The sequence below is a fragment of the Scleropages formosus genome, chromosome 1 (assembly GCF_900964775.1).
Source record: "Scleropages formosus chromosome 1, fSclFor1.1, whole genome shotgun sequence".
Taxonomy (NCBI): domain Eukaryota; kingdom Metazoa; phylum Chordata; class Actinopteri; order Osteoglossiformes; family Osteoglossidae; genus Scleropages; species Scleropages formosus.
This window is the reverse complement of record NC_041806.1, coordinates 35355560-35498468: the sequence shown is the minus strand read 5'-3', so window position 1 is coordinate 35498468 and position 142909 is coordinate 35355560. Positions and strand designations below refer to the sequence as shown.

General features: G+C 42.6%; 9 protein-coding genes across 11 annotated transcripts in view; 4 read left to right on the top strand and 5 right to left on the bottom strand.

The window, feature by feature from the left end:
• Positions 1-27225, bottom strand: part of atad2b (ATPase family AAA domain containing 2B) — a 74107-nt gene extending 46882 nt beyond the window's left edge. For both annotated transcript variants that reach the window (XM_018743682.2, XM_018743683.2), the window contains exons 1-20: positions 26972-27225; positions 18823-18980; positions 18510-18547; positions 17462-17600; positions 16318-16414; positions 16001-16136; positions 15643-15798; positions 15449-15524; positions 15180-15281; positions 14746-14857; positions 14385-14500; positions 13424-13598; positions 12939-13027; positions 11966-12125; positions 9361-9451; positions 8840-9151; positions 6748-6892; positions 6037-6223; positions 5256-5441; positions 1616-1751 (exon numbers count right to left, since the gene is read on the bottom strand). In XM_018743682.2, coding sequence (XP_018599198.1) covers positions 1616-1751; positions 5256-5441; positions 6037-6223; positions 6748-6892; positions 8840-9151; positions 9361-9451; positions 11966-12125; positions 12939-13027; positions 13424-13598; positions 14385-14500; positions 14746-14857; positions 15180-15281; positions 15449-15524; positions 15643-15798; positions 16001-16136; positions 16318-16414; positions 17462-17600; positions 18510-18547; positions 18823-18980; positions 26972-27082 — 2722 coding nt within the window. In that variant the 5' untranslated portion in view covers positions 27083-27225. The remainder of the gene's footprint in view (positions 1-1615; positions 1752-5255; positions 5442-6036; positions 6224-6747; positions 6893-8839; positions 9152-9360; positions 9452-11965; positions 12126-12938; positions 13028-13423; positions 13599-14384; positions 14501-14745; positions 14858-15179; positions 15282-15448; positions 15525-15642; positions 15799-16000; positions 16137-16317; positions 16415-17461; positions 17601-18509; positions 18548-18822; positions 18981-26971) is intronic.
• Positions 27226-30215: 2990 nt separating this feature from the next.
• Positions 30216-38690, top strand: ubxn2a (UBX domain protein 2A). The gene is made up of 7 exons (XM_018743620.2): positions 30216-30279; positions 31374-31436; positions 31731-31845; positions 31946-32055; positions 35533-35670; positions 36666-36827; positions 38094-38690. The coding sequence occupies exons 2-7, from the start codon at positions 31393-31395 to the stop codon at positions 38272-38274; spliced, it is 750 nt and encodes a 249-aa protein (XP_018599136.1). The 5' UTR covers positions 30216-30279; positions 31374-31392; the 3' UTR covers positions 38275-38690.
• Positions 38691-46025: 7335 nt separating this feature from the next.
• Positions 46026-66169, top strand: mfsd2b (MFSD2 lysolipid transporter B, sphingolipid). Its single transcript, XM_018743428.2, has 16 exons — positions 46026-46130; positions 46301-46436; positions 50624-50752; positions 50974-51098; positions 54824-54947; positions 57593-57671; positions 58319-58512; positions 59541-59631; positions 60034-60155; positions 60635-60718; positions 60962-61045; positions 62173-62282; positions 62795-62938; positions 63416-63592; positions 64715-64822; positions 66133-66169. Exons 2-15 carry the CDS (start codon positions 46320-46322, stop codon positions 64764-64766), a joined length of 1632 nt encoding a protein of 543 aa, XP_018598944.2. The 5' UTR covers positions 46026-46130; positions 46301-46319; the 3' UTR covers positions 64767-64822; positions 66133-66169.
• Positions 65706-70796, bottom strand: wdcp (WD repeat and coiled coil containing). Its single transcript, XM_018743426.2, has 3 exons — positions 68536-70796; positions 67577-67697; positions 65706-66308 (listed from the first exon to the last, which is right to left on the bottom strand). The coding sequence occupies exons 1-3, from the start codon at positions 70432-70434 to the stop codon at positions 66136-66138; spliced, it is 2193 nt and encodes a 730-aa protein (XP_018598942.1). The 5' UTR covers positions 70435-70796; the 3' UTR covers positions 65706-66135.
• A 1026-nt stretch (positions 70797-71822) lies between these two features.
• fkbp1b (FKBP prolyl isomerase 1B) lies at positions 71823-84203 on the top strand. Its single transcript, XM_018743640.2, has 4 exons — positions 71823-72030; positions 75970-76017; positions 83607-83719; positions 83991-84203. The coding sequence occupies exons 1-4, from the start codon at positions 71994-71996 to the stop codon at positions 84117-84119; spliced, it is 327 nt and encodes a 108-aa protein (XP_018599156.1). The 5' UTR covers positions 71823-71993; the 3' UTR covers positions 84120-84203.
• A 2230-nt stretch (positions 84204-86433) lies between these two features.
• Positions 86434-103271, top strand: mmut (methylmalonyl CoA mutase). 2 transcript variants are annotated; one of them, XR_003797858.1, is made up of 13 exons: positions 86434-86989; positions 88506-88873; positions 88964-89121; positions 89313-89484; positions 90202-90450; positions 90746-90857; positions 93260-93375; positions 96877-96992; positions 97258-97389; positions 97838-97985; positions 99469-99636; positions 101291-101534; positions 101762-103271. XR_003797858.1 is itself a non-coding variant. In XM_029253985.1 (12 exons), exons 1-12 carry the CDS (start codon positions 86578-86580, stop codon positions 101417-101419), a joined length of 2280 nt encoding a protein of 759 aa, XP_029109818.1. In that variant the 5' UTR covers positions 86434-86577; the 3' UTR covers positions 101420-101601. The 2 variants fall into 2 exon arrangements, 1 of the variants encoding a protein (XP_029109818.1); XM_029253985.1 differs by lacking the exon at positions 101762-103271 and having other exon boundaries at positions 101291-101601.
• Positions 103272-106680: 3409 nt separating this feature from the next.
• Positions 106681-112253, bottom strand: opn8b (opsin 8, group member b). Its single transcript, XM_018743577.1, has 4 exons — positions 112035-112253; positions 108586-108879; positions 107677-108002; positions 106681-107058 (listed from the first exon to the last, which is right to left on the bottom strand). The coding sequence occupies exons 1-4, from the start codon at positions 112105-112107 to the stop codon at positions 106681-106683; spliced, it is 1071 nt and encodes a 356-aa protein (XP_018599093.1). The 5' UTR covers positions 112108-112253.
• Positions 112254-118925: 6672 nt separating this feature from the next.
• On the bottom strand, positions 118926-128813 carry opn8a (opsin 8, group member a). The gene is made up of 4 exons (XM_018743501.1): positions 127235-128813; positions 125229-125522; positions 123513-123844; positions 118926-119747 (listed from the first exon to the last, which is right to left on the bottom strand). Exons 1-4 carry the CDS (start codon positions 127380-127382, stop codon positions 119376-119378), a joined length of 1146 nt encoding a protein of 381 aa, XP_018599017.1. The 5' UTR covers positions 127383-128813; the 3' UTR covers positions 118926-119375.
• Positions 128814-129047: 234 nt separating this feature from the next.
• On the bottom strand, positions 129048-132896 carry LOC108929248 (zinc finger protein 39-like). The gene is made up of 4 exons (XM_018743625.2): positions 132770-132896; positions 130900-130945; positions 130419-130478; positions 129048-130154 (listed from the first exon to the last, which is right to left on the bottom strand). Exons 2-4 carry the CDS (start codon positions 130940-130942, stop codon positions 129385-129387), a joined length of 873 nt encoding a protein of 290 aa, XP_018599141.2. The 5' UTR covers positions 130943-130945; positions 132770-132896; the 3' UTR covers positions 129048-129384.
• Between the last annotated feature and the right edge of the window lie 10013 nt (positions 132897-142909).

Genomic DNA, 142909 nt, shown 5'->3' with positions numbered 1-142909 from the left:
ACCATCAGAAGGGTGAAAACAGGTCACGTGAGATTTTATTCTCTCCAGTCTGGATCAGTGTTCTTCTAGATACCATTTATGAAATTTATATTGGGTATTAATTTGAAAATAAGCACATGGTGCACATACAGTGCTCATAAAGATTTCTTCTACTGCCTTATCCCATAAAAGCTAGCTGTAACTGCCACTACGCTGTATCTTTGTACTGTATTATCCATCGTCTTTGTATTGCATTCTGAACACACGTGGTATCACCTTGATGAGAAGAGTTTTAGAAGATGTAAATATTTAATCACTTTGCAGGGGCTTTTCTCAAAATAATGTACAACTCATGAATAAAAGGTTTATGTAGCCCTTATATTTTTGTACTGCAGGAACAAGGGGAAAAAACTATTCACTGCACCTGGATCTTCGCTGAAAATACTTAAGCACATGTTTGCACTTTTCGTGGGGGGGCACCAGTGAATTGTGAACCAACCATATAGTGAAATGGACAGCTAGTTTTCATTGGGATTTAACAGATATTTAACACCTAAGCTTGTTCTGCAGGATAGGATGGCCCCTACTGTTGCAAAAAAACAGCTCTCCAAATATGACAATACATTTCTCCCTTTCACTTCTAAGCAAGGAGGAAAAGAGTCAAACGGGGTTGAGAAAAAGGCCAGAGGAGATGGTGCTATGCAGCCTGCATTGCCCAGGGAGCAAGCTGTTATTAGAGAGCGAGTGCTGAGCAGGAGTTCCAAGCACGAGGAAATGGTGTGAAAGGGAAGAGCCGTTTAATTATTCGGTGCTAATAACATTCTGCTTCCACGCTTTGGTCAGACATCTAGTGTTATAAATTTGCTTATTTCTGAGCTTGCCAAGTTCTCAGACTGACAGGGGCCCCAGCTGGGTGTAGAAGCCTTGTGGGCTGCAGCTCTGTCCCCGATCACAGCTCTCTAGCGGGCGCACACTTGACTGGAGCTGCCACCATTGCTGCCAGTCCCTGTCCCTCTGTACAGACGTCACGCTCAGCCGCAAGGGGGACACGACTCGAGGAGTTTTTTTGTAAAACCCTTTAAATATCAGCTGCTCAGGCAGCAAATTCAATTTGCACAAAGGGAGATACTTAAGATGGCACACTTAAATTATTCCCGCTGACAGAGGCGACTGGAGAAGCTCGTCTTCCGAGAGAATAAGTATGCAGTGGATGGCGATGAAGGGGAAGGAGATACAAGGGTCCACGACAGAGAACCCTGACGTGCAGTAGGAAATGGAAACTGCTCTCAGATGCGCTGGGGGAAATGGAATCAAAGGTGGCTTCGCTGCATCAGCTCACGTTCACCCCTCAAGTGCATAAAAAGTGACACGTGCTTTTAATTTCTACTTTCACTGTAAATCAGGATATGAGTGCACATTAGAGACAGGTTCTAAAACACTTCTCTGACAGAAAGGTTCAGAGAACGCAATCAGCGGGGACGTGCACATCACTTGTAATGAACTCGCTTTTTCAATTAAAACAGTCCAGATGTGTGGTCCCTGCAATGTGATACCTTTGTGTGTTTGCATAGCATATGACGTAACCCCACCCCAACACACACATGCACGCAGTCCCATACAGCACTCTCTGGCTTACTTGTTTTTTTCCTGCGGGCAGGTGCTCGTGCTGCCTGGACCAGGATTAAGTCCCTGAAGAACTTCCTCCTGTCCTCCTTGCTTGGCCTTTTCAGATTGACCACCTCCCCATACCTGGTCCTGAAGATGCACTTGACCTAGGTGAAAACATACAGTCTCAATGAGGAGCTAAACCCTTCAAGTATTGATTAGCCACATTCCAAATGAGCCCCAACTACTGTTCTCTATTGACTAGGAATATTGCACTGTGAACTGCAGTACTGACAGTATCACAAGAATCCAAGTGAAAAGCATAGTTTAAAGTGGACCTATTGCAGTGTGTCACATGAAACCCCCCCGCAAAAAAATCTAGATTTAACACATGTCCATGGAAAATGGACATCTTACCGAAATTAGGAATTTCAACAAATATAGCACTGATGGTACGCTCGACACGACAGCTGAAAATTAAACCTTTGTATGTAGGCTTTAAACTTTGACACGAGGAAAACATTTGAAGTTGGCCATAGAGGACCTAGATCAATCACCGCCTTTCAGGAGCTTTGTGTCCATCAGCCTTGTCTGACTGCGTGATGTTTTAGCCGAGCGAATTCAACCTGCAGTGGTATTTCCCGCCTGTCCACTCAGGTGATTGGCATCCTCTCTGCTACCTTGGATATTCACTCCCACCTGGCATTGCTTTCCACTCTGAAGATGCTAAAACTTCTAAATAAACTTGTATGACCTACAGACTCTTGTCAGGTTCTCTCAGATCACTCAAACTTGTTTTTCCCTCTTGCTACAACTCCAGGAAGCCATCAGACAAAAGAATCAATCCACCCAGTGCCCAAGGTCTGAATGATTGACTCCTGAATATAAACAAAAGTTTAGACCACAAATAAATAGTAGCAGTCTTATCAGCCTCTTTGGGAAAATTGCGCTGACATGATTTACACTTGTGTTCTAACAAAGGAGCGAAAACGGGGGCAGTAATATGGACACAGGAAACTCTTCCACCTGAGCTGAGTATTGATTATCCTGCCAGAAAAGTGAAGTCAAAAATCCAGCTTTGACAGAGCGGTGGTTTGGGCGTCGGGCTCTCAACCAAAGCCTTGCAAGCTAGAATATGAGACAACAGGCTGCAGTTTCAGCCTCTGACAAAGATTTGGTTGGTTAGAGCATGAGTTCATAGCACAGAGGTCAGTCTAGCATGCATAATGCAACCAATCTGACCAGGCAGGAACATACCTACAGTTAATTATTCAGAAGACAAATCCTCATTGACCTGTTATAAAGGCCTCTTTCTTCGCAGATGAGAGTCATCCACACTGGCAAAATCAGCCCGTTCCCAGTCCTCAGAAATTGCTCTACCCACAAACAAACACCTGGTAATTATCTTACTTCGACCTGACAAAGGGCTCGAATCGGGAGCCTCGTCATTGGCTGCGCATCACTACACCACGAAAATGAGAGCTCCAAGACAGAGCCAAATAAGCCCTTAAGTAAATTGAAAGTCAAACACAGACACAAGGGTATAAACTAGTACGCATTTCCCTGAAACTAAAAACAGAAAGACCAGTTCAAACAATTTATCTAAAGCCGTTTTGAGAAAAACACTTAGAAATAGAAGCACGTTTAATATTTTTTTTAAAACGCTACATTCCGTTTTCGAAAACTTCTGTCTCTTATGGGGAATTTTGAATATAACCACAACTACTCATTTAAAAAAAAAAAAAAGTGGTTCTCATTGTGCTCACTGTAGGGACGACGCTTGAGAGTCAGCCCCTCACACAATAATGCAGCGCACCGAAAAGCATCAGAGTGACTGGCAGTTGTCGCCTGCGCCTACGTCCTTCCTTGCAGTGCGAGAACCATCAGAGCCCTGAGGAGAGTAGCTCCCTGCATGTCGAGCTCAACTGCCGGGGAGACAGCTGTCACTCTGTGTGCCCAAGCTGCAGAAAGTTCAGACCGACCTCTGCTGATCTCCGTGCCTCCAAACAGCAGTGTTCCCCTGCGGCAGACACACACTGTCAGTTCCTCCCCAGCACTAAGCCAACATACCACAGTCTGCATTCAGCTACTGGCCCACAAACAACCAGTGCTTGGCTTTGTGCCACCCACTGCAGGGGAGCAGCCTGGAAACAATGCTGCTCAGTTCTGTACATCATGCAATCAGACGAGATGTAATAATGATTAAAGTATTTAGTGGTAATTACTCTGTATTTAAGGACTCCTTCTGTAGAATGAAATATCAGTGGGGAGTAATGCAGTGAAGGAATCGCACATCAACCGGTGCTGAAACAAATGAAGACCTTCCTGGTTGCTAGGATTGTCTTACAGTTCCTAAAAAAGACAGCAAATGTTCACTTCTCCAAATTGAAAGCACAGAGCTCCACTGAGTGAACTTCTGCAACGTTTTCCTTTTCATTCAACATTTTTATCCTTAAGACTTTTCTTCTTCTGACGAAAATGACTAAGATTCTATTTTCTACACTGATCAGGTCAGGTATGAGGAACTGAGCGGAACATGCCCCAGTCGATGAAGTCCCATAAAGAAAAGAGCAGGGACCACTTTTTGCTCATTTAGTGCGTATAGATTTTTCATGGCTGGCAGCTCAAGAGAGGCCAGTTAAACCCGCAGGATTATGAGAAACAGAACCTACAGGAAATTTCTATGCGGGGGAACAAAACTGAAAATAAACTGAGGTTCAAATATGCCATTTGTCAAGGGTTCATTCCAGCCGAAGCAGCAGAAGCATGTCTCTTCCTCTCACTGTTAGCGTCCATCATGGCTGATAAACCTGCAGGCTTAAAAGAGCCTGAACAGAAGGGCATAATTCACTGTTACAGACTGCAACCGAACAGAGTCGAGGCGTGTATCAAAGCTGCACATGCCCAACAGAGTGAAACATGCTGAGGAGGGAAGTAAAATTCAATACCACCCGCATCTCGAGCAGCATTTTCTGCCTTTAGCCCCAGCTGCTGAAGCCATTCAAACTAACTTTATTCAAATGCACAGCCATTAGATGCATGTCAAACACAGATGGGAATTTAAAGGTGGAAAGAAAAAAGGAAGTGACAGCCCAGGCCCTTTCAGCTCACTTTTTTTTTTTTTTCCCCATGAATTAATGGATGAAGCAAACAAAAAACCAGAGGAAAGCCATCAAAAAAGTTTGCCGGCCTTTGAAAAGCAGGCAACCTGGTTTACTGATCCCACACCTTAGAAAGCAGCGCCTTTCACCGGGCACCCCTGCCGAGCTTTCGCCACCCCAAGCGGCTGTGATCAAGCAATTTGCCACCAGCACACTGCCCCCTATAAAGCACCATGGGTAGCGCCAACCTGCTGGGTGAGCCGCTGGGAACTCCTGATCACACATCTTCGGGTGAAAGCACACACCGAGAGCCCCATATGATAATTAGACCTCTTTTGTTGTTAGTTTCGTGCGCTTTTTTTTTTTTTTTAATCATTCAACTCAAAGGGTTTTAAAACTGAATTGATTCAGGTCTCCTGCTGTGTTGTATAGAAACGAGTGAGGAGGCGGCAGCTGTGGAATGATGCAAAATAACCATGACACAGCACAAATACATTAATTTCAAAATGTATGTGAAAAACAAAACACAAAGGAAAGCTGAAAAGGGTGGAGGGATGCAGGGGTGCTGACCTCTTCTGGGAGCTGCTGATAGGTCGTCTCTGAGGTGGCAAGGAGGAGCACAGGGGTGAAGGAGGGCACATCTTGCAACAGTGTGAGGAAGGTGCTCTTGACAGTGTCGCCAATGGCCTCCCACCATTCGCTGATGTGGGGCATGTACACCACACTGGGCACAGTCCGACGGGCCTCACGGAACACCTGATTGGAAGACACATGGGGCACCAGGCTGAACTAAGGTCAGCAGGTCATACTCCTAATGTCTACCATGCACAACACTGTTGATACATTCCAACCAACGGTGCATGCATGCATTCGTGCGCGCGCGCACACACACACACACACACACACACACACACACACACGTCACCATTTCAGGCTGAGAGAAATAAAAGATTCAGCCCTTCCCACTTCCTTTGAGCCCATAAAAAGGCTACTTCCAAAACGAATATATTCACTTCTTTAACACTGGAACCATTTTTCATCTAAGCAGTTCCAAAACCCAGTTTTTCCACATCTTCATTCACAGTGAAGAGGAAAACTATTCTAATTTGTATACATGACTGCTGGCTAACAAATCTCTTTGATATAATTGTCATTCTTTAAGCATCACAGAGCCCTGCCTTTAACTCGCATCCTTTGATGCCAGCTAGTGTGATATTGCGTATCACATTCTGACAGTAGCTCTTCTTTGTAACGTAGTACTGGAACGAGAAAAACTGCAGTGGTAAAACATAGAACATTAAAAGTCACTGAAGACAGGATTCTCTTGGAAGCTGCATGGCTCCATGGCTACCTGAGCACAGGACTCCTCTGGGGTTTTGGCACTAATGGAGTAGAGGGTAGGTAGGTCCAGCCGATGCACTGAGAACTTCTCCAGGCAGTGCAGCACGGCAGGGGCAAGGTGTGTGCTCTGCCCTGAGCCACGATCACCTGCCAAGAGCAGGCGCGGCCGGTATGAGGTGGGCTGGTGATAGGCTGACCTGAGGGGGGGATGCAGCATGTTTAAGAACCACACGAAAAGTGGAAGCAAATTATACATTTTACATACCTTCAAAATTTATTAAATAATAGCAATATTTAAAAAGTGAATACAATAGCAGTTCTCATTTGTCTGATGAAACTGCACTGAAACTCGTCAATTCACTTAAGTCTGAAGGTGAGAACCTAAAATGAGTCAAAAAGGTACAGCTAATTTGCCTTCAACAGAACAGACGTGGCTATGCCTCATTCTCCCACAAGATGGCAGCAAAATGTCACATTTGCCCAACAAGAGGCAGCATACAGCATTATTTTAAAAAGCTGAAAACACACCACCACCACCTCAGATTAGGATATTAATGTTCAGTACAACTGTTACAGCTTTCAGATTGTAAAAGCACACTGCACAAATTATGAGCATATTTCAAATCAGCTATATTAACATTAAGGTTTTCAACATGCCCATCAAGAATGCCATCACTTTGTACCCATAGCAGTGACCCAAACCCCCAGTAGTCAAACTTACATAGTGAAATGCAAGAAGGATTGATGTGCAGCTAAGGGCGTTTGTTTCTTTGGAGATTCTGAATGGACATCGTAAATTGATGGAGCACCATTGTCGCTGTCATCGTCACTGTAAAAGTCATCCTCTAGCAGCTGATTGTCAGCATCTAAAGAGAAATAAGATTTCACATATTAATTCTATTTCAATGTTAACACCTCTGTCTTAATGTAAAAAATGATAAGTAATACCAAAAGACTCAGAGGGCAAAGACGGATAAAGTCTTCCTTTCATTTATCATCAGTACCATTTATACAGCTCAAAGTGAAGGTGCTCTGAAGCCTGTCCCACACACAAGGTATGATGCGTATTCATTCTCTTCAGACACAGTGACACACTCAGGGCAAATTAGATTGCCCAATCCACTTGAAACATGTCACTGGACTGTGGAAGGAAACCAGAACACCCAGAGGATACCCACACAAACATGGCAACTCCACAGGAGCCAAATTCAAATGCACATCCAAACCCACATGAGGCAGCATCGCAACCCATCGCACCAACTTGCTGCCCCTGTATAAAATCTTAGTGAATGAAAATTTCAGAACACACATATTTTGAACTGGTCTCAGCTGCTGAATGATTACAGCACAGTGAAGTGATAAGTAAAAACAGATCTGCACACAAAGCAGTCATAATAAGAGACGGTCACGTTAAAGTAGAACTGGTCCCCAACTCACAAACATGACTGGGCCCGAGTTTTGGTTGATTAACTCAAAAAGTTCCTACGGCAAATTGAACATGGATGAGGCAAGGGACTCATTAATTCTTTATGCAGCTACTCAAGTAACATGCGCCAATAAGAACGATGGTGTAGGACTAAGTGACTATTTGGTGAATTTTATGTCTGCATCTATACCTCTTCCTCTGATGATGAAAGGCACTTTAATTTTTAGAGCTGTAAATAGCTTTGAAGAAAAGCTAAATAAATAAATTCTAATGTAACTGTCAGCAACCCAGAAAGCTCACAGGTGATCGTCACTACAGGGTTTTTCCAAATAGGAACAGACGGTGCAGTCAACTGTCTCTCACTCTTGGCCGAGACGGCTTGCGAACGTGCTTGGGCATTTCAAGTCACCGGGAAGAGTTATTTATGACGTGATGAAAATAAGAAAGCACAATAAAGAACCATGGGCAGAGCTAGACCAGGGTGTTTGTGCTCATCTACAGCTCTGGGGCTCCTGGTTTACCTGACACATACACAAAATTCACTAATACCCAACAGAAGTATAATTAATGGGGGGATTAAAAAAGAGGGTTTTTCCAACCTGAAGCACAGACAATGTCTACGCATCACCTCAGAGACAGAGGCGCTATAATTGAGGATGATGATAACTAAGAGGAAGCATTTCAATGACTGCTTGAAACTGGTTGGTGCAGAAGATACAAGCTCATCTGCAGCTTGATCACCAGCTGTTTTCTTCTCTACTCTTGAAAAATGCAGAAGCGTTTTACTATTTGCAGTTACTGCATGGGGGGTGCAGTGGCGCAGCGGGCTTGGCCTCTGCCTGCTCTCCAGTGGGTCTGGGGTTCGAGTCCCGCTTGGGGTGCCTTGCGATGGACTGGCGTCCCATCCTGGGTGTGTCCCCTCCCCCTCCAGCCTTACGCCCTGTGTTGTCGGGTTAGGCTCCGGCTCGTCATGACCCCGCTTGGGACAAGCGGTTTCAGTCAGTGTGTGTGTGTGTGTGTGTGTGTGTGTGTGTGTGTGTGTGTGTGTGCGCGCGCGTGTGCGCATGTATATGAGAGAGAGAATCACACTGGGTGAAGCTTTGGCTCGTGATTCTACTTGGTATGTTTGTTCTCTTTATGAAAAAATGTTAAATTCTTTAAGAAGTTCATAACTCAGCAAAAAGTTCATTACTCGAACGTTCGTTGTACAGTCGGAGACCCGCTGTATTCCCTGAAACAAAGAGCAAAGCAAAGAACTAATGAGAGACATCTGATTCCATCCCTTCAACTTGTATCTTTCTACGTTCGATCCATCTTTGTAAATCAAATGCCAAGCATCCTTGGTGTACCGGTCCTGTGGAAACATAAGGGACAAGGGAATCCCTACCGTCCAGGGGGTCCCTGAGAGAGGCTTCTGCATGGGGGAAGACTCGAAGCAGGCTGCTCAGCACCTCAGAGAGAGCACCCTCCAGCAGCGGCCGCACCACAGCGGAGAGGGCACGGCCGGGGACTCCCAGAGCACGCTGGGAGGCGGGGACAATAATGCGCATGGCCTGCTGAAAGTCCTGCGGGCCCAGGACGATGGAGTCCACGTCCAGCTTGAACTTCTGGCTACTGCCATAGATCTGGGGGTAGCGCCGTCGCAAGGCCACCAGCGCTGCCTCTGTGCAAAGTGCTTTAATGTCGGCCCCACAGTAGCCTGCACAGGGAAGCACTGGGTAACTAACAAGAACAGTTTACGGTATTTAATATATTACACTGAAGCACATTATAAACATCGTATATCACTCCTTCTTAAATTATCTGTTATTAGCATGTGCCCGCCAAGCAAAAATTCTAAAATCTGCAACACTAAGACTTATTTTACATTTAAGTAACAAAATCAGAGTGATGTTGACTACTGCTTACCAACACATTTCTCTGCCAGCTCCTCAACAAAAGGCTCTGCCAGTTTGGGATTCCAGTCCCTGGTGTGAATGTCTAAAATGTGCTTTCGAGCCTAAAAAGTGACAGACAAAACAGTCTGAGGTGGAGGCTTAACCATGCTACTCTTATTCTCAATAGAATTGTACAGACACCCTTCGACTTGCGCCAATAGACCGTTCTTCAACCCCTTACACAAGTCAAAAGTTATGCATGTCAGATTCCTCCTCCTCTCCCACCATTCAACATAGGCTAGCGTACCCTAGCCTAGGCATTTGTTGCAAACACGGGTATAGAGCGCGCGATCACCGTATCAGAGGACGAGGTTCGTAGCACTCTGAAGCGAGAACGCCAGGAAAGCGGCCGGTCTGGACGGCATTCCCAGTCGTGTATTAAGATCTATAAGACTATAGACCCGCGGCACTTAAATCACTAGTTATGAAGGTCTTTGAGAGGCTCATCAAAAACAGTATCTGCTCATCCATCCCTAATAATATCAGTCCACTACAGTTTGCCTATCGCTCCAATAGATCTGATGAGGATGCTGTCTCCCACATCTTGCACACCACCCTCAGTCACACTGACAGCAACAAGGGGAATTATGTGAGGCTGCTGTTTACAGATTATAGCTCTGCCTTTAACACTACAGACCCCCATAGGCTGGCCACCAAGCTCAGGGACCTCGGACTAAGTGCTCCCCTCTGTGACTGGGTCCTGGACTTCCTTTCGGGCAGACCCCAGGTCGTGAAATTGGGCCAGGCCACATCCAATATCATCACTGAGTACAGGAGTGCCACAGGGTTGTGTTTCGAGTCCTCTGCTTTACTCTCCCTAAACATATGACTGTGTGCCCTCCCATAGCACCACTTTTATCGTCAAGTTTACTGATGATATGGTGGTGTTGGGCCTCATCTCCAACAACGAGGCAGCCTACCTTGAGGAAGTAGAGAAATTGACATCATCATGCCAATTGAACTGTCTCTCCCTGAATATCAGCAAAACTAAGGAGCTGATTGTCAACTTCAGTAGGAGGCAGCAGCAAACCTACACCCCACTCAAGATCAGTGGGACACCAGTGGCGAGAGTGAGCAGTTTCAAATACCTCAGAGTGCACATATCCAAGGATCTGACCTGGACTCATCACCCTCAAGCACAGGTGAAAAAAGCCAGGCAACAGCTGTACCACCTGAGACAGCTGAGGAAATTCAGGATCTCCCCCCGCAATCCTGAAAGCTTTCTACATCGGGGCTATAGAGAGTATACTGACTCCTTGCATCTCAGTGTGGTACGGGAACTGTTCAACCCAAGACCGCAAAGCCCTGCAGGGAGCGGTGCGCTTAGCTGAGTGCATCTCCGGGACTGCTCTTCCCCCCTGCATGACATCTACACCAGGAGATGCAGAGCGAGGGCTGATAAGATTCTTAATGACCCCAGCCATCCTACTAGTTCACTTTTCTGCCTACTGCAATCTAGCAGACGCTATCATAGCCTGATAGCCAGAACCGAGAGGCTCAAGAGGAGCTTCCTCCCTCAGGCCAGACTCCTCAACGTGGACACATCCCGTACTTTAAGGACTCTGGTGGCATAATGTTATTCATTCATCAGTGCTGCACATTGCACTTTATCATTGCATATTCAATACCTTGCAATTTTTTTGTCCTCCAAATCTTAATTTTAGTTTTTTTTACATTTTAGCTTTAATTCAATTCCCTGTATATTTTTTTTTATTAATTATATTCTCTTGTCTTTTTAAAATATGTTTCTCTTTTAATATATTGCCTTGTTGCACAGTCTACAGAACTGACTAGACTGACATTTCACTACAGGGTGTATGTGACAAATCTTGAACAAAAATCTTGAATAAAAAATTATACAATTCTCTAGTAAATGTTAGATGTAAAATACTGCACGCTTGCAAGACGGTTCTCATTTTCTTTCAAGTGCATGTTTACCACCATGTATTATGAATAATGAAATTCAAATAAATAATATGCAAAAACAGCTTTGAGCTGAATGACAAAGTAGAGGGGTGTCTATTTTAAATTAATGTGCCCTTTCCATGCTTACAGTTTTTTTTTTAAATCCGCAAAGAGATTAGAAAAAGCTTAACAGTTCCCAAACTTTGGGTGTGTTAAATACCTGTTGATTCTTTTAAAATAAAACTGGAATTGAGAGCTAAGCCTCATTAAACTATGTATTAGCAGTGAAGGTCTTACAGAGCTGAGCATTAAAACAGGTCTGAAAATCATTAGAATAGGCTACACTGTCTGGTATAGGGGGCAGCTAACTGTCCCAATATATACACTTTCTCTGAATACATGTTTAAGATTAGTAACCCATCCTATTATATATCATTCTTATGTGCAATGAAAGCTCTATATTTGGGCTTTAAACCTTTCAGTTTACATAGAACATGATCAGTTTAAATCTAAAAACCCCTCCAAAGTGACGAATGCTGAATCAAAAAATGTAGTTACAAAATGCTAATCTGTGAAATAGATGTTAAAACAGGCAAATGATCAAACTGACATAAGATGTAAAAACGCAGTAGAAGTTGTGACAGAGTGACGTGATGTGGGCACATCCTTACCTTTCTATCAGGCAAGCTGAAAAGAAACTCCCTGTCAAATCGACCAGGTCTCCTGAGTGCGGGATCGATAGAGTCAAGTCTGTTTGTAGCACCAATGACCACTATCTCACCCCTACTGTCCAATCCATCCATCAGAGCAAGCAGCGTGGACACTATGGAGCTGTGGATGAGAAGGGGGATCAACAGGATCAGCAGCTGAGACAGACCCCTGAACCCCATGTACAAGTCATCTATATTACTTCTGTACAAGACATTCTGTATACATTAAGTCAAATGGAACATGGTGGAGACAAGGGACTCTTCATTACAATAGAGTTCATTACAATATAAATTGGAAAACCATCCCAGAAACAGTTAACCCACGCAACACAAACTGCACTTGCTGTAACTTTGTAAAGCTATCATGCTTAAGAGAGCTGAACCTATACTGAGTGCTCTGAAATTACCAGTTAAGAGGAGTACCATAAAGAAAAAATAAAATAATCGGTGCATCTTTTTTTTTTTTTTTTTTAAACTTGCCTAGTTGTCAAAATTGATCTTCAGACACGAAATGTTAAGACAACTCAACTTAAGAAACAAATCCTGTCATAATACTTATAGAGACTAGGATTAAAGACATGAAAATGTACAGCGGAAAATGAAAAAATTAAATCTATCTGAATGGCAATGAGTGCTCTGTTAAGTTCACACTTTTTATGCATTAATTGAATTAAAATTATTTACAACAGCAACAACATGTCACAGTGGAAGGAAATGGTTGCTTTGCTTATAATCTAGCATGGTTGCTGAGGATTTCCTGAAAGCACTCAGATGCCTTGTCTTTTGTTCTACTAATTCAAGATTTAAAAGCCAGGGCACAATAACTCAAGTTCCATATAATAATCCCAGACACCATGTTGCACAAGAGAATAGATCTGATATAGAATTTGATGGGCACTAACTGGACAAAGGCAGGAGAGGCTCCATGAGATACCTGTGAATTTGATCCTGTCTACTGGAACGCACAGGTGCCAGGCCATCAATCTCATCAAAGAAGATTATAGAGGGCCTCATCAGATATGCCTATAAAAGACACAAAGCCACATGATTCAGCACACAAAAAAAAACAAATAAAACCATTAGTAATTCTTTGCTTTAAAACATAACTGTAATTGAGATGATAGAGATATTTAACCATTAAAAAGTTGTTTTTGAGAAAAACCACATTTTTACAGAAGTTTGCCAGATAATCTCACTACAATTCATTTTCACTGCATCTCTCTCCCCCCAATCCCAAGCAAATCAAATGGTTTTGTAACAAATTTCTGATGCAAAACAACTCTATATCGTATGCCAAATGAATGAATGTAATGCAGACCATCCAAAGTTCAATTTGGGAAAATATTAAAATAAATATAATTTTCTCCCTTTTTTTTTTTTTTTAATTCAGTCCACTGATGTAATGTGACAATTGCTGACCTGGTCAAAGAGCAGGCGTAGCTGCCGTTCAGATTCGCCCACCCACTTGCTAAGACAGTCTGCTCCTTTCCTCATGAAGAAGGACACTTTGCGATCCCCCTGGCTGCACTCGTTCGCCAAGGCCCGGGCCACCAAAGTCTTCCCTGTTCCAGGAGGTCCGTAAAAGAGGCAGCCCCTAGGGGAGAGAGACAGCACCTGCTGTGTTGAGGTGGGGTATGCAAGTGCAGTGGCCCCAACCCTTACCTTAATTTTCCAAAGATACATTTTTCCAGCAACATACTTTCTTTGCTTAACGTAGTGTGTACATATTAGTACAAATTTTTATTTTTGTTAAAATACCTTCCAGCTGAGAGTTCTACAAAGTGTGGCAGGATGAAGTGTATGGGATTTCAGCTCTGGGGGCATGGCAAATTGTGATTAGATTGTTACCGTGATTACTGCATGATTTCCATTGGTTTTTACAATACTAGACTACTTGTGATGATTACATCATTTACCATCAGTGAATGTTTGGAGACACAAATGTAGATAGTTTTTTTTGGTAGTGTTTTAGGATTGTTAAATTGGTGTGAAGGGGTACAGTTAATGAGGCTAGAAATTCATCAGTTTTACTTTCTCACCTAATGATGAGGCTAGAAATTCATCAGTTTTACTTTCTCACCTAATGACCTGATTTTTTTTTTTTGTTTGGGGGGGTGGAATACAGCATTAAGGGAGGAAAGTCTGCATTTTTTCCCCACTTCACTTATTTTCTAGCATCTTTCAGTAGCTGGGCAAAAATTTAAGATTTTTAGGGTCCAGGATAATAAATGAGGGGGGGAGAGAAGGAAAAAAAAAAAAAAAAAAAAAAGTACACAAAGGGAATCCGAGTGACTGATTGCAGTGTTTACAACATGTTTTGAGAAATATTAATCTCCCAAGTTTATAATTAGTGTGTAATTTACTAAGCAAAACCTCTCACCTTGGTGGTTGGATTTTGAATTTCTCAAAGACTTCTGGGTACAGAAGAGGGAAGACCACCATCTCTTTCAGAGCCTGGATGTGATTCCTGAGACCCCCAACACTGTCGAACCGCACCTTAGCAAGAAAAGGACTGTTTATAAACAGGGCAGTAGCATAATCTGTTTAGTCAATTTATTCCTTATATAACAAGACTTAACACTTTTCACACTACTGGAAACATTGTTAGGGAAATTTGAGTTAAGGTGTTTGATGAAGAGTGCACTGACTCTTCAATTACTCTGAAACTGTTCACTGTTGACGTGCATGCAATTTTTCAGTTCAACAAAAACTACATACAAAATTTAAAAAGCAGGCCTTACAGAGGTATCCAGGGTCATGGGATCTACATCTGCTAAGCTAGCTCCCACTTTTACTCGATCACGAAGCACTCCACTAGCAAGGTCTTCTGGCCGTAAATTCAGGGGAAGACACCTGTTGAACGCAAAATCAAAGAGATGTTAACTGACAAATGTTAATTCCACATGAGGCAGCAGGCATCATAGCAGTACAAGTGTCACCTTGCAATCTAAAAGGCCTGAGTATGAATCCTCACTCACACTGCACCAACTTGATCAAGGTACTTACGATGAATTGGTCCAGTAAAAATTACCTAGCAATATCAATGTATAAATTATTGTAAGGAGCTTAGTACAAAAACATATTTTAACTGCTTTGGACAATGGTATTACATTCATGAATAGGATTTCTAACAGAAACGCGAATGAAACAAGATTGCGTGGCTAGAAAGTAGTACCTGTTACGGGCTCTGGTCATGCTCTTGCTCTTTCTTCTCTCAAAGCGTTCCTCGTCAGAAGACGACGTTGTGTCGCTGCTATGGATGGCATGCTTTTTAACCCTGAGAACAGATGATAAAGTTATCCACAACAATTAACAATTTATTGCATTTTCTACCACTACACCTGAAACAGTAAAGAATTAAGGGGTTTTTCAAAATTAACAAAATTCTTAAAATGCCCAATTCTTCACTCCATTAATGTCTCCATGTTTAGAAAAGGAAATTACCTTACATGGCTTCTTCGTGCTGGAGACCTGTGAGTATCAAACAGTGTGTCCTTGCTTTGCTTTCTATTCACTGGCTCTGTTAATAGAAGATGGAAAATTATAACCAAATACATTAAAAATTACTAGTATGAAATCAAAAATACAGTATGCAATTAACCAAGCAGGCTACAGGAATCATGTGGAAGGAGTTATACCAATAGGGGGAGCTTCATATCGCTGCACAGTTTTGCGCTGCCTCAGATTGTAACGCCTGTCGTTTTCCTCCCCAGTCTCCTCCACCTCATCTCCATCGTCATCATCTTCATCATCTTCTACATCTTCATCCTCCTCCTCGCCTTCTTCATGGGATTCTAGCAATGTAAAGCAAGAATAAACCATACAATCTTTGACATGCTTGGTTGAGTTTGTTTCCCAGAACCAAACAAACTAATAATATAAAAACAGACATAAAACTGTAAGCAGCATAACAATTCGGAAAAAATATTCAACTTAATGCAAGTTATTTTGTGTCTCTCATTCTGAATGAACATCACTGAGAAACTGGGCAAACACCTTCTGTTCCTTCCTCCTCCTCCTCTTCTTCGGCCGCAGTTTCACTGAGGACTTTGTGATGTGTCTGCATCCCATAGGAGTTCCTCCTCAGAGACTTTCTTCTCCTCTTCACCCGTGAATACATGTCCATATTCTCCTAAAAGACCAAACCAGCAGTCGTCAGCACTTCAGATTTTGTGAACAAGCACACAAGAAGTTTCATAATTACTGATGGTCGCAGACAGGAATGTGCTTTAGGAAAAGCACAAAGGGAGCACATTCTCTGTAGTCAGTCAATGCAGTTACTAAATTTCTGCAAAGGACAATGTGGGACTCACAAATTCAGTGTCTGTCCACATTCGGAGACTTTCCACCTCTCGATTCTGTCGGATGCTGCTAATGTTGTCCATTTCCTGCAGTACTGCCTCTGCGGTACTGAAAGGGGAAAGAGAAAACCTCAAGTTTGCTACCTTTCCAAGCTCTTTAGTTCCATAACAACTGCCCAGCCAGTAGACCCGACACAAGGGTTGGACAACTTTTTAGACACAGCCAAACTTTCACAAAAAAACTTGGTTATAGCCATAATTCTGCACCTGAAAAATTGGTTTAAAGGTTCTCTACTGGTATCAGTTCTTTTGTCATCAACTTGTACAACCAAAATTTTACAAGCTCCATATGAGACCTCGAACCAGTCCTTTAGAAATGTAAGGGTACAATGAACACAGCTTTACCTAGGAAGCAGACTATCTCTACAGGACGTATGCGCCACCCTTCATCCGGCAATGAATGTGTGCGTGTCCACAGACAGATGCAGCCTGGTATATCTGAAGTTGCTACCCCTGGACTACTAGCAACTCAGCATCCACTTTACAGGCCCTGGAGCTCATGCCTCATTTCTTTCCGCAGCCTTTTCTGTACGTAGCAGCACTAACCAAACCACAATGTTAAACTGAGCTATCCAGCAATACTCATTGTCACCATTGCTCTAGAAAGACTCATCTCTGCTGACAGGGTCTCAGCTGCCCCACTCTTAAATTTTTATTTTACATTAATTATACCAAAAGAAAAGACTACGTCAGGCTTCTGCTGTGACTAGATGGCCTTCACGGCTATCTTATGTCAAATCTACTGTGTCAGTTATGACACATAAAGGTATGTGTTTCAATGCCGAAGTAACAATAATTAGTAACTAGGATTGCCAGCATTTCCAGTAAAGCTCATGCCCTTTTATGTTCTTTCAAAGGTGTTAAATTGACAAGTCATTTTAAAAAAAAGTGAAAACATTTTGGAGGAAGCACCTAAAATAAGTAAAACCGTAAATGGCAAACATCTTCCACATCCAAGTGCCTCGCAAAGTGCTTCCAAGTCCTGCAGGCCTCAGTGCAGTTGGCAGGCTGTGCCATCTGTTCCAAATGTGTCACCATCATGCCCGCTTTTGCTGGCTGTACAGTGAACTGCCTGAGTGAACAAGGGAACTGTTACCTGTTGACAAGCTGATCAAACAGCAGGCTCTGGTTGAGGTGCTCAAACTGGCTCTTCCTGGAGCGGCAACTCCTCTTTAGTCCATTCATGTGAGCATGGTCGCCATCTCCACTGTCCTCACCCCTCGGGTTCATGCGGGCTTGGAATTAAACACAGCAAAAACCATACTGCATACAGCATTCCAGGAATTAATAACTTGTGGACAGTGCAAAATGTGTTCAGTCCCATTAACACAAAGTACAGTATTGTTCCATATCACATTCAGTTAGCATCATCATCTCCTGCTCACTAGGCAAAAAACAGTCAAAGAAAATAGTTCTACTTGAAATCCTGTGCTACTTAGACATTTATTGTCTATAAAAATCTTGACAATGCAATTTAACCCTTCAGCTTCAGGACTTGGGTTTACAAGGACACATTTGACAACTAGTAAGACAATCCTTGTGTGTCTCCAATTTTTAAAACTCAGAGCAATATTAATTTTCTCAAATAAATAACTAATATTTCAGATGGTAGGCTACCCATATGCCTGTTCATAACCACACTCAAAAACAGGTTGTGCATACAAGTCTCATGTCTGTTTCTCAAGGGAAGCATGACTAGTAAAGGATGTGATTATTAAAAATAAACTCTTCCCTTATATTACATAACACACACTTTTGCAAGTAGTAAAGGTAAGCACCTGGAGTAAATTTTATCTCATTCAACGAGTAGGAAAGTTTCAAAGGCATACTACAAAGACAATGTGCAGAAAAAAATTTTCACAATGGCTGCATTCTTGCTCCATTAATTCAGTTTGTTTTATAAGTGTTGCTTTGGGATCAGATCTTTAAGCACTATTACTGAGGAAAAGTCAAGTCCTGTGTGATGCAATACTGCTGAAACCTTAAGAAGGTTTGATTTAGATGGTCATAGCATAGCCTTACAACTATGGCATAGCTATGACATGGCACAGCCTTACGAAATTATCTGGAAAAAACTATCAGCCTTCCTACACATGTCCAGTTATTTTTTTGAATGGCAACATAAGAAATGGACAAAAACTCACTGATGTTTCCATGTCCATTTTGCAGGGCTTCTGATCGCCTAAAAGATAGATAATTTTAAATGCTGTACAATAACAAAGTACACATTAATCAGAAAAATAATTTCTTAAAATTTCCATATTATGCAGAACACCACTGCCTTTTCAGTGAAATATAGTAATACAACAAACTGACTTCTTGTTCCTGTATCACATTCTTCAAAAAAAAAAAAAAAAAAAAAAAAAAAAGGGGGGGGGGGGGAACAGGACAAAATCATCACCTGATTTAAGTATTTTGTATAATCAAGTTCTTTGGTCCTGACATAAAAATACTCACCTCGTGCGATGTTTGGGGATATTCCAGGAGACTCTTTGACCTTTGGTCTGGGGGCTTGGCGAGGTGTCACTGGAGCTGGGGGTAGTGTGTCTGCGGGTCCGTTTGGAAGGGGGTGACAGACGGGCACTGCTGGAGCTGACATCACTTCCTAGGTCTTTCTATTGGGGGGCAAGAACAGTATTCAGCCACTTAACACTAACAGGAACACTTAAATCACAAACTTTTCACAGCATCACTAGTCATTCACTACCATCCAAAACAACTGATGTAGGAATATAGAATTTTAAAACTTTCAGCAGGTACTACCTGCGTAAACAATGCACACTGGTTCCTCAAGGTGTGAACACAACTGGGACTGCAAGTTGTTTCCATCTCCAAATTCACATTCAATAAAAGCTAAGTAAAACATAAGCCCCTCTGTTTACACATAGGTTAGGTTCTGTAAAATCCACAGATTGTGGTATAATAAATAAAATACAGAACACCTGCAGCCCCCCCATGACCAATAACGGAGTGTCCATTTCAGGGTTGAAGCAGCCTAGAACCTACCCAGATGCATAAGGTGTGAGGAAGTGTTACATTCCCAAAATAACACTAACTTCAAATTACATGTACATGTATTCATTTAGCTGACACTTTTCTCCAAAGTGAAATTAGAGTGTTAAGATACTTACAGTTATTTACCATTTATATAGCTGGGTAATTCTACTGCAGCAATTTAGGGTAAGTACCTTGCTCAAGGGTACTACAGTTGGGAGTGGGAATTGAACCTGCAACCTTTGGGTCCAAAAGCAGTAGGTCTTACCACTACACTTCCAGCTGTCCCATTAAATTAAAAGTAAAACCCAATTTAAAATAGAGAAAATACAAAACCTCTCCACAAACTCCAATTCATTGACAACTGAATGCCCATTGATTCATCCCATAAACACGCCCAATCTGCGTCATCTTATTTTTGATCCGACACTGAAGAACACCAAATAGATCACTTCCAGAGTTTATGGTCTAAATCAAAGATGGTCCCACAGTTCTATTATACTTGGGTGCATTTTACTTCCCACTAACAGCTGGATGTGGAAACGTAGGTCGCTTTCACTCTGCAGAGACAAATTCTAGATAACGGTGAAGGCAACAAAATTAAAGTGAAAAACATTCCCATCTTCAAAAATCTAACAAACATTTGTAACAAGGATCTAGCATATACATAGTGAAGTGGAGTTTGCACGTTCTCCCCGTGTCTGCATGGGTTTCCTCCCACAGTCCCAAAGACGTGCTCTTCAGGTTCCCTCATAGTGTGTGAGTGTCACGGAGTATGTTTCACTGATGTATGGATGAGTAACCCCTTGTAAATAGCGTATCTAGCAGTGTAAGTCACCTTGATTAATAAGGTATGTGGGCTAGTAACACTACATAGTATCCATTGTAAGTCGCTTTGGACAAAAGCGTCTGCTAAGTGAATAAATGTAAATGTAAGTAGTAAAGCCTAAAACAGGTTTGTTGGCATGAATTCTTCCAACAGGTAGAGTAATCCTAGGGTTTGAATTTAGCCACGATAGAATACAAACTGTACAATTGAAAGAAATGCGGAAATGTTCCAATGAATTGTTTTGCTCACATCCAGCAAAATTTGAAAACCTTTAAATAAAATTACTAATTAACCTGAACATCAGTTGTGGTAAGATAAAAAGGTTAAAAGAATAGATGAATGGGACAGAAATGTAGAAGACATACAACAGCATTGCTTGTTTTGTTTATCTGATGCCTTTTTCCTAAACAAACTAATAACAGTTAATATGAAAAAAAGTTATACAGCAACATGTTCTTACCAGAGCAATTCATGGCAAGTGCATTGCTAGAGGCTGTATCGTCAGGTGAGTGGATTAAAATGAGACCTATGCAATGTTTCTCATTTTGTTCCTGAACACATCAGTCACAAACACTAAAGATATAAACACTGTGAAACAACTACATTTACTTATTTAGCAGACAATTTTATCCAAAGTGACATACAACTACTGTAACTCCCAGCAGTCATTCACTCCTCTGTACAGTAGAACAATGTAATATACACACAAAATGCACATGAAGAGCAATTTAAAGTGACCACTGCACTGAAAGCACACTGTTGGACTGAGGGAGGAAACCAGAACACTCAGAGGAAACACACAAACAAGGGGAGAACATGGAAATTCTTCACAGAGAGAGCACTGATCAAAGCCCTGTCCAATCACAATTTCCAGGCACACTGAGGCAGCAGAGCTATCCACTGTGCCACCATATTGCCCAATCTGGGCTCATACTACTGCTTCAGTGCATTCAGGAAGCAACTACAGCTGGGCATGCAAACATAAGTCGCTTTCTCTCCATAACAAGTAAACATTACAGAAAAGGGATGAGAAGAAAATGCAATTAAACTGGAAAACATTTGCACTTTCAAGAATTTCTAAGTCAACCACAGCAACACAGCGCTACTGTGGTTGACTTAGAAATTCTTGAAAATGACAGTGCTTTACAGACACTGCTGTCAGCCTGGATGACGACTGGAAGTGTCCTCCAAACACTTAAAAATGAATAAAGTGGAGTATTTAAAATATAAATAAAGACATGAGATGCTTCACACTGGCTGTACAAAGGAGCTTTTTAGTAGCATTAAAGAGGAAACACCACCGATAGGGGAAGCAGTTCCTCACAATAAGAAGTGCACAGTTTAATACACCAGCTATCCAGGAACAGGTTTAAACAACAACTTTGATCAAAAACACATATTAGGTAAGAGACTTTAAAAAGACATTGCTTTCCTTTGTGTTGTTAGTACACAGATCTCCCCAAAGGAGATTGGACAGGGCGTATGGTGGCACTGATGCTGATGTTAAGGCAAGTATCGACAAGGCAACAACATCCTTCCTGCAGCTGAAAAATACCTGCACACAAAGATCAGACTGTTTTAACGCCAATGTAAAGTCAGTTCCATTTCATAGAACAGAGACTTGAAGATCAAACAAGAAAACCTTACAAAAAGTGCACACATTTATCAGTATCAAGAAGAATCCTTCAGATCTGCTGGCCAGATACCACCTCTGTATGTTTGTGGCAATGAACTTACCAGTTTTCTGTGGAAAAAATATTGAGGAAAAAAAATGGGTTTGGATTGAAAATACACCCCAAAAGCCAACAAATAACACTGCCAGGTAGGCAGTGACATGGAACCTCCAATGCAAGAGGAGGAAGAACATCAAGTGACATAACCTTGAAGTTCACACAATCAAACTAAATTACACATAGAACCAACTAGAGAAGGTGGCAGAGGATATAAATCTTTGGCAAACTATTCTTAGAATCCTGTACAATACACGCCTGCAGCATTCGACGCTGTCAGCCACCAGATTCTACTCTACCCTCTACTCTTCTCAATCTACACCTCTTCCCTCGGCCCTGTCACCACCTCCTACGGATTCAACTACCACTGCTACGCCGATGATGCCCAGCTCTTCCTCTCATTTCCACTTGAAGCATCAGAAATTTCCACACTCATCCCTGCATGGATATCTGATCACCACTTACAACTCAACCTCTCCAAAAGAGAGATCCTTTACCTCCCAGCTGGCTTGTCTTCCTGTTGTCAACTCTTGATATAAAACTGGACAACTCACTCACTTTGCCTGCCTCTTCAGCTAAGAGTCTGTCTTTCTCTCAACACATCAAAACCACAACTCAGACCTGCAGATACATCCTCCATAACCTCCACAGAATCCATCCTTATATCACAACAGACTCTGCGCAACTACTTGTCCAGGCCATGGTGACATCCCACCTGGACTACTGCAACTCTCTCCTGTCCGGCCTTCCAGCTACTGCCATCAAACCTCTAGAGCTAATCTTCACGCGTTGTGTTTGACATGCTAAAGCATCCCGACGAATCTCCCCTCCCCATCTCTCTGCACTGGCTTCCTATAGCTTCCCAGATCAAATCCATGACCCTGGTTATGACTTACAAAAGCATCAATGGAACTGCTTCCAGATAGCGCCAAGACCTGATCATCTGCTACACCCCAACCAGACTGCTATACTCCTCCACCCATGTCCGCTTGGTGGTCCCACGCACGGAAGGTCCAAAAGCAAACGCACAAAGATTCTCAGTTCTGGCTCCAGTGTGGTGGAATGACCTCCCCTCTCACTTAGAGCTGCTTAATCTCTGTTCACATTTAAAAAGGGTCTTAAAACTCACCTCCTCCGGACTCACTTCACCCATGATCTAAGTTCATGTAATGCGTAAATGTTCATGCCATAGAACTCTGATATCATACCTATTTAAAAAAAAAAAAAAAAAAAAAAAAAACTGAACCTATACCCCGCTACTTCTGTAATGTATACATATATACAGTATATGACAAATTAGGAAGGTGATTAGGAATCATTGATATTGGGATAAAGTTTTATGCAGTTACTCATGTGATGTATATTGGTTCCTGTGGTGGAAAGGAAAGTAACTGTACTATAGAATGATGCATCTGCATCCAAGTCTCTCTTTCTGCTGAAGTAATGCACATGTATTTTCTATGAGATGTACGTTGCTTTGGAGAAAAGCATCTGCTGAATGTATATATGTAAATGTCTATACCCCCCTTGATGACAGGCAAAACAATCACCCCAGAGTTCCATAGTTTAATCAACCAGTGTTTAAACAATGTTTCAAGCATAAAAATTCAGACTACCGTGACCCTGCAATGGACAAGCTGTTATTTACAATAAATGAATGAAAATATTGAAGGTCAAGCTAGAAATAATTTGTTGTAACACACTACAGAAATATGTTCTCACACACAAAAATACCATTTATTTTGGTATTTTAAATTTTAGGCAAAATATTTTCTCTTAGGAGCAACTTTGTTCCGTAATAAATACTGGTAACTCAAGTAATCTCAGAACCAAGTAATCCCATTATTTGGGGGATGGTATAATAGTACTGAACAAGCTTTAAAAAGAAGGGGGGGGGGGACACATTTAAACCAAACTTGAGTGCATTAAAACACAGACAAACTACAAATAAAATCCTAATAACTAAAAGGGGCTGCACAGAAAGCCACATAAGAACCATGAAGATTTCTCTGCTAGGGAACTTAAAAGTATTTCCACATTCACCAAGCTTTGACCACCAACAGGAACTGAAAGGTTTCAGTGCACTGTGTGAGGTACCAAGGATGATCATTCCCTGCATCTGTAAGGCTGTGCCATGTTCTTCTAGGTAAGACTCCTTTCTTAACCTGAATGAGTGACAGCCACACATCAGTCTGAAGTCTGCACCTACAGTCACAAACTTTGAGTAATGACTGGAAGGAAAAAGTAGTGAAATAAAAGCAGCTAGGGGCTTACCCTCAGTGACACAGATCTCACTGATCTCACTGACAGTCAGCTGGGATGGTTTAACATCTCTGAAATTGTGCCATTGTGAATCTTGTTCTATTCAAGGCATATAATAGTGAATGGCAGCCAAGCAATTAACCAAAGTATCTCTTGGTGGTATCAGAATATGTTACTAGTGATGGGTTTGATAGCTGAACTTTTTCCACAGTAATCTGGACCTGAGTGGGTGATTTGGAAAATTAACAGACCGATGAACTCAAAAATCTGACGATTCAAAATCTTGAATTAAGAAAACAGTAGTGGCAATTTCCCATTGTTTCATGAAAGACTATGCCGTTCATCTGTTACTAGAATATACTATATTGTTTCTAAACTGCTGCGTTTATGCAAAGTGAATTGTACAATGATTTACCAATTTATACAGCCAGGTATTTTTACTCTAGTATCTCAGTGTAAGCATGTTGGTCAAGGGTACTACAGAAGCAGTCAGGAGCAAAGGGGAGAGTTTACACAAAAGATTAAGCTCAGACAGGTGAAGTACATGTGAGAACGCTATCGGTGAATACATCCTTTTTATGCTGTGACTTTTTCATATCATTAGGTTCTGATGTGTATTAAAACAGAACTTTGGACATTCAGAGCTAAAACCTGTTGGACCGAGGCTGCATAGTGATTAGATGTTGCGTTGAAATAATGTCCCGGGTTCAAATCCCCACTACTGCTGCAGTACTCTTGACCATAATACATACATTTATTAATTTAGCTGACACTTCTCCAAAGAGACTTAGTGTTAAGGTTACAATTATTTACTCATTTATAGAGCTGGGTAATTTCACTGGAGCAATTTAGGGTAAGTACCTTGCTCAAGCTACAGCCGGAGGTGGGGATCACACCTGCAACCTGGATCCAAAGGCAGTAGCTCTAAACACTATGCTACCGGCTGTACTTACCCTGAATTTGTGTCGTAAGCTCAACCGGGTGTGGAAATGGGTAAGGCAGAAAGTATGCAAAACATATTTCTGGAAAAGTTTCTTGCAGATGCAGTTGAGGGTAAATCAAAAGGTAAGTAGCTTTCTACACTAACCTAACAAATCATTAAAAAAATAGGATAAATAAAAATAACTGATTCAATAATGCTCCAGGAAAGACTGACCACCTTTTCACTTCTTTATAGTAAAAGAAAACGCAAACAAAACTGGGCATTGGGCAAGACGTTCAGTAACTTTGACCTGACCTTGTGTTATGCTTAAGATTAGCTGAAGTGTCCTAAATTGGGGAGGGGGGAGTCACTTAAAAAAAAAAAAAAAAAATTCTGAATGCACCCAAGAGGGATGAATGAACACATGTGCACAGTTAAACTGCACAGGACCACTAGGTCAGCAACACTTCCTGCAACGAGTGTCACAACAACCTTCAACCCTTCACTCACACACTGTAATATCGTGCTTACCGTGCCTGAACAGGCTTCCTCCTCTGCAGATTATACACTCTAATTCCATGTTTATAAAGCACACTCGGGAGGCTTCCCTCTCAATTCACACACAATAACACGCGTGTAAAGTACAAGAAAAGGCCTTCCTCTCTCACTACACACAGCAATAACACCAAACACGTTTAGCGCTCTACGCAAGACGCTTCCCCCTGACACCACGTACCAACGTGCGTACAAACAAAGCGCACCAAAAAGTTTTTGTTAAACACCAACAACACGCTCGTGAAATACAACAGGTCTTCCTCTCTTGATTACACCCAACAATAGGGAGTGTCCCGGACGAGCGATCGTTGCCCTGCGAACGCACACACTTTTTAGATGTAGAAACTGTCGCTAAGGAAAAGCGCGCGGCAGTACAAGTTCCACACACCTGAGCGCCGCGCGGCGCAGCGCAGTCAGTCACCTGTCCGTCCGCACCGCACAGGCCGGTATCGACACTCCCGACGTCTGCAAAGCACCGTTTCACACTGCGTTTCAACGTTATGTTTGTTACAAATGCGTTTCGCTCTTGCGGGAAAGTAACAAGGGGGGGGGGATGTCACGAAACGTTTAATTTCTTGAACTCAAGAGAGCAGAGAGAGCCGGTAAAGCTGAGGAGCCGCTGCGCTGACGAGAACTACTAGACTAGGCGGCCTTTACCACTGTGAAAAATTCAACATACACAGACCGCGTTTAACTCCTTTAAGCAGCCGGTTCCCATGTTCAGCCCTTGCGGTAGACGCAAAATGTAAAAGTTTCGCGTCCGAGTTAAACTTTGCGAGCTAAATGAGCTATGATAGCTTGAAAGCTAAAGGCGATAGCGGGCTTCAGCCGCAAGGGGGTCGCTGTCTCCACCGGGCTCCCTTCCCCCACCCGGGCTTCGCTTCGCTTCCCGTCCCTTTATTTTAAAGTACCTGAGCGGAGGCACATGATCCAGCAGGAGCCGCGCAACCCACCGCTGCTTGTGAACGCGAACGGAGACCGTGCTCGTCTGAACGCGTTCGGCAGGCGGGTTGCGCCGAGGCCGACTCTGACGGGGAACCCGGCCGCTGTCGCCTCCGAAGCCGGCTCTTACTCAGTACCTCAGCGCTTCGCTTCGCACAAAGAGAACTTGGGAGAGCGCATTCGGCGTTAATTTCCACACAAAATTAAGCAAACTCGAGAGAAACAAGTCGGTTCCGGTGGTGTCGGCGCCTCGGGTCGCTGTCGAGCGCGCTGTCCCTTCTCCTGTGCCCGGTTCTCAGGGCACTTTCCAGCAGTGCCGGCGAACAGTAACAAAAGACTGGCAGGCCGAACACGGAGGAGCCGGGATCTTACATGGTGCTGTTCCTCCGCGCTGCTGGGCTTGTTCTTCACGGACGACCTGGTTCTGGACGAGATGAACGGAGTACATTGCTCATGTCGGGAGCTCTTTCGGGTGTTCACCATGATTCCCTCTTTTTTTTCTCGGCTCTTGCTGTTGTCAGTCTTGTCCGCTAGTTACTGTCTTAGTGAGCGGAGTGCCGAGGCGCCATTTCTCTCTTTTCTCTCGCGCGCTCTCTCTCCCTCTACTGTCGGCAGGCGAAACTCACTCTCTCGCTTTGCGCGCGCCGTACTTCCGTTTTTCCAGTTGGCTGGGGGTGGGGGGGCGCTGTGTCGTTGTCGCGCGCAGTTCCCCGTCACCAAAACAAAACAATTGCTTAGTGAATGTAGCCAACTTTGTTGTTTTGTTTTTTTTTACCTTTTCATTTCATTGTTGTAAATAACAGTGATACCGTTTCGGTACGATTTAAGTTACCTTAAAAAGAGGCACAGAATGCATTAGCTGACTGGAAACATCGAGTATAAAATTGTTCTCAAAATTTTACTCATATGACATATGTTGACGCTTCTCCAGTGAGTGTTAAGTAAACATGTACGAAATACATTTTGTGGAACCTTTGTATTTTAAACAAGTTAAAAGTACTAGTCTGAGGACTGGGCAAGCCAGTATGTTTACAGAACGTTAGTTGACTTGCTGAGTAAATTGATTGCTTCGACTCCAGCTTATTTCGCCATCCATTGATTAACTAGTAATTGATGAATTACAAACTTCATGTCATATGCCAATACTTGGTGAATCCCCTGCCTAATAATATGATTTTGACATTTGGTTTAATTTTATTTATGAATTGATGGGATAGCCACGGCACATATTAAAATTATCAATTAAACAGCTAATATCATCCTTGGAAACTTGTTGACGCGATTCCCGTGCAACGTTCTTCATCTTCTTGCTACGTCCTGCTTTGTTTGTTGTTTCTCTGGTCTCCATGGTAATAGGACGCTTCTCCTTACTGGGGTTATTAGAAAATCCAGCACTCAACGATTGCTAGACAAGCAGCTGTAAATCCTGGAAACCAATGGTGGCATCTGTACAATTTTGAGGCCTTCAATTGACATCTATTGGCTGACCGTGTAAACCGCAGGTTCCGTTGAAACAGGAAGGAAACTCAGTGCTATGAAAAAGTATTTACCCCCTCCCAATTTTCTGTTTTTAAAGCTTTTGACATTACATTTGATCAGATCTTTTTTCAGTTCTAGTATTATATGAATGGAGATTGAGAGGGGAAAAGTGATACCAGTGTTTTTTTAATGTAATTTTCTTGTTGTGGAACATTATGGAATTGTTCAATCATAAGTGCAAAACAGGGGGGTGTGGTGGCACAGTGGGTTGGACCTGGTCCTGCTCTCCGGTGGGTCTGGGGTTCAAGTCCCGCTTGGGGTGCCTTGTGATGGACTGGCATCCCGTCCTGGGTGTGTCCCCTCCCCCTCCGGCCTTACGCCCTGTGTTGCCGGGTAGGCTCCGGTTCCCCGCGACCCTGTATGGGACAAGCGGTTCTGAAAATGTGAAAAAGTGCAAAAATGTAATTAATCCACTAATTGCCTGGTTTGTACCATCACTGTCCAGTATCACTTGTTCAACTACTTAAACCTTGACCAGCAAAACTCAGATTGGCACAATATAGATTCAATCAGAGGATGAAGACATTCAAAGAAAAGTCACTGAAGCCTATAAACCTGGACAGGGTTATGCAACCATTCCTAAAGCTCAACCAATGTCATCCATATTCATCAGATAGACAAGTTTGGAGCAGTGGCCAGTCTATATCAGAGTGACCATCCTATCAAAATCTCTCCATGAGCAAGGTTTAAAATCATTAATGAGCTCAGAAAAGAACTTCAGAACATTTAGGGAACTGCAGATCTCTCTTATCTCAGCTGAAGTCAGAGACACTGTGCAAAATGGGATACAGAGGAAAGTGGTAATCTGGAAACTTCCCTTGATAAACTAACTGGCTTGGAGGGACATCCAGCAGAAACTGTGGTCATCTGAAAGCATCTAGGAGATGGGCTGTGGGGAATAACCTGATCATCATCTCTGGCTGCCACTCTGTAGCTCACTATAATAAAAACTGTGCAAAAATGGGATACAAGGGGAAACTGTCAAGGTGGAAACCAATGCTTACCAAAAAGAACACCAAAGCTAGTCTACGGTTTGCCAGAAAGCACTTGAATTTTTCTCAGGACTTCTAGAGGTATGTTTTATGTAGAAGTTTATGGATGACATAAGCCCCATTACATCTGGCAAAAACCAAATATAGTATTTCAGAGTAAGAAGTTTCTATCAGCACTCAAGTATGGTGGTGACAGTATAACAGTCTGGGGATGTTTTGCTACAACTACCTGGGTGCTTTGTTCTCACTGAAGGAACAATGGATTCCTCTTGTGTGTCAAAGTTATGAAGGAGAGTGTTACGTAATCAGTTTGGTCATGCAGCAACACAGTGATCCCAAACAAACAAGCAACTCAACATCAGAATGGCTGAAGAATATTAAAATAATGGACATACAAACTTTTGGAAGTCTACAGTAAAGCACTTTACATGAAACAAAACATGTTGTGCCACTGGCACATACACAGAATAACCACTGGAGAATGGAAGAGTTTACAGTTAAAGGCTGGTTAGACTAAGGTAATCGCATGAAAGTTTATTCATCCATTTTCTGAAACCACAAATCCAATCTCACTGTGGTCCGGATCCAGTCCCAGGAAGCACAGGCAACACACAGTCTGAATGGGATGCAAAATTGTGGCACATGTTCACATACTGAGAGCAATTTAGACTGACCAATTTATTGGAATATTGTCTTTGCAATCTCGGGCAAAATGAGAGCACCAAACAAGCACAAAAAGAGCTATAATAAATTGATGACGAATGTTGGAATCATTGAACATTACATATCATTCATAACTCGGCAGCAGATAGCTTTAGGGGCCAGTGTCTTTTTCAAATAAAATGTGTTGTTTATATTTGTGCACTTGTAATAAAATAGCATGTCTACCGCCCCAGACTAAAAGGCAATTCTGATCTTACTGTAGGAAACATTTTCATAGAATATTAATGACAAATCAACTAAAAATATCCTGCAGTCCGCATTGGTCGCACCATGCGAGCTACATGCGATATTACGGCAGTAGGAATGCGCAGACGGCTTGACGTCACGTCGGAGCTGTGATTTGATTGGACAGAGGACGGTGGAGAACGTCACAGGCACGAACTTCACAGGCAGCAGCGCATCTGCAGGACGGAGAGACAAAAACAGGTAAATAGTCACATTTCTGGCTTCATAAACTGAAAAAGGGAAGCAGTTAAGAAGCCGCGCTTTGAGAAATTGGTGAAATCAAAGAAATGGTATTATTAAATACGCGCGTGATACTGCGTTTTCGTACACATTGCTTATGTAATTTTGGCGCACTGACTGGCGTGCGACGTTTTTTAACTGACTGACTCTCGTTCTTTGTTTCCGTGAATATTCACATTTACATCGATTTATTTGTTCGTTTTAGCCTAGGCATTCACTTGATTCCCCGTATTCGGTATGAATATAAATTTTGAAGCCACAATATGTAATTTTCTGATGATCTTTTTTGTGTTCGGTTGAATTCATGTTCTTAATTTTTAAATAAATCATGTATTTCTTTACAGGAGTAACACGTGGTAAGAGTTTTTTTTTGGCATTTTGTTGTTCTACATTTATAATATAATATAAAAGTAGTTGATAAATTCTATGAGAACAGAAGTGCGGTCAGTGCACTGAAAGAAATCAGTCTTATTTAATATTTTTATTATATGAAGTACGCCAGTGTAGTTTAATTTTGGCAGTTGTTGTACAAAAAGAATAACTACCGATTTGGCAAGAAAGTTCAGGAAATGGGGTGTAAATGTGAGATATTTTTTGGAAAAGGTTTTTCTTTTTCATTTGGAAGGTTGCATTTTACACCATGCGGACGATTCATATTAAAAAGAATGAAACAATTTTATAATAGTAGCCTCTTTTTCTGATTGATTGGATTTCTCAAGCAATGTGAATGTGCACATTTTGTCTTAAACTTTCTCTGACTGAATTCAGAATGTAATGTAGCAAAAATTTTTTTTAGCCCGTTAATATTTTTTAATTTATTCAAATTTCCTTATATTTAGTCGCAGTGTAAAGAAAGGAAGCACAACCTGACAGCGGTTTTGCAATACAGAAAGGATTTTTAGCTGTTCTGTGTTAACTGTCAGTAATTAATTTTGTATGGAAGTAATTAAGGTATAATAAAATTTAATATAAGATGGATTCATCTTCCATGTGCCTACAAATATTGTATAGTTTAACTACTCTACAGTATGTATTTTGCATTGTATTTACTTCAGATGGAAAAAACCACGTACCATGAAAGACATTGACACAAGAGAAAGACCCAAAGAAGAAGACTGGTGAGTGCTGGGAGAGTGGTATTGTACTGTGTTCAGTGTTCAGGCTTTTTTGGATGTCATTATGATAAACTATTAGACCTTCCATTGTAGCAGAACATAATGGCCTTGACCTCAGTATGATGATTTTGAATTTTGCTGCAAACAGCTCAGGAAGTGCAACTAAACAGTAAGAGACAATCACATCTCGGTACCGTGAAAGTGAATGCATTCAAAACAGAGCAGACGGCCCATACCGAAATGATGCTTTTGGCCGCTATGATACGCTGCTAAAACCACTGAAAGTATTTTGTTTAGGTCCAATGATGCTGGCAATGGCGAAGAGGAGGCATCCATTAGGCGCAGTTTCTCTGTAGAAGATCTGCTTGATGAGGTTGAGAAGATAGGCAGTGTCTCCACGGGTGACAGAAAGGTATTGAACTCCTGAGCGCCGGTGGTTTGAAAATATATATTTATATATTTCTTCGTGTGCAAATTGTACATTTCCTTCTGTCTCCGTTCTGGTGTTCCAGGTTGAGATTGTGGTGAGGCTGTGGAAGAATGGCTTCACCGTAAATGATGGAGAACTGCGGAGTTACACTGAGGATGAAAATCAACAGTTCCTTGAGGCTATTAAACGTGGGTAAGTCATAAAATAAAGTGGTCTATAAAGGTTGTATGCATACATGAAATGCAGACTGAAAAATTCAAAGTGGACTTTTCCTTTAATTTCTTTGGGTATTTTGGCCACCTAAAGTCTGGCTTTAAAATAATAAAACATCAGAGCTGAGCAAAAACTGTTTTAAAACTTTTTACTTCAAAATATGTAAAAAAAACAAAAGTATTTTGTTTTCTTCCTTTATATCTAGAGCAGTTTTTTTTCTGAACTCAGAGGGAATACAAGTAGGAATTTATAAAAACAATCTCTACATCTGGCATTTTAAAATATATATACATGTTTACTTAGCAGATACTTTTCTCCAAAGCTACTTCCAATAAACTCTATGTAGCGTTATCAGCCCACACACCTTATTCACCGCAGTGACTTACACTACTAGATACACTACTTAGAATGGGTCACTCATCCATACATCAGTGGAACACACTCACTCTGTGCCACTCACAAATTATGGGGGAACCTGACCAGCATGTCTTTTGACTGCGGGAGGAAACCAGAGCACCCAGAGGAAACTCATGCAGACACAGGGCGAACATGCAAACTGCACATGGACTGAGTGGGGATCGAACCCATGTCCCCTCGCAACACACACTAGACGCAGCCCTTATATAACAGGGACGTGTACAATGGGAAAAATCTATAATGGCCTATAAAAGTATATCCCTTTTCATGCAACAGGGTTTTTATTCTATACCATGGCATTTTTTTCCATGGTTCCAAAGTCATTTTACTGCCATAGGCTATGTTTTTTCTGAACTCTGGCATTAGTGCTTGTATCAGACTTTTTTAGAAGAGATGTATACTGAAACCTAAAAGGTTTTTTTATCCTTCTTTGGTGCCAAACTGGAAATTTTCTAGTTATATCCAGTGTATTAAGCTGTACATAACCATGGAAACAATGATTGCTGGTGTCATGTAAGGATTAAATGGTGGCAGTTGCACTCTTGACATTTAATGTAGCGGATGGAGATGGATAATCCGTCATTTCTGAAAAATAAGTTTATGTATGAGATCCTGGTATCTTTTCAGTCTGCTGTGTCCTCAGTAAAACATATTTTCATCATAGTAAACTGCAGTGGGAAACCAATAATCCCAACAAAGGTTTCACCACTGTTTTTCTCTGCTGTCTTCCGCCTTCTTACACCTTGTTCACTGCTGACAGTTTTAGTTTTGCATCATTCTTTCAAAACAAAGTCAATTCCATCACAGTTTTTTGGCATCCATCTACTCCATCCATGCCAGCATATGACACTGTCAACCACTGGATCCTGCTTTCCTTAGAACACCTTGGAATCAAAGGATAAGCACTAAGATTGTTTGAGTCTTTGCTGTTGGATAGATTCTACCACATGGTTTGGCATGGCCCTCTTTCTTTCCATCTGTCTTGTCAACTGGTGTTCCACAGGGCTCAGTGCTGGGTCCCTTTCTCTTCTCTATCTTCACCGCTTCCCTTGGCTATGTCATTGCCTGCCATAGATTTTCTCTCACTGCTATGGTGATACTCAGCTTTTTCTGTTTTCCCCCAGCATGTACAGATGTATCCTCTTGTACTGCAGATCACTAGTTGGATGTTTGGACATCACCTTCTACAACTCAGTTTTTCTGAGACTAAGATCCTTCTTGTGATAGCATGTTCATCCACCCAGCAGGAACTCTCTGTCAAACTGGACAATTTGCTAATTTTATCTGCTTTATCATCAAGGCCCTGAGAATAGCAGTTGGTACAAGTCTCTGATTCTGCTAAAACTCTGAAGCCATAACCTGATAGATATCTCCTGCGTAACATCCCCCATCTCACTGAGCTGAGTTTTAGCTCTCGTGATGGAGTGCGGTCCCTCTCTTCTTTAGAACTGCTAAGTGTCTTTCAGCATTCAAGAAGTATGTCAAAATGTATTTCTTTCAGACCCACTCCTCTCAGGATCTCTTAACCATGAGTTTGCACTGCATCCTCTGTCATGGTCACTTTTGTGTTTCCTGTCATACTCGGGTGTATAGACTTCTTGTGTAATGTGTACTGGCAGTTATGGTGGTGTTGGACAAATGGTCTGTGCTACAAGAATCTTGTATCTGCGTTAGTAGCGCTTCCCCTCTCGTGAAATCCACTTTCTGCTCAACAGTTGTATGTTGTTTTGGAGTAAAGCATCTGATATAAGGTAAATGTAAAATTAAACTATAGATATGTAAATGTTATTTAAGTGGTATAGACTGCTTTTTCACATGAATATCTTTATACTAGTATAAAAAAGTCCTTTATCTGGTAATCATATGCAGATTAACACCAAACCCTGGTTAATAAAGCTACGCAGCACCTCTAATAGCATAGGGTCTGCATGCTTTACAAGAGTAAAAGACATAGAGAGTAATCTAGTGAACTTTAGTTATTTCTATCGTAAACATCCGAGTCAAATTATCCGTGTATTTGTCTAGCTTGTGCCCTGCTTCATGTCCCATGCTCCTAGGATTGACTGCATCGTTGAATTGTAGCAGCATTTATTGATAATAAATGGATGAATGGGAATACCACTAAAAGATGGCTATATTAATTTAAGTAATGAATTTCTAATTTAGTAAATAATTAATACAATTTCAATAAAATAATAATTGGGTTACTGCGTTATCATTGTCCTCAATAAAAAATACTTCTCATTTTTGGTAATTTAGTGAATTTTAGGTAACAAATTTATTCTGTCAGCTGACTTTCCTGTAATAAGAAATGATAATTAAATCCCTAAACTAAAGAAATTTGCCTACTGAGGTCATTTCATGGAAATTACTGTTATTTAAGGGATGGTTGTATATTCGTTGCCATAAACATATCAAACTGGCTAATAATTATGTGGACATGGGACCTCAAAACCTCCTGATATTTTTAATTAAAAACTCACTTATTATATACTGTATTGCTGTTATCTGCCACATGACTTTGTGTCAGTCCTGATCAGTTGTCACCTACTGAATGTACAATACCAGCCAAAAGTCTGAGTGCACTTGTTGCAAACTAGATTTTTCGGAGGCGTTTTGGTAACGAGTTGTCTGCAGACAATGAGCTGACATGTCTTCCCAACTCTTTTGCAACAGTTCCCCCACAGATGTAGGGCATTGGTTGCTTGCTTTTGGCTCTTCTCTTCAGTTCATCCCATAAAGGTATTTCTCTGGTTGCCCAGGTGCACTCAGATGTTTGGTTGGTACTATGTATGGGGCAGCTGGTAAGCATAGTGGTTAGAGCTACTGCGTTCGGACCCCAACGTCACAGGCTCAATTGCCATCTCCACCTGTAGTACCCTTGAGCGAGGTACTTACCCTAAATTGCTCCAGTAAAATTACCCAGCTGTATAAATGGGTAAATAATTGTAACCTTTACATTGTACATTGCTTTGGAGAAAAGTGTATATTTTACAGTGACCCTGGTCCTAAGGTGTATGTTATGTCCCTCAAACAAAGGGAACTGCCTTCTGAGCTGGAGAGAGCTGCTGAGGATGAGGAACTGGAGGTGAATGTGGAGGACCTGAAGGAGGAAATATACGTACCCAGGAAGAAGAGTTTCCACCCTTTCACTGGTCGAGGGTACAGACTGGGCAGGTGAGAGAGCTGCTCTGTCGTTTTCCTTGTTTCTGTAACTTATATTACCTTTATGACTTTCCCATTACATGTGAGCTTCTGCATTTCGGACAGTTGTATGCGTACTGCAGGAAACCACTAGGTGTCTCCGAAAGTCCTTCAGGAGGTGAAAGTCACTTTTCCTCAGACTTTGCTACCGGCAGTCACCTCTGAATGCCACCATGGTAAAACCAAGATGAGCTCTCTGTGTTGTGTCAGTGACTCTATGTCCTTCAGCATTTGACATCAAACATTATTGGCACTTAAAGGTTTAGCTTCTGAGTTAATCAGCGCGTCACTCCGTGAGAAAGCCCTTTCGAGCTTCCATCCAGTCTCGCATCTGCATTTTTCAGTGACTACATGGAAATATGGCCACAATTTCGATTTCTCTAGAACTGAACTTGTGTTGATTAGGCTGCACCGGGGCCATTTTAAGCTTGAAAGATCCAACTGTCACCCTTCTGAGCTGGCAGGCTGTGGGACCTGTGATGAGGAGGAGTATTGTGGTGTTTGTTGGTTCCAGTCCTTCTGTTACTGTCCGTGTTCCTTGGCATGCCGATTTCAGCCATATGGGCATCCTCTATGGCATCCAGATGGTGGTGTTTATGTGATGGCAGGGCTGAACTGGTGTGAATCCCTTTTTGAGCTTCTCTGCTTTGATTCCCCTTCCTGTTAAAGAGGTTTGCGTTCACAATTTTTCCGTGTGATCATGCCTGACAAAGCAAAACATCAAGGTAGCTACAATTCTCTCATCGCTGTTCATTAGATCATAGCTCCAGCTCATTTGTTTTGAGCAATGGATAATACAGGTCTGCCTGCTATAGTACTTGTAAGAGGTACTGTACTGCGAGATTTATTTTTTCTCATATTAAAGACTCAGTCTAAGGTTAATTGTCTATGGACTGGCTGAAATGTAATAATTATTTCATGAATTACAATTTCTTTTGAATTTAATAGTTTATTTGTAATTTATACAGTGTGGCACCCAGAGTTATAGCAAGATCTCCATCGGTGCATGACGAGAGCCAGACACCTCCTGTCCCAACAGTTTCTGTGAATGACACACAGCCAGTCACTAGTCTTCAGATCTGGCTGGCAGATGGACGAAGACTTGTGCAGAAGTTCAACCTGTCTCACAGGTGGGAATTCAGGGACAGATACTGAAACAAGACATTGATATTCAACAAGATACTGGACCCCTCTTCAACAGTCAAGCTTTTTACATTATATGGACATTTACATTTATTCGTTTAGCAGGCGCTTTTTTCCAGAGCAACATACATCTCAGGGGAAATGCAATGTGAAATACATTTTTCCATGTTGTTAGTAAATTGCGATGTGGTAACAGAATTGTGGTAAATTAATCTAGATACTTGCAAGGAAAGCATCTTTAATATGTGCTGTGATAACCACATAGGAGTAGGTTGACAATTATTTTTCCATATATCTGGAAAAATAATTTTATCTGGGTAAGTCTGTGTGCACGTGTGTGTGTATATATGTATGTATATATACATACATAGATACACATGTATTTACCTATATATACATGTGCATATATATATACATACACACATAACATAATAGGGTCCTGTACAATTAATAACTGCTAAAACAGTTTGTAGTAATATATACCATTCTTTCATACGATAGCATTTTTTCCTGTTCCTCCATTGTTTCTACTTCCATATGTATCCTCTGTGTGATCCTGCAAAGATTCAGGGGGCACTTCAGCCACACACACATATGCAATCAACCCCATATAGATAATTCCTGACAATAAAGTTCCCATCCTTAGTTATCGGTCCATAGCAGTAATTCAAAACAACAATATAGTAAACATGCAATAACAAATTAGACTTACATTTACATTTACGTTTATTCATTTAGCAGATGCTTTTGTCCAAAGCGACGTACATCTCAGCAAAAGTACAAAAGACTTCCGCAGGAGATGGGTTATGAACATGGGTCTTTTGAGACCCAATGGAAATAAATCATTAACAAGGAACTGTTAAGTCAGTTATTTAAATAATTGTGACATACTGGGTTTTTCCGAGGAGCAGGACTGAGGGTGGGCTCAAGGTGTGTGGGAACGTGTGTTTTGGCTGCCGTTGGCCATGTGCACATCTGACATACATAATGAGCTTTAATTACATGAATCCCTCTACACTAATGTAAATAAAGCTTTAATTTCACAATCAAATAATCATCTACCATCAAATATTTTTCTAACGGTACACATAGCCTCATCTTCATGCAAAAAAATACTTTGTATTTATGTTTAAAAATCACACACACACACAAAACCACTTGTCCCATAGTACGGTCTTGTGATCATGTATTATTTTGTCTCACTGCAACTGAAGTAAATCAAGTCAGTGCTTGCTTTTGTGTGGCTTTTGCAGGATCAGTGATGTCCAGGACTTTGTGCAGCAGTCCCAGAGGACTGCATCACCCTTCATCCTCACAACGTCCCTCCCATTCCGCGAGCTAAGACAGCAGGAGCTGAGTTTGCAGGAGGCCGACCTGACCAATGCCGTCATTGTCCAGAGGCCCTTGCAGCCGCCCTCGGACGCTCAGAGCTGAGGAGATCGAAGCTCCCAAAACACTGTAATGACACCGCAGAACTGCCACGGTCCTCAGATGAAACCTTGCTGCTCTAATAACCATAAGTTTACCAGCTCTTGCATTAAAAAAACTTCTTTATATGCACAATGCCAGTTCTTCCCCATACTTGATATGCACAGAAACAAGAAGCTTTGACACACTGCCTGTATGTACAATACTTCAGTGTACTGATGCAAAATCATCTTCATGATAATGATCATTTCAAACCTTTGGAGATATTTTTAACGGATGCTGCCGAATGGCAAATTTGCCTTTGGTTTGAATTGGTTAAAGAGTTACCAGCTCCAATTCTAATTCACCAAAATACACTCCTCAAAAAAATTAAAGGAACACTTTTTAATCAGAGTATAGCATCAAGTCAATTAAACTCCCGGGATATTGATCTGGTCAGTTAAGTAGCAGAGGGGGTTAGTCAGTTTCAGCTGCTTTGATGTTAATGAAATTAACAACGTGCACTAGAGGGGCAACAATGAGACGACCCCCAAAACAGGAATGGTTTTACAGGTGGAGGCCACTGGCATTTTTTTCCCTCCTCATCTTTTCTGACTGTTTTTCGCTAGTTTTGCATTTGGCTAGGGTCAGTGTCACTACTGGTAGCATGAGGCGATACCTGGACCCTACAGAGGTTGCACAGGCAGTCCAACTCCTCCAGGATGGCACATCAATACGTGCCATTGCCAGAAGGTTTGCTGTGTCTCCCAGCACAGTCTCAAGAGCATGGAGGAGATTCCAGGAGACAGGCAGTTACTCTAGGAGAGCCGGACAGGGCCGTAGAAGGTCCTTAACCCATCAGCAGGACCGGTATCTGCTCCTTTGTGCAAGGAGGAACAGGATGAGCACTGCCAGAGCCCTACAAAATGACCTCCAGCAGGCCACTGGTGTGAATGTCTCTGACCAAACAATCAGAAACAGGCTTCATGAGGGTGGCCTGAGGGCCCGACGTCCTCTAGTGGGCCCTGTGCTCGCTGCCCGGCACCGTGGAGCTCAACTGGCATTTGCCATAGAACACCAGAATTGACAGGTCCGCCACTGGCGCCCTGTGCTTTTCACAGATGAGAGCAGGTTCCCCCTGAGCACATGCGACAGACGTGAAAGGGTCTGGAGAAGCTGTGGAGAACGTTATGCTGCCTGTAACACCATTCAGCATGACCGGTTTGGTGGTGGGTCAGTGATGGTCTGGGGAGGCATATCCATGGAGGGACACACAGACCTCTACAGGCTAGACAATGGCACCCTGACTGCCATTAGGTATCGGGATGAAATCCTTGGACCCATTGTCAGACCCTACGCTGGTGCAGTGGGTCCTGGGTTCCTCCTGGTGCACGACAATGCCCGGCCTCATGTGGCGAGAGTATGCAGGCGGTTCCTGGAGGATGAAGGAATTGATACCATTGAATGGCCCCCACGCTCGCCTGACCTAAATCCAATAGAACACCTCTGGGACGTTATTTTTCGGTCCATCCGACGCCGCCAGGTTGCACCTCAGACTGTCCAGGAGCTCAGTGATGCCCTGGTCCCGATCTGGGAGGGAATACCCCGGGACACCATCCGTCATCTCATTAGGAGCATGCCCCGACGTTGTCAGGCATGCATACAAGCACGTGGGGGCCATATAAACTACTGAGTAGCATTTTGAGTTGATACAATGAAATTTCAGCAAAATGGACTAGCCTGCCGCATCATTTTTTCACTTTGATTTTCGGGGTGTCCTTGAATTCAGCCCCCTGCAGGTTGATAATTTTCATTTCCATCAAACGACGTGGCATCCTTTCGTTCCTAACACATTACCCGGTCCATATCAGTATAGATATCCAGCATGATTTTTTTCCCCATTGAGATCTGATGTGTTTTCAAAGTGTTCCTTAAAGGAATAAAGATAGATGCTTCATTTGTTCATTCCATAGTTACATGCAGTACCTTGTTAACTTCCATAATGAACAGTCGAGACAAATAGGAACAAGTTGTTTACAACATTGCTGACACTTACGGAAAGCAAATTCATCAATAAACCACCACATAACTGCATTGTTTCTTGATTCCTTACTTTATTCCTATTGCTACAGAGGTCTGATTTTCCAGTGTTTTACTCATACATATCTAACCCTGAAATGGGGGTAAAATATTGATTTGTGAAATTGCGCAAAGGGATGTGTCAGAATGGCAAAAATAGAGCTGTTCATATGTAACTGTTCTTGATCTGCTGTCTACTGTGTGCTGCAGCTGTCATGCGTCATACTTTTCGGTGACACAAAGTGCATTTAAACAGCGTGACTCAGCTTTTTACTATTCCTCTATGAATTCTCCAAAAGCAGGGATTCTTAACCTGTTCACTCTCACACCTCACCTAACAGTGAACTTAATGTTTATATCTCCAGCCCTTCCCTACATTCATCAGTGAACCACTGGCAATAACTTTTCTGGGAGGCAAGCCCCGCAAGGTACGAAAACCTGAGCTAAAGTTTGTTTAAATGACAGGTAAACAGAAGCAAAGAAAAAACGGAATAAAAATAATAGCGGGAAAAAAAATCTCAGTATGTTCAAAAATTCCTAAGTCGACAGTCCGCTGTGCGCTATAACATTGCACCCCCTTCCAGGGCCTCCCCCATACGACATACTGTATGTGTCATTTACCTGTTCAACTCTGGATGATACAGTCATACTTTCTTTTCAATTTTTAAAGATGAACCTGGTGAGAATGCAAACACGTGAACATTCAGCTGCACTGGAGTTTCACACAAAGGGAACTATTTGCCGTTAGTGCTTTGTATTATTCCTAAAATAGAGGTCAACTATAGGCACAGTCATCCTGTTTCTTAACATGTTTTAGTGATGCCAAATGAAAATGCTTCTAAGGAGGCTACGGGACCCAATTCCCCAATCTAAATGTTTAATAATTCCAGGGAGTAACATGCCGCAAATTCCCACAATTCCCTAGAGAATGTAGCTTCTTTCTGTTTTGGCTCCGCGTGCTGCGCCAAATGTTCGGGATGCTTTGGAATGGCGAGGAGAGCACGTGGCCTGGGCACAGGTGTGTTCTAAATGATGTCACATAATAACTATGTATTGACATCTCGTTGTTGTGCACCCGTTTGCAAAGGTCCCTGAAGCGAAAAAAGATCGACCGGAATACGCGATCAGTCAAAACAACCAAAGTTATGTGTTATGCCCTATATGGTTGTCGCAGAGGTAAGACGTTGGATCAGCCTCTTTTATATACATTTTTGTGTATATATATACACACACACACACACAAACCCCATTTCCACAAAAGTCGGGATATTTTCTAAAAGGCAATAAAAACAAGAATCTGTGATTTATTAATTCTCTTGAACCTTTATTTAACTGAGAAAAGTACAAAGAAAAGATTTTCAGTGTTTTCACTGACCGACTTAATTGTATTTTCTATATATAAACAAATGTAGAATTTGATGCCTGCAACGCACTCAAAAAATGTTGGGACAAGGGCATGTTTACCACCATGTTACATCGCCTTTCCTTTTAATTACACTATTTAATCGTTTGGGAACTGAGGATACTAATTGTTGCAGTTTTGCAAGTGGAATTTTTGTCCATTCCTGCTCAATACAAGACTTCAGCTGCTCAACAGTACGTGGTTGCCATTGTCCCATTCTCGTCTTCATGAGGCACCATACATTTTCAACAGGAGACAGATCTGAACTACTGGCAGGCCAGTCAAGCACACACACTCTGTGACTACGAAGCCACGCTGTTGTAGCACGTGCAGCATGAGGCCTGGCATTATCTTGCTGAAATAACCGTGGACTTTCCAGGAGAAGACGTTGCCTTGATGGCAGTATATGTCTCTCTAAAATCCCAATGTACACCTCCGCGCCAATGGTGCCTTCGTGCAAATGCAAGTCACCCATGCCGTGGGCACTGACATACCCCCATACCATCACAGATGCTAGCTTTTGCACCTTTCGCTGATAACGGTCTGAATGGTCCTTTTCGTCTTTGGCACAGAGAACTCGACATCCGTTATTCCCAAAAAACAAGCTGAAACGTGGATTCATCTGACCACAGCACACATTTCCACTGCCTTTCGGTCCTTTTGAGATGAGCCCGGACCCAGAGAACTCAGCGGTGTTTCTGTATAGAATTGATGTATGACTTCCTCCTTGTGTAATAGAGTTTCAGGTTGCATTTCTGGATGCAGCGTCAGGCTGTGTTAAGTGACAACGGTTTTCCAAAGTACTGCCGAGCCCATGTGGTTATATTTATCACAGCAGCATGACGGTTTCTCATGCAATGTCGTCTGAGGGCTCGAAGGTCACGCACATTCATTAGTGGTTTCTGGCCTTGAGCTTTACACACTGAGATTTCTCTGGATTCCATGAATCTTTTCACGATATCATCTACTGTAGATAGTGAAAGACCTAAATTCTTTCCAATGTTCTCAAATGTTTTAAAATTCTTTTAACTGATTGACAGTTATGTCACAAAGTTTGGCACAAAGTGGTGAGCCACGACACATCCTTGCTTGCAAAGACGGTGCCTTTGGTGGATGCTCCTTTTGTACCAAATCATGATACCCTCACCTGTTACCAGTTAACCTGCTTATTGTGGAATCTTCCAAAACAGTGTTTCTTGAATACAGTATTATATGAACTTTTCACTCTCATTTTGCCTCTGCCCCAACTTTTTTTGAGTGTGTTGCAGGCATCAAACTCTAAATTGGTTTATATTTACAAAATACAATCAAGTTGGTCAGCCAAAATATTAAAAGTCATTTCTTTGTACTTTTGTCAGTTAAGTAAAGGTCCAAGATAATTTACAAATAACAGATTTTTTTTTCTTTTTTTGCATTTTAGAAAATATTCCAACTTTTGCAGAAATGGGGGTGTGTGTATATATATATATATATATATATATATATAATAGAAATATGTATTTCTTTTATATATATATATTAATGAAATTTTATTAATTGTGCTGTAACTTTGACCCTTTGTGTTCTTAAATATAACCTATAATCTATTCTTGAAAATAGCCGTCAAGCTTGTTTTTTTTTTTTTTTTACCAGCAAACTTGCTTCCTCATTTGTCAACACAGCTGCAGGTATTCAACCTCATGTAAAAAATATGTTAAGGCAGGTTCTGCAGAAGTTATTGAATATAGACTGTTGCCAACAAATTGCAAGCTCACTGCTCAGAAGCAGTGAAACGCGCAGTAAAGATTTTAGATACGTACCTATACTCCGGAAAATGTCCTGACTGCTAATTAAATGTAAGTTGATTTTGGTAGAAAGACAACAATGAAATAATGTTTTCGGAATCTGTCAGTCACACCCAGAAAACGTATTTAAAGGCGCCAATGTGGCTGTCATTGAAAGTAAAATACTGTACGGCTTGGAAACTTGGCAACAGGCTGCTGACACTGAACTGAGGGTTTCTCTCATTGTTATTAACCATTATTGAGGTGATGCCTTTGTCCAAAGCAATACAGAGCGATTTATCCATTCACACAGTAGGTTATTCTTACTCTTTGAATTCAGGGCAGCTGCCTTGACCAAGGACAGTCCAGGGCATCAAACTGGCAACCTTGTTACAACAAAACAACAATCCTTAGTACCAAGTACAGCACTGCCTGCTGCCCCGTATTCTTGTTGTCAAAGCAGAACAATCATGTGTATATTTATGAAAACACGTTTCATGCATTTGCGTCCCATTTATGCACACATGGCTGAGCTCTGTCGCATCTTGAAGCATCACTGCTTCACGGAGGCGAGAGCACAGTGCTCGGGGGTTGATCTCTTTGAGCTGATAACCGAAAACTCTTGTTGAACCAGGAGCCTGCAGATACAGAGCGGAACATCCAGAGCCACGTCTAGCCTCTAGCATCCACTTTTCACCTTACATAGCATTTCTCAGGTTCAATGGCCATTTGATGGGATACAGAGTGGTGCCAAGGTTCACTGGAGAGGAAAATAAATCCATACTGCTGTTAAAGTTGGCTATGCAGGTTACATTAAGTGAAAATTACTCAAGTGCTCTTTCATATAGACCTACAGAAAGTGTTAGCAAAATCTCTTTTTCTTTCCGAAATGTCTCCGTCACACGGAACCGAGGACACGGGGGCGGCTGGACTCAAGTGTAGAATCGGTCCTCAGGAACCAAGGGATCGGGCAAGTTCTCGTTGTCGGGGACGGGCGAAAAGTCGGTCGATCGGCGGTCAGAGTGAGAGCGAGGAGCCAAGGATGTGGTCAGGGGACGAGGCGAAGGGTCGAAAGCTGGGAAATGGAGACAGGAAGCAAGGGACGCAGAAGACCTAGACATCGCGCGGGAGGGACGGTTGTCTCGGCGAGATTCCGCGAGCGTATGGGAGCTGAGGAGGGTCTTTTAAAGGCGAGCGCTCAGTCAGGTGCTTGATTGGTGTTAGGTGCTGTCGATTATGGTGCGGGTGTGAACGTGACAGTCTCCGGTTTGCTAATAGTGTTCCGGATTTCCCAACACCGTCTTAGAATGAATTCAAACCTTTTTAATACTACAGCATACTAGTTAGTTTACAGATAATTCTATCTATCTCTAGTGGTCTTTACAACAGGAAAAGTGTTTTTGGCTTTTAATCCCGCGCTATTTTAAGGGCATATTATTAAGGATATGAGGCAGTGTGTATCACTGCTGAAATGATTGACATAGTTCCCAAAAGAACGTACGTGGGCTTGGAATAAAGTCGCTGTTTATTACAGCAAAGTCAACCTGCTGTTTGTATTTATGAAAATTCTTTGTGAGCATCCAAGGTAAATCCAAGTAAAAGCCTTATTGACTAGTCGGGGAGAAACATCCACTCGGGTGTGACCTTGGGAACCTGACGTGAAGGCCTGGGCAGGCCTCGCGCACACATCGCGCGCATTTTTCCTCTCTTTGTGTATGCAGGTGTCACTCAGAACACAGACGATTAATTACATTCAGGGACGAAACCGTTTCGTGTGGCATTTCCAGCTCATCGCCGAGGAATCCGGAGGCGCACACACACCCAGAGAGCCGTACCGCTCCTGTCCCGTCGTTACCTCAGCGTCGCCTCGGCCGGGGCACGGAGCGCCACTAGTAGCAGTAGCCAACCTACAGCATTTCGCACATTCTCGCAGCCCGCTTCTCTCGTAACAAATCATGCGTTGTAATGTAAAGTCGCGGAAATATAAGCAGTCTAGCAGCTTTCCCAAGACACCACTTTACAGAGTAAGTAAGGTCGCTGTACTTGCGCTGCTTGTGAGACTACTTGCGCTCTCGCTATTTCCTCCTCCGAGTCGCTTATTTAAATTCAACGCAGGCAGGTAACGCAGAAGATCATGCGCAGCGCTCAATCGGCGAACGCTGGACGCAGCGGATGGCGAAAACAAGCGCTGCCGGGGAAGCCTGCGCGTTCACGTCTCTGAACACTAGGGGGCGCCAACCCCGCCCCTGGCGGCGGGCTCGCGCCGCGCGGAACTCGGAGCCTCCGCAGTGCCGCGCGCTGCAATGCACTCCGAACCGTGCCCGGCGCTCCCCCAGCGCTGACCGTGCGCGCTCGCACCCAGGTAAGGCGCGTCTCCTCTCTCTTCGCATCTCGCCCTGCTTTTCCGAACCGCGACGGAGCTGCACGAGCAGACGCCGGACTGAGACGCAAGGGAAAGGGGCATGATCATGATGATCATGATAAAGCCGCTGTTCTGTTCTAAGTGGGTGGCCGTGGGTGACAGCAGTGCGAGTGGCTGCTGAGGCTGGACTTTGCGCAGCGATCGGATCGGCGCTGACAGTCAGTCGCTGTGCGGCGCGCTGAGCCACCCTGCGGCACTTTCATGGGCACCCGGAGTAGTAAGTGTTGGGGGGTTGGGGGGGCGAGTCAAAGAGTGGAGTAAGTGACGAGAGAAGAAGCAGTTTACTTAGTCAATTACTGAGAAGGGAATGTCTGTGACGCCGTCCTCCTCCTCCTCCCACCCCACCCCACCCCACCCCACCCCCACGCCTGCCTGCCTGCCCTCCAGCACCCAGAGCATCATGTGAATGACAGCGGCTGCAGCACGAACGTCGCTCTCACTCCTCGCAGCGATGGCCAAGGGGCAGAAGGCAGCGGAGCGCTCGTCGGACAAGCTGATGATGAAAGGGTCCGAGCCTCAGCAGGTCAGTCTGTGTTCCAGCACATTCGCCGTCGTTCATTGACCCCCCCCTGCAGCCTTACCTGTTCTCCTTCCTTCACCGTCCTGAGACGGATCCCGGAGCCTGACTTCTCGGTGTGAACTCGCGATTCGCTCTCAGTGTCGCTCCGGTGCGAGTGACAGAAACGCCCGTCCATTATTTCAGTCTGCGCGCGTTTCACTTTCTTTTTTTTCATCCTCAACTGATACTGCGCTGTTCGGAATGCGTGTGGAAAGGAGGGTGGCATAATTTAGGAACTTTTTGGAAATGGAAGTGGAAAGGAGACTGTAGGGGACAGTCTGTAGCCTAGTGGTTGGAGTTCCTGCCTTTGGACCCAAAGGTTGCAGGTTTGATCCCCAGCTGTAGTATCATTGAGTAAGGTACTTACCTTAAAACTGGGCCAGTAAAATTACTTAGCTGTATAAAAGGGTCAATAATTGTAACCTTAACATTGTAAGTTGCTTTGGAGAAAAGCCTGAAATAAACGTAAACATATTTTGAGCATCACTCCCATCGGATGCAGTGAAAGTGCTTCTTCTTGTGACTCTGTTGAGTAAGAAGAAGATATATCTCTACTGGGGGATAATGGAAAGCACACAATGAATAACTTAGACTCTTCATTTATTGATGGTGTTCTGACTCTAAAGCATGTGGGGAAAATAGGCTTTGCTGCTGGAGAGTGTGACATTCTTTTATATTGATATTGACAGCGCTGCTGACGTGGGTTCGATCCCCGCTCAGTCTGTATGAAGTTTACATGTTCTCCCTGTGTCTGTGTGGGTTTCTACTCGGTGCTCTGGTTTCCTCCCACAGTCCAAAGACATGCTGTTCAAGTTCACCCATAATGTGTGGGTGACAGAGAGAGTGTGTTCCACTGATGTATGGATGAGTGACCCTTTGTAAGTAGTGTATCTAGCAGTGTAAGTCACCGTGGTGAATAAGGTGTGTGGACTGATAACACTACAGAGAGTTCATTGGAAGTCGCTTTGGATTAAAGCATCTGCTAAATGAACAAATGTAAATGTAAATGGACCTCTACAAGATGTGTAGTCACGCACTTTGGATATTCAAGGTGACAGGAAACTGGTGTAAGAAATTGTTAAAAAGACTACATTTCATGGTACAGAGCTGAGAGATAACAATGCAGCTTTGTGTGGGATAACCTTTAAATAACCACGTACCGCGGCAGTGATACGCTCATGGGAAGTCTTTCAGCGTAAGAATGCCGAGCACAAATAACATTTACTGCGATGGACTGGAAAGTGTGCCCTGTGCTTCCAGGATAGGCTCCTGACCACCACCACCCTACATTAGGACAAGCAGTTATTACTAATGAGTGAACGATAAAATGAAAATAACATTCGTGCTTATAATCACCGAAAACATTTCTAGTTTTGTATTTCATAGTTATCTGAAATAGAGATGCAGTAGTCTCAATAATACTTTGTGGCAAACACTGTAGAATGTACTTCCAGTTCCAGGTAAGGAAATATTTTTTTATATATTCATCTTGTCCAAGTTATCTGAGGAATCTCCCCAGAGCTATGAGAGTCTGACACTACCCGCAGTTGTAATAAATGGCACTTAACTGGTAATATGGCTAAGGAGATTTGGTTTTTGTTGAGCTCCCAGTACAGATGAAGAACACGAAGAGCAATGTGCCTGATATTGTACTTCGTTTACTGTTTCTCCCCCTACTTTAATGAGTAGATGATGGGCCACTACAGCAACTCAAGTTTCCTTGACATGAGGACATTGGGATTCCTTTAGAAAGGCCAAATCGCAGTAATCCGAAATGGACACAGTAACACTGATGTCCTGATCATTACCATGAATGTGTTCATCATTACCATTGGCTGTGTAACTCTAAGTTTTTGTGGGGAGAAAGAACTATTTCCTGTTTATGCCAAACGTGATTAGAGCGCTGTAAATACATCTATTACGTGAATGTGTGTGCGCCACACCCCCCTCTTCGATGTAAAATTTCAGCTCGAAGCTTTGATTGTTTAATTTTATTCGTTCTTTTAATCTGATGTGGCACACACTTTTCTTTTGCATACAAGAATATGTGGGAAGAAATATATCTTACCATAAATACATCAGACTGATTGTCTTTGATTTTTTTTCTTATCATTTCTTTGGAACATGTTAATAAGCCAAACATTTCAGCTTTGCATATCTTAGAAATTAATATGTCTTAAAAAGTACCAGTTTTGGAAACGTATAGATATTGACTGATTTTTCTTTTTTGCTATTTGTTACTAACATTGATACAGACTATAATAATAGTGTTGAAAACTCAGGTTCAAGTGGTGGTTCCAAGGTTGATTTTTGAAAAAATAAATATATGGAGGTTTTTCAAGTTTTATAGGGTTGTGGTGTAATTATGTAGTCTTTGCAATATCCTTCAGCAACATTTTTCGAATATTTTCATGTTCCCAAAGCCCGACTGCTGCTATCGCATTGCAGCCGCTGTCAGTGTCAGTTTCTAAGCGCTTTCTGTTACAGCTTAGTCATGGTACAAACACTACAAGGCAGCCTTGTAAAAAAAAAAAAAATTGACTTGTTAATGAAAATAAAAAAGTGGATAAAATTGCCTTTGGAAGTATATTTTTTTTTACTCCTTATGCATCCTTGACAGAAAGAGCTACATGGAGAGGTTATGGATTTAAACAAATAGAGGATTTGCGGATCAGAAGAAAATATAACCGCTCTGTACAATACCCTTTCCTGTCACTATTATTAAACATGCATGGCCTTTAAATAGTGACATGGTTGTCTCATGATAACTGTAATTGTGGAAACCATAGATGTTTTCAAAAAAGTCATCAACATAATTACAGTGCTTTTTGAAGGGAAATCTGGTTTGTCATGTGGTCGCCTCTAGGATTTCCTTTCATAAATCAAAAGCAGTGGCATTGCTTTCAGGAAAGCCCTAGAATGTGATAAAGTTAAATACATAAGCAGTGAAAAATATATATTTTTTCTGTATTGATGGGGACACAGTCTATACTTCAGCAGAAGATTTTTTTTAACTGTTAGGTCTTGAATGTTGCTCCAGTTTCCTTTTTTCCTTCCGAAATCTCACGAGAGCATCATTCACAGTGCTTTGCAGCGCCTGGTCTGTGCGGGCTTTAATGTGTCATATAGACTTCCTCCGATCCGCCCCTTGCACACATACGCTGGGCGTTTTTAGCACACAGTGGTTCCACAAAGGAAACCCCTGTGCCCGAGTTGTAGGCACCGCATCTCGCGGAGCCCCCCATGTGCAGAGCTGTGTGTGAGAAAGCCGCAGTCGAAATAGCGGAGGCTTCGGCCCGGGCTTTCATCACCAGATCAACAATGGCATGAGTGCTGTTAAAGGCCACAGCGGATCAACTCCGGCCGCGATTCCTCGACTCCCGAACAGACCGGCCGGGCATTCTCCAAGCCGGCATCACAAACTGGATGGTGTTGTCAGTATTTCCGAATACGCCGACTCAGCGTTAGGGGAGTCGAATGAGTCGACGCCGTCTGAGCAGCAGTCGTCAATATATTCCTGATCTCGGTGCCTTACTCGAGCAGGACCCACATGTGCACGGCACTTTTGAGGCTTACAATTCCTAAGATGCTCAAGAAGCATGGCTGCGCTCGCTATTAGGATGTAGGACTTCCAGTTTAATCTTCCTTCTACTCAGTCTGTTGGCCACAGTTTCTGACCCTGTCATACCTCATAATATTTAGCAGTGAATTGACGTTGTTCCTTTTTTCTTTTGAAAGATTATTTCTTGAGCTCTGATGTTTACACACACACACACACACACATACACACACACACACACACACACACACACATTGACTGAAGCCACTTGTCCTGAGTGGGGTCGCAGCAAGCCGGAGCCTAACCCAGCAACACATGATGCAAGGGTGGAGGGGACACACCCGGGACAGGACGCCAGTCCATCACAAGGCGCTCCAAATGGGACTCGATCCCCAGACCCACCAGAGAGCAGGCACAGGCCAAACCCACTGCGCCACCGCGCCACCACACCCCCCCCCCCCTCTGATGTTTATACTTTATAAATATATTTGTATCGAGGCTAGATGTTTTGTTAAAATATTCCTGATCTTTGATTTACTTCATGGGTCTTAGATGATAAGTTGCTATTTTTAACATTTGTTTTCCCTGCTAGGAGGCTCACCCAGATCAGAAACTTTCTGTGTGTAGCAAGCTATGTTTCGCCATCGGAGGAATCCCGAACCAGATAGCAGGTAGCGCCACGGCGTTCTTCTTGCAGATCTACCTGCTCGACGTGGCCCAGGTGAGGAGCCAGTTGTGTCTTACTCGCGATTGCTCGCACCAGCACGCTTCGCGTGTGTGTGTAGCACCACGGCAACGACTCAATACAACACAACTGTCATGGTGTACATCGGAATACATCGATCGCTGATCATGCCGTGTCTGACAGAGCAAAAAAGTGCTATTGGAACTATTCACCAAAACACTGACCAGTCCCTATTAAAACGCTTTCTGTTTTTTTAGATCAACCCTTTCCAGGCCTCTATGGTGCTGTTTGTTGGAAAAGCTTGGGGAGCTCTTACTGATCCTGTTGTTGGATTCTTCATCAGCAAAAGCAAATGGACAAAAATTGGACGGCTTATGCCTTGGTAAGTCCACCGAGACACTCATAATGTTCTGTACCTGTTATATATTTTAAAAAAGTAGGCAAACTATGTGGTGAATAAACCTACCAGGAGCAGTTGTTACAGAGGTAAGAATAACATATACTGTATATGGAAAGAGAAAATGCACAATTTTCCCATCTCAGGCTGTGACAGCAAAAATACAAGCATGCAGCCTGTCTTAATGAAAAACATTTCTTATTCCTATAAATTATGAAAAATTCAGTGGAATAACACAAGTCTGTATTATAACTTGGCCTCTGAGAGTTATTTGGGGTTGGTTGCATCATCTTTTTTGCACTTCAGTGGCCCAGGATGAGAAATCAACCCAAGTTTCCCTCCTTCAGGGGAAGTTGTTGCACCCTCATGTTATTTTTCTGGAGTGCAAGCAGAGCGATAAGGCCGAGCGTAACATCCTATATACATCTTCCCTTCATCTTCAGCGCTGGCAGTTCGTGCTTGGCTAAGAACAAAGCGAAAAGCAGGAAACACATTTTTAAACTCTGTTTATCACTGTAAATCTGGAGACACACCATGTGCCAAAAACCAGACATGTGACCCGCAGAGGCAAGATGACGGCCAAGTGTACCTTCCTCCTTACGCTGCCCTGGGAGTAAACACGCACAACGATTGCTTACAATAATGGGGTTTTATCATCGCCACGGCCAGCCTGGACCCTCCCTGGGTTTTCCTCTTCATCACTGTGTAGGAGGAAGTCCTGTACAGTTGTAATGACCCTTGCAACTGATTTGTGACTTCATGGCCATAGACAGGAAGCAATCAGTGTAAAAGTCCCGGTCTCAGTGAATTAATGCTGCACCGAGAAAGGTCTTCTACTGCTCAATACTCACTATTTCTTCCCAACGTAGCAATACCTTAGGGAAAATTTGCACATAACGTACTGTGGGTTGTACAATGCCCTCGCATCGCGCTCAAGGTGTACCCCGCCTCTGGTTCTCGTCCAGTGATTCCAGGATAGGCTCTGGACCCCCGCGACCCTTACCAGGACAAGTGGTTAATGAAAATGAATGGACGGCTATTTCGGAGGTGGAATATACGCCGCTACATTTCACGGATAAGTAGCAGTACTACTGGAAACTTACCCATTGTTTCCGGAGCAGGGGGTGCGGTGGTGCGGTGGGTTGGACCGGACCAGGTCCTGCTCTCCAGTGGGTCTGGGGTTCAAGTCCCGGTTGGGGTCCCTTGCAATGGACTGGCGTCCCGTCCTGGGTGTGTCCCCTCCCCCTCCGGCCTTACGCCCTGTGTTGCCGGGTAGGCTCCGGTTCCCCGCGGCCCCGTATGGGATGAGCGGTTCAGAAAGTGTGTGTGTGTGTGTTTTTCCGGAGCTTCGGTTGTAGATTTACCAGATTTATAAACCATATTGTGTTCCTAGTATCTGACTTTTGTACAGATGATGTGACTCTGCTTTTAAATTCAGAAAAACAGTCAGTAGGCAGTAGACTTTAGAGAGTTTGCCTCTATGTAAATAATGCTGACTGTGTTATTGTGCGCAACCAAATTTATTTCTAGAAGCCCTTGATGTGTTGTTGGGGGTGGGAGGGGCATGTTGTGGATGGCGAACCTTTGTTTCACATCCAAATGAAAACTATTCTGGCACAGTGGATGTTTCCAATGCAGGTCCTGCGAACCATCTTACAGAATATTCCAATGCATGCATTCAGATGAGTTTCTCTTTTTTTTTTTCCTGCCCAACCCATGACCCACCTACCGATACTGCAGCACGGGCGATGCCATCCATTGTCCCGGGAACAATCGCTGTGTGAGACAGAAGGCTGGGCGACTGCAGAGGCTGCGGAAAAGGGGAACTAGAGAGTGCCAGAACTGGCTGCTCTCGCTGCTCTTCGGGCCGTTAAATGAGATCGAACGGACCTGGTCGGGAGATAATGGGGGCGGATGCTGAGGGGAATGTTTTGAAATGGAACATCTTCCCCGTGGCTTGGGTTCTACACCATTCTAAAGTAATGTGAGCGTGTGAAGAAAGTGGCGCCAATTCAGCCATCCCGTATCTAGGGTGAACAGTAAGCAGGGATTTCGCTTTTGGTTTTAGCGGCAGTTGGGATACAGGTTTTCCCTGCAATACAGCACTGATAGGGAGCTAAAAATGTGTCTCAGCAAATTTGCATGTAGTGGGGCTATTTTTCCTGTGAGGAAAACATCGATGGAAAACGTGGGGATGGGGACTGAGCATTGCTCATTTCATCACCTGGTGCACCTGATGGCGGGAGAAAATCAAAAGGATTTAAAACAAAATGCCAAAGTTTTTTGAACATTTTAAATTATTCCTAGAGCATAAAATATATTTAGGATGTATTATGTATATTGACATAAGGACGCTTTTCTCGCAGCTGTAGAAAAGCCATACAGTAGTGTAGTGTAGTGTAATAGATACGTGCTGCTGGAGGGTTTTCTTCAAAAACCATCCATCCATCCATCTTCTGTCCCGCTTGTCCTAAAAGGGTTGCGGTGGCAGCAGGGAGAGCAGAGAGGCCCGGCCACCCCTGTCCACCGCAACTTCCTCCAGCTCAACCTGGGGGATCCCCAGCCGTTCCCAGGCCAAGTGTGAGATATAATCCCTCCGGTGGGTCCTGGCCCGACCTCGGGGCCTCGTCCCGGTTGTCCGTGACTGGCGTACCTCCAAAGGGAGGCGTTCAGGGGACATCCTTATCAGATGCCCGAACCACCTCAAGTGGCTCCTCTCAATGTGAAGGAGTAGCGGCTCTACTCTGAGTTCCTCCCGGATGGTCGAAGTCCTCACCCTGTCACGGAGAGTGAGTCCCAACACCCTGCGGAGAAAAGTCATTTCGGCCGCTTGTATCCGTGATCGTATTCTTCAAAAACGCCTTTCATAATCATAGAAGACAATATAAAAAAGAATAAAATGTAACAGAAACACCGTTAAGTACAGTGGGGCATCCTGTAGTGGGAATCATCTGTACTGTATGCCCCTGATGAAGGACAGGCATATACAGATGTGACTGGAAAATGGCTTTTTTGGTCGCATAACACTAGTCTAAAGCTGCATCGAACCCAGATCCCCCGTGAAAGGCTTGGCTGCCCTTCATGACTCTCATGACCTATGAGGTTTGTGGTTGCAAACTCTCCATCTCCCAGTGACATTTGGAACAACATCATGTGTCCCAAGAAAGCCTTTTGTATTCAGAGAGTCTTCCAAATTCTCACAGGGAAGGTCTTTCTTGCCAATATCACAGGGAGCAGTAGACAGAACTTTAACAAGTCCATCCAAACCACTTGCCCCATACGGGACACGAGGAACCGAAGCCTAACCCGGCACACAGGGCGTAGGGACACACCCCAGATGGGACGCCAGTCCATTGCAAGGCACCCCAAGCAGGACTCGAACCCCCAACCCACCAAAGAGCAGGACCAGGACCAACCCACTGCACCACTGCGCCACCGCACCCCCTCAACTTCAACAAGTCCGCTCAGAAAAACATGATCTGTACCGTGTTTTACATTATATACGCTGCTGGATTTGAGTGCCACTGTGGTTTTGGTATACAGGCAATTTTTTTTTTTTTTGGTTGGTATTAGGGTTTAATAATGTGTCATGTTTAACATGAAGATGAACCTGCACAAAAGTGAGTGGGAGAGTCCCGTGAGACTCCATCGGTGTGTGACAGAGCATTAGGGGTCGACACTCACGTGTCCTTGTCCCCTGTTTTTCTCAGGATGGTGGGCTGCACTCCCTTTCTGACGGTCTCCTACTTCTACCTCTGGTACGTGCCCCCCTTCACCAGCGGCAGATTCATCTGGTACCTCGGCTTCTACTGTCTCTACCAGACTCTTATTACGGTAAGTGCGCCTGTGTTCTTCGCTTCCCCAGGCTGTGTAACGTAGCCAAAAGCCATGTCGTCCCTGGATGGCTAGCGGCCGAACGTTACTCTGCACGTTATCTCTCGTTTCTTTCAAAACGAAGTACGGTTAGACTGGAAATTCATGAAAAATTGGGATCGTGGCTGGAACAGCTTGTAACCTTAAGGTTGTTGGTTTGAATCCTGCTGTGGTAGCCTTGATGAAGGTACTTACCTTGAATTAGTGCAACACAAAGCCCTGCTGGGTGAATGGCTGACCAGTGATAAGGCTTCTTGTTTAAGACAGCTTGTAGCGTAGTGGTTCGAGCTGCTGCTTTTGGACCCAAAGGTTGCTGGTTTGAGCCTTACCTCTAGCTGTAGTATCCTTGAGCAAGGTACTTACCCTAAATTGCTCTAGTTGAATAAATAGGTAAATAATTGTAACCTTAACACCACTCTAAGTTGCTTTGGAGAAATAAATGTAATATAAAATGTTTAGAGGGGATCAGACCCAACCTCACGAGGTCCTTGAGTAACGGCGTTGACTTTTAACCTCTCGGTAAACAATTATCATTGGGTTACTGTCGCTCGCACTGCACTCACTGGGTACATTTATTGTTGCCAACATTCTGATACTTGTTTAAACGCAGCGGAGCGGCTCCGCCATCATAGCAAAAGCACTTTTTTAACCGCTTGACCGGATCGGTATATTTTGCTCTTTGCGACCACGGTCGAGTCTAAAGCTGTCATTGCGTTCGACTTGTAGTTTCCTCACATGTGTTTTACAGGCTGGGCTCGCAGAAGCCGCAGTGCGGCCAGCTCTGATGACATGTCATCCTAACTACTTGATAAACACATGGTCCGTACAGCCAAAAACGCCAAGAGTGGTTAAATGCTGGTTACCAGTTTTAGAGCCTCTTATTGTCCAGCGTGCGGGGATGCGCAAATGTTTTATTATTTTAATAGTGCGTCTGGTTCAACCTTCTGCGAAAAACAACTGCAGAAAAGACACCGTTGCAAGTCTAAGAAGGGATATTTTGCAGACGTGTTCTGTTCACATCCTTTTTCGCATTGTCCAGTAATATTCTGAAGGTAACCAAGCGCAATTCTATAAATAGTTGTCCAGAAAGGCTTCGCAAATGACACGCCTGTTGTTACGGGACGGGACGGACGGGCCTTCGAAAGTCTTTCATGAACTTGTTTATTTTGGTAGCAGTTGGACGTGCGGTCCACCGCTGCGCTGACTGTGCTCTTACGACAACTTAAAAGTGGCGGGATTATTGGCTGATCGCGATGTACTCTTTGTCCCATGTGCGGTATTTTACCTCGCGAGTCTTTTGTTGTGGATTATATGGAAGCCACAGGAGTCGTTATTTAACGCATCGATAAAACGAAAGGTAGGGGGTGTCCGACATTCGGCCGAACGTTCAGCCAACTGCTTCACATAATAATACGACCTGCAAGAGCTCTTGCTAAACTTTTCCATTCAGACGCTTAAGATTGAGTTCTCACGCAGTCGCATTTTTGCTCGTCTCGCCCTCAAACCAGTTCACAGAAAAGATTGTGGCTCTTGTCCAAACTCGACGAAACCGGTTTATGCGCGTGTGGCTTCTGCACTTGTACAATGAGCAGAAACAGTACAAGTCTGTTTGGCTTCAGACACACTGATTTGCAGCTGGTTTTCTTAACACGTATTTATATTTATCAGATGCTTTTCTCCAAAGCAACTTCCAATGAACTCTGTAGCTTTATCCACCCACACACCTTATTCACCAAGGTGATTTACACTGCTAGATACACTACTTGCGATGGGTCACTCATCCATTCATCCGTGGAACACGCACTAAGCATGTCTTTGGACTGTGGGAGGAAACCAGAGCACCCAGAGGAAACTCACACAAACAGAACATGCAAACTCCACGCAGACTGAGCAGGGATCGAACCCATGTCCTCTCACACCACCAAGGCGCTATGAGACAGCAGAGCTGCTCGCTGTGCCACCGTACCACCCCGTGTCACAAAGTCAGCTTCGTACACTGAGCCACCTATAATTGTTTACTTGTTTATACAGCTGGGTATTCTTACTGTATCAGTACCGTGCTCAAGGGCACTGCAGCGGGAGCAGGGATTTGAAACTTTCGTTGAATCCTTTCATTGTTAGAGGATGGCCCTAACCGCTATGCCACCTGCTGTTCACATGTATGCATGAACACATACTTTGAATTGACAGTGCAGTATGTAAAAATATACATCTTAAATGTGAGCAGTTTGTGACTGTAAACATATTATCTGTGATACTGTATCGATGTGGGATGAGCACCAGAATAACTTTTAGATGTTTCAGCGTTTTTGAGGACTGATGTTAAAATATCCACCTGAAATTTGCTGTCAGTGCGAAGCGAGAATGCGAAACTCTTATTTTTCAGACTTTTCTTAAGTGTCTTCAGATGCACTTGATTATTGATGTTCTGAACAGGGGAAAAAATAAACCTTGCAATAAGGAAATTATTTAAGGCTCCTATTTAAAAATACATCCTGGAAAGGTTGAATAGCTCGATGCACAGTAGGCTGGCAGTGAATTGCGGAGCTCTTTAATTTGGAGCCGTTTCTCTAACCGCGCTGTTTGTATTCCCTCGTCTCCCGCAGTGTTTTCATGTGCCTTACTCTGCTCTCACCATGTTCCTGAGCACCAATCAGAAGGAGAGAGACTCGGCCACTGCCTACAGTAGGACCAAGCGACGTCGCTCACTAATTCCACAATGTCCACAGTGTGCAATCGAGAACGTCAGGGATTTGATAGACATGTCCTCACTGAAAAAAGTTTAATAATAAATTTGAAAAAAAAGTGGAGTTCATGCAGGGGGTGCGGTGGCGCAGCGGGCTTGGCCGGGTCCCGCTCTCCGGTGGGTCTGGGGTTCGAGTCCCGCTTGGGGTGCCTTGCGACGGACTGGCATCCCGTCCTGGGTGCGTCCCTTCCCCTCCGGCCTCACACCCTGGATTGCCGGGTTAGGCTCCAGCTTGCCGCAACCCTGCTTGGGATGAGCGGCTTCACCTGATATGTGTGTGAATTTCATGTTAAAATAGTGACTTTCAACTCTCTGTTAAATAAACATCGGTGATGTGTGCACATCTGATAATTTAAGATTTCTACACTACCGTAGCACATTTAAAGATGTTCCGTTAGCCTATTTGTCCATAAACACGTGATGCATAATATATACACACACACACACACACACATTTTCAGAACCGCTTGTCCTTTACAGGGTCACGGGGAACCGGAGCCTACCCGGCAACACATTTTATCGTAAAATGATGACATCTTGAAGGCCGTGTTCGTTATGTTTAAATTCTCTTCCTCGCTGCCAACAGGGATGACTATGGAGGTCCTTGGGACTCTTGTCGGAGCGGCCATCCAGGGTCAGATCGTGGCCAGCGCCCACACGCTGAAGCACTGTCTGAACCACAGTGTTTCCGCGGACCATCCGATGAACACAAGTGTGGTGGAGATGGGGGATCAAATAATAAAGAGTCCAGCATCGTCTGTGGACTTCCTGTCACACATGGTACGTGCTTTTCCGAACCGGCCTTGTTCTCGTTTGTTCTCGGTAAGACCGACGTGTTAATCTTCTTGGGATAACTGCAGAAAACTGTAGAAATGGTACATGCCTTTTGTAGAGAAACAGGGCAGTGTAGTAACCAACTAATTTTTGAAGCTACGGAAAGCACCGGAATATTTTGTTCATCATCTTACCACCACTTTGTGGTAAGGTCAAAATGGGGAAAATAAGGACAGTCATACCTCATCAGCATCATCAGCATCATGATCATCACCCGGTGCTGTCTCGCCCTGACTTTGACAGCTGCCACTCAAGCAGAGATACCCTGGTAACTGTGACCCCATGTGCCCTCACACTGACCTGGCCAGTAACCACGCAAAGCGAAAGATCCGTCGACCACGCCATGCTTGTAGGGGCACATAAATGAACTTCACACACAAGGTTTACAGTGTTTCCGCTCTACTGGCAATAAGAAATAAAATACCCAGTGTTTAACTGCAGTTATTTAGGGATGCGTATGGTTTCAAGTTCAAGCAGTACATGCAGTGTGGTAAAGTTTACTGGGTAAACTCCCACAGTGGGTTTCTGTCTACGCTCCCTCGATGCTGCATTCCTTTGAGGTCTTGGCAGAGTTATTTCCTGGCTCGACCTGGACATAAATAATAACTGGGACGAGGTGGTGTTTCATCTGGAATAACAATAAACCTCTTCGCTGCGGTGCATGGACACACGTGACACGTGCAAAGCGTGCAAAGCTCCGCATAGTTTCTGCACGCTGCTGGACATTGTACACATTTTTCAGTGATGACAGGTTGCATACAAAAATATTTTAAAAAATTTTTTCTTGTGAGGGTGCTGTGTAGTATTGCATTAAAATGCTACTGAGAAATAGTATATATAGTACATAAAAAACAAATGTGGAAACCTTGAGGCCCTGTGTGTCTCTTTTGATTAATTCAGGTTTTGATTTTTATGGAAATATGAGGTGTTTATAATTTCTCAGTGGCGATCTCCTTCCCTTTCTTTCCACACAGAAAGATTTGTACATGATCGCCGCTGGGGTGATCGGGGGCACCTTCCTTCTCTGCACGGTCGTCATGTTCCTGGGGGTTAAGGAGAGAGATGGTGAGATTATGTTGTTAACACTTGGCTCACATTTCACAATAATTTTATGCCTTTTCAGTCTTTTATAGCTAAAAATGCGTAAATGCAATGATACGCATTTTTTTTGCATTTCATTCAGTTCGGTGAAATCGCCAAAATAGAGACTGAAATAAAATGTTGAGAAATGTTGTGTATAACTTGAGAAGACTGATGATGAGATAAATGGTGTTGATTTTATTGCTTATATTATACTATGGTCTTCCACAACGCATTTGATGATTAATTTACCACCAAAGTCAGGGAAGGACTCCTTGTGGACATTTTGTGGCCCCAACTCAACTCTGTTGGGGTTCCATGGAGGCCTAGGAATCTCAAACTGACCGCGCTGACCACACTGACCACGCTGGCCGCCCTGTCTTGCAGATCCTTATGCACCGGAAACAGAGAAGTCCATTCCCTTCCAGAAAGGATTTGTGCTTGTGATGAGGCACGGACCATACATAATACTGACGGCATCGTTCCTCTTCATATCCGTGGCTATTCAGGTAAACGAAGGTCTTTGTGGACTGTCCTTTAGTTTGAAATGCGGAGAAGATCAGATTCAAGCCTGTTGAACAGTGACAAGACGGTATGTGCCCTTCAGCCTTTGCTGCGCATCTTAGATCCTCAAGGGCTGTAAGCTCCCACCTTACGCCCTGTGTTGCCGGGTAGGCTCCGGTTCCCCGTGACCCCATGAGGGACAAGCGGTTCTGAAGATGTGTGTGTGTGTGTGTGTGTGTTTACAACTTTGCACCTTCGTTCAAGCGACTCTGGTGTATTCACAGCACAGTGATGCTCTGTATGCTCACAGTATCCATTTACTTTACTTGTTGATCCTTATGAAGAGTTTTTTAACCTGCACCTTCAAATAAACCTACGTCGAGCAGCACCGCTCTAGGGTACATGGAGGACATTGCGACCTTTCGTCCGCCGGCGTTCTGCACTTTGTCATTGTTGTATTTCCCTTCCTGTTGCCTTTTCGCAGCTCGTGCAGAGCAATTTTGTGCTGTTTTGCACATATGCTGTGGATTTGCGAGATCACTTCCAGAACATTGTGCTGACAATCCTGGTTTGTGCTTCTTTATTCATATGATTCTTCATAACATCACATTCATCTTAAGCCATGACTTTAACGTTCAGTACAATCACTTACGCATTTAAAAACGGAATGCGTTATTCACACACGCATAATGTAATTAGATTTAATTGTGATCACGATGATGATCGATAAAGTTCGGCTCCTCTAAGGTGCGTTTTTGATTGTTGCCAATGGTAACCAGACAAACAAATGATTCTCCCTCTTGCCACCCAGCTGTCTGCAGTTGTCAGCATCCCGCTGTGGCAGTGGTTCCTCGAGAGGTTTGGCAAGAAGACAGCAGCCTTCTGTGGCATCACGGTAAGAACGTCTCGCTTTGTTCCCGCCGCTCTGATTGGCGGCCCACCCCACCCCCACTTCCAGGGAGCCTCTCCTCCCCCCCCCGGCGTCTCAGACAACCCAAAAGTAAAATTAGCCTGTCTGCGGGAGGGTCGCTGCCTTTGCTTCGCCCCGCTCTCTGGAAGGGCCCTGGCGCTCCGGCTCTGCGGGAATGTGTGATATCAATAAAGGGATCTGTAATCAAATCGGGTGAGACGAAAATCAAAGCTGACGCCGCAGCGTTCGCGCTTTGAAGCGCGTTGGCGTAGACAGAGAGGAGCCAAGGTCGGAATGCCTCTCGAACCCCTGCCACCCGTACACTTGTGAAGCATCCATTCAGTAGGTGATGACACAATCCTTACAGTTTCTCTGGAAGAGAATGAGTGAAGCGATTTCCGTATGTTTTGTTTGCACGTTAAACGCTTATTGTTTTCTCTCGCAAAACGGTACCTAGCGACGGCGCAAAGTCACGATTCACGTTCTGCAAGATTCTGCAAGCCGAAGAGCTCCTTAAATAGAAGGATTTACAGAATATATCGCTCTCTTTATTGCTGACTCACTGACCATACTTTAACACCACGTCCCACATAACTGGAAATTATAATGACAAATATTTATGGTAATTATTAAATGTATATCAGCATCACACAAAATTAAAAGTAGAAACAATCATTAGTTTTGGACACTTGGACAGTTGCATGGAGGCTCTTTAATGACACAAATGCTCCACCGGATGCCAGGATTATATTTACACATAGGAAGATACCAAAAAGTACTTATTTACAGTAAGGACAAAATTATATTTTTAACTAAATTACTCTGCTACTTCATCTACTGAAATTTTCACTGTAACCACGCATGGACTTTTTACATTAGGCCTTAAATGTGAGCTTTTTGAAAGTGAACTTTGTAAGACACATTCTAGAGTAACCACAGAGCAAATTTAAATTTGTTGAAATGATGTTCTTTGCTTTTTCACTATTGGCACAGACCTCTGCTGGACTAAAACCCCTACATATGTATTGGGATGCAAACTCCAGCACAAAAAAAATGCACATTATGTCCAGCAATATGATATAAAAAAAAAAAACACTGTGTTCTCTCTACAGTGGATCATTCCCTTCATCATCATGCTGGTTCTCATCCCCAACCTGACCGTGGCCTACATTGTGGCTGTCTCCTCCGGCCTGAGTGTGGCTGCATCCCTGCTGTTGCCATGGTGAGACGAGTAAACGTAAGATAGTTCTAGTAAAAAAGTTAGGGAGCATGTCGATAAGCCTCATGCTTGTGAGTATTTTGCGAGAGCCAAGTTTCATATGCGACTCGACCCACAGAGGAAACACTTCTGAGGCCAGGCAGCAAAGGAAAAGTGACATCACCGTCATGAGCTCAGAGGGTCGTGCGTGTGCTGCTTCGTGCAGCCCGCTTATGTCATAAACACACTTGGAGCTGAAGTCTAGCTTTTGCTATTTTTGTGTTTAATAATATTTATGTCCCTGTGTTCAAAGTGTCTTAGTCCTTTTGGGTGTCTGAAGAGATACCAATATAGTGATTTATAATTGTGGATAGGTTGTGTCATCTGCACCTTACTTAGTTTCGGGATATGTTGAGATATTGACCTAGCTATAAAGTAGTTCTCTAGATCTTCACAAGTCATAAAATGTAACCTATTGCGTCTTAAGTATTACTAGATAATTTTCTTGCTGTTTTTTTTTTTTCGTCTTCTCCTAGGTCAATGCTGCCAGATGTGGTGGATGACTTTAGACTGGCCAACCCCTTTTCAAAGGGACATGAGGCCATTTTTTACTCCCTCTACGTCTTCTTCACGAAGTTTGCTGCAGGGATCTCCCTTGGGGTCTCCACACTGTGTCTCCAGTGAGTAATGACTGCAGACCTTATCGCTACGTTTTACCGACACCTACTCTTAAGGTCCATTAATAATTCCAAAGTTTGAAACAGATTTATGTCCACTGAAGGACATGGCTCCGTAACAGGTGCAATTTTCCAAGGAAAGGACCACCTTTATACTTTTGTATACTATATAGCAACTGAACTTATATCAGTGAAACAACAGCGTAAAAGATCAGTGTACTGCTGATTAGCACAGCTCAATCCTAACGCTACGACATCACTCTTGCATTTTTCAGCCTGTCATGATCCTGCTCGTTTGCTGTGTTTTGCATTTCATTCGCAAGCTGCAGTTGATGCCCACGCCATTTATTTGTTACACATTACCATATAGATGCACCGTATCAAACCGATTTGCAATATATTGTCCTCCGGCAGGGTATGCCTGCCAGGCAGTACATGGAGCTGTAAAGCCCTGAGTGTGTGTTTTGTGTGTGGTTACAGGTTTGCGGGGTACTCACCCCGGGCTTGCCAACAGCACCCCCCAGTGGTGCACACCCTCAAGCTACTGATCGGAGTGGCGCCTGTGGCCTTCATCGCAACTGGAGTGGTGATTCTGCTCATGTACCCCATCACTGAGGAAGTGCGGATCAAGAACAAATTCTCTCTGGACCAACTCAGGTTAACACTTTACTGCAAACGTATCGTACTTTGAGCTTGTTTCTGCATTTCGTGTGCCGTCTACAGGCCTGGTTCAAAGTATGTGAACCCTATGGGGATGGTCATTCTTTTTGTATAGAATGTTAAACTCATAAAATCTAAGTGCTAAATCTAAAAAGAACCTGATAAAATGAATAAATGATTATGATTTACACACCTAATTCTACTTACCTACTTGGTTTAAACCAATGCAACTTGGGGTTCATTTATTTTTGCACCTGCACTACTTCTGTGTGTCTACTATACACACAATTTTCTTTAAATAAATATGAGGAATTGGTCATTACACACCTGTTACGTGAGATGGGAAAGACTGATTCTGATTAAACAACGATTTCATGGTAAAACTAAGGGACACGAGGTTCACATGCTTTTCAGTAGCACTGTATGTAAAAGCTCAAATTTGGATTCTAAGTAATTGGATTTGATTTTAATTTAATATTTTGCCACTTAATTTCAAATTTTTCAAAGATAAATCCTGATAATGCACCAAAATCTTTATAAATTCAGCTAATTTTAGAAGAAATACTTATTAATATGACCAAAGTTGTCATGTCTGTATACACTTGTCCCTCACATAGCAGGATTTCACAGTGAAAAATCGCTATAGCAGCTTGTGGAAGTATATCCCTTTTTTTCCATACAAGCTTAAATGCTGTACAGCAGCATTTACTACAATTATTTTACTAGCATAAACATGCTTCATGCCATTCTGATTAAGATGCAACAACAGTACAACCACACACATGCTTAGACAACCCCCCCCCAGCAGTCAGTCATTTAGCACCAAACATTTATTAGTAACTGTGCAATGCCTCTAACAGCATACTGTCCACCGCTTCATAACATAAACCTCCACGAGCCAAATTAGTACAGAATGTCTCTGTCCAGCATATTGTGGACCACAACCCTGCACTGGACAAGCAATTATAAATAACAAATGAATGATCAAAAGTATCACATTAAAAGACCAGCTAGGAATTTTGAGGTTTTTTTTTTCTTTTTTTTTTTTAAAAATATGTTGGTGTTTCCGTTCTGCCTTAAAATGAAATAAGTTTTATAAAAACTATTTTTCCTTCACAGAAAACAGAACCTCAATTCAAGAAGTCATGCAGAAGAACTGAATAATGTATAGACTCCTCACCACAAACAGCAGAGGACCCCTTCAAACTGGGACACTTCATATTCCAGGTTAACTGGATTGAATATTAGTGTATATTACACTGTATAAACTTTATTGTATGTTTTAATAGAAACATTTGGTTTGTCTTTTCACATATATGTGTAAGTTAAAACTATATACAAGTTATGTTTATAAATAATGTATGGGTGGATGGTGATAAACTGGAGTATTTATTAATGACATTTAAGTACGGTTTGATGTTGGCTTAAATGCTGTTAGAGTAATAACCTTAAACTTGAGTTTACGATGGGTTTGAATGACCCCAGTCAGCTCTGGGGTTGAGTTCAAAGGAAAAATAAATGCCTATAAACGAAGGCAATAACAGCACACTTGAGCATCAGCACATATGTGATGATGAATAAATTAATCATCCATGCTTTACCTTTTAACCTATTTAAAAATACTTGTAGAACCATAGGTTGTACTGTATAGGGCCACAGATTTTTTTTTTTTTTTTTTTTATAGGAAGACCTTAAAATGTAGCCTGTTGACTCCTCTGCAGAGGTTCACTACAGATATGGCACAGACTTCAAACAACTGAAATTTATTCACAGAAAGGCATAAAACAGGAGTCCTTTTCAAAAACAACTAATTCCTGGCATGGTAGAGTCAGTTTTATTATTTTAGAGTTCAGCCACATTACTACTGTTGATTATATACTGTATGAGCCTGAATCATTCTGAATTTATTCATAACCCATTAAAGGAAAGCACTGCTAGTCATTTTTAAACAAAATGAATTATGCGACTTTTAAGATGCAGTACTTACAAGTATTAAATATTTATTGTCAGAGCCAATGTTTTTCTCCAAAATATAGCCTATATACAGTATAACAATATCACTCTTTTAAAAATATTTAATCTATTTAAATATGTATAAAACAATGCTGCTACAGTGACCACAAATTCTTCATGTATGTTTTAACTGAAAACCATCATTTAAATATTTAAACAAAATACAGTACTAAAGGTGAATGTATATACTACTACAAAATAAAAGGCTTTTGTTCACCTGTACTTAGACTGTTTGCGAGATGATTTAAGTCCAGAGGAGAATACTGTTGCACTGTAAACATTAAGCTGAGGGAACACTATCCTTTATGTGGCATGGAATTTGTAGAATGGGACATGTTGCATGTGTAATATTTGTAAACTGTTCAAACACTAGTTCAGAGTTTTCCAAGGAGGGTTTTTCCTTCATGTGGTTGCACTGGTGTCACTCTCCCTCTGTAAACCAGTCCTGCCCATTATACATATACTGTACTTCCAGTGACATGTAGAGAAGTGTTCCCCCAAAGCAAGCATCTGTTTGCTTGCAGTCCTCAGCCGTCAGGGCTCAGGCAGCCCGGACTCCCCGACCTGAAGCCATCGGCGCTGCACGGTGTCCTTGCCGACAATTTCTGCTTCCCATTCCGGAGTGTCACCTCGTCCCTGGGCTTAAAAGTAAGTGGCACGAACCCATCTGCATCTGCTACAAGTACTATCCACAGAGGGCCTGGAAAATGGAAAGTAAACTGAAGTAAGTTTCACAACAGGAAGTAAGGCTATGTGGCACTTCCCCAATTCCACAGGACAACACTGGCTGAAGACTGCGGCGCCCAACTGTTGGGTTTCTTTTGGGGGAAATGCGAGAGGATCATGCTCAGAAAGGAAAAAGAACACTGGCAGGTGAGAGGCTTAGCCTCAGGGTCTCCATCAGTCATCCCCTCTCACTGTCATGACATGGTTGAAATGGGCAAGTGGGGGGTTGGGCATGGTAACTAGATGCACATGTTTCCTGGAGATGTGCTCCCTCCACTAGCACTGCTGTGCACCACAAATGTCATGATGGTAAAATACCACATGTGCATCTTGTAGAAGGATAAATGTATTCGGCAGTGACATTAACTGTCAACTGTGTAACTTCAGTAAAAGCATCCACACACCAAAATAAGTTTAAAAATATATTTTCTTTAAACAATCCACTCTTATACATTGCTCTATGGGAAGATTTGTACTTTTCCCACTTTTTGAAAATGTTTTCAATTACTTCTGTACATGTAAACTGATATTATGGAAACATTACCCGAATAATACATGTAACATCAACACTGCTCATTCAATTCTCTGGTGATTTCCAGAGGAACCCTTGAAGATGAGCTACAGGGAAAGTACCTTCCATGCTAACTACATTTAGCCACGGAGGCATGTCACAAGTAGCACCATAAGCCTATTTGGCTCTAAACCTTTAAAGCCCCTTTCCCACCTTAATCCCATCCTATTTTTGACCTCCCACATTAAGTGCAGCACAGTTGCATTGTTTTAAAAATCTTAAACCCAAAACATGTCAAAATACTCTTTCTGTAACAGCCACTGGTGCCTTGGCCGCATTCAACAGTCACGTTGTCTCTCAGGAACACGATATTAGTTCACACAAACATGTCATCTGCATTACTATGGCAACCACTAGCAATCCTGAATATGTTCACCCTCTGATGGACCTGCCAGTCATTACATAATCGAGTTTAAAAGTCTAGAGTATTATATGGCCGAGCATAAGCCACAATAGGCAATCCCTGGCCAGTGAATATAACCTGTTATGGTGAAAGCCTATTATACATATTCAATTAAGTGTGCAAGAATTTTTTCGTAATATAAAGCACAATTTTTATAACACTCAACACTACATATTAACTCAATATAGTACTGCTTTATACTGTTACGGTACAACCAGCATTGAACCCGAGGTTGCCTCAATGAAAGCGAGACCAAACGGTATCATACCATGCAGCATCTCCACAACCGCCAAACCGAAGAGGTCCTGAAGAACACGAAGGCACAACTTCCCATCACAGAGGAGGACCGGCCTTCTCTCATCGATGAACACATTCTCCGAGAGCTGTTTCTGCAGGGAGTGAAGCACATATGACAAAGGTAGAGAGGACACAGGGGCCTCCAGTTCCATTGAATGTTCAAACACTCCAGATGACAGGTGACACCGTAGTTGAGGAAACCGCTTCCATTTAAGGACAACTGTCATGGCCAGCAACACAGACCGTACAAAATACAAATATTACTCAAATAGCTCTTTCACAGTAATGTTATCGCTAGGAAACTGTCGTTCCATGTGCCAAGGTCAAATCTGACCACAGAGAACATAAGTAGGGGTAGTAAATTGGCTTGGAGAAAGGTCATTGTTCACCGCTGGAGAAGTGATCAGATCTATCAAGGTTAATATTATCAGTATAATCTGACAGGTGCTGACGACCTTACTGAATCACACAAGAGAAAAAAGGACTATACCCAGTACACCGGAAAAATGTAAATTCTGCTCATAGATTAAATGAGTAACTAAAAGTTACAGCTGACCACTGTCTGAAAAAACTGAATACTGGCGTTGCAGTTAGCTCCTGAACACTGGTAAAAACCAGTTGATATCAATAACATGATTATATATTTAAATAATATTTAATGACAATTATAACTTGCATTCACAGAAATCCTTAACCCCATTTTAAGTTTCCTCAGTATTTTAAAAATGTTTTGTACAGATTCTTAGCAATTAAGGCAATGCTGTAAGTAACCTACTTAACTGACCACATAAGCATTTATGTCCATTGTTCTTTCAGTATTTCAGAGCCTATCTGCAACAAACACCCTCTTGTCTTTTCGGCAGAACTAACACCACGTGACACCATTTCCATGTGCTTCTACTTTGAAGTCAACATTAACGGCTGAAATACCTGAAAGGTGACATTGACATATGGAGGCTCAGAGGCCAAAGGATAGTTCCCCATCAACTTCCTCCCATTCTGGGTGAAGTCCCTGATTTCAGAAAGACACTGCTGCACCTCTGCAAACCTGGAAAAAAGCCTCTCCATATTCTGAGAGAGCTGCTCCGCTGATTTCTCTTTCGCAAGGAAGCCACTCTTGGGCAAAGTGGGGTCCGAGTGCAGCTTCTCAGACACCTCAAACCTTGGAGAACAGGGTCTGCTAGACTCCCGGCTGCTTTGAGCAGTCACAGCCAAGCTAGCCATTCGATTGATGTGCTCCACATCGAAATTCTCTATCGTGATTGAAGATGTGCTGGAGGTCGCTCTTTCCGAAAAGTCCGTCAGGCTTGCTACTGGGCTGGGGTCGGAACTCTTCACCTCCTCAATCAGCTTTCGCCTGTTATTGGGTGACTGGATTACAGAGCCAGTTGGCAGCATCAGTTCCTTCATCACTGGACGTTCTTCCTTAACGTAGCTCTCGGAGTACCTCCTAGTACTGCCAAGGAAATGTGACCCCACATCATGATTCTGAGTGCTCAACACCCTCCGATCCTCATCATTAATCAGTTCCTTGGTCATAAGCCTGATGCTGTACTTGTCTGTGTTTGAGGAAGGAAGAAAGGCAGGATCATTAGACTTCTGTCTTCCCACCATCAGCAGCAGCATGTTATCACTCAAGAAGCATACACCTTTGGGTCGTTCATTTTTCTCCAACTGGATTTGCTGGATATTGGGAATGGAGGATGCAGTCACACAGTACACCAGCACCATGTTGCAAGTATTGGATGCTACGACAACAGTGCAACCACGTGGGTCAAACGCTATGATATCTGGAACCAAAATACCAGGGACACTCACTTTCCTGGTAGTAGTAACCTTCCGCTCATATCGTACCAGGATTAAGTAGGACGAGTCTTGGCCAGATCCCGTCAGGTGGTCTCTGCGTCGCAGGTGAATGAGGGGACTTGGGTCTGACTTCCTGTGCTTTGCAAGGATGTGCGTCAAATCAATCGGACCACCTGCCGGTGAGGAAAGGTATCCCAAAGGCAACGACCTCTCGGAGTCCGTTGACCTCCTCCTTGAGTCAGAGGAGAAATCATCACCCAATATCAGCATGGGAGACTGCGGGGGCAGGGACTCAGTATCCGAGGACACATCAAAAGCCATGCCAGCATTGAGACCACAGATTTTATCAAGAGGTAGTTCAGTAGCAACAGCAATTTGTGATCCTTCAATTGATTCTATCGCACAGATATAGCCACCAACATCAAAGATGGGGCAAAAGGTGCAGGCTGTGAGGCTCTTCTGGATGTCGTTCCAAATGTAGGAGTGCAGGGAGCTGCCCACAGCCACCACCAGGCGTGTGCCATCCTTTGTCCAGCAGGCGCAGTGAATGAGGCCACTGCCCTTGATATCCGCTTTCACCCTCCTGTTATCCACTCGAACTGAGAAGAGGACAGAGGCATCACGTTTGGTCAGGATGGTCAAGATGTCCATTCTGGGGTGCCAAACGCAGCCCTGGGAGAGCAGGGGAAAGGGCTCGCTCATCTCACAGGTCTGCGTGCACAGCAGCTTGTTCTGCTCCAGCGCGCTGAGCTGCAGCTGCCACACGGTGACATGCTTCTTGTGCTGCACGGCCAGCAGCGCCGGAGACCCCGTGCAGCACAGAGGTCCCCAGTAGAGTCCAAAGACATGCTCAAACTGCCCAATGACATTGGTGTCACCAAACCTGGCCTCCCCACTGGCGAAGAAGAAGGACGTGAGGCAAACCTGCTTCCCATCCGTCCAGGCTATCCCATGAACAGGGTGAATAGCCTGGTGCAGAGAGTTTAGACCAGTCCTCAGCAACTTAACCTTGCCCAGATCCATCCTTTAAAAAGAGCCACACCAAGGAAAAAAGGCTTCTGTTAAAAAATGAGGCACGGAAACATAATAAACAGCAGTTTCTGTGTCCTAACCTGAGGTTCACAATGAATTCAGCAGGCAGTCCTATGAGAGGGACCGCTATCACAAACTAAGTACAAGTAAAGCCTCTTTCCTGCGTGCCTTGCGATGTGAAGTCCTAATCCTATCGAGATGTACAGGGCTTCACTGTGATCTTACCAGATTATACTTAACTGACCCAGCAAATTTCAGTCTCTCAGTCACAGGCGTGCATTAGGATCTTTTAAAATGACATCCGGTTCACATTCCTCCAAAATTGTGCCGTTAAGTTTTTTAAAAAAAAAAAAAAAAAACATGAGAGCCGACTAAAGAAAAAAGAAAAGATAATATTCCATTGACTGAAACAACCGACAATCTAGTCTAGAGAACGCTTGACTGAAATACTGGCCCAGCTTATTTATGAGTAATAGTATGAACAGAAAATCACGTTTAAAGTTTAAAAACTGGTAAGAATCCTTTTTTTTAATTAAATTACATAAAAACTTGCACATAACGTACTGAGAGAAAAATATATCTGGATTTGAGGTTAGACACTTCGTTGAGCATGTCCCCTAATGCTAGCTAAACTTCCCGCGCCGCAGAATTCTTCAAGCGATTTCCTGTCCGGTCCGCGTGCACGCTCACGCCACAAGCGGAAGGAAGCAGTTTTTTTATTTATTTATTTTTTTGCATTATGGGAAACGTAGTTTATTTCTTTTTTTTTTTTTTTTTTAAACTGTGTTATTATGGATAGCCACAAGAGGGAGGACCAGCGCAATAAACGTAAATCAAATGCAGCCAGAAATATCTTTACGTAAGACAACATGCTATTGAAATATACAATTTGTAATAATCGTTGTCATTTGATCTTGTGTAGTTTGATCACTATTCTGTGATATTCCAGAGAAAGAAGAGACAAGTTCATGAAGTTGCGTGGAACATTCGGACGAGCTCTGTATTAAATACAGCTACACGCACATATCCTGTTATACACAGATGGTGCGCTATCCAAAGTCGCGACAGCAACACCACGGCAATTCACTCTTCACGTTTAGTCATTGTACGTTCACTTTAATAACAAACTGGTGCTACTGTCCTCCTCGCCTTGGCCGATGAAAAGCCTGTTGTGCGCATAATCGTCCTAAAAAGCTCCAATATTAAGTAGGGAATTTTGAACATTGAAAACATCCCGTTCAATGTTTCTGTCAGTCGATGTCCGCATGGAGTTTAGAAACTTTTTTGCGCCGAGGGGACATTATGCACGATATTGGAAAGGAGGCGCTCTATCTAAACGCAGGAGCGTAGCGTTACTCCTCAGTGCGCATGCGCAGACACAAGAGCTCGGGAGGCGACCCCCCTCCTGCAGCGTTTAGTTTTCTCAACTCGACTCGCGTGCCCACTGCAGGCTGTCTGCTACAGTTACAGTAAGCGGAGTCCTCCGTCCTGCGGAGCCTCGTTCCACCGCAAAGAGTCGTTCCCCCACAGCGGAGCGTTACAGTGCAGCTATGGGCGTGGAGATCGAGACCATATCTCCCGGAGACGGTAAGCGCCCCCACAGACGGAGTTCGGCCAGTGAGTGAGGTTCCCCGACCCCGGCGCCTCCAGTTCGGAGACGCCGGTCCAGCCCTTCCGGCCCGGTACACAGCGGAGATTCACCGGGGCACCGGGCTCCATACCTTCGCGTTCCCCCTGGCTAGTTACCAGTCGTTGAGTGGGCAGTGAAGGAACGGCGCGCAGTCGGCTTTACATAACAGTGGCGTGGAGGTGTGAAGGAGGTGTGATAATACTGAGTGCTGGCGGAGCCGCTCGCCCCGCGGATCATCATCATCATCATCATGATTCATCATGTGTGTTTGCTCTCCACCTCCTGGTAACGGCGCGTCCGACGGGCTCCACGCGACATCCCCGCCTCTCGTGACGGTGAAACAGCCGTTGCGTTGAAAAACGACTCGCGCGCGCCTCTCTCTCCTCCCTCCCTGGACGGTATTTGCCGCGTACCACCAGTCCGCGATGGGTACCTTACTGTGTCCCTTTACCGGTGTACTGTTTCGTTGAGGTGAATTTATTTTCACCGGCGTGCGGAGTCTCGGTGCGGAGAATGAACTCACTCAGCGCAGCCAGCGCTCGATGTATGATCTCTCGCCTCGGGGCGGCCGGACCCAGAGAGTTCGGCCAGCAGTGCCAGTGGAGAAGAGCCCGTGTGTGTGTGTCACTTACACTGTGTGACTGTGTCGACCACACAGAGCACAGTACTGTACTTATACTGTATGGTGGTAAAAGCGCAGGAACGAGGCCGGCGGGAACTCGTGGATCCGGGGCTGAGCTGCTCCGCTCCTCCTATTGGCTGTTGCACCTTATTATGCAACGGCCTACTTTGCTTTAACATGGTAATTTGGAGTCACGGTTTACATTTATTCAATTAGGGCCGTTTCTCTAAGCGACCTACATCTGATCTGCCAGAGCAAGGTGATGATGGATTAATAACGTTTATGCTATAGCCCATAACAGCCCATTTGAATGTGATCCTGAAAATACATTAATAGTTTTTATAGACTGGTATGGGCGGGTGGAACAAAACATTTCTCAACTTCTTCTCAAAGAATGGGAAGGTCTGTTAACTGCCACCATTGGGAAGAACTCCTTCCCCCAACATACTGGCTATGTGCTGCTGTCAGTAAGTTCTAAGACTGGCCCTGGGGCTGCTGTCATTGGGAGCCATTGTGGCTTGTGGCTCAGCAGCATCACATAGTGGTCAGTCTTAGAATTTACTGAATATCTGCATAAAGGAAAAAGGCCCTGAAGATCAGATCACTGGTGTCGCTGAGGAATATTTGTTTTAGAAGATCTTTGAAGATAATGGAGCCAGAGTATATTTAAAAACTGTTCCAGTGTAAGTGGATTCTCTTGCGTGTTTATTTTTCCAGGAAATACACAGGCCACACACACACCCTCTTTATCTGAAAAGTGAGAGAGACAGAGATTTCTGGTGCTGGTTCATCTGCTGTCACTGGTATTATAGAAAGGACAATGCACGATTGATGATCTGCAAAATTAATCTGAATGAAGTTATTTAATATTAGTCTTTTGTAACCTTTATACACATAGCCCATAATGTTATTGGCAGTCTTACATGTTTACTGTGACAGTACACTGTATTTCAACATATCCCTGTGTTGTGATGTGGAATTAATTTTTTTAACATGATAGTGTGTTTCATGTGTATATACTGTGTGTGTGTATATATTATATATGTATATGAAATGTGTCAGTGTGTGTGTGCTGCATAGCAGTCTTTGACTGACATTCTAATATACTCTGCTTTCACATCCCCCCACCCCTCATGTGATATACATTCCTCTCACACACTCAGCTGATTGAAACACACGCTCTGCTTTCGTGGCTTCAGCTGCAATACTACAGCTGCTCTTTTCTCTGTGTTATCAGAAGGATTTCTGTACTCCTTGTGGATTATGACTTATTAAAGTGAAACTCCCAAAGGGTATATATATATTATCAGCATTATCTGCACTGTTACTGCTCAAGAGTATCAACCAACATGGGTAAGTGACAGTACAGATTTATGTGTTTAAGACTCCTTTGATGGACTGGTGTCCTGTCCAGGGTGTACCCTGTGTTTGCCAGATAGGCTCTGGACCACCACACTTCTGCAATGGGGAAGCAGTTATTGATTATGGACAGGTGGATGGATTTTCATAACCTTTTTTCTTTTTTCTTTTTTTTTTTTCCCTTTAAACTCTATCCCATTTCCTCTCAACTCTCTAGAGCTTTGTTGTGCCCTTTTGTAAATCCCTCCTCTGCACATGTTGCGGCAGCTGATCCCCTCCAGCATACAGCGTTCTGCCTTCCAACATCTCATTCTCATAGTCTTATGAGTTTGGTAACTTTTCTTGCTTCAGCTCCTTGTGAGAAGGCAAAAAGAAGCTATGGAAGCTGCATACAAGGTGTCAGGAGCAGCAGCATGACCTCCTGCTGCCCCGCTGCTGTCAGTTCCCTGCTGTGGTACACAGATGAGCGTGTTTAGTACACATGTCCACTGCAGTCGCCCACACTTCCTTTGCTCTAACGACGCCCTTTTCCGCAGTCCTGCTCCCCTCCTTCACACTGCTGAGTGAGAGTCACTTGTCCTGTCCTTGCATTCCACTGCCCAGTTTCCACACAGCCTTACCACCAAGTCTTGAAACCTTTTTCAAACTGGCATACGCTTCATACATAGTGTGTGAGTGACAGAGAGAGTGTGTTCCACTGATGTATGGATGAGTGACCCATTGTAAGTAGTGTATCTAGCAGTGTAAGTCTTTGGGTGCTCTGGTTTCCTCCCACACTCCAAAGACATGCTGTTCTGCTTCCCCCATAGTGTGTGAGTGACACAGAGAGTGTGTTCCGCTGATGTATGGATGAGTGACCCATCGTAAGTAGTGTATCTAGCAGTGTAAGTCACCTTAGTGAATAAGGTGTGTTGGCTGATAACACTACATAGAGTTCATTGGAAGTTGCTTTGGAGAAAAGCATCTGCTAAATGTAATGTACATACATACCTACTACAGGGGTCATATGGCAACTGGTCGCCTCGAGTTTCTCATACTGCTTATAGAAGTCAGTTTGTGTTCTTCCCCGTTTTGTTTCTATGAGCTGTGCATGATTCTCTAAAGGATGTCTTCTCACAGTTTTACTCTACTTTTCATTTATTTGCTTAGCAGATGCTTTTCTCCAAAGAAACTTCCAGTGAACTCTATGTAGTGTTATCACCCCACTCACCTTATTCACCAAGGTGACTTACACTGCTAGATACACTACTTACACTGGGTCGCTCATCCGTACTTCAGTGAAACACTCTCTCTCTGTATCACTCATACATTATGGGGGAACCTGAACAGCATGTCTTTGAACTGTGGGAGGAAACCAGAGCACCTGGAAGAAACCCACGCAGACACGGGGAGAACATGCAAACTCCACACAGACAGCTGGATCGAATGCACATTCTCTTGCACCACCTAGGCATTGTGAGACAGCAGCGCTACTTGCTGTGCCGCCGTGCCGCCCATACAATCTACAAATGTACATTTAATGAAGCTGACAAATAGTGTAGCGCAAGGAGCTGTACTAATTTCAGGTCAGAATACCGTGCTGGATGTACAATTCTTCATATATGGGATTTAAAATGTCAACTTAGCTGTATAGAATTGTATATCCTATGTAACCATGGCAACAGCAGGTAGTGCAGTGTTTAAAGCTGTCCCTTTGCGATCTGAAAGTCCTGGGTTTGATTTCCTCTCTTGCTGTTTTACCCTTGATCCAGGTCCTCACCCTGAATTGATACAGTAGTAATACCTCACCATGTAAATGAGTGAATTGTACAGTTGCTCCTCTAATATTTGAATTGAATTGTACTACAGTAAGTCTTTAGAGGATAATGACATGGCTCCCTTAATAGACTCTCTTTCTTTTTCTTGTCTTTAACAGGAAGAACATTTCCAAAGAAGGGACAGACCTGTGTGGTGCACTACATAGGTAAAAGTTTAATTTGTGTGTTTTGTGAAATTTTAATTTTAATACAGGATGAAATTTCCATTTATTAATTTAGCTGACGCTTTTGTCCAAAGCCACTGAGCGTTAAGCTACTTTTATAATTATTTACTCGTTCTTGTAGTCAGGTAGGGGGTGCGGTGGCGCAGTGGGTTGGACCGCAGTCCTACTCTCCGGTGGGTCTGGGGTTCGAGTCCCGCTTGGGGTGCCTTGTGACGGACTGGCGTCCCGTCCTGGGTGCGTCCCCTTCCCCCTCCGGCCTTACGCCCTGTGTTGCCGGGTAGGCTCCGGTTCCCCGTGACCCCGTAAGGGACAAGTGGTTCTGGAAATGTGTGTGTGTGTGTAGTCAGGTAGTTCTACTGGAGCAATTTATTGTAAGTACCTTGCTCAAGGGTGCTTCAGCAGAAATGTGAGCAAACAGTCATCAACTTCTGTATAGTTTTTTCGGACAATCTGTGCTTTGACAATCAAGTGTGTCGATCTCAAGCTCTTTGTTCATCGTTCAGTTCATGTTTGAAAATCCAAAGATGAATGTCTCCAGAAAGCATATGTAGAAAAATGCCCTAGTAGCCTAGTGGTTAGAGCTACTGCCTTTGGACCCTAAGGTCACAGGTTCAAGCCTTATCTCCGGCTGTAGTACCCTTGAGCATGGTACTTACCCTAAATTGCTCCAGTAAAATTACCCAGCTGTATAAATGGGTAAATAATTCTATTCTCAATGCTATAAGTCACTTTGTAGAAAAGTGTCAGCTAAATGAATAAATGTAAATGTAATGAACGTACTCAGGAGCCCATGATTGGTGGGGGGCGGAAAATGTTCTCAATTTATACATTTATCTTAATTGAGGTATTTTTGCCAGCGATCTCAGAAAACCTTTGTTTCCAGTTTAGGTGGATGCCTTCTTATTATTTTGTGCATTAGAATGACTCCTTTGAATGTTGGCGTGTTTCCGAAAGCAGTTTGCGATGCCTTAACCGCTGAAATATCTGCCTGGAATTTTGCATGAGAGGATTAGTAAACTGCAGTTTTGTAGTTCCCGGTATTTGGTTGCAGGAGACAGAGGACAGAGATCCCCACCCAGTTCCTGACCCCTTTGAATAGGCACCCCCCCCCCAAGTAAAATAACTTACAGTGCCTCAGAAGACTGCGGCTCCACTAAAGCAGCTGCTGTGCGGTTTTAGCGAGGAGGAGGAGGAGGAAGGTATCGGCTGGCACAGACAATGTTGCGGCCCAGTGAGAAATCCCTCGCCGTCGTGTCGCAGCCTTCGCTTATCCTGCATAAAGCTGTGTGCGCGAGAGCGGAAAGGGTGTCCGCTGGCTGACAGTCGGGCCATTTTTGCCCCAAAGGGCTGCAACCGTACACCGCGCGCCCCGTGACGGACTGCGAACCGACCAGAGGTCCTGTACCCTGTGGGCGGCGTGCCAGCGCTTCCTCTGCCAGCCCGCTGAGTCTGCCCCAATTTCTTCTCTTTATTTTTTCCTCCCTAGTTAATTTAACAGTTATCCTCATCCTTTAATGACTTGACCTGGTTTGGCGATTTGGCCACGAACCCGCGATTAAAATAACTGTGCTCCTTTCAGAGATCTCATTAAAACGGTGAACGCTCTGCTCCGTCTTTCCCTTCAGGTTGAGCACACCCCGCTTTCGGTAAAAACTCATCTCCTTCCGTTGGTTTTACTAGTTATGCTTTTTCACCGGGGGGGGGGGCAGAGTGTGAATATTTAAAATAGTCACCATTGCATGTGTATAAATGAAGGGTGCAGTGGCTAATACAGGAAAGAACATGGTAATTGATCAACGTGATGTAGAATTAAACGTGAAAACCAGCGTTTTGGTTCGAAACGGTGGTGCGATGAGCGTCCCGATGCTGACGTGCGTCGGAGTTGCGGTTTACGTCGCGTGAGCGGTGCTGACGAGCGGCCCGGGTCCTTCCCGGCGCTGCATGTGCTGCTGGGCCAAGTGCAGCGCCGCCCCGTCCGCGGCGCCCTTTACTATATTAAGCGCTTGGCCGTGCTCGTGCTCACCCTATTAGCCAAGTGATAATGCACGGTCTGGCCCTTCTTCCCACCCACTGCTACTTTCCGGCTCTTTCCGGAGAATTCGCAGCTGCTATTGGCAAGAGCTTCAACCAAGGGGGGCAAAATCTGATGGTCTTTGCTCCAAATACTCTCCTCTCCTCTCCTCCTCCAACACTCACGTAGTGTTTTCGCTTTAGAGTCCCGGGTGATGGGAATGGTAGCAAGGGTTTTAATTTTATTTTTTTTTTTAAATTTTATTTTGCAGTGGAGGTGAATATAATACTATGGCACTAGGTATATCCTCTAGGCATCATGTAAAAATAATTTAACCTGCCCTTTATTAAGACTGATTTAGAATGTGGACGGTATTTCTGTGTCTTTTGCATGGGCGTGGTAAGACGCACGCACGCAAATAATTGTTCTGTACCTTATCTAGGATACTGGTCTAGAACATTCCCAGCGCTGGACCCTCCTTGTCCGGAGGTTTCAGTGCCTTTGGCCGTTCTTGAAACACACACACACACACACATTTTCTGAACTGCTTGTCCCATACGGGGTTGCGGGGAACTGGAACCTAACCCGGCAACACAGGGCGTAAGGCCGGAGGGGGAAGGGGACACACCCAGGACAGGACGCCAGTCCGTCACAAGGCACCCCAAGCGGGACTCGAACCCCAGACCCACCGGAAAGCAGGACCCGGTCCAACCCACCGCGCCACCGCGCCCCGCGTTCTTGAAATAGAAATGCATTATTGCAAAATGTTGGCTTTGGTTCTTTCTCAGCACCGCTAAATCAGCGTGTCGATAGTCGTGCCTTGCCAGTCGTTGGCACGCTACGGCAGCGATGCTGGCCGACGAGTCAAAAAGCAGCATGTTGTTAATTCTTAATCACCCCGCTGAGGAATCGGTGCTTGTGATTCAGTGTGCTGCGGTACCACACCATGAAAACTGTTGTATACAGCAAGCTGAGTCATTCTGAAATGTATATAGATCCTAAATATTCAGTGGGCTTTTTAAAGTTGCATTAATATTTAAATGTTGTTTTGCACATTTCCATTTGTGTGATGGCTTGTATTAGAGCGCACGCCCTTTTTTCCATAACCAAAGCAACTATGGGATGTACTTCCATCATACACCGGTCTGAGCCATTGCCAGAGGTACATCTAATGTGAAAACTGAAACGACACATTCAGTACTATTATAATTATGTAGCCGATGGCTTAATCCATCGCCGCTTAACCTACTTGTAGTGTTTCAGCCAGCAGGGTAACTTTTACTGTAGGAATTTGGGATAAGTACCTTCCTTGCAGTGTGCTGTAGCAGGAGTGGGCATCCAACACGTGTTGGTGGCTTTACACGGCATCTCCGACGGCACGTCATCCGAATGCTTCGTGGATCCAAAGACATGGCTAGTGATCACGTGCGCTGCCATTGTCTTGAGTAAAAATACCTCTTTATTTTGGGATTGGGTGACTTTATGTGTGTCCTGCAACTCATGTGTATATATATGTGTGTATAATAAAATATGAAAAATTCCTTTCTCCCTATAAGAAGGTGTTAATCTGAGCTCGGAACTGGAGTTTTCCCAGTGGGGCGATGGCGCCAAACCCCTTTAGATGCTGGATGGGTCTGTGTTGCATTGTTCTGTTTGTTACCTTCGTGTGACTCGAAGGAAAGTTTAGCTGAATGAGGGCCATCTGTCCTCTGTACACCTTTGAGGGATTGGCGGCGGCGGGTGGGTCGCTCGCTCGCTGGTTTCCCGAGCTCTCCTCCCTCGTGGCGTCGGCGTTCTCGGCAGCATCGCAGCGCGACTCGGTCTGAGGAGATGTCGCGACGAGCGCTGGCCGCTCTGACAGCGCGGCACCAGCCCGGCGGCTGCGTGTCCACACTCGAGTCTTTTTTTAGCCCCCCAGCCCCCCAGCCCCCAAGCCCCAGCTCGTTTCCTGTCTCTAACTGTAAAGTGATGTTGGGTATGCCCTGCAGCCGTCGTGATTTCCAGAGCTCTCGCTATTTTCTCAGTCTGACTTCAGCGCGCGGACTTTCCGCTTTGCCCGCTTTAACGTTTTGCTGTTCGTAAGGCATTCTGCAGTTAATTATGAAAACGAATGTATATATGGACCAGCAGCTGGGTGGGTAGAGTACGTGCGCTATCGTGTGTCATCTGAAACCGGCCAGATGAGATTTGGTGTCCGTGCTGCTGGACGTCGGAGACGGTTACAGTAAACGGGGGTAAAAATAGCACCACTTGCCTTTTGCTTTAGATAGAGCTGATGCCCCGCGGATGTCGCGCCGCTCGCCCTCGTCTGTGATACTTGTGCTACGAGGTGTGGCTTGCTGTGCGGTTCCTAGTGTCCTAGAAGGACTTTCCCTGATGTGGGAACCGTGTACGTGTTGCTCCGGCGCGAACTGTGTGATGGCAGACGTTGTACGTGTGTCCGCAGCCCACGGAGGTCCAGTCTCCACTCGCCGATGTCCGTGGCTTCAGCTGTCACAATCTCTAGTAGAATTACATGTGCTTTAGGTTTTTGGAACACCCCCAGTTAGTTTAGTTATGCAGTAGTGTTCGCCGGGACGACCTGTGCAGTACTTGTACGGGATGGACTGGACAGGAGATGGAAAGTAAAACGCACGTCCCGTCCTACATCTCTGGGACCTGCTGCCGAAGAGCTGGTAACAGCTGGGAGCTGTTGGTAGGGAATGCAATGTTTTTGTGGAAAGCTGGGTTCCGGCGAGTGTACTCAAACTTTTGACCGACACTCTTATTGAACAGGGAAAACAGATTTTTTTTTTTTTTTTTTAAAAAGAATTAAAAAGACATGCTTTCGTATATGATTCCATTTTTCTGCAGCCACCGCATTAATGCATGTGGCTGACGCCTAAAAAGTTGGACATGCTCATCCTTGAGCTCTAGAGCATTCCTGCAGTATGTGGTTTACATATTTCATATTTGGTAATTTGCAAGATTGATGCAGTATAGCTGTGTGTAGCTTCTCTGTTAAAGTGCTATTGACTTTTCCTGTGGTTTCTTCTTCCATCTTCTTGGAAGAAAGCACAGCTTGGGGAGCTTCAGTAATTTTTAAATACTGATTGGTTGGGTAAGTGTTAAGAAGGGCCCCTTCCTGGAGAAAATGTGTCCTGCGCTCTGCATCTAATGGGACAATGTCTCATTGCGCTTTGCGTCCAACGTAATGTCTAATTAATACATCGAATTAGACCTGCGTCTCACTCAGTACCCCTTTACACACTTCACGGGGCAGGACATTTTAGGAAATGCTTACTTGCCTGGGGGGGGGGGGGGGGGGGTTGTGGTGGCGCAGTAGGTTGGACCGGGTCCTGCTCTCCGGTGGGTCTGGGGTTCGAGTCCTGCTTGGGGTGCCTTGCGATGGACTAGCGTCCCATCCTGGGTGCGTCCGCTACGCCCTGTGTTGCCGGGTTAGGCTCCGGCTACACGGGACAAGCGATTTCAAATGGTGTGTGTGTGTGTGTGTGTGTGTGTGTGTGTGTGTGTGTGTGTGTGTGTGTGTGCGTGCGCGCGCACTTGCTTACTTTCCTTTTTGGGAATGTGCCAATAATAGAGACGTGAAATTAAAAATAAATCCATGTTTTAATATGACTTTTAATGGGCCGTTTTCCTGTTCCACAAATTTTTGTCTTTAAAATTTCTTTAATATTTGTCTATAATATGTATTTATTTCCAGTCATTGTTTTGTAGGTGTAACGGACAATTTCCACACATCGATCTCTATTCTCGTAATGTGCCCTGTAAACTCTGTCCTTAGGCCCAGCTGGGGGTCAGAAGTCTGTCTGTCTAACTCAATTTAAATCCCACTTCGCTCCTACCGCTACATCACAGTCTCTTTCTCTCTCTCACACTCACACACACACACACACACACACACACACACACACACACATACACACACACACTGAAACCGCTTGTCCCATACAGGGACGTGGGGAGCCAGAGTCTAACCCAGCAATGCAGGGCGAAGGGCTGGAGGGGGAGGGGGACACGCCCAGGACGGGACACCAGTTCATCACAAGGCACCCCAAGCAGGACTCGAACCCCAGACCCACCGGAGAGCAGGACCCGGTTCAACCCCCCCACCACAGTCAGTAAACACTTAATACACTCATGTGCAGTGTTTCTCAAGTTTGCTTTACTCTTTCTGCACTCAGTAGAAGCACTATAGTGGACATGTACCTCCATTTATCTGCTGGGAGGTTCTGCGGCATGATGGCATGATGGCACAGCAGGTGCAGTTGGTGCCTTACAGCTTCTGAGCTGCTCAATAGGGCATAGGTACAAATTCCTCTCAGGATCTAAGCAGCTCACAAACCCAAAGAGGTGTGTGGAAGGAGGCAAAGGGAACCACTCTGAACCAAGAAAGCTCCTCCCCGATCTCGTAGGTGCTCCAAACACGTACGTGTTTAATAACGTTTTGCTTAACAATGGGAGGGACAGCTGGCGGTGTGGTGGTTAAAGCTGCTGCCTTTGGACTCAAAGGTCACAGGTTTGAATCCCATGTCCGGCTGTAGTATTTGTTTCTTTGCCTTATGCCTGCGTTGAAGCGCTCTGTGTCACTGCGTGAGAAGAGCATTCTCTAAAAATACATCGAATTGAATAGTACCCTTAAGCAAGGTACTTACCCTAAAATTACTCCAGCAAAATTACTGGTAAATAATTGTAACCTTAACATTGTAAGTCACTTTGGAGAAAAGCATCAGCTAAATGAATAAATGTAAATCAGTGAAACATACTTTGTCACTCGCACACTATGGGTGACTTAGTCACCAATCCACCTGAACAGCATGGGTGTCTTTGGACTGTGGGAGGAAACCAGAGCACTTGCTGGAAACCCATGCAGAAACAAGGCAAACGCCACACAAGCTGAGAGGGGATCGAACCTATATCCTCATATCACTCAGGCCCTGTGAGACTGCAACAGTACTTGCTGTTCCACCGTGGCGATGGTCATGCAGTGCTCAGATTGTTATTGATCCGACACTGAAACACCGTGCAGGAGCCATAAAAAATGCAAGCAGAATTAATAGAGTCCCACAGCGTGACTCTGTTAGGGTGCATTTGACTCCCATGTAATGGTTCCACGTGGAAACATGGGGTGCAATCACTTTGTTATAATTTTCACTTAATTTTAATTTTGAAAATGGACCAAAAAAAATTACAAGGCTTGTTTTTTGTGTTTATGAATTCAAAAATGTGTAGCTTGAATGTTAACAGGAAGACTTGGCATGATAGGCATGATATCAGTATACTCTATTTTCACCTGCCATTGGCCGGGTCCTGCTCTCCGGTCGGTCTGGGGTTCGAGTCCCGCTTCTGGTGCCTTGTGACGGGCTGGCGGCCCGCCCTGGGCGTGTCCCCTCCCCCTCCAGCCTTGTGCCCTGTGTTGCCGGGCTAGGCTACGGCTCGCCGTGACCCTGCTCGGGACAGGCGCTTTCAGTCAATGTGTGTGTGAGAATCTTATAACAGCTTTTGTTTCTTCAGTGCAAGCGTATAATCCGATGAGCTAGAATACCTCATGTTTTCACAGGCATGCTGCAGAATGGGAAGAAGTTTGACTCCTCCAGGGACAGGAACAAGCCCTTCAAGTTCAAGATTGGCAAGCAGGAGGTGATCAAAGGCTGGGAGGAAGGAGTTGCACAGGTAACGTGTCCAGAAACCGGTTGCCTTCCAGAAAAGAAAAAAAAAAAAAAATCCGCCCTATAGTCGGTGTCTTCCGGGGAACCAGCGCTGAAGGAATGGAGGTTTAAAATGTCATTGAATATATTATTCAGATATTGGATATATATCTGAAGGTACTAAAATGTGGTGATGGTGTAACTTGCCTAATTTACTTCTTGGCAGTAGAAAAGTGAGTGGGCGCCATATTCTTATTGCTCTCTGTCTATCTTTTCTGGGGCTTGTCTTTTTCCAGATGAGTCTGGGCCAGCGGGCGAAGATCACCTGCACACCGGATATGGCTTATGGGGCCACAGGCCACCCAGGGGTGATCCCTCCCAATGCAACACTCATATTTGATGTGGAGCTCCTGAAGATAGAGTGAGGACCACCACGGCAGGAGAGGCGTCGTTCCCAAAACTGCTGTCCTCCCAAAAGCTGTTTCGTGTTTTTTTTTTTTTTTTTTTTTTTTAAATAAAAAAGCATCTTACATCCATTACTTAATGCAACCCCCCCCCTCCCCCCCCACTGCGCTTTGTTGCCAACTGTTAGATTCCAACTGACGTCTAGACTTACGTTTTTACGTACCAGTACAGCAACTGAACTTGGCTACTTTTGTTTGTATATCCAATTTTTTTTAATCCCCCTCCAGTTTTTTTGTCCAAGTTGTACAATTTTGTTGTAATAAATAGTTAATCAAAACTGAGTATATAGCAGTATGAACCACTGCCTTATGATGCTCAAATGGAGGTGAGGTGTAAGAGTATTCAATATTTCAAAGGGCATTAAGAACCACTATCTGCGTTACCATGTATCTGCTTCAAATGCTGATGCAAATGGCGTCACTATCTTTTTATATGTGTGTATATATAGATATATATCTCTCCTAAAAACGGTGCTGGGAATTGCCATGGAATGAAAGCATACAAAGGTAAAGATATTTTATGTGGAAGGTTGCTTTTACCACGATGCCTGTTTGGTAAACTTCAAATAAAGCTGTAAAATGCATAATAGTTGTGCCCATTAAAACAGTCAAACATGGTTGTTTTACTAAATATTTTATATTGTGCAGCAATATTGCTAAATTGCCATTGTCTAATAGTTTGTCAGTTGATAAGGTGACCAGTGATTATAATTTCGCACTACAACTTCTTGGGGGTGATTATTATTTTTTTTTCTGTGTCCTTTTTATTCTAAGAGGTATGGTTTGAGCATTTACCATATTTACTCGGCAGATTCTTTTGAAACATTTCCCGTGCCTTGATGATGGGCGCGTCTGGGAATGTGCCGGAGATCAGGCTCGTAGCTTTAGCTTTAAAGAAAAAAAGGCATTTTCGGTCTTTCATGTCGAAGAATGATCCTTTCACAGTTTGTGTGACACTGCGATGGGAGCAGTTCCTGCCCTTGAGCCCCATCTTCCCTTCCCGACAGGCTCCATCAGCAGGACTGTAATTTATTAAAATTTCTGAAAGCGTTTTAAATATTCATTATTCAATATTTTTCAGTTTTCGCATAAAAATGCTGCTCAATGCCATCAACAACCGAGATTTTCGGTACCATTTCGGGTATCGAAGAGCCGGAGATGCACCGCCATCAAAAGGCATTTTGAACACTTTCATATGCAATTATGAATAAAAGGCCTTCTTTGTGTGTCTCATGTCCTGCTTTTTCAGCATGTCCTGACTCTAGTCAGGGAAGAAATGGACCTGAAATGGGCCCGGTCCGTTGATCCGCATCCTTCCGGCACATTTTACAGGATTGTGGCGCTTTTAAAAGTGGGTTGTGGCTGTTTGAATGTTTTAACGTGCCTGACAAAAGTTAATGGAGCTTCACATCAGCGCATAAATATTAATGGCGATAAAACAGTGGAATGAAGAAGGAGAGGAAATCTGTACTGGGGGAATTCACCGCTTTCTCGTGATGCTGACTTGTAAAACTTAAAAAAAAAAAAAAAAAAAAAAAAAAAAACTACTTTGAAAGCAAATAGTTCATCTGTTATTAGGAACACAACTATATATTTAAATATAGCACAGTAAAATGGTTGTATTGCAATAGCTGTGTCCAGCCAGAATAAAATCCATAACTGACAATAATCATATTTTGTCTTTGGCATATGTAACACAATGCAAAAAAAATTTTCCTTTTTATGCTTCTTGCTTGTACTCATTTTTCTTGACTTTACTTTTGAAACAAGCCAATGACATCTTGTTCAATAAAGAAGTTGACAATTTCAAGTGTGATTCTCAGTTAATGACTAAGAAATGTAACGAGAATCAAATACATGGACCATTTTCATTTAATGTTAATTTATGTCTAATGATGTAACGCGTACAGTGACATATTTATTGAATATACTTTAAAGCCATTCACTTGTACAAACTGGATATAAACAGGCCCGTAGACTTTCGAAATATAATTTCTATTGAAATTCTTTTTTCATTTGCAGTGTCATTTTATTGCAAACTTTAAACCCTTTTCCGTATGAACAGGGCACAACGGGACCTGTTCCCACGACATTTGCAGGCAGCTGACGGAGGACAGCGGGACATGCGCAGTGTGTAATGTTTGCTGCCACCTACTGGCGACTGACGCGGAAGCGGTGCCAAACATCCCGAGTTTCATTTCCTCGGTCAGGGGTCAAAGTTCAAAGGGTTCGTTGTTGCGATTGGCTCGTGAGACAATGTTTTGAATCGCGATTGGTCTGATGTTGCGCACCTGTGGTAGGCGACATAGCGCAGTCTAGGCAAGGTGAGTAAATAAACGGTTTGAAGAAACTTCCCCTTAACTTTCTCAGCGCGCTTGTTTCTATTCCGTGCGTATGGTTCGCTAGGAGGACAGTCGCCATGTTGGCAGCGCGGAGGGCTGTCGCCGCCAGGCTCGTTTTTAGGGGGGCGCCGAGCGCCGTCTCCTACGTGTCGGACCCGCCGCGGCCGCGCTCTCGCAGCCTGAGTACCGCGGCGGCGCTCCAGCAGCAGGACGTGCGGCTGCACGACAAGTGGGCCGCGTTGGCCCAGAAGCAGCTGAAAGGGAAGAACCCCCAGGAGCTGATCTGGCGCACCCCCGAGGGCATCTCCATCAAGCCCGTGTACACCCGCGATGACAGCGGCGAGGTGGCCGACGAGCTGCCGGGCGTGTTCCCCTTCACCAGGGGCCCCTACCCCACCATGTACACGTACAGGCCCTGGACCATCCGTCAGTACGCGGGCTTCAGCACCGTGGAGGAGAGCAACAAGTTCTATAAAGACAATATCAAAGGTAAACTAAAGGGCTACTAGTAGTAGTGCACTGTTCTGCTAGGGGATTGTACTGTAGAGTTTTGTACTGTAGGATTATGTGCAGTACTTACTGTAGTCTAGAGCACTGTACTGTACTACACTTTACGTTTATTTATTTAGCAGACCCTCTCCGAAGCGACTTCCAGTGAACTCTTAGTGTTATGAGCCCACACACCTAAGTTATTAACTGTGGTGACTTACACTGCTAGATACACTACTTACAATGGGTCACTCATCCATACATCAGTGGAACAAACTCTCTCTGTCACTCACACACTATAGGGGAACCTGATCAGCATGTCTTTGGAATGTGGGAGGAAACCAGAGCACTCAGCGGAAACCCACGCAGACACGGGGAGAACATGCAAACTCCACACAGATTGAACAGGGATCAAGCCCACGTCCTCTCGCACCACCTAGGCGCTGAGAGACAGCAGTGCTCCCTGCTGTGCCACAATGCTGCCCACACTACACAATAGTGTTCTGCCGTAAACTTGCACTTACACAAAATTAAAAATGAGTAAAACGTGCAATACTAATCATGTCTTTATAAAAATATGATTATATTAAAAACAGTGCTGTACAGGAGTCAGTCAATATACTGTATAAGCACACACACACACACTGTATTCGACTGCTTGTCCCAAACGGGGCCACGGCGAACTGGAGCCTAACCCGGCAACACAGGGCAAAAAGCTGGAGGCGGAAGGGGGGACACCCAGGACGGGATGCCAGTTCGACGCAAGCCACCCCAAGCAGGACTCAAACCCCAGACCCACCCCAGAGCAGGACCCGGCCAAACCTGCTGTGCTACCGTGCCCCCTCTATAAGCAGTAAAAAGAAAACCAAAACGGAACATCAGAAGAGTAGGCAATTACACAACATCAAGTGGTACTAGAGGAGGCAGAAGGAAATTATAAACTAGACAAAAACAACAGCTTAACAAGTTTGTCAGCTATAAATTGTTTCACTTTCAAATATACCAGGGACAAGTCTGAAGTGAATAATGGTCATTGTTTTGTGAAATGGAGGAGTTGTTTTGTAAAGAGACCTTCTGAACTGATACATTTTGAGCTCCCACTGCATTCCTCTTTTGTGTTTTTATGTTCATCAGATTTTCTAAAATATAATACATTTTATGTTAAATATGTGTAAGAAATTAATGAGCAACCAGTGCCTAAAAATTAATGATTTAGCCTCAACGTTTCTAACCCTTGCACTTTTTTTGTAAGCCTTTTTATTTATCAATATATAATTGCGATGGGGCCTACCCTGTGAATTTTCTGTGTTTGTTTGTTTGTTTATTTATTTATTTTTTATTTTTAAATTGTCTCTCATGGCCAGTGGACCTTGAAGGAGACTTATCACCTGATTCTTTAAATTCATATTTTTATTTTGCTTCATTAAATGTTAAGAATATCTGCCATTCTACTTTTGTTAAATTTCTAGTGTTGCATAACTGTTGATGTGTTTTTTACCCTTTACCCTTCTCACAGCTGGGCAGCAGGGCCTGTCTGTTGCATTTGACCTGCCAACACATCGTGGCTACGACTCGGACAACCCGAGGGTCCATGGCGATGTCGGCATGGCAGGGGTGGCCATCGACACAGTGGAGGACACAAAGATGCTGTTTGATGGGATTCCCTTGGAGAAGATGTCGGTATCCATGACCATGAACGGAGCTGTGATTCCCATCCTGGCTATGTTCATTGTGACTGGGGAAGAGCAGGGTGTGCCTCCAGAAAAGCTGACGGGAACCATCCAGAATGACATCCTCAAGGAGTTCATGGTCCGAAACACCTACATCTTCCCTCCTGACCCTTCCATGCACGTCATCGCTGACATATTTGCCTACACGTCTAAGGTATGCAGCGGTAGAGGTCCTCTGTGTCAGTCCGTTTTGTTTACATTACCCATAGGCTTTCTCGTTAAGTGATTCTTTCTTTCTGTGCAGCACATGCCCAAGTTTAATTCCATCTCCATCAGCGGGTACCATTTGCAAGAAGCCGGTGCAGATGCTATCCTTGAACTGGCGTACACGATTGCTAATGGGCTGGAGTATTGCCGGACTGGTGTAAAGGCTGGCCTCTCCATTGATGAGTTTGCCCCGAGGTGGGTAAATTAAACTGAGCGCAGCCTACAGGGGCACTTCTCTTAAATGTACATTTTGGGGGTGAAAAGTAACAGCAGAAAATTCCCCTGGGTCAAAATATATAACAATGTCAAAATAACATTTTATTGTCTTGAGCTTCCTTGCTGCTCTAGAACCTCACAGCTATTGAATATAAGCTCTTATGCTTCAGGTTGTCTTTCTTCTGGGGAATTGGTATGAATTTTTATATGGAAATTGCCAAGATGAGAGCTGGGCGACGACTTTGGGCAAATTTGATAAAGGAGAAGTTTCAGCCCAAGAACTCAAAGTCACTACTGCTGAGAGCTCATTGCCAGACATCGGGATGGTCTTTAACAGAACAGGTAAACGAGAAACTGCTTTCAGCTCTTGGCTGAAATAGCTGAGCCTCTGAGAAATCTTCTTAGGTATCTGTAAAAATGCAAGTGTTTCTGCTGTGCTGCCACATTTTAACCTTTGACTATGAGCTGCTATCTACAGTGAAAGACACTGTTTCCCCCCCCACGAAAATCTTTTTAAATTGCTTTTTTCCCCTCACCACTTTGCTAAAATATGTGTGTGTGTGTGTGTGTGTGTGTGTGTGTGTGTGTGTGTTTATACTGCCATCTATCGGCTCAGTGGGGAAACAGTGTTTCTCCACTGAGCCCATAGATGGCAGTAAGGAGCACACAAATAGAGGAGGACTTTTACAGGTGTAAATGCAGCTTGTTTCCACTGTATTTACAGCTTGTGTCTGGTGCCCATGTCTTATTATAGTGTTAGTAAGAAGGGACACTTTTTATGGCACAGATGATAAAGTTGAAGGTGATGAATGTTGCATCTACTGGATGGTTTGGTCAGCATCTGTGATAATTAGTTTTAAATGTAACTTATGACAGAATTAAGAGTGACTGCAGAGTTACGAGCAAAAGAAATTATGAATGCTCTTCCACCCCAGCTGGGATTTGTAAATTAAAGAACCAGTGTTTCATAAATTTAGTATTTTCATTTTTTTTTTTTTTTTTTCTTTGTGCTGGAGAATTAAAAGCGAGAGCATTTTAACCATGCTTGCTGTTTTCCAGGATCCCTACAACAATGTGATCCGCACGGTCATCGAGGCCATGGCCGCTGTGTTCGGGGGGACCCAATCCTTGCACAGCAACTCCTTTGACGAAGCTCTGGGTCTGCCCACAGTGAAGAGTGCCCGCATTGCTCGCAACACCCAGATTATCATCCAGGAGGAATCGGGCATCCCCAAGGTGGCCGACCCCTGGGGTGGCTCCTATATGATGGAGTCTCTGACCACTGAAGTGTACAACAGTGCCCTAAAGGTGAGGTCCACTGCATGGAACAGGAAGTGCATGCAGACGTTACCTGTGAAGCACTGTAATTTTAATTTAAGCAGTAATTAAAAATCAGTGATTCCTTCCTTTTACAAGTATAATGGTAATCCTTTAGTAATCATTTGGAGAATTTAGCATTCACCCATAAGAATATCCCATTAATTTTCACCAGTCCTGTCTTATGGTGTTAGCCCATAGTGGCAAGCATCTCCTTGATGAGATGGTGATTTTTCCAGTGCTTTTTCTCGGTCAGACGTGTTTTCCCTTCTGTCCTCTGCCTTAGTTTATCAACGAGATTGAAGAGATGGGCGGTATGGCTCGGGCCGTGGCCGAAGGGATCCCCAAACTCCGTATCGAGGAGTGCGCAGCCCGCAGACAGGCCCGAATTGACTCAGGTACTGTTCAGATCCACTCGTTTTAAAAGGTTTGCTATGTCATACTTGTAAATCTCATTACTGGAGAGGCTGGTATGGACTAACCTGGAAATGGTCAATGACATTGTGTTTGCAGGAGATGTGCTAAGTGCTGATGTTTGCAGCTTTGGAATAATTCATTTAATTAACACTAAACTGTATATAATGAAATTATCGTGCCCCACATACAGCTGAATGTAATATGACATTTTGAATTAGCTTCCCAGTGGCATATGACAACTTTACTAAGTGGTGTAAATAATTCGGTGGTGGCTGGTCTGCACGATAGTGGAAGACCAGGAGATGAGAGTTCAAGACCCAGGAGAAAAGTGTTAACTGCAGTTCATTGTACTGGTATCCCCCCCAAAGGTGACAACATGCATATTTAAAGAGAATTGTTGATTTTCATCCTGAGATACTGCACTGCTTTTGTTTGTGCTCTCTGTTGAATGTATGGATCTTGTCCAGATACATAAATGGGAAGCAGGTGTTGCTCTCAGAGATATGTTTCAGAAACGGTACATGATCTAATTCATCTAAAAGGAAAATGTAGCACGACATGAACGTGATAGTCTTCCACACAGAAAAGCCATGTGAAACATTTTTTTTCAAAAGGACATTTGAGTGGTTTGAAAGAACTCACGCACATGCTGGCTGAAGCTGCTTATCCTGAGCGGGGTCACGAGACGCCTGACCCAGCAACACAGGGCGTAGGCTGGAGAGGGAGGGGACACACCCAGGGCAGGACGCCAGTCTGTCACAAGGCACCCCAAGCGGGACTCGAACCCCAGACCCACCGGAGAGCAGGACCTGGCCAAGCACGCTGTGCCATGTGCCCCTCCCTTTGAAAGAACTGTATTTATTATTATGTTGTTATGGTTAATGTAGAATATCTAAGTGAAATTTTGACTTAATTAGCAGAATTGGACTGTGCTGTGTTCATACTAAATAACTTTCAAAGGCACAGGAAGGGGTACTGGGTTTGAAACTACCTCTGCCTTTAATCATATGATTTGCACAGAGTTGGATTTACATGGGTGGTTGTCCGAACAGAACAGATTCCAGTGTTTAAAAAGGTTATTCAGGCCTTTGTACTTGCATGCCATTAAATTTACCTTATGGTCTACAGCTGGGTAACTTTATTCACATCTCTGCTGTACCACATTAGCCATGTGTGACAGGGAGGCCCAAGGAATAACGCCTTGGCCAAAATTTTGTTGCTTGTGCAAAACAGCTGTTAAACTGCCCCCTGGTTGCCCAGAGACACCGTCGAGCAGTTAGGCCCTTGCAGGGCTGCGGGAGGAGTTGGGGGCAGGTGGTGCTCTGCTGAAGGGTGTCACTGGTCATCCCCTGATGAAGCCTAATGCCTTTACAGCGAAAACAAGTTGGCATCTATAGCAAGTGCATCCAAGGAGAAGGTGTGAGGGATGTGGAAGTGTGTGTTCACCTCCTTCTGAGAAGGCTTGCTTGTCAGACTTTGAGGGGGAGACCTTTATAAAAGCAAGAATGTGTTTTAAGAGCTGTTGTGTGTTTTATATTGTATTAGTAGTGCAAACACTGAGCAGAGTGTTAGTGAGGGTGCTGTGCTGAGGAACTCCGGTGGCATCTCACAAGCAGGTAGACACTAGACAGGGTAATTGTCACTATGTCTTGTGTCTGGGAGGGGCAAATGTATAACATGGCTCTCTCCTTAGAATTGTCACTGCTGTCACAAAGGAACAAAGACCAATTCCAGTGCGTGTACCATTAATTTCATCACTTAAAAATACTCTTGTAGATGCAAGCTCCCCTTATCTTCCAAAAAATCATATTAAGGATGCATGAAGACAAATAAAAGCTCATTTCCACACACACACCATATTGGATCTTGAAACATCCTTGCACAACGTGGAAGGGCTGTGCTCCCATTTTTGGACCTCTTCCTGCCACTAAGTGCCTCATAACAGAGGAGCATTTTTACGACAGGGAGCTTCTTTTGTCGCCCTGCTGCTACACCTTTTCGATAAGGGTCAGTGGGCATCATTCGCACGGTTCTGCACACATGCACGTGGACACAGGAACATGCGTGTGCTCAGTTTTATTGTGGTGGAAAGAATGTGACCTCTAGATTGTGGTGCGTCGCTGCATCTTTGCCATGGAGGGAAGAGAGAGTGCTTTTCCTTTCCTGCTTGAGCGGTCCTGTTGTGGAGTGATTGGTGGGCTACCACATGACGCCATCAGAGGAGCATGACTTCCACATGTCTATCTGGGCTGTGTGGCTCTGCCGTGTTAAAGTATAAATAAAGTGTGTCAAGGGAACGGTCTCGGTAGCCTAAAAGGAATTTCTATGCTTATTTCTTTGCCCCACAGTGGTGTTTTTTCTTCCCCCTTTTCTGTCACTTTAGGCTCAGAAGTCATTGTAGGAGTAAACAAATACCGTCTGGAGAAGGAGGAGTCTGTTGAAGTTCTGGCGATTGACAACACTTCCGTGCGCAATAAGCAAATAGAGAAGCTGAAGAAGGTTGGTGTTTTGCCGCATCTTCACTTGTTCTAAATGACCCACAAGCACGGCTGGCTTTTCTTCCTTGCATGGCCAGCGCTGAGCCGCTTCATAAAAAGGGGAATCGGTGCAGGAAAGCACTTCTGCTGCACTTGATACAATTTACTAAAGGATTGCAGTAATAGAGACATTGTACTGAAATTTCTAAAATGAAAACTTTTATTGAACAGAGGACCTGTGGATGTAAAGCGTGCGGGTACGGACGTACGGTATGTTCCGTTAGTCTACACCTAATATATCAATGGTTGTAGAAACTGTGACCTGTAGCCTGAGAGGTGTCTCCTGTGTTCCTCTTCAGTGTAAAGTTCAAGCCTTTAATGTCTGAGTGCCTTTAATAAGAATAGTTTAGTCTTTAAATTCAGTAGTTTAAAAAAAAATAGTTTAGTTTTGTATTATAAATAGTCTCCCCCCAATCTGGAATACATGATACAGATCCCTGTTACTCAGTCGTCCAGTATCCCGATTTTTCACGAATCCACGTGGTCTGGACTGCCATGTATATGGTCTACTCTATCTGGTCCGCACCTGTAATGCTCAATTTGACGCAATAAAAATGTTTGTGAGAGACACTGCATTGACTGACACCCACACTTTGTTTTCATCTTACTCAAGCAATTCCACATACACTTTTATGGTAAGCTTGCCTTATTAAATCAGTTAAAAAAGCATATATTTATATTAAGTGCTTCATGAATGAATTTTCCACGGATATCTCGGTGTTGCCCTATAGACCCAAAGTGTCTGCTCCGTGGGGGTCGTGATACCATCCTCATGATCAGCAGTTAGGGGGCCAAGAAGGAAAAAATAGCAGCTGTAATAAAATAAAGCTTTAACGAATTTCTATATTTGTGTATATTTTAAACTAGAAGGGAAAAAAAAAATGATGAAATGAAATTAAACATTAAATTAACATTAAAATTATTCCAAATAAAAACTGCTCAGTGTAGAGTGTAAGGAAGCTTTTTATATACAGTCCCAGGTTTGCTACTACAGCTGTGTGTCCCGTTCAAAAAGGCACCCAGACATGCATACGATTGGAAAATGCTCACTGGACATAGTTGGCAGTTCAGAAATGTTTTGTGGAGGCGATGAAACACAAAAATGGACACTTCTGAATAATATTTTCTGGGAGCAAACTGAAAATATAAAACTACATAAAATTGTTGTTATAGGGTTTTTTTTTTCCCTCCCTATGATTAGCCATTTTAAAGGGATTTTGGGATAAACTTGGGATGGAACAAACTGTAGTTTTCTCCCATAAATAAATAATGGAATAAGTAATATAATTTTCCAGTTTCTGACATTTGGTCAGGTTTTTTTTTTTTTCTCTCTCCTCTTTTCTTTCCAAGAATCAGTTTGACTGGTTAATGGGGACAAAGTATAAATGTTTCCAGTAATTTAAGTAAACTCTTGAGTCTTGTCAGTCATTTTCATGCAAATAACCTCAAGTCATGGATGTAAAATGATTCAGTTTTGAGCAACGTACAGTGCAATGTATGTAACTCCTAAGGGGCCACGAAGAAATTTTTAATCCGTTGTATGGATACTACTTAAGGATGCTTTAAAAGTTCTGAAAACACTGTCTGCTGGAAGCTTTAAAGGTAGTGTATTGTTATAAAAAGAAAAATGGTTTACTATTTGACAAGGTGTTTTATCACAATGAATAATTCAAATTCAGTAAGAATGTAAACATTTCATAGCCATGCTAAGAGCTTTGTAGACTAAAGTGCTAATTATTAAAAAGTAATTGTGGGGAAAAAAATCAATAATATGCTTGTAGTTGAATATAAAGGAAGGGCTGCACAGTGGTACAGAGGTACTGTTGGTGCATCTTTGCTCCTGGATGTTACGTTTGGGTGCGAGTTGGAATCTGCCACCTTCTATGTCAAATCTCCATGTTTTTCCTGTGTTTGTGGTGTTTTCTTTTGGTTTCTTCCCTCAGTCCAAAGTTGAAGGCCTGGTTATACCTTGCTTCACATCCCAAGCTTCCAGGATAGGCTCCAGACCACCATGAACCAACATTAGACAAGAGGTTATTAATAATGGATGGATAGATGGATGGGTAGAATACAACAGAAGTAACTCTTCCTACAAGTATGATTTTTATTGGGGACCAGGGAAAAAGATACTTCATTCATTCTCTTTATGGCACATATAAAGGTATTTTCAAGCTGTGATAGTTGCTGCATTGCTCTTTAAAGGTTCTTTAAAGCTAATCTTTGTGCTTTTTTTTAATTTTTTTTTTTTTTGTTGCTCTCCCTAGCAACGTACCTTTAATGATGGACTTGTGTAAAATTTCATCTGAGTAGGTCAGGAAGTACACAGTCACGTGAAGACATTTGTATGTCTCAGAAGATTCGTTGCTGATGGGCTATACTGAAACGATCATCATTTCTGCCTTCTTGGAAGGTCACTTAACATTAACATCTACATGACTAAACTTGGCAATCAGCTCAGTTTTACATTTTATAAACTGATACAGGTTCTGTCACTACTTTCTCTTTATTTGCCTCGCGATTAAAAATCCAGACCTTTAAATGTGGTGTTAAATTCATATTTATGTGGATGGCTTGTCTTGAAAGTGCAGTTGTGCGTTAAATATTTTGCACTAGAGAATCCATCTGTCCATTTTCATTAAACACTTGTCCTGGTAAAGGTTACAGAAGTCCTGAGCCTAGCCTGGAATCACTTGGCACAAGACTGGGGGGGGGTACGCTCTGGATGGGACACTAGTCTATCACAGGGTAGTCGCACATGCACGCACTCGCTCACCCATTCACACACTACGGGCAATTTCATGTCACCAGTCCACCTGAAACATGTGTCTGGACGGTGGGAGGAAACCAGAGCTCCCAGAGAAAACTTTCTGACATGGGAGAACATGCGAATTCCACACAGAATGAGCTGGATTCAATCTGATGCCCAAACAGCCCAGGTGCTGACAGGTGGCAGCACTATTCGCTCTGCCAACATGCTGCCCTTGAAATAGGGCAGTTCTGTATATTTATTTATATGAAATTAAATGTCTTTTAACAAAGGCTGTTGCCTTTGTGACAATTCAATGATATTGTACTTTGTGAAATTATTTACTGGAACTGTATCAGCCTGTGCAAAAATGTAGTGTGTAGTTGCTGGTCTGAATAGACAGATGTATAGTTTTAAATTGTCTTTATGCTCATATAGCTTCTTTCATTCAAAGCAACTTCAAAAAGCTTCTGCTTTGTTATCCGGTTTACATAGCTGGATATGTATTGAAAATGTACAGTATATCGTAATCGTATATTGTAAATGGAAGTACAGCTGTTCCTTTCACAGGTGTTCAGTTGGTACAGCTTTAAAGTTCACTTCCGCAAGAACCTGCTGCCTACGCAGTCTTCACTTTCCAAAAAAATTCATCAGTTGTTGCTGTTGCTCTTTTGCCTATTGTTGCACTCTGATGTAGATTGGTGTCTGTGTGTGCAGGTGCGGGAAAGCCGTGACAATGAAGCTGTGAAGCGGTGTCTCGGAGCTATTGAGGAGTGCGCCCGCACCGGCAGCGGTAACCTCCTGGCACTGGCGGTGGATGCAGCTCGTGCAAGGTGAGCGCAGAACTGCATCAGAATGCCTTCACCTTTCAGATTTCCTCTATGAGTACAGTCTTTTTATCTTAGTCTTACTCTCCTTGTGTTTGATATGCAAGAAAAAAAACTACGACACTTTCCCCCCCCCCTCTTAAGTTGATTTTGATATTATAGCAGCTATCAGTAAATAAATGTAATGTAATGCTATATTGCCCTATAGGACATCTGGAATGACAAGTGTTCTGTAGTCATGGGATAGTAGAAAAGCGTTTCCTTGTCATAGGTGCTCGGTTGGGGAGATTACGGATGCAATGAAAAGTGTCTTTGGTGAACACAAGGCCAGCACGCGAATGGTGAGTGGGGCGTACAGAAGTGAATTTGGAGAGCACCAAGAAATTGCCACTGTCCACAATCGGTAAGAAGGAAAAATATCGCTTTCACCCCATTAGTGTATGTTATAGATTGTCAGTTACATTTTATTACAGTAATTTTTTAAACACAGCTTTTCAAGTGATATCTGAAACTGACATGAAAAGAAGTAATTTTTCAAGTGAACACTCGTGCTTTGGAAGAATTGTATGTATAGACCTCTTTGATTAGGAAGACGTTACCCTCTTTCAGAATAAACTTATCCACCTTTTCCTTTCACCAAAAATGAATGTTTCCATATTGAGATAGAAGGTGCTTCGTTGTATTTTTCTTTATGCCTGTGTTCCCTAGTCCACTTGAGTTTTTACACTGGTATTAGTAGCACACTTTTCTGTTGGTTACATTCCGTTTCATTCTATGTTTAAAGAAATATATAATACCCAGGGAAGTGAAGCTATCTACTAAACAAGCACTCATTTCTTCATATTTTCTAGGGTTCTGCACTTTAAGAAACACGAGGGCCGTAATCCTCGTCTCCTGGTTGCGAAAATGGGACAAGATGGCCACGACAGAGGTGCCAAGGTCATTGCAACAGGCTTTGCAGACTTGGGGTTTGATGTTGACATTGGGCCACTTTTCCAGGTATGTTTCTTCTTTTTGAACCTGATGTAGAGGTGAGGGCTACTGTGGTAAAACAGTGGCCAACGTACATCAAGTCAAGTGGGTTTTTTTTTTGTCATTCCTCTATATAGCTTGTATACAGTGGAACAGAATGTTTATAATAATGCTTTCCTTTTCCTTTACCAACTTACAGACATTTGCCTGCTAGGTAATATTTTGAATTCTTGGTAGAAAATGTCAACATGTGATTGAACTGCTATGAAGGTCACTAGATACTTTTGGAAGTAGAGCAAGCTGTTTTACATTGGTTTGTAGAAGCTGTTTTGAGGTATTGTGTCCCGCTACATCCAGCATATTCCGGTTGATGGAGGCTCTGCACCTGGACCCAATTTGTTGCGTGTGTTCATCGCACAAATGTTCAGTGGGCCAGATTCCTTAGCCCACAGCCAGTGGCATAAGTTACATTGCTTCTCTAAGAGAAAGGCACTGAATCATGACCGGAATAAATTTGAGTTGGTGCTTTGTCTTTTCTTTTTTATTTTTTGAGGTTTAGTTGATGTATGAGCAATACATATATTCTAATTTATCCCTACAAAAACCAGCGAGGAATATTTGTTAAATGTTCTTTGTGTAATTTAAATCAGACTTGTAATAAGCATTACTCATTGATGGTTTGCTGGATCAGGTTTCGGTCATTGTGGCTTTTTCTGTTAAAGGTACTTAAAAGCTGGGATTCATTATAGTCTTATGAAATCTTTGTGAAGATAGGATTATTGAAACTTTCTGTGCATGACCTGCCACTTCAAAATGCCAACTTTCATTAGGCGGGTATTTCTTAAGCATTATCCAAATGATACTAATCCCACATTCTTAGTCACAAGTGAGACATTCTGATCTGTTTTGCCCTTTAATAATAATGTGTTGTTTTAGGGTTTGTATTTGGTTTTGGATGTTTAAGAAGAAAGTTAATATTGATCCTTTTTAATTGCACCTCCTTGAGAGTTAGTACAGTTCTGTTTAAAAAAAATGATTGTCTTAGTCTTTTTTTTTTTTTTTTTTTCTCCTTGAAGATCAATGAAAACAAATACTATACACAAGCAAATAATGCACTTTTTTTAATGAATGGACTTCAAGTGTCCCTTAAATAACTATAGTAACAAATGGATATTGAATGTTAACTGTGCAAACTTCCCTCTGGTGAAGTTTATCAAAAGGTTTACCGCAGAATGGCTCTCATATCTAAAGCATGCCAGAAACAATAAAATCAGTAAATTCACCTAGATGCTATCAGATCTCCTGATCTTTCTGACCTTTGAGTGTAATTCATGAAGCTGTTCTGAAAACATGATCGTTGTCATTTCCATCATGGCCAAGACGGGGAAAGGAATTGAGTTCAAACAGAGGTGGCACTGAGCTCATGCTGTAGTGCCACTAGGCTGAAGAGGTGTTCGACAGCAGACTAGGCCAGAAGAGTGATGTGCCACTGTGCATCCTTCTCCAACAGACCCCCCTCGAGGTGGCCCAGCAGGCAGTAGACGCCGATGTGCACTGTGTGGGCATCAGCACTCTCGCAGCTGGCCACAAGACCCTCGTTCCTGAGTTAATCCAGGAGCTGAAGAACCTGAACCGTCCCGACATCCTTGTCATCTGCGGAGGAGTCATCCCACCCCAGGTGCCCCCCCCGAGCTAGGGCTCCTGCTGCAGTTCACTCTTAAATAGCTAAGTGATAGGGCTGTTAATAGAATAATGTGCATAATCCTAATATAAGTAAATGCATATGATTACTTTGACAAAAAAAGATACATTAACTCATCTTTTCAGCCTTACAAGTAACAATGAAATAGTTTGTTACAATAAGTAACATTATTTTGGCTAAAAAGTACAGCAAGTATTAAATTAAGGTGTTCAGTTTAACAGAATTTGATAAATTTGGTCAACCATTAAATCCCATGCAGTGCCTGGGTGGTGCGAGAAAATGTGGGTTTGACTCTCCTGGGTATCCTCCAGGTGCTCTGGTTTCCTCCCACAGTATGAAGACATGCAGTTCAAGTGATTTGGCGTTGCCAGATTTACATTTATTTATTTAAGCAGATGCTTTTCTCCAAAGCGACTTCCAATGAACTCTGTGTAGTGTTATCAGCCCACACACTTTATTCACCAAGGTGATTTACCCTGCTAGATACACTACTTACAATGGGTCACTCATCCATACATCAGTGGAACACACTCTCTCCGTGACACTCACACACTATGGGGAAACCTGAATAGCATGTCTTTGGACTGTGGGAGGAAACCCACGCAGACACGGGGAGAACAGGCAAACTCCACACAGACTGAGTGGAGATCGAACCCACGTCCTCTAGCACCACCCAGACACTGTGAAACAGCAGCACTACTTGCTGTGCAACCATGTTCTGTGTTAATGCTCGAGAATACTGTCTATGAGCTCCTGTATGCAAATTCAGGCACAACTAAATACATTTTAAACACACTTAACCTGCGTTGTTTGGGAATAACAGTTTACCCATGTGTACAGTAAGTGCACCACAGTAGGAAGGGAGCACAGAAGCATCTCATGCTTGAACTCTGCAAAGTGAACATGGATGGAACTCTCATAAGACCTTGAGAGGTTAAAGGCAGGCAGGTTAGCTAGAGGTGTTTGCCGTTTGGAAAACAGGAAAGGCAGGTGGTCTTGTGCTGCAGAATGTCTCTAAACTATGGACGATCCCAATTCAGCACTTCTCTAACCCTCCTCAGGAGTACTTTTGATGCTAGGTTGTGGGTGTGATGTTTTTAACCCAACAGTAGAAAGTGCATTATGCACATCCATCCATCCATCCAAAAGCTCTCAACATTGTACTTTAGAATAGAAAAAACAGTTTTTGTATACTTGATTTGATGTGTGCACAATGGGACTTGAAGTTAATGTTTTATGTCTTCTTAGAACTGGTTACTTGTTTGTGGGTTTATCTTACCCTTCAATCCCTACTCCCCAGTCCTCAGTAATTTCTATAAAAACGCAATGTAAACTGTAAACCACTTCATTTGTTCTTCATTAATTTTAAAAGTTTGGAGACCAGGAAATGAGTACAATATTTGCTACTGTATTTAAAATCAGAGGCAGTATGAGGAAAGAGTCTTTCCAATGATGCCAGTAGACTGTCAGTTAGTTTGCAGTTGATTCTTTCCTGTTTAATGGTAAAATCCAAGTATGCATAAAACACTTGCATGTTGTATTATCTGTATATGTTGCCATCAATATTGTCTCTGTATTCCACGAAGTAATGATAAATGTAATAACACCCCCCCCCCCCCTCCCCCCCCAGGACTACGAGTTTCTGTATGAAAAGGGAGTTTGTAGCATCTTCGGTCCAGGAACAAGAATTCCTCAAGCAGCCATCGAGGTCATTGACAGCATTGAGAAAAGTCTAGAGAAGAACCGACATGCTATGTAATCATCTAAGAAAGGGTGGCAATAGAGAGAGTGCATGAAAAGTCTTCAGTTTGAACTCTTTATAGACTTTGTCTGTGACCAGCTAGGGATATGAATTTCTGGTGTATTGTAATTAGGCCGCGGGGGTGCGGTGGCGCAGTGGGTTGGACCACAGTCCTGCTCTCCGGTGGGTCTGGGGTTCGAGTCCCGCTTGGGGTGCCTTGCGATGGACTGGTGTCCTGTCCTGGGTGTGTCCCCTCCCCCTCTGGCCTTACGCCCTGTGTTACCGGGTAGGCTCCGGTTCCCCGTGACCCTGTATGGGACAAGCGGTTATGAAAATGTGTGTGTGTGTGTGTGTAATTAGGCCTTTTTAAGTTCCACAACTCTTGATCCTTACCTCTCTGTGAAAAGGAATTCGCTTATTGAGCAAATTTTTTCACAACACGAAAGTTCCTTTCCTCTCATTCACTTTCCAAATAATAAAATGTTGTCATTAAAAAATGTTCTGAATGTTTTGTCACCTTTTTGGTTTCCTTATTGACAAAATTGTCTCATGAGTATTTCAGAGAATGTAATACTGTATAGTATCAGATTCTTTATTTCTGAAAACATATTTTATGATTGTTGCTAATTTCATTATTTACATTGTTTATGAAAATTTATATTCAGTGTAATGTGTCTTTGAAGTAGAATCTGTCTGAAATGTTTCATGGTCAAATAAGTCATGTTACTGAAACACTTAAATGATATGACTTTACAAATGTAACTGGGTATAGTGAGCTGTGTATCTGCCTGGGTACTACAGGTTTGCGATGTGTGTCTGCTCAACAAACAGTTGAGACCCTGACTAATCTAGTCTCTCACTTATATATTGATGGTAAAATGTCAGTGTGTAGACCACTTACTAACAGTAAAAAGATGCTGGAGAATCAGACTGTGTTCCCTCTCTGTCCCTTAACTGAACTGCTACACTTAAGATTCTTAGGAGACAAGACTTCCTCCATATTATAATTTTTTTTATTCTGTAGTTGATTAAAGCAAAATTTTGATTACTGTACTATTATAGTATTTAAATATTTTCAGATATGACAAGTAGTTCATTTATAATATACTGAGGTAATCACCAAGGTTTCTGTTGAGTTTAATTTCATGGAGGCCAAATTCAATTGTCCACCAAAAACTGAAGAGACAAAATCACCACAGAAGCTTACTGCTAAGCTGCCTTTGAAAGGCTTTCAGAGGATAATCAATACCCTTAATATTTGACTTATGTATGATGAAATGATTTAATAATGTATTTACCATTTCTTGTGCATTCATAATGGTGGCTTTATTCTGCTTAAAAAACTAGTGAAAGAATCTTTTATACTGGAAGATCAACCTAAAAACGTATGAATTCATGACAAGATAAATTGTTGACTGTTTGATTAAATTCCCTAGATTTCAATATTATTTGCCAATGAGGACATTTTGCAAATGCTTTCTGGTATTGGCTTCAATTTCTGATAGCTATGTGATGTCACACTTCATCCATTTCCTTTTTTTATTATTTATGCCTGACACAATGGGAAGAAAAGTGCAACATGTTACTGGATTGTTGCAGCCTGAAGTACAGGGATTTGTTTTAGTGCCAGTATTTTTCTAGCCATAAAAATTGTTATTGGAAAGAGCCTATGAATTTTAAATGTTAGAAGAAGAAAGAAACTGATATTTTGGCTTTAATGAAAAATGACCTGAGTTCTGTTTGCAGAAGCCAATACTGATACTTTTTCGACTGCCCTTTCATTTTAATACTTCAACCACATGGAATGTCTTGATTATCATTCCCCTGTAAAACACTTTTTGTAATGGAAAATACAAATAGAAAAACCTGACATTTGGTGGCTTATCTAGTTTTTATATGGTCACAGTGCTGCAGTAAGTAATGCTCATGGTCTGTGCCTGAACTGTGCATTTGCTTGAGTCTGGATCGGTGTGTGGAGTTTGCATATTCTCCCCGAGTTCACATTCTTCATTCAACAGTATAAAGACATGTGGAGGAAGGCAATGGTGAACCACTTCTGTACCTTCCCCTACCATGAACATCACATGAGTGAACACCACCAGTCACTACGACTGTTACCGTACCCTTTACCCAGTTTCTATACATCTCTTTATGTATAGCATCTGGTTGATGATGAAGTACCACAGTTATAAGTAAAGTGACTCCACAATGATCTGTTTTCCACTTTTGTCCTTAGGGTTGAAAAGTGTGTCCATTGTTGCTTTGACTGAGTCCATCCATATGCTGGTCATCCTCTTGACTACAACTTATGCAGTCGTCATCATCTTTCCAAGGAAATCAATCTTCACATGACATTTCTTCACATGTGTGCTTTCTTTGTGCTTCCAAGTCAGATTCCTGGTGAGATTAGAATGAAGATTCGTCTGTTAATTGTCCTGCGAGTCCGTGGTATCCTTAAATGCACCACAGTTCAGAGCAGTGGAGGTTTCCTGTCCTATTTCTCCAGAGTCCAGATTTCACATATAAGCAGTGTTACTAAAACATCTTTGCTTGAAAAATGAAAATCATCATTATTTGTCGATACAGTGACACTTTTGAGGACCTCTTCCAGGTCTTCCCTTGCAGTTCTAGCATGGTCTTCAGCATATCGCTTCAGGGCATCTGGTGGAATGTAAATATCTGCGAATCTGCATATCTGGCTTCTTAAAAATTCATTTGTCTGTGCAGTGTTGAAAGTAGCCCCATTTACATTTTTTTCTGGTTTTTCGTTTGCAACTGCTTGCAAGACAATCTTAAGCTACAAGTGATACTGCTCATTGGATTTGTGCTTTGAAAACTGAGTCAACATACATTGAATTATACATTTTCCTTCGAAAGAGTACCAAAGCCATTGAATGAGCAGTACTTTTAAATATGTATTTGTGAACGCATCCACCTGGTGTAAAATGAGTACTCCTAAGACATAGATAAGGTATTTCTGTGGTATGATTTATGATTTTCTTCTCATCAATTTTTACAGCACCAACACAAGCAAAAAAATACTGCTGTGGTCTTAGTCGAAATGAAAACCACCTGAACAAAACATTTACAAAGCACTGGAGAAACACAGCCCTCTGCAACCAGTTTAAATCTGAATACTTTTCAATGTTTTTGGTAAAATATCCCACTGAGTTATTAATAATGATATACAAACCATTTTCTGACACTGGCTCATATATAAGAACAACAGTTTTTCATGGTTCGTTAGCAGAATTGAGGAAAAACACACAATCTATCTCTGAAATTGTCAAGCTATTCTGAAGGCTATTATTGTGTGTATATGTAAATGTAATATCTAATGTTCACAGAAACACTAATAAAAACCAGTCTGGAAAGTTCTCCTCTATGATTCTACAGAGTTTAGTGTTCGGATCAGATCATGGCTTTCAGAACCACAACGAGGATGCTGCTTTCACAAAGTGAATCCTCACCAAGATACACCATTTACTTCTTGATCCCTCTACATTGCAGAGCATTCCATTCGTCACACCACCTGCCCGATTTTGCCAATATTTACGTAGAATTCAATATGTCCGTTGCTCTTTCCGTTCATAGTGACATTCAGTATTGCTCAGAAATTGTCACAATCAATACGTTATTATTATAACTTCAAACCCAGATGGAAGAAGGTTACTGCTTCACTTCGCAGTTATAGCTGGGTAGCAATGCTGGCTCAGACACTGACTGGTTATGTTTAAAATGAAAAGGATCAGGGGTCATTGGTAAGTATCCACCGTGCAATATGCTACATTTTAAACTAAGATGCTTATTACTTGCTACCCGTTCTTTAAACAGGATGAAAGCACATATTAGTTTTATACTCGTTTCCAACAGGCACATATTTACATTTACAGCTGACTCTCCCGCATCGCAGGGTTAGGGGCTCAGCTCCCCCGCGATGTGGAAAAACCGATGTGGTAAAATTTTCGGCCCCCCGCTAAGCGAGCATCTGAGTGTGATGAAGAATGTACAGGAATGCTTTTTGTATCGCAATCGTTCTTGCATGAGAGAGATACGGATCTCATGGTTTATGCAGAGGCTTCGCACTTATTATTGGTGTAGCTGCAGCGACGGCTGCACGGAACTCCTTTTATTTATTTTTTTGATAGATCAGACAGTCGACTCCTTAACTCCAAAATGGCGGCCAGCAGCAGCAGCAGCAGCTGACATGTCGAACGAAGCTTCTCCAATAATTCAACCTTTCGGTCTAAGTTCATCACTTTGCTCGGTTTCTTAGAATCACTTTCCGAAACACTGGGAGCTTTACGTTTTGGAGCCATGAGTATGTAAGGTATAACACACAAAGTTAGCGAGATAAACGCGGGAAACAAAATCACTACGCGGGAGGAGATGTACACGCGCCACTGACACCATTTTGGCTTTCCAAAGCGCGGATATCCCCAGTTTTTTTTTTTTTCGCAAAGTGTAACTTTTTACAAAGTTTAACTTAAAAAATGTGTATATGTATGGTATTAAACGATAAAATGCATTCATATTACACACATATATCCTATGCATTTATGACTTACTAAACTTTTTTACGTTTAATTTTCGTCTGCTACGCGTGTCCTCTGCGGTGCTACGCGGTTTCCCGCACAAGGCTGCAAAGTTCCCAAAAAATTCCCATTTAATTGTTTGTTGCCGACCCGCGAAAATATGGAAAGGCAACAAACAAAGGATATGGAAAGCGGCCGGTGTGGGAGGATCAACTGTATAACTATAACTACTAGCTTAATAGCTTCACAGATATTATCAAATGTCAGCGGTCCAATATTGGCTCACATAACCCCAACCTTAATTATTAGTAATGAAAATGCATAACCTGCTCTGGAGCAGCACTTAGAGACACAGTCCAACCCTTGTTCATCACCACATTTCCTCTCAGCCTTCTATTCATCATCTCAGGGTCTGGATGACTCGATGAGTTTTGGATTCTGATAGAAAGCCAGCCGCTACTAATCAATAGAACTGACAAGTTAATGTTGTTCCAAGGCACTCTTAACCAGCAAGTTATATAAATGAATATGGTTATGCATGTAAGCTGTATGAAATCAAAATTTGTTTGCGTAAAACCAGTTATGGATTTTATGCACTGCTGTTGCCAAGATAAGAAAACTCAGAATTCATCTCTAATGGTCTATTTCTCAAAGGTAGCATGCTGGCTCACTAAATCCAGATCCTGAACTCATTTCACGCTCCATCAACCCACTGTAGACGTTCACAATACAGCAAAGACATCGCTACAGACACTCCATGGTGTATACCTTAATCTCAGCTTCTGTTTGCATCCTTGGTGATTGATTCACAGTGGGAATGTTTTGCCGTTGTCCATCACATGGAGCGTGGTTGGCATTTTCCACAGTGTGGTTTGAGTCTGGCTCATTAGAGGCTTTAGACCTTCCGCAAGTCCATTTCAGCTGTCTGACCTCCCTCTTGAATGTTTTGCTGAAAAGGTAGTAGACCAGTGGGTTGTATACCGTTGAGGACTTGGCAAACAGACACGGGAGCACGCTGACCTCGGGGGGGATGGATTCACTGGAGCGGAAAACTGACCAGAGGCTGACTGCGGCGTAAGGTGTCCAGCACCCGATGAAGCCCATGCTGATGAGGACAGCAATCTCACAGAAAAAAAAAAAAAAATGAATACAGAAAAAGAAACTCATTACTATATTTCTATTAACATATAACTTCTGCTTCTACATTTTGAATTTGTCACAAATTTATTCACTTCTTGTACACCCTTAAAAAAACACTAGGTTGCGAATAGTTTAGGCTGTTATTGCAATGTAACAGAGCCATTCTCCTGTCATTTACTTTTTAAAAATTTTTTGGAATTCAGTTTCCTTCCCAGCATTCAAATGGAACATCTAAAAGATAATTCTTTTACAGAGAATTATTCATTGAACATGCTGAAGATTCAAATGTAAATTATGGTGATAGTTAAATAAGAAAAAGTTTAAATTAAAAGTGTGCTTCCACTAAAGATGAGACCTCCTGATCTGCCTCCCTTACAGACAGCAAACGGAGAAGAACATTATTTTGTTTCTCAACAGAAAAAATGTTCCTTTTAATGGCAGCCTAATATAGAACATTTAATATACTCACTAATCAAAATTTGAAATATCAAACATTTGTCAACTATTTTAAGCACTACCTGCAACCAGCGCTATAGGCAAATTTCTAGAAATTCAGGAATGAACGTAATGAAATGAAACCATTTGATATGCAATGCTTACGATCAATAACTTGCGATGCATTTTCAATATATTGGGGATTTGGTTGCTGTTGTTAATAGACTTGTAAGCAGCGTGAAGCTTTAGTGCCAGTCCAGAATAGCATCCAACAATGATGGTGGCAGGTATGAGCAGGTTTATCAGGAACATGGTGATGACAAAGGAAAAGCCATTCTCCTTCATTTCGCTCCAGGCTAAAGTGCAGGACGTGCCGAAGGGTTCAGGGCCATACTTCCCCCAACCGAGCAGAGGGAACACGGCCCATAAGAGTGCACACACCCATGTGCCCATGATCAGGAGCTGTATTCTGCCCTTGCTGATCTTCTCCTCTATGAACAAAAAAGCAAAGGGTGATTGCTAGCAGAACAGCAAACACACAAAGAACACAAAAGGGGTGAAAGGGTAAAACACTCAATACCTGAATGAGATTACAATTGAGGACAACAATCAACTAGGCTTTTAAATTCTGTTATTGTCCTCTTATTGATTAGGAGTCACTAACTGTCCACTTTTCAGATGGAGAAATGCAACATTCACACCCTCTGAACTGCATATATAGTCTGAAGCATTCCAATCTCAACGAAAGGTCAAACTAATATCTGGAGCAAAAACTAAAGCAGCAATTTTGTGTACATACAGGACACAAGGCACAAATGCTCTTGCTCATTTTCTTCAGTCATACAATGAGCGGCCATGAAAATTGTGCTATGAGGCATAATATATATTTTATAACATATATCATATCCAGCTGTGAGTGTCTATTTAGCTTGGTTACTTGGTTCTCTTAGGTATTGTGTAATAATATTTTGGATAAATGCTTACATTATGGGATCTGGACACCATAATAGAAAACTAAGAAGGCATAAACTAAAAGAAAGTAAATGAAAGCAGTCTTTGTTCTGTAGAACTTACTGGGGCTCTGCAAGCTCAAGGAGATGATGAACCGTACCACTGACATGACTGTCAGGGTCATCATGCTGGCCACACCAAAGAAGAAGCCCATGAGGCCATAGTAAAGACAGGTGGCGTCTCCACCCAGCCATCCGTGATTGAAGGCGGAAGCAATGGCCAGAGGATACATGGTGACCGCTGCTCCCAGGTCGGTAACTGCAAGGTTCACGCTAAGGAGTTCCGGGGGCTTGAGCTTGGTGGCTCTCCTGATGGCTGTTACTAGGACCAAGATGTTCCCAATGAAGGACAGCACCGCTGAGATCGACACAAAACAGTATTACCCATCTCCGACCATTCAAGGCACAGCAATCACTCTACTGCATGCTAGTAAATAAATAACACAGATCATTTAGTACACAAGAGACTATCATATGAATGCTCTTTATGCCACATCTCAACATTCATGGACAGCAAAGTGTATCTGTAAATTACAGCTTATATACAGCGCTGCTTGAAAGCATATGAACCCTTATTCTTGTACTGTATAAAATATTAAAATAAACAGTCTAAATATTACATCGTAAAATACACACATAAAATAAAAAAAATTTTATGATTTGCATTTACATTTATTCATTTAGCAGATGTTTTCCCCAAAGGAACATACTGTACATCTCAGAGTAAATTATGAGATAAATACAAGACTGATTTACACACCTGATTCTACTTCCCTATTTGGTTTAACCAGTGCAACTTTGGGTTCACTTATTTTTGCACCTGCAATACTTCCTTTTTTCTACTACACACATGATTTCCTCTAAAGCAACATATGGATTTGGTCATTACACACCTACTGTGTCACATGAAAAAGACTACTTCTCATTATATGTCCATTTTGTGGTAAAACTAAGGCACACAAGGGGTTCATTTACTTTCAAGCACACACGCACGCACGCACGCACACACACACACACACACACACACACACACACACACACAATCGTGTCTGCTCAAGATATTTAGACATTTCCCTCAGTCTTAAGCAGCTCAGTTCTGCTTGAAAATATCATTTTTTGTGTCCAGTTAACACAATTCTTAAAATTGGACGTTATTAAACTTGTAAAAACCTTCCATACTTTAAAAAATAATTTCTTACTTAACAGTGGCAGGGTTTTGTGCGGCTCTTGAAATTCGTAAAAGATTTTCAAATAGCTGTTTTCTTATGGCATAATTTTTTTTACCTTTTTCAAATTGCTAGTGATTTAATAAAGTCAAATTACATTTCATTAATACATTTCTCAGCAAAGCCTGTTACTGTATTTTACAGAGCTTCTACATCTGCAAGGAATTGATTCCCACAGATAAAATTAAGATAAGATTAAAATTAACCTTGTTCAGAATTTACAAGCGGACTGTTCCTTCTCAGATCTCCTTCACCTGCAACCTGTTGGTGACAAGCCCTATACCTCAAACATTACGCGGTCTAGAACTGCACACTCACACACTGACTGAAACCGCTTGTCCTGAGATGGGGTCGCGGCAAACCGCAGCCTAACCTGGCAACACAGGGCAGAGGGCTGGAGAGGGAGGGGACACACCCAGGACGGGACGCCAGTCCGTCACAAGGCACCCCAAGCGGGACTCGAACCCCAGACCCACCGGAGAGCAGGACCCGGCCAAACCCGCTGCACCACCCCTGTCTAGAACCAGTTATCCAGAAATATCACGTTTATATAAATTCTCTGTGCTCCCTGTGATTTTACACTGGTGTAACCACTTTTCACCCATTTGTCCCTTTATTCATGACAACTCCGCTAAGATACTGGGATGTTTCTCTTAGTCATCAAACCAGGTGCTGGAATGGGAAACAATGCAGCTACTGGCTGTAAATGAACAGGGGATTGCACATCACCCTCATGCACTACGTCCAGCCGCCACCACCCTTTCCAGAGAAAGCTTTAGGACTCATGTGTGGATCTGTCAGCTTTGTCTAAAAAGTGTCATTGGAGCTAAAGCAGTGCCACAGTTCACACAGACAGATATCATTGGGATATCCCTTTACATCTTCCAAAGAGGACAGAAGATAAAGAGCCCTTTAGATGATTTCCAACGGAAGAGCCTCAAACTCCCAAAGCCCATAAAGAACGGTACAATCAGTGTATGTGGTCAACTGTAGCACTACGGTAACATTGCTCCAGTGTGACACAACCCCAGCAGGGCTGTCAAGCACAGTTATGGAATACAGGATGAACAGTCCCACCTGTGGCCTTGGGCCATCATGTAAAAGCGGTACAAGAGCCAAGTGTGTGTGTGTTTGGGGGGTTGAGTGGAAACTGTAGGCTGTGGTGTTATGTTGATACTACTTTAATTTTTACATTTTATTGGTATTCTTCCTCCAGTGTTTTGAGCACACACATTTTCGGAACCGCTAGTCCCATATGGGGTCGCGGGGAACCGGAGCCTACCCGGCAACACAGGGCGTAAAGCCAGAGGGTGAGGGGACACACCCAGGACGGAACGCCAGTCCACCGCAAGGTACCCCAAGTGGGACTCGAACCCCCGACCTACCGGAGAGCAGGACCCGGTCCAACCCACTGCGCCACCATGCCCCCCTGTTTTGAGCACAGTCCTGCTAAATAAAACACCATACAGCAAACACAGCTCTGTCTAATGAAGCATAAAGAGAAGCACTGAACAGTGATGTTACACTGTGTGTACAGTAATTCAAACAAGTATGCATCTATGGGTCCTATAAGTTGTACCCTTTTATTTTTATATTAGATGGAGCAGAAAAGGAGGAAAAAAAATGTAAAAAACCGCTTAGAACAGAATCATGTCTGCTTTGTTGCAGCAGGTCGCTCTGAACTAGAAAGGCTGGAAATAAGATTTCTTTTCATATCTACGACATTCTAAGTTTCTCTAACGAGCTGTGAATCCCCGAAAATCACACTTCCTCGAACATTTAAAACATTTATTTTAATTTTTTCTTGCATTTTTCCCAAACACCACCTGGTAGTATTTTCTGCACAGCGGCCGCCACAGTAATCAGGCTTTTTTTGCAAATGAGTCGGAAAGTGGATCTTATATTATTTTATTATTAATTGCCGACACTTGACTGACTTTCGCGTTCAAAAACTGCCTCAGACTACCGTCACTACGCACTTTGTCTGAGACGTGTCGCTCGTTACTGACACACGGGTGGAGCGCTCGCCTTCACAGCGTTTATAGAAGCCGCTACAAATAAGTTTGACTTCCAAACAATCGCCAGTTAAATATTCTGCAGCGTTGACACAGAAATCGCTCATCTGTTATTGTTTCTCCGAACCCCATCCGCTCCTTTGCCTCCGTGACTCGAGGTGAGCAACACGTTCGCGCCAAAGCGCTCCTTCTCGCTCCGAACGGGCTCGCGCGAGGCTTTCCCGCGGATTCCCCGCGCGCACCATCCGCGAGGCAGCCTCGCGCGCACTCACCTACGACGAAGAGAAAAACGCCAGCTCCGTAGTCCATAGCAGGCGGCAGTTTAGATTTATAGAGGACTTCCATTTAATAAACACCGTGGAGGTCTTTAAGCCACGGGAGAAGCGCACATCCGTTCTTTTGAATTACTCCTGCCGTGTCTTTTCCTGTGGGAATCCCGCTGCAGGCGCGCGGCACTCAGTCCGTGTGTCACACTCGTGTTCGCACGCGCCGTGTGTCCCACAGTCGCTGTTTCCACCCCCCGCAGACAAGGGCCGCTTGCCTGCCTTCCCCGCTGAATGGCTGTTCTGAGGTCAGAGCGGCTGTAACCGACTGGTAGCGGGTCTGACAGCGGGCAACCGCATCTTCAGCATCTTCAGCATCTTGGTTTTCTGCTGCTACTCGTTTTCGCGTCCTGGACCATGATCCTGGGCTGTGTGGGAACAGTGTCCTTTTGCAGATTCCAGCAGGCAACCCTCTCAAAACAGCTCTTTACAAAAAAAAAAAAATCTGGTGATGCAGTTAGATGTTTGGCAGAAGGGACGGAGTGTTTGAGAAGATCCCTCTTAGGGATGTGGGAACACTGAGGAATGGAGGTGATGCTTGACTCCTGTTAGCAGACCTGCAAAGCCATACTACTGCTGTGTGTGTGAAACACTGGGAGATCTTCACTGGTAGCACACTATAAACGATGGCATTCCTGCACAGTGCTTTTATATCAGAAGGTGTAAAAGTGAAGAGCTGCACAGAATCTGATGTGAAAGATACAGTAGGTTGCCAGTTGACAGAGGAGTTGGTGGCACCTAAAACCATGGAAAGAGCCTCAATTCCAGCTCAGCTGTGGGGCTAGGAGCAACCAATGGAGGAAAAAGTAGAGGGAAAATGCTTTTATTATTGCATGCAGACTATGCCTGGAGACTGTCCAGAGCAAATCTATATTAAAAAAAACAAGTCTACATCAGAATGGCTGAAGAAAGCCAAATGAAAGTTTTTGAGTGCCCCAGTCATGTTTGCCTAGTCCACACCAAATCCACCAGATACTATGGGAGGACCTGAAATGGGCAGTTAATGCTCATAAACCTATGAATGTTTCTGAATTAAAGCAGCTATGCAAGAACATGTGGGCTGAACTTCCTCCACAGGAATGTAAAGGACTGGTATTGAATCACTGGAAGCATTTGGTTGCAGTTATTAAGTGTAAGGGGGAAGTTACTTTTTCCACACATACACACATTTTCAGAACCGCTTGTCCCATACGGGGAACCGGAGCCAACCGGGCAACACAGGACATAAGGCCGGAGGGGGAGGGGACACACACAGGACAGGATGCCAGTCCAGCACAAGGCACCCCAAGTGGGACTCGAACCCCAAACCCACCGGAGAGCAGGACCCGGTCCAATCCACTGCGCCACTGTGCCCCCGTTCCACACATAACTTTGTTCATTAAATAAATAGGCGAAATATGTGCTATTTGGTCCGGGGGAGCGGTGGTGCAGTGGGTTGCACCAGGTCCTGCTCTCTGGTGGGTCTGGGGTTCGAATCCCACTTGGGGTGCCTTGCGACGGACTGGCGTCCCATCCTGGGTGTGTCCCCTCCCCCTCCGGCCTTACGCCCTGTGTTGCCGGGTAGGCTCCGGTTCCCCGCGACCCTGTATGGGTTGAGCGGTTCTGAAATGACATGTGCTATTTGGTCATGTAGGTATCCTTTACCTGATTACAGATTTTGGTTAAAGACCTGAAAACACTCGGTGTCAAAAATTTGCAATAATAGAGGAAATCGGGATATTGTGCTATAGGACACTGTAATGGATGAAATACTTTTTCATGGAATTGCATGTCCACAAAAGATTCCCTTTGGCCTTGGAATTGGAGACTCCTTCTCAACTCTCACACTGAAGATCAGTTTGTGCTGGAGCATCCATGTTCCACAGGGTTTGAGACACTTATATTTTTGACAGACCAGTCATTATTCTGAAATAAAACCACTAAAACTACAACTTTTGAATGCAGTTGTGTTCAGACATGAACACAAGAGAAGATAGAATAAGAAAAGCAATTAGTAGATCAGAAAGAAATGGGAAAATGAAAGAACTTCTGGCTGACCTTTCATCTGGGACAGCTATAGTTCTCCAGATCCACTGAGGCTTTGCACACTTGTTATGAGCAAGATCACAGAAAACCAGCAAAACCTCATGTGTACCATAGGCAGAGAAAAGACTATTCATGGCACTCAAAACTAACTAAATGCTGCCATGTCACAGTTAACCTATTAGACTGCAATGACCATGACAGAATCCGTAATGCAGCACCTGAGGGGAAAGGTCTCTGGACTCCGTAGCCAGAGTGCCATGTCAGTTTGTTTAATTTGTTCTCCTTAAAGCTTTCATCATGACCCTCCAAAAGAGAATTCTCCTACAGTTTTATTATGCAGAAAAAGAAATGTAGAGTGATGCTCATAGCTGCTTCACACACATTAATGCATTGCAAAGCATTCGACCACATCACAGCGAGCACTCTGCACAGTTCGTCATGGGACTGCATTATAAGTGTTCCAGAGTCTGAACTTCTATTGGCTTTTGACCTAAATGATGCTGAACATACTGGTTTGTTCAGAGAAAAATACGAGAAATACTACACCTGTGGCTAATACATGCTGACAAATGTATGACAAATGGTGCCGAATAGGGCAGTGTTGCAAATTTAAATCCATGAGCAATTTAACCAGTGAGCTATAAGGAGCAAAACCCCTTTTTGTCAGTCTTCTGTTGTGTCTTATACTGACACTCCTATCTCTAAATAGTGCTCTAGGCTGTCACAGCTGTGCACATTCATCTGATCAGTTTTTTTGTCGTCTCTCTATCAGATCACTGTGGAAATGCTCAAATAACAGAGGCATTAAAACTGTCTAAACATATGTCTGCTAAATAGGTTGTAAACGTTACTGTTGTGTTTGATAAAACGCATGTTTTTCCGATAAGTTTTCCGCAGTGCTTGTGATGTAACTGTAAAGTAACTCTCAAAACATGGACACATTTCATCATTTAAAAGCCTTTGGAAGCAGGTATCACGGTGTTTAAGGTTGTCACCTTGTAACGTGAAGGCTCTCAGTTTGAATTCTACTCCTGCTGTAATACCCTTGAGCAAGGTATTTACCCTGAATTGATACAGCAAGAGTACTCTATAAATGGGCAAATCATTTTAAAGTTGTTCATCTAACACTGTTAATTATGGAGGTTAATAAACTAAACCTGCCCTTGTAAAAGGTAGTTCAGTGGTTTCTTTAAAAAGGAAAATCAAATGACTGTCTTGGCCAATTTTTGTTTTTTTGATAAAAAGAATAATTTCTGCCTTGTTTGCATGAGTTTCCTCGGGATGCTCCAGTTTCCTCTTACGGTCCAAAGATGTGTTTCAGGCAAACCGGTGACTGAATTGCTTAAAGTGTGTGTGCATGAGTGTGTCCCGTTGCTCTTTGATTTATTGACATCCCATCCAGAATGTGCCCTGCCTTGTGCCCCATGGTTCCGGAATAGGCTCTGGATCACCACAACCCTCCATTAGGAAAAGTGGTTATTGATGATGGATGGATAGATGAATATTTCCAGCAATATTTTAGTTATATTTCATGACACGACACAAGAAACCCTCTGACATGCACCTTCCAGGCTTACTGCTTGAGACTAATATTTATTCACTGTGAAAAATGTCTAAGAAAAAATGTTTTTTTTGTGCTTTTTTTTTTGGTCACTGAGTCTATGTTACATGGATAGTGACAAGAATGAAGCGTGTTTCTATCTGACCGCTGGCAATATGGGGTGCTCATGCAGCAGTCACGGTAGAAATTCTGGCAGACTTCAGCCTTCCATTCCTGATACCGTACAAATCAATCAAGTTCCATCACCACGGAATAATACCCAGATACTGTTAAAATCGGAGATTAGTCTGGAACCGCGTTCTGAATAACAACATGTGACTGACACCATGCTCAAATTCCCAAGTGCCCCCTTCCTCCTTGTTCCACAGGAGCAATTCATACACTGCTTCGTGCTACAAGAGTATGACTAAATGAAGTCCTTCACTGTCCATCACGCTCCCCAGGCACGGCCCTTGCTATTTTATTCGGTTTGCATAATGTTACAATGATATTAATATTGTATCGATAATAATGTAAACTGTAGCTAATTAACTATTTGGCTGGACGCGGATGTTTATTGAAAGGATCTTTTATACTGCGAACACAATCCTGCAGGCACCATCTCAGATAATTGAGGGTAGGAAGGCTGTCGCAGCTCTGTTTACCCAAATTTTTCACACTGTGATTAGGGTTACGCCATTGTCACAATGGTCTCCCATTACCACTGAAGAAGACAAATTGTGACACCGTCTCCCACTGGCCTTAGCTTTGTGCTGGAGAACATAAAATCCCAGGCTTATTATATCATTATTCATAATATATCCCATTGCACAGGGCAGTGTATTGTGCTGTATGAGGGCACCTTTCGTAGTGACAGTTCTCTGGAAAGCATCAATCCTTCACACACAGCCTATGGGTTAGGTGTCCTCACATATGGGCTGTCAGTGCACTGAGGCTTTTCATGAGAGGAGACATGCACCAAACACACTACCTGCCTGACATTTATTGTCCTTTGCCTGTGGACACGGTAACCTCTGCGAGGCCATTAACTTACTGTAATTTCATATCAGATGAATCTCTGTGAGCTCTTTCACTTTAGATACATTTACACTGCATAAGTTATCTGTTGTTCTCGCTCTTTTAGTTAATATATCCCATCTACAATATAAAACAGAGAAATATATGATTTTGCACACTTGTTATGAGCAAAATCACAGTTCAATAAAGGAACACACCATAGCTTTTTTGTCTTACATTGATTCATTTAGCTGATGCTTTTCTCCAAAGCAACTTACCGTTGTAATTGTATCTACAGTTATTTACCCAGTTGGGTAATTTTACTTCAGCAATGTAGGGTAAGTGCCTTGCTCAGTGGTATTAAATCAGGAATTTGAACATGAAACCTTTGGGTCTGAAGGCAACAGCAGGAACCACTACACTACCAATTATCTCCTCTTTATATCTTCTGACAGCTTTCTGCATTTGATGTTTTTAAATCGACATTTTGTGCATTGTGTACGCTATATTGTGTGTGCTGCTCTTGTATTACTCAAGATTCCATCACCGTTGAACACAATAAGATACAGTATATTCAGTGCATTCCACATTTGGTGCTTGTATGGCGATCTGTATTTGGGGGGAAGGGTTTCATACCTTTCACCAAATTTTCTAATGGACCTGTCACTGAAAATGGTTAAAAACGACTGACGGTTGTTGGCTTTGATGAATCTGACCATCAGTGAGGCTACAGTGAACCCTCTTCAACTTATGAAGATTGCTGTGAGTATTCAGGCTCTCCTTAGAAACCCATAATTTTCTCACTTCAGAGATGCACTGGACATGTGTCTTGTTGACATGGAAATCTGTTGATACTGCTGTGAAAAATACACTATTTTTGAAGAGGATTGCCTTGACACCACATACTCACATCACCTCTTGGTGTTCTCCTTCGCGCTGATGAAGTATGGTGGCCCAGGAAGGAAGCTTCGTAAAAACACTCAGTTCTAAACAATCTGGCTTCTCTTCATCACAGCAGATGCTATAATTTGTTGCTGGATGCTCATTGGGCAGCTAAAGCACTCTGAAGCCAGCAGTATATGTGTATATTTGTACATTCATTTAGTGATACCTAAAGCATTTCAATGCATATATTTGTGTTACTGACAGATCATTTTTCAGTTGCCCTTGTGTGTACCGTTTCCTTGTGCTTTTTTTTATCTTTTTTATGGTTTTTGATTTAGGGTTAGCTTTATAATTGTATACTGTGCATGTTGTATTTGTGCTTGGGGGGTAATAAAGTATTGTGTTTAGTGTTTTAATGTGAATAGGTGCCTGCAAACTGAAACCAGTCTGTTTAAATATTTCAGTTGTAGGAAGGACTTAGGTCAAGATATGTGGAATATATCAGTGAACCATCATGTCATTTTTTTATTATTGTTACTGTGAAATTTGTTTTATTCTCTTAATTTTAATCCTAATATTATCTAATATATATTTTTTTCAAATTCACTTGTTAAATAAAGAAAAAAAATCAGAAATATAGAAATCAAAAAAAGTTACGTTAGGATTAAAAGTTATTAAAAGTTAGAAAAATATGAAGTTACATATCAATTTTACAGCTCCCTCTTTTGACTTAAGAATGAACTGCAAGTGTTTAAACATTCACTTACAACAATGCAGGTTAAAAAAAACAAAGTCAGTCCTGCACCTGGGGTAAAACATGGGAATGTGAAGCACAAGCAGGGTTCACTCCTTCAACTGGCTTCATTTATTCCTTTTTGTGCAGCAGTAGAACAAGAAATTCTTTTTCAAGGTTTAACCTCTTGTGTATCTCTGGTTATCCTGGGAAAAATTTCAGTTTTATTAAGAGGCTTGTCCCCCTTTTAATGTTTAACATTAAGGCTAAGCATCTATAAGCCTGAAAGTATAGAGAAAACTCAATTCAATGTCACATTATCTTTCTGTACAGGTTGCGTTAGTGCTGAAATGCTTTTATTAATACTCTCACATGACAGAAGCAGAGGAGAAACAGAAAAAAATACATTTCTGGTTTATTTGTTTACAGTTTATAAAAACTATAAAAACAAAACGGACTACAGCTGCTTGTATCTCAGTGGAGTACAAAAACACTTATCAGCAGAATTACTCATACCATCTTTGACTAGAAATGTAAAATAAAAATTGTATGGAAAGCACATAATGTCTTCTTACATTTACAACTTCTAGGTTTTTTTTTTTTTTACACATTTTAATTCAGTTTTGTTTAATGGCATGATTTCAAACCAAATTTTACATCCCAAGAAATTTCAGATCAGGATATGGTAGAAGAAAGCAGGACAATAGATTTTTAAATGATCATAGCTTTGTCTGAGGCTTCACAGAACCCAACCTATTAATAATTGGATATATGTCTGTATATTCTGCTTTAATTGTTTTTCAGTAAGTGACTTTAGGGTTATGAACATCAAGCTACAAAGAGACTTCTGGTCCCCATTGTGTTTGCATGTTGAGGACCCACCACACGTATAAATAACATCATGTTTTTAGATACTTTGAAACTTGTTCATTTTTGTAGAGGTATTACATGAAAGGATGAATATATTTATAAAGGGGATTGGGTTCCAGGTGCAAATATGGCTAATTATTACATGCTTTAACATACACTGCAGTTTTTTGTGAAAACAAAACCCTGCACAGACAATACGGAAAGCATCCCCCTCCTACAGTTAGAAGGAACTTATAATTTCTCCATCTTGATGTTTTTGCAAAGTTGCACCTCTCATCTTAACCAGAGGGACACCTTTTGTATTCCGTTTGTGTCTCGCAAAGTAGTTTGCAGCGGAGCTCCTTGCAGACAGAGAGTTATGCGAGATGTCGCAGCAGCACGCAAGCTGTTTGACCTCCCTCCTGAAAGATCTTCTGAAGATGTAGTATATGAAGGGGTTGTAGGCTGTGGAACATTTGGCAAAGAGACACGGCAGCAAGCTCACTACAGGCGCTATGCTTTCTCTGCCTGCGGAGTGGAACATGGTCCAGTAGCTCACGAGCACGTAGGGTGTCCAGGTGACCATGAAGCCAAAGCTTACCATGACAGCCATCTATAATTGAAAAAGAGAAATTAACTCACAGAGTCGTAGGGTAAGATGCTCTTCATTTACATTACTTTATTTAGCAGATGTTTTTCTCCAAAGCAACTTCCAAAGAATTCTATGTAGTGTTATCAGCCCAAGGTGACTTAAACTGCTAGATACACTACTTACAATGGGTCACTCATCCCTACATCAGTGGAACACACTCTCTCTGTGTCACTCACACACTATGGGGGAACATGAACAGCATGTCTTTGGACTGTGGGAGAAAACCCACACAGACTAAAGAGGGATCAAACCCATGTCCTCTCATACCACCCAGGTGCTCTGAGACAGCAGCGCTACCATGGCTCCCATTTCTTTACATGCTTCTTAACACACACACACACACACACACTTTCAGAACCGCTTGTCCCATACGGGGTCACGGGGAACCGGAGCCTACCCGGTAACACAGGGCGTAAGGGGACACACCCAGGACGGGACACCAGTCCGTCGCAAGGCACCCCAAGCGGGACTCAAACTCCAAACCCACCAAAGAGCAGGACAAGGACCAACCCACTGTGCCACCACACCCCCTGCTTCTTAAAAAATAGATAAAAATGTATAACAGCCTGATGGTTAAATGGGATGAGATTAGTTGTGTTCTAGTTTGTGTTGTACGTTTAATCTCAATTGCTCATGAATAGAATTATCAGAATTAGGCTTTATGTTTAACCATAGACATTGGTAAAACGAGAAGGAAGCACTGATATAATGTGAACAGGTGTCCATATCAGTGTCCTTTTACCTCTCATTGTTTACTGTGAAAGATTTCGTAATGCCAACTATAGTACATAGACAAAAGTTCAAATTAACGTCGTAATGTGTTCAAATTCATGTTGTAACTCTCCGAAGTTAAACATTAGTAATAAATAATTCCTTGTCTTTATGTTTTGATTTAGCTAGTGTTCCGATTAGAAAACGCAAGAAACAAAAACTACTGCCACCATCAATATACAGTGTATTACTGTATTGTGTTGTATAGAAAACATAGAAACATAATTCTCTGTTTTGTAATTCAAAGTATAGAATTTATACCAAAGCTTTTTCATCTCTTTGACTATTTAAACTATTGTTTCAGTTTTATTTCTGAATGTTGCCTGATTTTGACAGATTTGGTTTGAAAGTTTTCCCAGCTGAGTCACACATACAGTATGTTTCACCCCTCAGGATGGTGTACTATGTTTTTTTTTTTTTTTTAAACACCATACCGAATGCGTTGGCCCACAGTCCATTTTAGCCAAGTTCCCTTTGCGATGCACAAAAACTCTGTCACTAGCTCTCTTTAACTCGTTGGTTTTACATCTACTGAGACTGCTAGGGCAGCTGAAACAGGGCTCCTGATCATATGACTATAGTTTTGTAGCATCCCAGGGGTGTGAAAGAGCCCACTCCAGCCCTCCATCCACCTCACTTGTGTGTAGATTCTAAGGGATGGGGGAAGATCCCTTGGCATATTCATCAATACTGCTCTGCTAAGGTTTAAAAGAGAGCACTATTACTAAGGCCAGCATCCCCAAGGCTTGTGATCTCGCTTCCTCACGACCTTCTTTAACAACCAAGATTTTCATGTGGTCTCAGTTTCACCCATCTACTGCCTAATTAAAAAAACTGAGAAATGACAGCAGCTATTGATGCAGAGCCTTCAATAGGAATATCAGAGTTTAATCCCTCTAAAAGCCTGTTAAAAAGTGCATTGGGTGGCAAAGGATGACAATTAAGACTCACCCGAGATATATGTAGTTACTTATTTCTTTTCTATTATAACACTACTACTAATAGCTATTATTATTGTTAGAAGAACTGTAAAGTAATAAATACATGTGACATGTCTGGGCAGGTACCACGTACCAAAAGTTTAACAGAATCCATTACAAGAAAACTTTCTAAAACTCTTTGCTTATGGTAATTAATAAAATAACTAAAATGGCCTTTTAGCACTACAGATGGTCCCCAAGTTACGACGGTCCGACTTACGATTTTTCAATTTTACGATAGTGCATTAGCGATACGCATTCAGTAGGAACCGTACTTCGAATTTTGAATTTAGATTTTTTCCCCGGGCAAGCGATACGCGGTGTGATACTCTCTTGTGATGCTGGGCGGTGACAGCAATCCGCATCTCCCAGTCTGTCACGCGGTCGCTAGTGTATACAACCGATACTCTACAGTGTTCTGTGTTGCTGTTTTTCTGGATACACCCCCGTATCTCCGTTGTGTTTTGTGTATCCATCATGCCTACGAAATACGCATCTGCTTCTTCTGCTACTGGTGAGAAGAAGAGGAGGAAGGCAATTACTCTTGAGGAAAAACTGAACGCAACAAGCCCGTAATGGCCATAGCACGTGAACTTGGACTTTTGCAATCGATGATCTCGACCATCTTAAAGGATAAGAAGCGATGTTGTTCGGTAGGTTAGGTGTATTAAATGCATTTTCGACTCAATATTTTCGACTTACGATGGGTTTATCGGAACGTAACCCCATCGTAAGTCAGGGACCGTCTGTAATATGAATTACTTAACAGTTATACACAAAGTCAAATTAAACTCAAAAGTGTAACATTATGGCATGCTGGCACATAGCTCTGGTTGGTGTCATGTTCATGTTTTGGTGACAATGCGTTACGGCCATGAGGTGTCTGCGTGTTTGCTTCAGCCGTTTTGAGGTAGCTCCGTGAGATGCACAATAAACAGCAGTTGTGTTGAAGGTTATTGGAAAAGCACCTGTTTTTCAGTGACACAACACAATACAAAATTCAGTTCCTAAAATCAAAAAATTTCTCAAAACAATTGACTCTCATAACTCTAAAATATTTCTCAAACCTTTTGCCCAATAACTCTCCCCTCCAGTTTCCAAAGTTCGGTCTTTTATATTGTCTTTGTTATCTTGGGCAGTGGCCACACCTGGTACTCATTTCCACTCAGACATGGCTAGACTCTAGACTGAAATAACATTTGATCAAAGATATGTCCAACATGAGGAGGCCGTGGTAGTGCAGTGGGTTTGGCTGGATCCTGGTCTCTGGTGGGTCTGTGGTTTGCGCCCTACTTGGGGTGCCTTGCGACAGACTGGGGTCCTGTCCTGGGTGTGTCCCCTCCCCCTCCAGCCCTGCGCCGTGTTGCTGGATTAGGCTTCGGTTTGCCGCGAGCCCGCTTGGGACAAGCGGTTTCAGGCTGTGTGTGTATATATCCAACATGTGTTACCATACTGTATCTAAAATAGGGAGAAACATTATTTCATAAATGAATTTATCCATCTTCCATAACCGCTTGTCCTGAGCCTATCGCAGTCATTGGGCTCAAGGCTGAGGGGGGCTACACCCTGACAGGACGTCAGGACTTCAGTCCGTCACAGGATAGCCACACACACACGGTCACTGTGTCATTCGCACACTACAGCCATTTTTAAGTCACCAATTTACATGAACTGCAGGTGTTTGGACTGCGGCAAGAAACCCACGCAGACATGGGGAAAACATGGAAACTCCACAGACTGAGAGGCATCAAACCCACATTTTCTCTCACTACTCAGGTGCTTTGAAACAGCAGTGCTACTTGCTGCACCGTGGTGCCCGGCAAATGAACAATGTAAATCTTCATTTTTAATATTACGGTCATGCGGATATATTGATTTACTACTTCTTTAGCTACTGCTTCCATGTTTGAAGGTCAGAAGTCCGATCTAAATATGTAATATCTAAATAAAAGTGTCATAATAATAATATACTCACCAGTGTTAACTTCTTTTCAACGCTTCCAGATTTTTGAAGGTGTTCACCGTTCCGAATAGCTTGGTAAGCTTTGTGGAGTTTCCATGCAATACCACTGTAGGACAACATGATGAGCAAGCAAGGAATGAATGTACAGAGGATGGAAATGGCGATAATGAATGTAGATCCACTCAGCGAGTGTCGATACCCAGCCCAGTCAACAGAGCAGGCCAGTCCAAATGGTTCTGGTCCATAATCTCCCCATCCCAGCACCGGAAGTACAGCCCAAAGCATGGCGTACAACCAAATGAATAAAATCACTGCAGAAATGGTCCTCTTCTTAAACTTGCTGCCTAAAAAGATTAAAATAAACCTTTAAAAATGGTGTTTACAGTTTTGCTTTTGTGAAATTTGAGATATTCGTCAGCTCAAACAAATAGCGTGCTGCCTGAAAGCATGTGAATTATGAGAAATTTATTTTTTCCTTTGGAATAGGTCAAACAATAGTGCCAAAAATATTTCATGCATTTCAAGAGCCACGGAAAACACTGTCACTGTTAAGGAAGGGGGGGGGGGGGGATTTTTTAAGAATGACAGAGAGGTAGCGCAACACCGATGACTCAAAACTGGTACAACCCTCTCCATTTTTTGGAGAGCCTAAAAGTAGTATTTAAGCACTTCACGATTGCTGTCTGTCAGTGGACTGGGTGCCGCTTTGACGTATCATCTGAATTGGCATACCAGCCTAAATACTGTTTAAAAAAAAAAAAAAAAAAAAGTTTGTATCGACAAAACGTTTGTAACTCGAAAGTTCATAAATGGTAGCAAGTGGAACTGCAGTTCATTACCACTTTGCATTTTAGAAAACAGAACAGTGAGAAACATAATTAAAAGGTATTAAATATAAAGTGGAAAATGTGTCTGAAAGATTATAACTCAAATGTTCATAACAAGGAATCTGTAATCAGAATCCCTTACATTTACATTTATTCATGTAGCCGACGCTTTTCTCCAAAGGGACATACATCTCATTGAAAATACAAATTGTACATTACATTAGGAGAATGCGACACAGTTAAGTACAGTTAGTTAGTTTCCTTCACCATATGCACCGACATTCATCACACAAGTAGCTGCGTAAAACTTTACCAGAATATCGCCGATTCCTCATCACGTGCCTAGTTTTTTATCTGGCAATACATATAAACATTTACGTTACATTGCAGGAGTGGCTCTGTAAAGGACTGATCCAAGCGATCGATCCCTTGATGATGTTTTAATTTAATTATCTTTGTCTTTTCAAACCTCAGACGTCCCTAAGTTAGGGTTAGGGTGCCCCTCTTTAATGTTCATTTTGCTTAATGAAAGCAGATGGTGGATACATTGGCTTTGTATTACTTACAATAATCAAGTACTGCATATTGTAAGCAACACATATTGATGCAGATCTACAACATCCTAACTGGGTAAACTGCTCACACTTACTGCATAACAATAAAAATTAGGTTCTTCTGCTCCAGAACTGCAGCAAAATTGCCAGATGATACATCGCAGTAGTATTTCATCTACAACAATCAGCCTACGCTCAGGGTCAATTTTACAGACTGGAATCCAGGACAGCATTGAGCGTTTCCTGAATTGTATTTATTTATTGGCTACAGTAACTTAAAACAACTTTGTGTTATGAACCCTAAAAGAGCACTTTCAGGAAAGTGAATTTCATAAAATTCAGCATACCTGAATGATGAGGGGTTCCTGTGACCAGATACCTCACCACACCCATGACTGTAAGTGTCATAATACTGGCCACGCTGAAAAAGAAGCCCATCAAGCCATAGTAGATACACGCTGGATCACCTCCGACCCAGGCGTGGTTAAAGGCTGAGACGATGGACAGCGGGTACATGCTGACAGTCATGCCGATGTCAGTCAAGGCCAAGTTGACTGTAAGCAGCTCTGAAGCTTTCAGAAAAGGTAGCCGCTTGGCAGCAGTGGCTATAACTGCTGCGTTTCCCAGGACAGACAGGACAGCTGGAAAGTGAAAAAGATTTCTTTTCACCGGTTGTGTCTTTCAAAAGACTTGTTCAGTGTAGATTCTTTGTTATTGTGAAAGGCTTTACTGCTGTTAGATCATTTTAAACTATATGGCAACAACACATGTCTAAAATGTTTATTTCATTTAGATGCAAATTCTTTCTATGATCTTGTATTACAGTTATTTTAGCCTTTACTTGTTTTAACCTTTCATTTGGAAAATGCCACATAAAAATCCAAATGTGAGATTAACTCAATCGACAGGTTTGCTGTGGGGGGGGCACGATGGCACAGCGGGCTTAGCCGGGTCCCACTCTCTGGTGAGTCTGGGGTTCGAGTCCTGCTTGGGGTGCCATGTGGCAGACTGGTGTCCCGTCCTGGGTGTCCCCCCCCACTCCTCCAGTCTTGCACCCTTTGTTGATGGGTTAGGCTCCGGTTTGCTGGGACAAGCAGCTTCAGACAGTGTGGGTTTGATGTGTGCTTTGTGAGATTTGTCATGGGGGGGTCTAATTTTATGTTGTTTCATAGTTAAAGCGCTTGCATTTTTCAAGGCCATATTAAATAAATTCTAAGACCTCTGAAAAATTTAAAATATAATTAGTATGATGAGCCATGATCAACAAGCCTGCAGTTGTTGCCTTTGTATCACAATTTAATTTAGCTTTTCTCAACAATTTATTTTTAAACATACAAAAACTACACAAAGAAAAAGATCTGGAATGACAGAAAAATATGCCAAGTACAAAAATAATACCTCACTTCATTTTGGCAATAGTATGCTGCCTCACTTACATTTTAGTATTAAATACATTTCCTTAAAAACCCAGTAATTAGTCTGTGGTTATTGATTAAGCAGGGATGCTAATGGAAAATTTTATTACATAATTAATTGTAGTGCACAGTCTAATCTTTTCCATTAACCTTATGAGAAAATATATAGAGCAGATTCAACAATGCATTTAATTTGCAATTATTCTCCATCCTTCAGAATTCAAATCAACTTTATGGTTCTTCTGACACACACAATCTCCATAATTATGAACAATAAATATGATTAAGGGTTTTTACATTTTAGCAATATTGAAATATGTTTTCATCTTGCCTCAGGCAGTGAATTAAAATATAAATAATCTTATTATTATTGGAAGTGCCTGGTCATTGGTGCCTTCTTGTCCTCTACCTTTTGGCTTTTAACTACATGAAAAAAGTAACACACAGGTTCTGATTATGACACTTCTTTGTGTGTCAGTTATGCAATTATTGATGATATAAATGATTTTCTGTTTATAAAAAATATCAGTACATAAATAACTGTTTTCAAATGAAAATGCTTTTCCTGTTGGTTATTGCTATACTATTATACCATTTAATTCAACAACAAACCAATTTTTAAATGATTCAGTTTTATTCTACAATTTTTAGACACTAAACATCAAGATACACACTGATATGGCTTTTAAATTATACGTTCATGAATTCAGGCACTTGGAAGTGCTGTGAAAGACATGCCATAAAAACCACACGTGATTTGTGATGTTAGTAGCAAGAAGCAGCAAATGCCTCTAGAGCAAATGTATGCTGCACTGTTTTTAAATATAACATATTGTGTAACAGAATTTCTGATGTATACAGAAATTGCGAAGCTTTTCTAAATACAACACAAAACATACGGTCATTTGTGTTACACAGATGTAAAAGTTTCTACTTACCCACAATTATAAGAAACATTCCTGCTCCATAATCAAGGGCTGGAGATAATTTAGACGTGAATTTATCTTCCATTATTATTTCGGGTATTATCCGTTGTACGGTGTGCTTAGATTTCTTGCGGAAGATGAAACTGGCTTGATGCAACATACTTCTTCGAAGCAAGCTTCATAAAAAATGCAATGATCCAAAATAAAATTCCATGATATAAATAGCTTTTCACTTGGACATGTAATTCCTTATTCTTCATAATTTCTAACAACAGACATGAATCAAATAATGTCAGTCATCTGAATCATTGTATGAGAAACACACGCAATATTAGATCCTCACTACCTGAATGCATTGCCCAGCACATATGAACAATAAAAAGATCCCTTTTTTGCAGGGATATTTTACCTCTGCCTTTTACATTTACTACACTGCAGAGAGGGAGGAGGGCAATTTTATCCCAAAAATATAGATACTAAAAACATATTTTCACATATATATATACAGTATATAGACACACACACACGCAAAACTCTTGAGTCCCAGCCACCATTTGGCAGCATAAATTTTACATTGAGACAGGCTACTTTGATTTGATGCTCACGGAGGACAACAACTGTGTAAGCTTTTCAGAAATGTACTCCCCCCCCGCCCAGCTGTTCAAGTGCATGAGCTTTATCCTGTATTTCAGCTGTGAACTCACCCTCTAAACATTCACCTTGACCACAAAACAAGTCACGCTACAGCTTTATATGTTTTCTCCATTTCCCTGATACTTTTATTTAGTGCCACGGTCATTGCTTGTTAATACATAAACCTGTTTAGCTGTATATAAATACCTGTTATTTTTAATAAAAAAACAGAAACAAGTGACCCTGTGAAGAAAGCTGAAAAGTTATGAACAAGAACCTCAAGAGCAACCACGCAAAGGAACCTGTCAGTCACCATGTGATTTCTGGGTGGCAGTCAGAGACCCCTCCAACCTCTTACTAATACTTGCTATCTCCAGCTTCACCAATAAAATATAGAATGCAGAAATCTCATAAGTCAAATACCCCCAAACCACAGTAAAGTCCATTAAAAATTGGGGAGAAAAAAAAAACAAATTCATATCAATACTTATATTTTTTCAATTACTTTATAATTGTTTATTAATTTACAAATACTTCATACTTATCCCTAACCTCCTAACCTTATCTAAAGCTTTCTCTGTTCTCCAACACTGACTGAAAAGCAGTCACCAATATTAAGTTGTCAAACAGGTGCATCTTCCCTTTGCATAAAAATTTGAGTTGGATAGGATAAATAAAACCACGGTAAGTATTACACTAGCTAAAGATTTTAACACCTTGCCAAATTTGCATCATCTTTTTAGGGCAAACTTCAAAGGCTCTGCATTCTTGTAATTGAAAGCTAATAAGAAAACATAATTAACACAGAAACAAAAATATGGATATTTTCCCAGTACTTAAAAACTGGGCTATAAAAAAATCACATCTTGGGGGGGCACAACAAAAAATATGACAGTTATTTAGCAGATGCTTTCTCCAAAGCGACTTCCAATAAACTCTATGTAGTGTTATGAGCCCACACACCTTATTGACCGCAGTAACTTACACTGATAGATACACTACTTACAGTGGGTCACTCATCCATACATCAGTGGAACACACTCTCTCCGTGACACTCACACACTATGGGTGAACCTGAACAGCATGTCTTTGGATTGTGGGAGGAAACCAGAGCACCCAGAGGAAACCCATGCAGACATGGGGAGAACATGCAAACTCCACACAGGCTGAGCGGGGATCAAACCCACGTTCTCTCGCACCACCCAGGCGCTGTGAGACAGCAGCGATACCCGCTGTGCCACCGTAACTAATAGCACGCACATGGCTCAGTATTTAGTTACATCTCAAACCAAGTTTATTATGTGCTAACATACAACAAAAAGACTGTAGCAGCACTTGTCCAATAGAGAAATGATCTAGTAAAAAACAACTGTTACTTAAAATAGCATTGAAAATGAATGCCTAAATCAGCTCTCATCAGGATTTGGGAAAGATAGCAACTATACAATGTGAATGACACTGCTTGTTACGTATTATTGTATCTGGCACATAAAGTTCATATTCAGAGTCAGCCACTGTGAGCATACTGGCTAGTTTTTTTTCTTCAGATGGCTTCGTTCATGTCGATGAAGGTGGCTTTGTGTGCGGAACTCAGCTTTACATGTGATACACTTATACGGTCGCTCATCTGTGTGGATTCGCTTGTGTATCCTCAAGTTGTACGAAGAAGTGGTGGCGTACTTACAACGCTCACACTTATGCAACTTCGAAGTAAGACTACCGATGTCTGTGTAGGTGCACTTTAGACCGTGTCGATTGAGATGGCTCCGGGTTCGAAAAGACAAGCTGCACATTAGACACTTGTATGGCTTCTCGCCCGTGTGAGTTCTTAAATGGCAATTAAAATTATAAGAATTACAAGTAGAATACGGGCACTTTTGGCAGATATAATTCAACTTGAGTGGAGAATGTACTATGGAGTTAGGAAGAGTGGATTCCTCAGACTCACTCTTCTGCAACTGAGAAACAGGATTTCCGACTTCTTTTGTGTCAGTGTATACGCATGTTCGACAGTGACGATTGAGATGACTCCTAGTACGAAAGCTCCTGCTGCACATGGGGCACCTGTACGGCTTTTCACCTGTATGAGTTCTTAAATGGCATGTAAAATTATAGGATTTTTCTGTGGTATAGCGGCACTGCTTGCAAGTGTACTTCTGCCACATACGCTTCACACTGTCCTTATTGTCTTCAGTCTTCACCGATTGCTGGGTCACTCCATGGTCAGGCAACGGTTCAGTCATATGGGAAGCGGTGTTACAGTTTGAGCAGTAGACAGGCTTCCATTCAGTGAGGTTCCCTGTAATGCATTTGAGACAATTGGTGCAAAACTCACACAGATGATGCTTCAAAGAGGGGAGAAACTGTTTCCACACTGTTCACCTGACAGTATAATGCACTGCAAGCTGATATGTTGTATGTTCTTTGGGACCACTGTTTCTGCAGTGGGTTGTACCAGAATTCATGTGGACATTGCTGGATGCCTTAATGATCTAACAGAAACACTTTCTGCAGACTTTGCTTAAAATTACACAGTATATGATGGTATATAGCATAGTTTTACCTGTCGTCTCATCTGAAGACTCATCTTCACTTATAAATATAATGTTCACAGGTATACAACCTGTAAGGCAAATGAACACAACCAACCATAATGAAGACAGAAAAAACACAATCTGACTCCTCATAAATACTGTGGGTACACCGATATGCACCTTTCCTGTCCGGCTAAACTGTTATATAGTTTTGATTTTAATAAGATACTTTAAGGTCCTTCCTTGTGAAAACATTTCTGCAGAGGACTGTATGTGTTCATCAGTATGTAGAGATTTGTATATGCAAAATTCTGTTTAAATTTTGTGTGGTCTTGTTTGAAGAGATAAGTGCAAAGGGTCTGATTTCAGAATGTGTGTTTTTGTACTGGATTTGTACCATGTTAAGAGCAAACTTTTAGTAGGTGAAATATCAAAGACACATGATATGAGAAATTCATGATAAATTCTACTGAGGAAGTGGAAGGTTAAATTTAAGTGTTTATCACTCACCCTGAAAGAAGAACTCTTCTTGCTGCTGAAGCAGAGAACTCATTTTCTGTAGAAGGGTGAAAATGTTGGATAAGTGAAATATAACATTTTACCTTCAAGTACTTAAAAGAGCTCTACCTGAAGCAATAAATGAAGACCTCATTTTCTTATAAGTTAACAAAGCAACAGTTTCATCAAATGTGGCAGAACAGGCAACTGAAGTTGGGAAAACAACTAATTATAGAAAAATCTGTGCAATTAATCTCAAACTTTTTTTTTTATATCTGCACTTCAAAAGAATAGCATTACTGTTTACAAATCTACTGCATGATCAGAGTAAAGTTTTCAACAACCCAAATAGTCTTTTTGTGAGCTTATCTCATTTTTGACCTGCACATCAGGGAGCCTGAGATTATCATTTGTGTCAAGGGAAGATGTGGCATTTAACATGAAAAATATAATTAAGAGACCGAAAAAAGAAATCTGCAAGCATATCATTGTTGAATTCCACAAAATCATCAATGGACTGCTCCAGTTGTCCTGTTACCCAAGGTAGTTTTTTTCCCTCTCACTCACTATACTAAACTGCTTGTCCAAGCCAGGGTCATGGTGATCCAGAACCTATCACAGAAGAAAAGGGTCAAAGGCTAAGCAGGGTACAGCATGGACAAGACACCAGCCCACTGCAGGGTAGCCTCACTACACACTAGATAATTTAAAGTCACCAATTAGCTTGAACCATACATTTTTTGGACCATGGGAAGAAACAGGAGCATCCAAAGGAAACGTGTGAACACAAGAAAAGAAGAAAAAAAAACCACGCAAACTCCATACAGACTGAGTTGGATTCAGAGGTACACCTGAACAACACTGGAGCTATGAGGCAGCAGTGCTACTCAATGCATCACCATGCCACCCTTGAGGTAATTTCTGACAACAGTAATTAGGCTGTATAGAGTCCCCTTGGTCCCCAGTGGTACTGAACTGTCACTACTACTTTTTTAAATGTATTTTTATAAGATAAATAGATACAACTTTGTCATTGCATAGTACTTTCATAAACATGTTAAAATGTCATTTACCCCAGATTAATTCCAATGTCTGAACAAGCATTGTGCAATTGCTTTTTTTTGATTTTTCAAACTTTATTAAATAAAAAAAGTAATCAATAATACACACAATCAAACAAACCCAAAACCATTTTCCTACAGTTGGTGAACAAAATTACTGAACAACCATTACATAAAATACATTGTCAAGACAAAGTCTTTCCCATAACAATCCCCTTTCTGGCTTCAAAAAATGTGCAATTGCTTTGGGGATTAAACGCGCTTATTCATCCCTCACATGATTCTTACAGTTCATCACCTGCACGGCACTGCTCTGCTGCGCTAAAAAAAAAAAAGCAAAGAAGACACACTCACGGTTGGTAACCATGTATTACCAACAAATACATCAAACAACCGAGCACCTATATAATAAAGTAATGAGGGTAAAGATATTAACAAAACACAAGAGAAACAGTGGTTAAATGTCCATAAAACAACAAACGCTTTTTACTCAGCAGGGGCTGATGGGAACGCTCGGCAATCTCCGGCCGCCGCCGAATGAAATCATGCAGAAAAGTTGTATTTCAATACTTTGCGCACTCCCTTTTAATGATATTATTTAATGAAACCAAACTAATCTATACCCAGGGGTAGAGCTTCTTCGAATTAATTCACAAAAGGCAGACGAATCAACAAATCTTAATCTGGATATATTAATATTCTCCATGACGCCATGGACCATGAATGATGAGATACAGCTGCAACTGAGTAGAACTGGTGTTCCCAATTTTTTTACGCCGGTAAACGGATGCGGCCGCATTTGAGCAAAGGACCACTGTTACCTTGGCACGATCGTTGGTGCGCCACGAACTTTAAGCTGCATTACAACAACACGAGAAAGATTCCTGTTGCGTGTCAGAACCGCTCTGCTTTCAAAATGGAGACATCTTGTTTTCCACTTTATTTCCAACGGCGGGCTTCAATCCAAAAAGGCATGAATCTATTGTCATGTTACCCATTTCAGCCAATCAAAACAGTTTCTCTCTGTCACGTTACCCATTTTAGCCAATCAGAACAGAAAATCTGTTAAAATAGTCCTGGGTACAGAGTCTACCTTTGCATACAGTTTTCCCAGAAGTATGAACTGAGTATCATTATGCTTAGAAAGGCTCGGAAGTTGCTCGTTCCTGGCGTCATGCGCTTGAGTGGATGTTCTAGGAGATGGATGCATGGTTTTTGTTTCCTCTTAATGTGATGCTGGGGCAGTGTGGTGACACAGGGGGCTTGGCCGGGTCCTGCTCTCTGGTGGGTCTGCGGTCCGAGTCCTGCTTTGGGGTGCCTTGCGATGGACTGACGTCCCGTCCTGGGTGTGTCCCCTCCCCCCTCCAGCCTTATGCCCTGTGTTGCCGGGTTAGGCTCTGGCTCACCGCGATCCTGCTTATGGCAAGAGGTTTCAGACTGTGTGTGTGTGTTTTAATATTGCTCAACACATTTTTTTTTTGATATTTGGTTATCAAGGAGGAGATCTGTAACCATCATGTCCCCCCAGCTGTTCTACTGTAGTTCCCATAGATGTAGGACCCTTTTGAGTCACCTTGCTCACACTCTTCTTTCCATTTTGTGCCATACAAATATTGCCCGGGTGGCCAGGATAGGTGAATTCCAAGTTTTGACAGTTACTCTATCAGAGTTTCTTATGTAACGTAGGCCTAAAGCTGACAGCAGACCCACTCAGGCTGTAACCCTGGCAGATACGGACAGTCCACTGCATTTGGGTGAAGGTAAATTCCCTTCCTTTATTGTTTCTTTAAAAAAACACAACACAGAATTGTTCTTACGAAATTGATTTGGCAAATTCATGTGATAGATCATGAACTCATGCAATGCTTTTACATGAAAAGTGCGGTTTGTAACACAGACAATAATGCAGGCACTAGAAATGTCTTTTCGGAACCGCTTGTCCCATACGGGGTCGCAGGGAACCGGAGCTTACCCGGCAACACAGGGCGTAAGGCCAGAGGGGGAGGGGACACACCCAGGACGGGACGCCAGTCCATCGCAAGGCACCCCAAGCGGGACTCGAACCCCAGACCCACTGGAGAGCAGGACCTGGTCCAACCCACTGCGCCACTGCGCCCCCCGCACTAGAAATATATGTCTTATTATTAATACATTAATAGAAAGTGTAATCTTTTTTGCTGTCTTTTCCATAATCATATAAATGTCAGTCTTCTTGTTTAATAAATAAACCTTTTTGTAGACATGTAAACTCTCTTTAATTTTCAGTATTCAGCATTGTAAATGTGTGCTTTGGTTATATCTGATATGTCTGTTCTTCAAATAAGCTGGTTCATTTGACCATGGAGTGAAAAAGCTGAAGTAGACCAGGTACTGGGACATTACTATTCAAACAGCTCATCACTATTTCAGTGAAATGCTGTGCACTCATAATTTAGTTCCCCTGCCTGCATCTATTATGAAGTGAGGTGGAAAGGTAACATGTATATTTTAGTTTTGAAATCACATTTAAGATGAATGTGCTGTAAAACTCAGCTGAATAATTTATAGCCCTAAAAAACTGTCTGTGTCTGTGGAATGCCTTTTCATAGTGTAATATATAGATAATGAATGGTTATGGGGGGGTGCGGTGGCGCAGTGGGTTGGACCACAGTCCTGCTCTCTGGTGGGTCTGGAGTTCAAGTCCCGCTTGGGGTGCCTTGCGGCGGACTGGCGTCCCGTCCTGGGTGTGTCCCCTCCCCCTCCGGCCTTACGCCCTGTGTTGCCGGGTAGGCTCCGGTTCCCCGTGACCCCGTATGGGACAAGCGGTTCTGAAAATGTGTGTGTGTGTGTGTGTGTGAATGGTTATGATGAGTGGATATTAATTTATTGAAAAGTTTAAACCCCTTATTAGTAAATTTCAATCTATTCATTTGGTGTGAATTTTTAATGAATAAGTTTTTAATACTGCGTTTCATTAGACCGAATGACCGTGCCAACTGTAGAAGCATCAACACGGAGGCAAAATAATGACACCTTTTTTAAAATTTTCTATCACTTTATACCTCTGTGAATGAACACAATGCTTTGGCTTGTCTCCTGCTGTCTCTTGTGCTCACAGTGGAGAAGACAGGCTCTGAATTTTCCATCTGCTTCCTGCTTCTCTTACAGACCCACCACCAAAATGCATATTGGTGAGTAGAGATCCAGTAACCAAAGCCGATGCGAATAATCTTAAAGTGAGAGATCCACAAACACACACTCGTTCCTTTTCTTCTGTGAGGATGACTTGGTAAGTCCAGAAAGAGTTAGTTGGCTGTGAGTGGCTGGTGCTGGTGTGCAGAGGAAGAGGTAAAGGAAACAAGGGGTGGACTCCATTATGGGAATCCCTTTTGAGAAGAATCTTGTGCTTGGCTTCTTCCAAGCTCGCCCTGAGCTTCAAGATTCTTCTTGAACACTTAGATGGGCAAAACTGTCTAAAATCCACTGATACTTCAATACCTTCTGAATTTTTTAAGAAAACTGGAGTTGTTTTGTCCATCCATTGTCAACATACTGTGAACATTCAACATTCAGGATAAGATGTTACTTTCCATGTGCTTATATCAACGGCTATACACTAGGCCCAGTGCTACTGACCTCACAACCTTGCACATGAGTCCCCACAGAAACCATCAGGGAAGTCCATCAGAAATCTCCACGACTCAGCTCTAGACTTCATCTCCTCCCCAAACACCGCAACGACTCACAAGGTGTCAACATGAGCATTTCACCGAGGTTTTCAAGTGGGCACTTCCCTTTTGTTGGTGTATCGTTGAGTTAGACCTACGACAACTCAGGAAGAGCCTCTGGCGACCCACCCCCCTCCATACACAACAATATTCACTTTTACCCTGATTTACTGTAGCACTTTTGATGCTGTATTTGTTAAAATAAATATTTATAACACTGACTTGGGTGTTGTATTAGATTATGTGTATGGACAAACCACTCACTCTCATAGTGTAGTTCCAAGTTCACAGTTGATGAACTGAGCTATTGAATTATGTGCTGAAAAGGATGAGGAACTATTGCAACAGGAAATGGAGGTGATGAAGCAGAATGGAGCATGGAGACCTCTTCAGTGACGCCTAATACTAGGTCTGGCAGGGGTGAGGAAACCAGATCCACCCTACCTGGTTACAGTCCCTGGCAGATGTAGTCAACAATAAGGCAAGACAGTCCCTGCAGAAAGAGTTTGAGTGGGACTGGAACCCAGACGATCACCATCCTGATTCATTTCACTCTTTCTCCAGCAGGAAGCAGCAGAGTCTACTTTTTAAATGTTTCAGATCAGGTTTCTTTGGAAGTACAAGTTCAAAGCAGCACAGGGTAAATGTGGCTGTTACAAGGTTTGAAGGGCTAAAAAGAGTCTTGAATTTGGGAATCTCAATATTTACCTGAATAACAGGCATGCAAAACACTAAGGAACATTGGATGTTATACTAAGTATGGACTTTATTTCATGCTTTTCTGCTCTGACCATACAAATTGGTATTTCCCATATTATATTCCACTGGATGTTCCTGGTTACCTAATGGAATGTAAAACACGTTACAGTGTATCGCTGCCAGCACTCTTACTCTCTTCTACTTATGTTTGTCTACTTTCAATAATTTCTTTGCCGTGTGAACTATCACTTGCGGTGAAACAAACAAATTTCAGGGAAAGTTTACACATTTACGTAGGACGCATTTAGTCAAATAAAGTGGCATTGGGGACAGGCCTATTTTAGCAGCACAAGAACATTTGGCACCAATAAACGTACACTCGAGCATTTTTGTTCAGGGGCACATATGGCCGAAGTTTCAGTTAATCAAGGGTACGACGCATAAAGGGTGGGTTTGTTTAATAATTCTTGGCTTGGAGCTTGGGGCGGTGACTTGGACCCAATTCACACAGCAGCTACTTCTGAAGAGAGAGCAGAGGGCCTGGGAGGTTCTGTGGGGGAGGTGTTACCGCCTCTTCATTCAGAGAATTAACACAATTTACAGCAATGGCAGCTGCGCACCACATTGATCAACAGCTGGTGGAAGCTCATTACCGTCGTCAAGGCTGCAGTGTTTTCATCTCTCATGGGGGCGGAAGTGTAACAGTTAGTTAACTTCCTCTGCTCCCTAAGCAGTTCTTGGTGCACCGGTATAAGCCCTGCAAGTAAATAGGCACGAGTGAAGAGTTTAACCAGTGTCAAGCCATTTGAAGGAAATATCAAAGTTATATTCAAATGCAGGTCATTTAGCCCCCGTTGCTGGATTGTACGTTTATTACTTATAGATGGTAGGGCTTTTATTTTCAGATTTAAATGAATCTAAAAGCCCCTCCATAAAGAAAAAAATTGCTCGTTTTCTGTTTTACGCTGATCCCACCGTATTTTAAAATATAAGGAATGTTCTTGAACGTGTGCTGACAGCTGACAGAGAATGAGTTTTTTTCTGTGGTACCAAATTATTCAAGACTTCTATGATGATGCAAGCAAAAGTCTGCAAAGATGGCAAAGCAGGTGAAGATGAAGAGCCTTTGAGGAGAGCCACCCCGCCACGGGCCTTGGGGCTGATGGAGCAGCTCACTGAGCTGCTGGAGCTGTTGGAGCCACACTATCCACAAGGGTCTCATCCTTCCGCATTTGCTGGAGGTCAGACAAAGGGTTCGACTGTGATATCTTTACTGACAGAGTGCATCCTGTCCTTGTTTTCCCATCCTTTGTTTTGTGAAAATAATTCCATTTTTCATTTGCACCTGATTGAGGGGAGCGGTGGCACGGCGTGCTTGGCCGGGTCCTGCTCTCTGCCGGGTCTGATGTTCGAGTCCCACTTGGGGTGCCTTGTGATGGACTGGCGTCCCGTCCTGGGTGTGTCCCCTCCCCCTCCAGCCTTGCATCCTGTGTTGCTGGGCTAGGCTTCAGTTTGCTGCGACCCCATCTCAGAACAAGTGGCTTCAGTCTGTGTGTGTGTGTGTGTGTGTAATAAATGCACTCTGAGCAGCAAAAATAAACAGGATCAGAATTTCTAGTTCTTATTACAAAATGGCATATTATATCAAAAGCAATTCAAGCTTTTGTATAACAAAATCATTTTAAAGTGCAAAAATTTTAGAATGACCGTTCTTCAGAAATCACTTTTGTACAAAAAGTGCAGTTTAGCTGTTATCATCCATCACTATAAAATGTCAGCTTGGTCTATCTTAACACAAAGGCAATGGAAATAAAGCATTAACTTCTCCAACTTTCACTAACCACTAGTCCTTGTCAGGGTCACAGCAATCCAGAGTCCATGGAATCACGGGGCACAAGGTAGGGAGGGCGGCACCCTGGATGGGACCACTAGTCCATTGCAGGGCAGCCACACACACTCATTTAAACACTATAGGCAATTTAGTGTCACCAGTTTACCTGAACTACATGTCTTTGGATTGTGGGAGGAAACTAGAGCACCCTTGAGGAAACCCATGTAGACACAGAGAGAACATAGAAAGTCTATGCAGACCGAACCAGATTTGAACATGCACTCAAACAGCCGAGGTGCTGTGAGGCAGCAACATTATGTGCTGCGCCACTGTACCCTCAACGCATCAAATTTTTAGTACAATACAGTGTTGTAATTTGCTCACTTCTGTAAAGCATTTTATCAAGGAAGCTGTTAGGATACAGCAAGAGCGATGAAATGAGCTCAGTAGAGATTTTGTGCCCTACTTCGGCAGAAAGAGACCCCAGAAAGCCTTCCAAATTTTAAAAAATGGCCCCTGAGATCTGTTTTTGGGATTCGTTCCGCTTTTGCCATCGTAAGAAAAATGCAGTCTCTGTGCTGGCTGCACCCAGACCCATACAAGAAAGCATGTACTGCTCGCTGTATTACTGTGGAATTGGAGTACCTGGTTTATTTAGTTACCTGTGCTCATTAATCATGCACATATCTGATTTATAACTTAAATCCCAACTGTAAACTCTCTGCCTCTTTATGGATTTATTCAATGTGTATGTGTTGCTATTCTCAGTTATTTTGTATATGTACAGTATATACTTCCACTTAACACTTTTCCTAAATGAGAGCTGTCACAGGGAATTTATGGTTGACTCAGTGACCATTGTTATGCTAACATTTCAGTACTGAATGGTGTGTATTTCACGATTAGATATTTTAGGTACTTAGCAGTATATTCTCTGGTATTGATTTATTTGGAGGAAGAAGTCAGTGAAAGGCTTTGCAGTTTTTTTTGTTTATTAAACTGTATATAACAGTCCAATATTATGGTACCCAAAGGTTGCAGGTTTCAATCCCACCTCCAGCTGCAGCACCCCTAAGCAAGGTACTTACTCTGACTATGTCCAGTAAAATTACCCAGCTGTATAAATTGCAAAATAATTGCAGGTAGCTTAACATTGCAAGTCACTTTGAGGAAAGTGTCAAATGAATGTAGTGTTTTTTAATTTTTTTTTATTTCTCCTCTTTTCACAAAGAGCTTAGTAGCAGTGTCCTGCCGTTAAAAACTATACTTTAAAATATAATTTCAAGTAACACATTTCCGATGTTCAGAAAAATTAATTAAATAAATAAATAAATAAATGGGTTAGTGTGGTCCTGTGGTCCTTTATTATAATACGAAGAGGGTAGGGTGGATTGTATTTCCTAAATAAATAGGAAAAAAAGGATCTCGTTGGTATGTTAAATAAATGCACTGTCATTTCTGGAAGGACTTGTAGAAAAACAGCGGCTTCATATGACACCACCGTACTGAATGTGAAATGTGCACTTAATTTCAGTGTGAGATCTGATGCGGGAAAGTAAACAGATAGCTGTCAGGGCTGAGTGATTCATTGTATTCCTCTCACTGTCCAGGAGTGTTTTTTTCCGAATTCACATCCCAGCTCCAGCATTTCTTATGCTATAAATTACTTCTGAACCTACAATTGTTGCAATGTGCTGCCCGGGTGGTCTGAGTTGGTTCAGTGGCACATTCACTGCGAAAAAAATAAATGAATAAAAATGGCCCTCTATGCCAAATAAGACTAGTAAGAATATATAAATATTCTGAAATTTAGACATGCTGGTAGAACGATATTTCTCAGGCCAAACGAGAAAAAAAAGCTGACATTTAAGAACAATCTGGTATGTAAGTGTTAACTTTGCCTGTTTTAATTGATTAAACAAATACTGTTTAAGATGCATGGGCATGGAACAGCATGGAGCAAGAAGGGAACTGGAGACTGTGCATTAATAAATCAGAGCCTTCATTCCTCCCCACCCATGCCGATATCACTCCGGGACACAAAAACACGGGTCACTGACATATGTCAGAAAACACATAATGAATGTGGAGGCTGTCCTTAAGGCCTGGTGTTTGTTCAAGTGAAGGAGCATGGAGAGCGTGGCAATGAGAGCGAATGAGTGCAGGGCCAAAGTGGTGCTTTCTGGCAGATACAGTACCTGGTCTGTGCGGGCTGTAGGTCTGGCAGCGGCCCACGTGTGAGCCGGAGGGCTGAGCGCTGCAGACCTACCCACGTGTAGCTGAGCTCTCCAGACACAAAGAGGATCAGTCTCGCCTTGGTTTACTACCGCATCCGATCAATGGTGGCCTCGCCTGCCGTGGCTGCGCTCGAGATGGGTCCTGTGGTCCTGAGTGATTTGCCCATCGGGACTTTGGCCATTTGTTATTTGGGTGAAAACATCTTCACACCCGCCAAGAGAGTAACAAGCGGTATAACGAAAGTCCTGCTTTGACACCTTGGCTTTAATATTAGTTTTAAGACACAGCTGACCAGAGCTTGTTATTATTACTCTTTTAAATATACACAACCTTTGAACTGTGTGCCAGAAAGTAACCTCACCTATATATACACATATATAAGTTGTTAGCACAGTGTTCCCAAAATACCCGTGCCTGGTTTCTCAGAGGGATGTAGAAGTCTGCCGTTAGCATACACAGTAAAAATATGGCGCACAATATAAGGTAGATCAAATTCCAAAGACAAAATACCGCAATGAGGCACACCTCATTATGTGAAAACATTAGGGATCATTACTATTACTTAGGATCTGTTTATTTTATGAAATTACCATAAAATTGGCCCTACTGTTAAAGAATAAGCACCGACACATTGAAAGAGTCCATCAATTTTCCAGAAGACTGAATAAAGAATGATAGGAAAATGACTACCCGTTTTGTTGAAAGATCAACATAGTTTCCAATTCTTGGAGAATTTTGGCAATTACTGCTGAGGTAAAAGCAGAAAGTGCCGCAGATGTCTCGGAAGGCCAACAGCAAGAGACAGGACAGCAAATTTAATGACTGTGGTGTGACAGGAGCAGTTCAGAACTAAAAAAGTGCATGCCTTTTCTTGTGTTTAACAGTTTCTAAATAGAAGTCCCAGACAAACACTTCATTTATGCCTATTAGCAAAGGCCCCCACAGCAGTAAGAAAGTCAACAATCAAATATATAGACGGATGAATCCGGAGGGCCGGTCATATTGGATCATCTGGATTTCACATAATTCACTCTGATATTGCTATGAACATCCATCCATCCATCCATCCATCCATCCATCCATCCATCCATCCATCCATTAACACAATCCAGCTGTTGCAGTGGTGCTAGTCCCATTGCCGGACAATCACACACACCCATTCTCTCAAATGTTGCCTTACTACAGACAATGTATTGCAACTAGTCCTCCTGAAACACATGTCTTTTGACTCTGGGAGGTTACTGGAGCACCCACAGGAAACCCCTATGAACAGAGGAAGGACCTGTCAACTCAACACTGGCTGAAATAGAATCAAACCCACATATAAACCAAGCTCGGGAGCTGCGAGGCACCAGTGCTACCCGCTGTGCCACCCAGAAAAAGAACAGATCAATAAAACTGCAGATTGGTAGGAATATGTAACCATTCTAGCAAAGTGATTTTAGAGGGCAAAGCAATGAATGATTTAGGAACACATTGTGCAGGAAACCTATGCAGTCCATGAAAAAGCAACAGCATTGTCATATAAAAGACTTCAAGCGCAGGCACAAAATTCATAGAATCAGCCAACTTAAATATGCAGGTTTGCTTTAAAATATGACCATTTTTTTTGATACGTTGCACAGAAAAACTTCAAATGGATGCATATGGTGCAGATAAAGGTTGTTTCGTTCAAAACATGAAATGAACACAAGACAAGAAAATTGCAGTGTGCACGCTCTAGATGGCAGTGATTAAGAGAAATTATTTATTTCCACTTCCTTTACATTAAAGAAAGAGTTGGAGGTGGGCCATCACCAGGGTCTTGGCAGCATAGTGAAACTCCTGAGGTTTCAAACGCCATTAAAATTAGTCACTTTAACTAGCAGGCACACGATATGAGGGTTTCACGTTGCTGGAAAACCAATCAAGAGTTTTGCAGGATATCAGGAGAAACGGAAGTGGCTGACAAGATTGTTATTTTCTGGTTGTCAGATCTGTTAAAAGTTATCCGTACACATCAGAAACAGGATTATTAAAGGTTTTAATTTTCTTGACAGGCAAATTAAATTTGTCTGCATGGCGTCACTTTTCTGTCTGCAGCGAAAAAAGGAAGATTATTTATAAATCCATTTGTGCATACCTGATTAAACTGTGCTGGTTGTGCATAAGCCAAAAACACTATTCCATGTGCTTACGGGAGAAAACCCTTAACAGTACATATTAAATATTATAGCTGGATCCTGCAATTTTAACTAATTTTGGTTGTTTTGATTAATGAAATCTTAGCTCTTGGCTTCTATAAATTCAAATGCACCAAAAGCCAGATGTCAAGAGAAAGTTCTCAAATACATGGTACCGGCCCATGTACAGTACAGTACAGTACAGAGTGCCTTTCGCTTACAAAACACGGATTACCGCAATTCTCCAAGGTCTTCATGCCAAACACGCAGAGTAAACTAACTTACAAAAATCATTTAGCAAAGCATTTTATTGCTTCATTTGTT

Bases quoted from the DNA above. Each gene is read 5' to 3' on its own strand.
- ubxn2a (XM_018743620.2), top strand. From the start codon at position 31,393: ATGAAAGACATTGACACAAGAGAAAGACCCAAAGAAGAAGACTG. The intron at 31,437-31,730 runs GTGAGTGCTGGG...TATTTTGTTTAG, and splicing joins AGACCCAAAGAAGAAGACTG to GTCCAATGATGCTGGCAATG. The intron at 32,056-35,532 runs GTAAGTCATAAA...CCTCAAACAAAG, and splicing joins CTTGAGGCTATTAAACGTGG to GGAACTGCCTTCTGAGCTGG.
- mfsd2b (XM_018743428.2), top strand. From the start codon at position 46,320: ATGACAGCGGCTGCAGCACGAACGTCGCTCTCACTCCTCGCAGCGATG. The intron at 50,753-50,973 runs GTGAGGAGCCAG...CTGTTTTTTTAG, and splicing joins ACCTGCTCGACGTGGCCCAG to ATCAACCCTTTCCAGGCCTC. The intron at 62,939-63,415 runs GTGAGTAATGAC...GTGTGGTTACAG, and splicing joins GTCTCCACACTGTGTCTCCA to GTTTGCGGGGTACTCACCCC.
- wdcp (XM_018743426.2), bottom strand. From the start codon at position 70,434: ATGGATCTGGGCAAGGTTAAGTTGCTGAGGACTGGTCTAAACTCTCTG. The intron at 67,698-68,535 runs GTATTTCAGCCG...CACTCCCTGCAG, and splicing joins ATGTCAATGTCACCTTTCAG to AAACAGCTCTCGGAGAATGT. The intron at 66,309-67,576 runs GTATGATACCGT...TCCATTTTCCAG, and splicing joins GGTTGTGGAGATGCTGCATG to GCCCTCTGTGGATAGTACTT.
- fkbp1b (XM_018743640.2), top strand. From the start codon at position 71,994: ATGGGCGTGGAGATCGAGACCATATCTCCCGGAGACG. The intron at 72,031-75,969 runs GTAAGCGCCCCC...TGTCTTTAACAG, and splicing joins GACCATATCTCCCGGAGACG to GAAGAACATTTCCAAAGAAG. The intron at 83,720-83,990 runs GTAACGTGTCCA...GTCTTTTTCCAG, and splicing joins GGGAGGAAGGAGTTGCACAG to ATGAGTCTGGGCCAGCGGGC.
- mmut (XM_029253985.1), top strand. From the start codon at position 86,578: ATGTTGGCAGCGCGGAGGGCTGTCGCCGCCAGGCTCGTTTTTAGGGGG. The intron at 88,874-88,963 runs GTATGCAGCGGT...CTTTCTGTGCAG, and splicing joins TATTTGCCTACACGTCTAAG to CACATGCCCAAGTTTAATTC. The intron at 99,637-101,290 runs GTGCCCCCCCCG...CTCCCCCCCCAG, and splicing joins GAGGAGTCATCCCACCCCAG to GACTACGAGTTTCTGTATGA.
- opn8b (XM_018743577.1), bottom strand. From the start codon at position 112,107: ATGGAAGTCCTCTATAAATCTAAACTGCCGCCTGCTATGGACTACGGA. The intron at 108,003-108,585 runs GTAAGTTCTACA...TTTTGTTCATAG, and splicing joins CTTGAGCTTGCAGAGCCCCA to AGGAGAAGATCAGCAAGGGC. The intron at 107,059-107,676 runs GTAAGCATTGCA...TTTTTCTGTGAG, and splicing joins TGCATCGCAAGTTATTGATC to ATTGCTGTCCTCATCAGCAT.
- opn8a (XM_018743501.1), bottom strand. From the start codon at position 127,382: ATGTTGCATCAAGCCAGTTTCATCTTCCGCAAGAAATCTAAGCACACC. The intron at 125,523-127,234 runs GTAAGTAGAAAC...TTCACTTTCCAG, and splicing joins AATGTTTCTTATAATTGTGG to CTGTCCTGTCTGTCCTGGGA. The intron at 123,845-125,228 runs GTATGCTGAATT...TAATCTTTTTAG, and splicing joins AGGAACCCCTCATCATTCAG to GCAGCAAGTTTAAGAAGAGG.
- LOC108929248 (XM_018743625.2), bottom strand. From the start codon at position 130,942: ATGAGTTCTCTGCTTCAGCAGCAAGAAGAGTTCTTCTTTCAGG. The intron at 130,479-130,899 runs GTGAGTGATAAA...TTTGCCTTACAG, and splicing joins AGAAGAGTTCTTCTTTCAGG to GTTGTATACCTGTGAACATT. The intron at 130,155-130,418 runs GTAAAACTATGC...AATGCATTACAG, and splicing joins GTCTTCAGATGAGACGACAG to GGAACCTCACTGAATGGAAG.